Here is a 144,179-nt window from a genome sequence, read left to right as displayed (position 1 = left end):
ACCAACTTCTGGATGAACCACCAGAGTTTGAGGATGAACTCTACTTCCCGGATTGGTATGCCAGTGTCACCACAGAACATTTTTACTATTTCTCATTCAGCTTCCTTTTCTCTGTCTTTGTTTACAAAAATATATATATGTGCTAGTGCAACATTATGTTTGAGTCGGATTTATGCTGCCCTGCCCTTGATTTTATAGTCACATACAAGGCCAGATTGGCGTTGAACCAGTGTGCAGTGACATAGCCCGCACATACCCTTCAGGATGTTGGAGAGGATGCCTGCCTCCCTCACATGCGAATACCTATCCTATTTTTCATCGCCTAGGAGGGCTGCCCTAGAAGATCAATAATTAAAAGACTGCCAGTGCCAGTATCTAATTCTAAAGTGTGGATACCACCAAAGAGGAGGTATTTGGTTCAACCACCATGCTTGGATTGGAAGAGGTAACTGAGTAATTATTGCACCGATGAGTCGTGATATATTGATTGATTGTGATTGTGACATTATGAGTGATGACTGATGTATGTGGTGGCTGACAGTGTGGGAGGGAGTTCAAAAAAATTGTTTCTGATGATTTGCAATGTTTGGGGGCTGATGGTTGATAATTTTTTCCTGAAAGTGAATAGCCTTTCAAGAGTACTGACATTTACTTGCAGGGTCTACTCCCTTTTCATGGTTCCTCATAACAAACCAGCCACTTTAGTTACTAAACCCAAATCTACACAGAAAAATACTCCAGTTCTGTTTTTCTAGTTGTTCTTCAACAGCAGTGCACTTCACAAGTCTACCTTGCTCGGTTTGGGAGTGGGACGGAGTTACTCTGAATCTGGAGTAAGAAGATGGAAGGGCTCAAGGCAGAACTATCTCAACAGCTAGAAAGGCGAAAGTTATTGATTTTAAAGAGAAGCCATGATGATAGTGAAGATTCTGAGGCCTAGTAATCATTCAGCTCTATGAAATGAAGATAGATGTGTTGACTTGAAATGCTGCTGAGTATGTGGTTGTTGCATAGCTCGCTCAAATGTAAAAGCCCTTTAATGTTCTTGGTCTGCCTCTGAGTCTTCTTGGTACACTCCTGACTCCTAAAGAAGCTTACCTTGATTTCTTTTGTCCTTTTCCTTAACTCTATAATACAGCTACTTTTTTTTCAATTCACAGGCCTTCTCCTAGTCCTCTCCTCCATGAACAAAACTTGGAAAGCTCAAGACTCCAGTTTACCTACAAGACCTGTTCATATATAAAACAGTAATACAAACACTCTGACACCCACTTTCATACCAAGGCAGACACTCTCACGCCAAGTCCTACACCCATATACTCTCACACAACTCTCTCTGTATAAATATAAAACAGTAATGCAAACACTCTCAAACCCACTTGCATGCCAAGACAGATACTCTCACACTCATACCCTGATACTCTCACCCATACTCACACACCCATATAGACACTCTCACACCCACTCTCATACCAAGAGAGACACTCTCACACCCATACAGACACTGTCACACCCACTCATTTCTAGTGAGACACTTGCACACCCACTCACACATCCAGATACTCTCACACCCACTCTCACACCAAGGCAGATGCTCTCACAACCACTTCACATCCAGACAGATACTTTCATACCCACTCCCACGCCAAGACAGACACTCTTTTACCTACTCTCACAACCATACAAACACTCTTCCACCCCATCACACACCCAAACAGACACCCTCAATCCCACTCACACACCCAAATACTCTCAGACCCATTCACACACCCAGAGAGACACTTTCACAGCCACTCTTATACCCACACACACACCCAGACAGACACTCTCACACCCACTTGCACATCCAGACACTCTCATACCCACTCACACACCCACTCTCACAGATTCTCTCACACCCAGACACCCCAACATCTACTCACATACACAGACACTCTCCTACCTACTCAAACACCCAGACACTCTCACACTCAATCACATACCCAGACAGACACTATCAGACCCACTCACACACCCAGACAGACCCTCTCAAACCTACTCTCACACCCATACAGATGCTCACACCCACTCTCACACCCGGAGAGACACTCTTACACTCAGACACAACCTCTCACACCTACTGTAATACTTTGACACAGCCTCTCACACTCACTCCCACACCCAGACATACACTCTCACACCCAGAGACACCCTCTCACACCCACTCTCACATCCAGACACACACTCTCTCATCTATTTTGTTGTATCTGTAAAAGGGTCCTGGGGCTAAACTGTATGCCAGAATGCACATGAATGGGTAGGGGTAGACGTTCCCTGACCCCAATGGCTTGACATAAATGTGGCACAATAATTAATAATGGCTGTAAAATATAATTTTTTGTTTACATTTTTTAGACCAGGGGATTGATCTGCAGATCCAAATGAAATTTAAAACAAATAGGAATAATCAAAAAAATATGTCTATGGTTGCCTTTGTCTGTTAGGTGAATCCTTTCTATATATACACCATCCATATAAAAACTGTAAAATATTGTGGTAAATGGAGCCCATGTTACGGTCTCCTAGGAATGCAGAAACAGTTTTATTAACATGTTCCTGGATTTGTCTATGTGTGGACAGAATTCACTTGACCACTTCCCCTTCTGCCTTTGGCAAATGGTTGAAAACACAAAGGCAGTGTGTGAGAAAGTGCCATTAATTTTCCAAAGGTATCCTGCTGTAGGATATCCACTCCTACCCCAGTAACAGTGCATAGGTCATTGACCACCAGAGTGCACAATCATAAGGCCTGGATGCTGGCAATCCTGAATGCTGTCAACCAAAGACATTAATTGATGCCATTTTTACCCTCTGGCCAACCCAAGAAGTAATCATCTTAAGTAATCCCAGGTCCCTATTAGTGCCACTTGTTCTTGCACTCTCTCTGGCCCAAAACACAAAGCTGTCTCCCACAATCCACACTTTAACCATTTTTGAGGGAAACTGGATTACCACTGAAATTTAATGCAGTTAAAATGGCAGGTACTAGTTAGAATTTAAAACAACACATTTTGTTGGATCTTCTACATATGTTGGTGCATTAAGGTAGGTAGTAATTTTGTGAGAAAAGTAAATATATGTTGATTGGTTTTGAGAAAGAATAAAAAAGTTTGCCGTTTGGGATATGTGTATTCTTAGAAACATTAAATCACACCTTCTATTTTTCATTTACAAGCAAGCATGGTGCTTGTAAAAACCGTTTTGAACTTGTGACCTACCCCAAGAGAATGTTGAAAAGTATGTGATTATGGTAGCAGAGCTGCAGGGGGATGAGGGGAAGAGAATAAAAAATACTAGACGGTGCCTTTATAGTTGCCGTTCTACTGAGAAAAAAATATTTTAAAAAGTGTTTTAAAGTGAATACATTATTTTATTGAAAGAGGACTAAATGTGGCAGCATTTCACAATATAATGAGAAAATAAAATGTGTATCCCCCCCTAGATTCCGCGGGTCCACCTTTCGGGGTTACATGCAGGGGCATACTGAGTGCCACAGTGGATCCGGTTATTCGGCAAAAAACTGTATAGAATGGGGCTATCTTTTGAGGAGTGTTGGGAAGGGTTAACTATGATATCCAGTCAGAAGATGTTTAGCAAAAGTTAAATATGAAAGAGACATTCTAATTCACTTTGTGATTGAGTAAGCTTGAAAGCAAGGTTGAAAAGGTTGCTAATATAAGTGACCTCATTTTTGGTGCATTTTCAATGTTGAGGAAATTCTAATAGACACTAAGAAATAAATATACATGCCAACAAGCATACTTCACAGGCATGTGTAGTATAATGTATTTTAATTTAAAATGTGTTACTGTAGGGATAGTTGTATATAAGACAAATGAGAGTGAGTAGCATGTTCATAAAGACTGAAAAGGAATATAATTAATAGCTATGTGATAATAATAGGGAAAGGTATAATTATCAGCAAACAAAGCTTACAGTTGCCTTTTAGCAGACAAGAATCAACTCTTAGGGAGGCTATAGGTAGGCCATGGAGCAGGGAATTTTGTTATTAAGAGGTGAAACATGTTCTTCTCAGTTTAACTGAGATACATCAGGCCTTGCAGAACCTTATGTCCAAATATATATGTACTCTTGCATTTATATTGCAACTTATATTCCTGTTAACAGAATGATTGGACCATTGACACAGGTACTTAGAAAAACTGCCTATACATTCACGAATACACTTAGACAGTAGTAAAGTTTACCTCAGTATTGGAGCCAGTTGCACACATAACTACATACTCCTGTACTCACCATATTTACTTAAACATTTAGTGTGACACTCATAGATGTACTGATAGAGTCAGTCAGATATACAGAAAAATACTGACACAATCTACTCACCTATCCAAACAGGAACTACTTTAAACATGACTCCTGCCTTCTAATGCAGACTCTAAATCTGCACTTTTACTGTGAGTTTGAGCTCCCATTAGAAAGGCTGCTTGAGAATTATCAAACTATCCTTCAGATGAAGAAAATTGAGCACTCAGCTAGTCCGTAGGTAGGTGATAGAGCAGAGTGCTTTGGGGTAAAACATTAAACATGTCCTTCTATGCTTCACGGGGTTTGAGATGCACTTGCATACTCCTATGCCCACTTACATATGTAGTGTCCAGCCTATACTGCTACTCATATACCTTTTAACAAAAGGACAGAGCCACTGACACAGCCACTCAGACAGAGAGAGGGGTGATTTTAGATTCATACACACATCCAGACAACAGTTTTATTTCCAGCAGTATTGCAACCAATTGCACATGCAGTTACATATCCCTCTACGTACCAAATTTACTTAAACAGATGGTGGGACATTCATAGAGGTACTGATACACTGAATCAGCTATCTAGCTAAATACCAACAGAACCTACTCACACATTCAGACACATAGGGGCATATATATGGGCCCCTAGTGCCACCTTGCGCCACATTAACGTCAATGTTTTTGACATCAGTATGGCCCAATGAGGATGAAATCCCCATGCCTTATTTACAGGGTGGCACAATGCATGCATTGTGCCACTCTGTAACCCTTTGCGCTACATTGTGCCTTGGCCAGGCATAATGTATGCAAAGGGGGCGTTTCCCCTTTACGGGAGCCAGAAAAATGGGGTAAAATGGCTTTCTTACAGCCCTTGTAATGTCTGCTCAAGAGCAGGAGTTAAAAGGGGCCTTCCATTCTTTAGAATAGGGCCCTATGTACTCTTCAGGAGTAGCACCAATATTTTGGCACTACTCCTGTAGAGTGCATCAATAGCGTCTTGAAAATGATGCTATTGCCCCCTACCCTGCGCCATGGTGCACCATATTTTACACACTGAGCACACATGGTGGCAGTAGGGAGGTGCTAAGGGGCGCCGGGAAAGTGGTGCTGTGCTCAGTGCAGTGCCACTTTCCATAATTCTGCCCCATAGTCATTTAACTATGACTTTGGCCTACAACTGTAGAACGTGGTTGTGCAGTTTTACTGTCAGCTCGAGTTGGCATTAGAAAGGCTGCTTGTCAGTCCTTAAACTCTTGTTTTACTCCTGACAGTTAGTACTAGGCTGTAAGTAGATCATAGAGCAGGGTGCTTTGAAATGTAATGATCACCCACGCCCTTGTAAGTTTCACTAAGTTTGACGTGCACTTTCAGACTCCTACTCTTACTTATATATGCAGTGTCCAACCCGTAATGCAACTGATATACCTATTAACAAAAGGATAGAGCCGCTGGCAAATCCAGTCAGACACTCAGAGAGGGAATTATACATTCATGCCCACACCCGGACAACACTTATGTTTCCAACAATATTGCCGCTAGTTTCACACTCAGGTACATACCCTTGTATTCACCATATTTACTTAAACAGCTCATGCAACACTGATAGAGGTTCTGGTACACCCTGTCAGATATCTAGCCAAGTGATGTCATGATCTACCCACCCATGCAGACTATTAGTCATTTAAACACAACTCAAGTCTACTACTAGAAAACCTGAGTGTACACTCTTAGAGCTAGCTCAATAAGCATTAAAATCAATTTCCCAAGCCTTAAACTCTACTTTTGTATAAATGAGATAGCCATCATCTAATTAATCAGTGACACAAATGTACTTGGCAGTGAACATACTGACACACCTAATTAGTTCTACTATATAATGTATTACTATTTTCTGTAGAGCTAAATATATTTTTTAATTGTATTTTCAGGTATCCACTTATACTGAGAAAAGAAAAATTAGAACGTCTAATAGGAGAGAAAGAAACATAGGAAACAGTGCTTCATAATTGAAACTGCTAGTAAAAAGACAGATAAGGTGGAGAATTTAGACAAGGAAAAAAGAACCGCTGTTAAGAGCACTAAGGACTTTCTGAAAAAATAGTATGTACAGAATTGCAAACTGAAAGAAATTTGTCCAGTAAAAACAGGAATAGTAAATCAAATGATAAACAGGAAGGAGTATATCCTTCTAAAAGTAGAAAATGTAATAAGGAAACACAGAATTTAAGTTGGGGGCAAAAACTATTTAAAGACATAAGATTAAAAATGTTTCAAACTAGAGTAATACAAAATTTGCTAAAGAAGTTGAACAAGTATAAGAGTAGAAGTGCTATAGTTAAAAAAGCAACGTAATGGGACTTTAGAGGGCAAAGGTTTTGCTGTGAAGAGTAAAATTGCTCTCTTAATATTGAACAGAATGGAGACACTAGAAAAAACAGTACTGCAATAAGGAAAAAACTTTAAGAAAAAGGCCTGTTAACAAAAGTAATTTTTGTAAAGTATTAAAAGGTGAATGGATGAACATGTCTAGCACTGAACCGTTTTTTAATGAAGAGAGCGACTTGCAAGAAAAAACGTTAGTGCATGCAGTAGACACAGGACACGTTGTCATTGCTATGAAAAGGATGGTAGTCCCATAGGAAAATAAGAAATAGTTCCCAGGAATGTAGAAGAAGTAATAGCTGAAGAAGTACAAAGAAGGTGTAAAAAGGCTCCTGTGGGCAAGTGAAAGTGTAGCAGCATTTGTACTGTCTGTCAGAAATTAATTTACACATTGAAAACTTTCCTATGAGAATTTTCATGGAGAAGTCTGAAACAGAAAATTAAAATGCTTCAAGGTTTAGATCCATGCAAAATTAGAAAATGAACTTACAAGGCCATTCAAATAATGCCATGTCTTTCAAAGAAATAGTGTAAAAGTACTTTTCATCACTTTAAAATGTTAGCTGTGCATCATTCAAAAATACCAAATTTAGTAAGGAGACTTTAATATGTAAAAACTCCGGCTTTGTGTTTAGGAGATATGAATAGAGCTCTTTTACATGGTACCGTAACAGTGGTTGAGAAATGTCAAGAAGACATTCAGTTCTGTTTCTTTTGTTCTGACTAGGAGTATAGGGACATTGAGGAAGTTGTGATTGGAGGAGTAGAGCAACAGGACACAGAGATCAGTATTGAACATTTTGGAAAGATATCAGCAAGTTCAATACACTATCTTCTAAGAAACCTGAGTATGTTGGTATTTGTTGTTGTGGCACTCAGTAAGATAACAGAGATGAGTGGCAGGAATTCGGTGCACATCCTTCTGTGGAAGAACACATTGATTTAGCCAGAAAGCAAACAATTAAAATATGCATTGTTATGATAAATTAGGGATAATAAAATGCCAGCTAGATAAATTCATTATAGATTAGAAATGGTACCAATCCCACAAGAACTTGAATAATTAAATAACTATGAATACATTCTAATGCAAACTGTCCTTTCATTTCAAGCATTCATTTGAATGGAGTCGGACACATGGAAACTACTAGCAATGGAACTACAGAAAGGACTTAAAGGAAGAGTTGCTCATATACCTTTAGTTTTTTTTTTTTTTAATTTTGACAATGTGGGTGTTGAGAAAGACGTAGATGAACCACTCATTATTCTAGGAAATGGAGTACCAACTTCCACATTGGCTTGGTTTCAAGGGGCAGGTCTTAAGTCCAATGCAGAGGTGAAGGAAAAAGCAGTCGGGCAGGTGGCAGCACCAATGACCATTCATAGGATGTTCCAGGAGAATCTGGAGGACCCAAAAGAGGTGTATGTGGATCAAAACCCATTGGGGTATTGGTGTGGGAAGATGCCTCAAAGGCCAGAGCTCAGCAGGCTGGCAGGAAAGTTTCTGGTTTGTCTTGCAGCCAGTGTGTCTGCTGAACGTGTGTTCAGTGCAGCTGGTGCAGTTGTTACGGTTAGAAGGACCAGTCTCGCTCCTCAAAAAGTGGATAGATTGACCATGATCAAAATGAACCAACATTTTATGCCACCTGATTACACCATTCCTGAAACCCCACAGGAGGAGGAAGAAGATGATTGGTCAGAATCAAGTGAGTTAGCTGACCAACTTCTGGATGAACCACCAGAGTTTGAGGATGAACTCTACTTCCCGGATTGGTATGCCAGTGTCACCACAGAACATTTTTACTATTTCTCATTCAGCTTCCTTTTCTCTGTCTTTGTTTACAAAAATATATATATGTGCTAGTGCAACATTATGTTTGAGTCGGATTTATGCTGCCCTGCCCTTGATTTTATAGTCACATACAAGGCCAGATTGGCGTTGAACCAGTGTGCAGTGACATAGCCCGCACATACCCTTCAGGATGTTGGAGAGGATGCCTGCCTCCCTCACATGCGAATACCTATCCTATTTTTCATCGCCTAGGAGGGCTGCCCTAGAAGATCAATAATTAAAAGACTGCCAGTGCCAGTATCTAATTCTAAAGTGTGGATACCACCAAAGAGGAGGTATTTGGTTCAACCACCATGCTTGGATTGGAAGAGGTAACTGAGTAATTATTGCACCGATGAGTCGTGATATATTGATTGATTGTGATTGTGACATTATGAGTGATGACTGATGTATGTGGTGGCTGACAGTGTGGGAGGGAGTTCAAAAAAATTGTTTCTGATGATTTGCAATGTTTGGGGGCTGATGGTTGATAATTTTTTCCTGAAAGTGAATAGCCTTTCAAGAGTACTGACATTTACTTGCAGGGTCTACTCCCTTTTCATGGTTCCTCATAACAAACCAGCCACTTTAGTTACTAAACCCAAATCTACACAGAAAAATACTCCAGTTCTGTTTTTCTAGTTGTTCTTCAACAGCAGTGCACTTCACAAGTCTACCTTGCTCGGTTTGGGAGTGGGACGGAGTTACTCTGAATCTGGAGTAAGAAGATGGAAGGGCTCAAGGCAGAACTATCTCAACAGCTAGAAAGGCGAAAGTTATTGATTTTAAAGAGAAGCCATGATGATAGTGAAGATTCTGAGGCCTAGTAATCATTCAGCTCCATGAAATGAAGATAGATGTGTTGACTTGAAATGCTGCTGAGTATGTGGTTGTTGCATAGCTCGCTCAAATGTAAAAGCCCTTTAATGTTCTTGGTCTGCCTCTGAGTCTTCTTGGTACACTCCTGACTCCTAAAGAAGCTTACCTTGATTTCTTTTGTCCTTTTCCTTAACTCTATAATACAGCTACTTTTTTTTCAATTCACAGGCCTTCTCCTAGTCCTCTCCTCCATGAACAAAACTTGGAAAGCTCAAGACTCCAGTTTACCTACAAGACCTGTTCAGACAAGCACCAGAGTGATGGACATTCCAAGGTGAATGGAGATGCATCACCCAATTTGGCAATGCCATTTTCCTTTTAACAATCATAATTTTTAGAACGGAGGGGTTACATTAAATCTTCCATATTTCAAACCATAACACTTAGGATATATTCTCTGGGGCCTCTCTGGGGCAGAAGGACTGTTTCCAATAGATTTAATGAACTGTGCATACTTTTTTTGTTATCCCTTTGTTTCCTTCCACAACAGTTTGATGATGGTGTGCTGCTCAGAACCTCAATGGATATTCTTTTTGTTTCTTTTGTGTAGTGTTTGTCTTTGTCACACCTTTCCCCAAATCCCCTCTCCCATCCATTCATTGAGCCCCTAATGCTCTTCTCCAGGGCTGTATGATTTATTCCGGTGTGACCAAATTTTACACCATAAATGAATCACACACTTGCTGGGGTAGATGTGGTGAAAGCAACACTAACTCACTGCATGACCTTCGAGCGTCTATTACCTGTGCAATATTTCACACCTCATCAACATTTTCATTCATGCCTTGTGTGTATATTCCATAAATGCTTAAACTGGTCCAAACACTCTTAAATCTGAGCCCACTTCAGACTTCCTGATCTCATTTCCTAAGTTTAGTTTTATACTATAGCTCCCTACCATTGCTCAAAATAAATTGATATTGTTATATTTTATTACCATGTCAGGTCGTCTTTTCTGTGTGTCAATACTGTCATTGTAGTAGTCTGATCCAAATATTCCTACAGTTATGATGACCCACTACTCTCTTTTCTTTCAAGCAAATTGACAGTGATGGATAACCCGCTGATTAAGCCTGTAGTTGGAGTTTGCATAGGTGGAAGAGGCACCTTCTGTCAATTTCTGTCTTCACAATTAGCAAGCTAGCTTGTTGTTACTACTACTACCTACCTCTAATCCTCTTAATGCCATCTTGTGAAAACCCTGCGGTAAGAAGAAGACTCCCTCACTTCACCTATTCAGGTAGGATAATAAATATGGATTGAAATGAACTTGTTTAATTAGTATTTAACTCCTATTGAAGACGATGTCTGTGTGTACTAGGTTTTTGTAGGCAAAACATGCAAGGTCAATCATCCCCTAGTGGGCAATAATAGTTGCAGAGGGCAATAGAGCAAATGACATACACTTTTGTAGCAAATTAAAAATAACAGGCAACACTGAAAGCAACAGTGCAAACTAAAAGTCTAAAACACCAAAATATTTTTTTTAGATGCAAATTAAGTAAATAAAACACCACATTTATTATTTACAAATATTAAACCCTCCCTATCCTACCCACAACAGCCCCCCCTTCCGCAAACAAATATAACCTGTCCGCAAAAACTTCAACAAAAAGTCCAAAGTGAAGTCCAGGCCAAATCCATCTCCACCCACAAGTCCCTCCCATCTAATTAAAACAATGTAAAAAAGGGAACTGTCTATATGGGTCCAGATATGATTGATTCTGTGCTCTATGCTGAAGAGCCGGCTCTCCATCTGGTCCATCCACTGCAGGATGTGTTGGAGCAATGCCCTGGTGGAGCGGGAGGGTGCAGCAGCAGGGACCTTGACTGGTGGCAGTGGCACTAGTGATGTACTGGACGGGAGGCTGGGGGCTGGTGTGCTGTTCTGCTGGGTCCCAGGTCTGAGGCAGCTGTTTTTGCCTCTTCTTCCTCAAGGATCACCAGGTGCTGGTATACTGCCTGAATGTTCCCCAGCCTTTGTTGCAGCAGACAGGCCTCTCTCTCCTGCCTAGTTGGTGGTTGTCATCGGGCAGATGTAGAAACAGAAGAATAACAAAAGACAAATTGTAAATAATGCTCTGAGAAAACACCTCTTCAAATGAAACACAGTGGGTGGCACAGTAGCATTACATTGTTGGTCCCCTAGTGTTGATGGAATTTGATGTGATTCATATTTATGATTAGGAGAGTCACAGGACATTATATTTGTTTACCTACAAATGCTTCACATCAGAAGCACTAACTATCTGGTAGAAAAGAATTAAGTCAGAATAAGACCAGGAAAAAAAGTTGGTGATTTCAGTTTTTTACTTTTATAGGCTCTTCTAGTAACTCAATAGACACATTTGATGCAACAATAAAAAATAATTACCTCTAAATATGATCTGTAAGACATTATGCACTATCGAGTACAAGTTGATGTGCCAACTTATTGGAGGCATGCTAAATGCGTTTCAAATATGTTGCTAGTGTCTGCAGCTCAGTCAGCTGTAGCTGACCATTAACTATCTTTAATTTTAATAGCCCTGCTCTTCCCCACAAGTCTTTCACTTAGTTTAGTTTCTACCCTGACTCCCAATAGACAGATGAATAAATAAAAGGTATGTCATGTATAACATGTTGACAAGTTTTATTCTGTCTGCTGTAAGTAGATGGGGGAGGAACGATGCACTGCACTACAGGGAACAGAATGGCCTCTATAGATTTGGCACATTCGTCACAGAGTATCCTCTACGTCAAACTTGAAATCAAATCGAGCTCATACTAGTCCCACTTCACTCACTGGTCTCACCCACCATCACAAATTCTTTCCAACAAATTGATTCATTGGGCAGTAAAGAAAGTAATGAAAATTGACTTACTCTACGACAGAGTGAGGCAGGGGGATTAGGTAAGTAGGTAGAGCTTTCATTGTAGAAGATTAGAGGGGCATCACAAATCTATCTACAGAAGAAGAGTTCCCTTCTTTATTCATCCAAGAAATTATTCAGACATCCTTTCATTCTTTCCATATATACTCCCATTGCTGCCATCAGTACCCACAATATCGACCCTTTCTTTCAATCATCCTTCCACCCATTCATTTATGCAATACCAGTACTCACCCATACATCTTTTTTCATCCACCCAAACATTCTTTCCTTTCACACTTTACACCCATCCTTTCTTTTATCCTTCTGTCCTTTCCCATTTCCATCAAGCCATCATTTTTAGCATACATTAGATGTGCTTTTGCTGAGTTGCAGATAGAAGATGCCGTAAGTAATCCAACCACTGCTGTAGGTGACATACAGGGTGGTCATGAATCTGATCAAGAAAATGCCCTCGTAGCTAGTGAGTAAGAGTAATTGACAATAAGCAAGCAATGTGAATTACCAGCACCCATCCCTCCCACCACATCTCCACAAGCTCCATCTGCCCCTGCAATGGTCAAACTTGAGCCGGCTCCTCCACTGGTGGTTGGTGTGGCTATAAAAAAACAGTATACAGTTGTTAGATGCCAGATCCCATTCTTAATTTTTTAAATAACAAAAATGCAACCACAATTGTTGCAGTTTGGTTAGCACTGCAGTGTCTCTTGTCAAAAATGTCACTCTGGGCAATTTGTTGGAATGTTAGAAATGCCAGGTAGACAAGCCAACCAAAAGCTTTGCATAATAGAGGGACAGAGGTAAAGCCTATGACTGATGATGACTCAGAATCAATGAAGAGCAACAAAGGGGTGGAATACAAAAAGGTAAATGAAAGACAGAAAAAATATAATGCAGGGATAAACAAAACTTGGATAGGGGAGTTGGAAAAGGGAGACAGTATAAAAAGTAAACAAGGCAAAATTTAAAGTAGTATAAATGTGGGGATAGGTAAAAGTTAGGGAAATAATAATATTAAATATTAGAACTTACAGGGATAAGCAGAGCCATCAGCATCGGTGCTGGTGGTCAGCACCTCACCAGCTCCTGCCGGACCCGCTGATGTAGTGCCCTTCTTTTTACCCTTGCAGATGTAAGATTAATAAGAAGATACAAGAAATACACTAGTGGTACTGTTAATCTGCACAAAATGATTGTGTAACAGCCAAATGCAATAATATTGCACTTAAACCAGATCGCTTATGGTACTGTACAGTATGATCAACTATTGATGAGTTGGCTATACTCCTTAAATCCCTATTTTAAATTTCCTTGAGAAAATCTACACTTAGAACTAATGCATTGCAATGAATGATCTTTCATTCTATTCTTATTTCTCAAGCCACTTGATGGACCAACCCATTCTCCATTTTTTGCAATGCATGCATACTTGCCGCACTGTGAAATTGCTTGAGATTGTACAAGCTACATTAAGTCACAGAGAATGCTAACTCACTGATATCACTAATTCACCATGGAGACAGGAGAGCGAAGGAGTCTGCGTTGCAATGGCTTCCTGAATAATCAGCCAAAACGAGTACCTACCTCGGAGTATAATGATGTAGCACAGAACATCTGCCTAGCTCTAACTGGACCACATAATACATAATAATCCTAATGTAAGATAAACATATCTTACCTCTGAGTGGAAGCTGCATGCTATTTGGAAAAAAAGTTAACATTGTAAAACACAAGCACAATAAAATTATAATACTCACCAAGCCCTGGATCTCCACGCCTAGCAAGTTGAGCAGATCCTACTCGTGAGTGATGATATCCACCGTCAGATGCTGGGTGGTGTGCTGGACCTGGATGGTGGCCCTCACCAACTGGCACAACCTGGCTGCTGTTGCCCTGCTCCTCTGCCATGGTGCTAGGTGTGTAGGGTAGGGAAAAAAAAACAGGAGGAGAAGGGAAGAAGTAAGGGAAAAATAAGCAAATATACAAAAGTCACAAAAAACACACAAATAATTAAAACACTGCAAAAATAATGAAACACAAAAAGAAACCGTAAGACAATAAATAATAAAAATAGGGATAAGTCAAGTATGGGATTCCAAAGATTGAGGGCAGATGGACGTAGGCCCAGGACCATAACACTGTGAAAAACAAGATGATTGTGCCCATGTGAGCCGCATGGTGTTGCTTGCGTGCAATATTGAACCCAAGTATGTACTTCGCATCGCAATTGATATCAAATGCAACACCAACGCCGGCGAAGACGACGACGGTGAGTCCAGCCACCTAGCACACAATGGAGGGGGAGGAAAATGAGAGTGAGACACACACACACCATACACACCCCAGACACACACACCATACACACAACCAGCCGCACAAGAAAATAAGTTAATCCCCCTAAATCGGCTGAAAAATGCAAGGACAAAACTATTTTGCTAAAGTGTTTGTAATAAGATCAACACAGTAGAAATAATGTTAGGTAATTTAAGAGATATATACAAATTTACAGAAAAAGGGACACATCCCAGTCCTCAATTTGCGTGGGCTACATGGCCACAGGCCAAAGTCCAAGGCCCCACTTGTCACCTGTTTCAACACAGAGAGAACACTGCAGGGATGGGTGGCACCTCAGCCTGGAGATGAAACAAGACCACTGGTTCTGGAGGCGGCAACCTGCACTGTGCTTGATCCTGGGGAGTGATGGGCCACAGTCTCTCAAGTGGGTGTTATGCCCACTGGTTCTGGAGGGGGCAACCTGCCCTGTGCTTGATCCTGGGGATTGATGGGCCACAGTCTCTCAAGTGGATGTCATGCCCACTGGCTTTGGAGGGGGCAGCCCACACAGCAGCCCATGGAGGCAGGATTACATTGTGTCTGCCGGCGGTAACGGCTGCACTGTGGCGGTGCTGCTAGTGGGGGGAGGCTCCTTCACATCCCCTGCACCCTCGGGCGGATGCACTGTGGTGGTGCTGGTGGTGGTGCTGGTGGTGGTGGAAGGCTCCTGTACATCCCCTGCACCCTCGGACGGCAGCACTGTGGTGGTGCTGCTGGTGTGGGTAGGCTCCTACGCATCCCCTACAGCCTCGCATGGATGCACTGTGGTGGTGCTGCTGGTGGGTGGAGGCTCCTGCACAGCCCCTGCACATCCACTGCACCCACGGATGGATGCACAACCATGATTGATGGTTGGGGCTCCGTCACAGCTGCTGGCCCAGGCTCCTTGCCCTTCCTGTTGATTGGCGCAGGCTCCTTAACCTTCCTGCCTGCTGGTGCAGACTCCTTGCCCTTCCTGCCTGCTTGTGCAGACTCCTTGGCCTTTCGGGTGGCAGGTGCAGGCTCCTTGGCAATTTCCGGTGGCAGGTGCAGGCTCCTTGTCCTTCTTGCCTGCTGGGCAGGCTCCTTCCCCTTTCGCTTGGCTGGTGCAGGCTCCTTCTCCTTCAGTACATGTGGCCTGGATCCCTTTCCACCACAAGAGGGTGCGATTAGGACTGGGCATGTGGACTGCGTGGCTGAGGTGCTTGGCTGGGTTCATGATGCCCTGGTCGTACATGAAGGACGGAGGGAGGGGTAGGGGAGAGGTCAATGCTGGATAGGAACAGTTTTTTAGGGACATCCGGGTGGGAAGATGGAGAAAGAATGGGAATGGAGGATGAGGGAGTAGTTGTTGGATTAGTCTGTCTGCTAGATTTGGGTGCACATGCATGGGCTGTATGCTGTTGTAAGGTGGATGGCTGTTGGGTGTCTGAGTGCTTTCATTTGTGTACTTTAGGAGGGGGGCGGACACAGTGGGAGAGGACACAGGGGACGGGTGCATGGATGTTGTGGAGGTGTCTGCCAGTGAGGTGTGTGTTCTGCTTGGTGTGTTGATGATGCTGGTAGTGGATGATGATGTAGTGCATGCAGGTGTGAGTGTGGATGTGGTTGGGAGAGAGGCGGTGGAGGGGGAGGAGGAGGAGGCAGTGGAAATACTGGATGTTGTTGTGTCTGCAACTGGATGGTGTTTGTGTGAGTGCCTGTGTGATGAAGTGTGGTGCTTGTGTTTGCCTGTGACACTCTTGGGTGTTGTCTTGTGTGCATACTCGTCTGTATGTGTGCCTGGCATGGGTTGGGGTTGAGGAGAATGGGACTGGCAGTGGAAGTTGGAGGGGGGAAAGTAGAAACAGAGACAATGGCTGCCATCAGAGAGGAGGCCAGAGCCTGAATCGATCTCTGTTGGGAAGCAAATCCAGTTTGAATGCCCTCCAGGAATGCATTAGATTGTTGCATCTGGGCTGTCAGTCCCTGGCTGGCATTCACAATGGTTGAATGCCCTACAGAGATGGATTTCAGGAGGTCAATAGCCTTCTCACTCAGGGCAGCAGGGCTCACTGGGGCAGGGCCTGAGGTGCCTGGGGTGAAGCAGATGCCCACCCTCCTGGGCGAGTGGGCACGGGCAACTCGATGAGGGGCTGCTCGGAGGGTGGTGCTGGTACGGAGGTGGCGGCTGTACCTGTAGTTGGGGTGGTCACAGAAGTGTCCACCACCACCAGGGAACTTCCATCAGAGGAGGTATCTGTGCCTGAAGTGTCCCCTCCATTCTCCACCGTGGTGCTACCCTCACCCTCCATCCCACTAGTGCCCTCAGTGTCGGTGGACTCTGCCTCCCAGGTCCTTTGGGATGCAGCTCTCTCCATCGCTGGTGCCTCTGTTCCTCTGTCAGATGATGCTAATACACATAAGGACAGGGTGACAAAACAAGAAAGGGGGGGAGAGAGATGAAGGATACACTGGGTCAATGACTGCACCAACACCACCGTTGGCATACACAGCACACTCACACACAGGGAACAGTCCTACGCATTAGGCAATGCACTACCAGTCACAATGCTAGTCACCAGCCCATGGACAGTAATACCTAATGCCACTAACAGCATACCTGAGTCCCACAGACCCCTGCCCAGTAGTGAATGCCTACTAGCTTGGTTGGAGGTGGTTCACTTGATACCCTGCCAACATAGTTCACATCATACCCTGCCACCATGTCCCAACATAGGACCTACCCTCCAATGTCCAGCCTGGCCTAGGGGCACCCAAAGGCCCACATCCCCCACCAGGAGACCACCCCATCACGCGCAAGTAGTATATTTGGAAAATGTTACACTCATGTCCCACCATAGCCCTCCCATTCCCTTACGCACAGACATTGCACTCCATACATGCAGCACGCTGCCTAGGACCCGTCCACCAACAGTCCTATGCACTAAGCATTGCACTACCTGAGAAATTGCTAGCCACCAAGGCATGGGGAGGGGCACGCACCACCAAATGCAGCACACCTGGGACCCACACAGCCCTGACCAGTATTGGATGCCTACGAGCTAGGTAGCAGGATCATCCCTTCAGAACCCTAGCCACCGTGGTACCTACGCTGCAATGCTAGGCCTGGCCTAGGGGCACCCACTGACACACATCCACCACCCGGATACCACTCTACCTTGCGTAAGTTGTAATGATGGGCACTGTACTCACCCCCTTGTGGCTGCTGTGATGCCCTCAAGTGCCCATCCAGCTCTGGATAGGCCACCGCCAGTATATGGGCAATCAGGGGGGTCGGGGTTTGATGGGCACCCCTTCCTCATTGGGAGGCCATCCCCAGGTGGGACTCCACCATCTTCCGTGCCCTGCGTCTCACGTCCTCCCACCGTGGGTGCTTCACCTGTCATAGACCCCCAGGGTCCACACATCCTTGGCAATGGCACGCCACATACCCTTCTTTTGATGGGCGCTGACCTGCAGAGGCAATATAAACAGGAAAATACCATTAGACAAACAGTCCTGCCTCTTACACATATGGCCCACCATACCCATTCCCATCACCAGTGACACACACATAGCCCAGCACACAACATGTACACCGCCAAGAGGACATCCACCCACCCCCCCTTACACGAGGCCTTGACACACACAACTCCATGCATTAATGCCACATGCATCGTGCCCACAGTTTACTCACCTGTTGGTCTGGAGGCCCATACAACAGTCCGTACAGTCGTAGGACCCCATTCACCAGTCTCTCCAACTCCTCTGACGTGAAGGCTGGGGCCCTTTCCCTTTTCACACGGGCCATGGTAGGTTCCAGATACAGGTCACAGCAGCATATGCAGTGTAGGTCCTCTCCTATGGAAGCTAAGGTAGCAAGTGAGGGATATGATAGAAAATGGTGGTCACGTCCACGGCGGTGCATACCGTCACTGCTGGCGTAGGTCACCATTGGCCACTATACCCCATAGGGCCCAATGTTAACCAATGAGGACTTGCACAGCGGTTCCCGACCGCCTCCCCCAACGGTGCACAACGTTAGCGGAATTACCTCACTTGCCCCTGTCCCTCCACACGGGACAGGCGGACGCCATTTAAGGGGGAGGCAGGCCCTGGAATAATGCTGCATCACAAGAAATATTAGCACATACAGGACAAATCACACTGACCCTTTACATGTTTACAGGATGCAAACTACTGTTGTAGCTCATTGTTCATTTTGTGACCAGCTCCTCACTCTTTTGTCCCTTAGATTCCTACCGCTGAGAATGAATAGGAGATGGAGACTTGCCCTCATGTACAGACCCCTGGTGGACTTGGCAACATTGGAGGACAGGCACATTATCCTCACCTATAGACTTGACAGGGCCACAATCACAGAGCTGTGTGCCCATTTGGAACCTGACCTGATACTTGCTATTCGTCAACCCACTGGGATCCCCCCTCTTGTGCAAGTGCTATCTGTGCTCCTTTTCCTGGCAACTGGTTCTTACCAAGTGACAGTGGGCTTGGCAGCAGAAATGTCACAGCCAGTGTTCTCAATAGTGCTGACAAGAATGTTGTTTGCCCTGGTAAAACACATGTGCAGCTACATTATTTTTCCCCAGGTTGAGGATTTGGCCACAGTGAAGGCAGAGTTTTATGCAATGGGACATATCCCCAACATAATTGGGGCATTTGATGAAACACATATTGCATTTGTTCCCCCGCCAGAATGAACAGGTGTTCAGGAATCGTGAGAGTTTACACTCCATGAATGTTCAGATGGTGTGCTTGGCAGACCAGTACATATCCCATGTCAATGTTAAGTATCCTTGGTTGGTGCATGATGCATTTGTCCTGAGAAATAGCAGCATTCCAAATGTGATGGGCTGACTACAGAGGCAGAGGGTGTGGCTAATACGTGAGCCCTGGTTCCCACCCAGTATATGTTGGCTTATGGATATGGTGTGGGCCATATAGGACAGTGTGTGGCTAAATGTTGGCCCTCAAAATTTGCAGGTGACTCTGGTTACCCCAGCCTATCATGGTTGCTGACCCCTGTGAGGAAGGCCAGGAAAAGGGCAGAAGAAAGTTATAATGAGGCACATGGGCCAACCAGAAGGCTCATTAAAAGGAGCTTTGGCCTCCTGAAGGCCAGATTCCGGTGCCTCCATCTAACAGGTGGATCCCTGTGCTACTCACCCAAGAAGGTCTGCCAGATAATAGTGGGATGCTGCTTGTTGCATGACCTGGCCCTCAGACGCCATGTCGCATTCCTGCAGGAGGAGGAGGATGGAGATGCCCGTGTGCCATCAGTAGACCCTGTGGACAGTGAGGTTGAGGAGGCAGAGGATGAGGACAACATAACACATGTGATCCGACAATACTTCCAATGACAAACAGGTAGGACAGTGTTACTTTACATTTCAATGACTTTGGTTGTAATTTATGTGACAATTGAATATTGATATTTTCCAATTTTAAGCCCACTTACTGTTCCCTCTGGCAATTCATTTTGCAGATGTTGGTGACCTGACACATACTCCTGGTTTGATCAGTACAGCCAGCTACAGGTCATTGATCTATGCATATTCTCTGTACAGTTAATTTGCAATGTTTGTACCTGTTTCAATGAATACATATTTGTTAGAAATGGGGTCTTTGGTTGGCAGTCAGGTTACCCCCTGTCAAAGCAAGGACTCTCACTCTAGTCAGGGTAAGTCAAACACAATCCAAATGATCCTGTGCCCACTCTCTGGCAGCATGGCACTGAGCAGTCAGGCTTAACTTAGAAGGCAATGTGTAAAGTATTTGTGCAATAAATCATACAATCACACCATATAGCACCACAAAAATACACCACACAGTGTTTAGAAAATTATATAGGGGGTTATTACAACTTTGGAGGAGGTGTTAATCCGTCCCAAATGTGACGAATATACCACCAGCCGTATTACGAGTTCCATAGGATATAATGGACTCGTAATACGGCTGGTGGTATATCCGTCACTTTACCGTCACTTTTGGGACGGATTAACACCTCCTCCAAAGTTGTAATAACCCCCATAATATTTATCTGATAAGATGCAGGTCGAAATGATTAAAATGCAATAAGTAAATGTTAAGATATCACTGTAAAAGTGATATTAAGAGTCTTAAGTCTTTTAAAAACAAATGAATGTCTCTTAAAACAATAAAGGTCTCCTGCAAGCACAAAGTACCTGGTTTGCATTCAAAATCTCTGCAAGAGACCGCAGAGGAGGCAATGCGTGGAAAACGTGGAGGTGTAAGACGGTTTTGCCCCTTCGCACACTGACTTGCGTTGTTATTTTCCACACAGGGGAAGACTTTGCATCGATTTCCGGCATGCGGACTTGATTCCTCTTCGGGTTGCACGCTTTTCTGGAGCCCCGGGGACGGTGCGTGGAATCCTGGCCTTGGGGAACAAAGTCACAAGCGCTGTGTCGATCCAGTGGGTGTTGCGTGGAAATTTCTACTGCACTGCAGGCGCTGTGTCGATTCCTCTCTGGAAGTCAGGCTGCGTCTTCCCGGGTCAGCTGTGCGTCAATCCAGTGGGCCATGCATTGAAGTTCCGGTCGAAATGCAGGTGCTGCGTTGATCTTCTCCTTGCGAAGCAGGGCTGCGTCGTTCCGGTTCGGCGTGCAGTGAATTTCTCACCGCAGGGCAGGCTGTACATCATTTTTAGAAGGCTGTGCATCAAATTTTCGCCACACAAGAAGTCCAGTTGCAGGAGTGAAGTCTTTTTGGTCCTGAGACTTTAGGGAACAGGAGGCAAGCTCTATCCAAGCCCTTGGAGTGCACTTCTCAGCACAGCCAGAGGACAGCAAGGCAGGAGGGCAACAGCAAGGCAGCAGTACTTCTCAGAAAAGCAGTCCCATGGAGTCCTTTGGGCAGCCAGGCAGTTCCTCTTGGCAGGTCTGGTTCAGGGATTCTTCACCAGCAGGTTTCTTGTCCAGAAGTGTCTGTGAGGTAGGGTGTCTACTCCAAGAAATGTCTCAAGTCTGTGGTTTTGGGTGCTCTTCATATACCCATTTTGGCCTTTGAAGCAGGCTTACTTCAAAGGAAAGTGTCACTTGTTTGTGAATTCCTGCCTTGCCCAGGCAAGGCCTCAGACACACACCAGGGGGTTGGAGACTGCATTGTGTGAGGGCAGGAACAGCCCTTTCAGGTGCGAGTGACCACTCCTCCCCTCCCTCCTAGCACAGATGGCTCATCAAAATATGCAGGCTACACCCCAGCCCCCTTTGTGTCACTGTCTGGAGAGAGGTGCAAACAGCCCAACTGTCATACTAACCCAGACAGGGAATCCAGAAACAGGCAGAGTCACAAAAATGGTTTAAGCAAGAAAATGCCACTTTCTAAAAGTGGCATTTTCAAATACACAATCTCAAAACCTACTTTACTAAAAGATGTATTTTTAAATTATGAGTTCAGAAGTCCCAAACTCCACATGTCTATCTGCTCCCAAAGAAAAGCTACGCTTTAATCATGTTTAAAGGCAGCCCCTAGGTTAACCTATGAGAGAGATAGGCATTACAAAAGTGAAAACCGAATCTGGCAGTATTTCACTGTAAGGACATATAAAAAACATTAGTATATGACCTACCTTAACCATACACTGCACTCTGCCCATCGGGCTACCTCAGGCCCACCTTAGGGGTGTCTTATAAAAATTGGAAAAGGGAAGGGTTACGCCTGGCAAGTGGGAACACTTGCCAAGTCAAATTTACAGTTTAAAACTGCACACACAGACACTGCAGTGGTAGGTCTGAAACATGATTACAGGGCTACTTATGTGGGAGGCAAAAACAGTGCTGCAGGCCCACTAGTAGCATTTGATTTACAGGTCCTAGGCACCTCGAGTGCACTTTAGTAGGGACTTACCAGTAAATCAAATATGCTGATTATGGATAAACCAATCAACAGTACAATTTACACAGAGAGCATACACACTTTAGCACTGGTTAGCAGCGGGAAAGTGCTCAGAGTTCTAAAGCCAACAAAAACAGGTCAGGAAAAATAGGAGGAAGGAGGCAACATTTTTTGAGGATGACCCAGCAAAAAGGGCCAGATCCAACATGACCCCCCACCAGCCTAAAGCCAGGGGAAAACAATCAATACCCTGAAGTACTTCCCTGATTGAGGTGATAAAACAAGGACCCAGGCCCACAACAGCAGGGCATGTTCCAGTTCTATGCCTTCCTGACTCCAGTTGGATCCCTCTGTCCATACTCTCAGTGCCAACTAAGCTAACCCATGGGGAACCTTTCTCCTCTCCTGCAGATATCATATGTGCAGCACCTAACCTTACTTTGCTCACAGATGTATCCCAAGGGTTGGATAGTACCAGCAGGGCCAACACAGTGGTGTTGCCCAGTCCACCCCCGGGGTGTGACTCTTGCTCGCCTCCCCCAGGGGCAACTCTGTCCACCAGGACAGTAAGCCTCAGTGGCCACTGACAACTGTCAGGGATGAGAGCCAGGCTCCAGGACTCTCAAGGCTCTCTAACCACTGCGACTGAGGAGAGTGTCGGGCGTTAGCCCAGGTGCTTGGCACCCTTTGACCACTCTCCCTTCCACCAGGTCAGGGATGACATCCTGACCCTGGTCCTCCTCTCTGGAGCTCTGTACCCTCCATCTTGGAGCGGCACTCCAAGATTCCAAAATTGTCATGGTGCTTGTAGAAGCAGTCCTGCACAATTCTACCACCAGTGCATGGGTGTTAACCTGGAACTGGTCTTCCAACATGGGGTCTGTACCTTCCAGTTGGACTAGGGCCAGGGGTGAGGCTTCCCTCCCCCCCTTCTTGGGTCCTACACCTCCCAACTAGAGTTCCTCACCCCAGAAGACAACATGGTAGTGGCACTGTCAGCAGTAGCACCTTCCTCCAGGTCAGGGGGACACCGTGAACCTGGCCTTCCAATCCAGGGTCTGTACCCTTAGATTGAACTAGGGTCAGGGGTTAGTCTCTCCCTCCCCTGCCCCTACTCCTATGGCTCTGCCCCCCCCCACCGGAAGAGTGCCCCTATAATTCACACCGGGAGGGTTGGGCAAACAGCCCTCCCTTTCAAGTCAGGGTTTACCCCCTGCACCTGATCTTCCAGTCCAGGGTCTGTACCCTCAGACTGGAACACTGCCTGGCAACCCATGACTTCCTAGGTGGTACACCTAACCCCTACCAGGTTAGAGTTTAACCCCTGAACCTGGTGATTCAACCCAGAGTCACTACCCTGAGGTTGAACCATTGCCTGGCACACCAGGACTTCCTGGGGGGCACACCTACCCCCCACCAGGTCAGAGTTTAACCCCTAAACATGGTCATCCAACCCAGAGTCACCACCCTGAGGCTGAACCATTGCCTGGCACACCAGGACTTCCTGAGGGTCAGACTCGCCCCCCACAAGGGACACACGGTTCCCAAGGGCCACACAAGAGTCTGGTTGGTGCGGATCTCCTGACCCCTGCCCATCTGGCAGAGTCTGGATCCCCCCAAACCAGAAATGGTCTCACCTAGATCATTCCTTGGGGGCTCTGCTCTCTCTCAGAGCTGACCCCTGACCCTCCAGGTCCTCCACTGGAGTCTGCAACTCCATCTTAACCCCTTGTCAGGACTTCTGCACCTCCTCAGTAGGAGTGGTACTACCAGACACCAGAACTGTGGAGGTGCTGGCTAAATCCACCCCCCCTCAAGTTCTAATTACACTGTGGGGTCTCCCTCAGCAGATGGCCCTTGGGTACAGGCTAGGCTCCCCTCCTGGTGTTCCCTCCTGGAACCCTCCAGGACCTGGCACTGGATCTCGGGCACCATGGGCCTCAGCCCATCCCCATTCCTTCTCCTCTGAGACTGGACATGGGGTCCCTCACCCATCACCTCACTCTGGGACCTACCTGGGAAACTGCAATCCTTTCCCACCTCACCTGGTTAGGAAACACCTAAACGACTCCCTTCAGGAGCACCCCCATATGCCTTTTCAGACTCTGTGATACTCACCCAGAGGTCTGCCTCCAGTGTAAGCTCCCTGGGGTCCGAGAAATCATACTCCACCTGGTGTTGGTGTAGCTCTGGAAAATAAGGACTAGACATATGCTCTCCAGCAATCACATCATTAAGCACTTCACATGAACTAACCAAACTACCCTTCACCCAGCCATCCAGTTAATCAATCTTGAAAAAGTACTCCACATCACCCTCCTGAGACTGGTCAGACAGTACCTGATTATCCCTGACACTCAACCCACACTTTCCTGGGATGTCTCCACACTCCATAACCAGGAATTCTACCTGGTGGAACCCTTCACCCTGTCACTCTCACCTAGAGTCAGTAAAGTGTCCCTCCCCTCAGTAGGAATATGACTCCCTGTGTCAGTTCCCCAATCCATCTCAGGTACCCTGTGCATTACGGGAGTTACCTCATACTCATGAACCTTCTGGTGTGTCAACTCCCTTCTTCAAGTAGGGCACCACATCTCTGGGCATGTGCACTTCTTCAGCAGTACTGGATACAAGATTTTTGCTGCCACCATCTAAACTGAACTCAGCCCTCATGGATTCCAGTTTAGGCTCTTCATAGCGCAGCTCCTGAGCCGCAATTCTTTCTTTTTCCCTGGCTAAGGCTCCCTCCGCCCTCTCAATCTCTGCATCTAGCTTTTCCATCCATTACTCCTGAGCTAGGAGTCATTTATCTTTCTCTGGTTCCCTTTCCTCAGCCGAGTAGTCCTCCTCCTCAGGGTCATCTGGTAGTGTTGCCAGCCAGCATTTCAACTCATATTGAAACAGGGCTGACTCAAGATCCTCCCTTCTGTGTTTCCTCTTTACAGCCAGTCTCCTTTTCTTGCAGAATACTTTTAGCTCCTTCTCTTTAGAGATGAGTTTGTGCCAAAAGTTGACTTCCATTCTGCCAAGGCCTCATAGGTGCAACCCAAAACCAGAGTCCAAGAATAGCAACAATATATCCAGAAGGACATCAGAGAACAAAAAGCAAAAAGATGAAAAATCACTTTGACCTTCAACTGTGGGTAGGTAGTGAATACTTAGCTACTGTATGCCACTGCACAAATACAAGTCCTATCCTCACCACTGATCACCAATGTTAGAAATGGGGTCTTTGGTTGGCAGTCAGGTTACACCCTGTCCAAGCAAGGACCCTCACTCTAGTCAGGGTAAGTCACACACAATCCAAATGATCCTGTGCTCACCCTCTGGCGGTTCTGCACTGAGCAGTCAGGCTTAACTTAGAAGGCAATTTGTAAAGTATTTGTGTAATAAATCATACAATAACACCATGTAGCACCACAAAAATACACCACACAGTGTTTAGAAAAATATGTAATATTTATTTTTATAATATTTATCTGATAAGATGCAGGTAGAAACGATTAAAATGCAATAAGTAAATGTTGAGATAACACTGTAAAAGTGATATAAAGGCCCTCATTATGACATAGGCGGTAAATCCCACTTACCGCCATGCTGACTGCTGCCAACATACCGCCGCCGCAGTGGATTACCGCCACCCATATTATGACCCATACATAGCAGTCTGTTAAACTGGTGGTACCAAAACCAACACCGTTACGCCAACAGAACTACGCCCACAGCATTATGACCCACGAATCACCGTGGCGCACGTTCAATGGCGCTAAACCATTGGCGGTACATACAGCTGCGCTCAAAATACACACACACATACAAAACAACACCACATTGGACAATTCAAACTACACACACTTGACACACATACACACACCACACCCACACACCCACACAAATATAAAACACACACACATTACTCACAACCCTTTACCATTACAAACATTTGCCACAAGAGAGATATCAATACCACAGACAAGACCACAGACACACACCACCATCACCATCCACGCACCCCACATCACACACCCCAAAACGGCACCCCACACACCCTCACCCACACCACTCACACTACACCCATGGCACTGCAACAACACCACAGGTTCTCTGAGGAGGAGCTAAGGGTCATGGTGGAGGAAATCATCCGGGTAGAGCCACAGCTATTCGGATCACAGGTGCAGCAGACATCCATTGAAAGGAAGATGGAGTTATGGTGGAGAATCATGGACAGGGTCAACGCTGTCGGACACCACCCTAGAACAAGGGTTGACATCAGGAAGAGGAGGAACGACTTACGGGGGAAGGTACGTTCGACAGCAGCAAGACAGCAAATAACTGTACAGAGAACTGGCGGTGGACCCCCACTCCTCCCCCACAACTAACAACGACTCTGGTAAGTCAAATCTCTATTACTATTACCCCCCCACCTGCATGCCATCACATACCCCCACCCTTACCCTCACCCCATCACTCCACCACCTTACACACACCCCACCATCACAACCCTCCCCTCCCAATACCAAGCCCTGCATGTAACACCAATGAATGGACCCCCATCACAGACCTGCATGGACACCCATCACGAAAGCATGCACACTCAAGAGAATCACCCAGCCACAAAATCACTACTCACGCAAGGCAAGCTGCCAGGGCAATAACAACCATACAGGGTTGACACACACAGAAACAATAACACTACATTTACATCCCAACAGGTCCCCCACCCAACATCACCGGAAAGGAGGTACCAGCAGATTCCAGTCCACCACCAGAAGAGGCCCACAGTGATGACAGCAGCTCTGGACGCCTGGATCTGGATTACCAACTTGGCTCATCAGGGATCTCCAGATAGTCGGTTACCCAGGAACAGTCCCATACCACCAAAGAGCCTCCCCCCTCAGGAAACAACAGCACAGTACCCACCCAGCGGGCCCATACCTCTGTCCCCAGGACACGTCAATCAGCAGTGTGTCTACTACTACAGGGACCCCAGGCAACCCCACAAACACAGGACGATCAGGGGCCTGGGATCAGTGGCAGTGGGCACACAGTTCAGGGGACAGAAGCACAGGACAACAGGGAAGCTGGGAGGACTGCTGTGTGACAGGGGGAGGACAGGCCCAGGGAACCGACTCTCCAAGAGGGACTTACCAACATCCTGGGAGCATACCACCATTCCCAGGAGACGATGGGCCAGATACTGGACCAGATACAGGAGACCCAGTACCTGCAGATGGGACAGTACCTGGGGATCAGGGAGGAGTTGAAGTCCATTAACTCCACCCTGGTCACCATTGCAGGGGTGCTGGTTGACATGGCCAACTCCATGAGGGAGGTAGTGGCACACCACCGGGCCCCTGACACTAGCCAATCCGATAAACAGCCTTCCACCTCTGCTGTCACGGGTGGACAGGTAGCACGCCACAGGACCAACAGGCCACCAGCACCCCTCCCCCTGCAGAAAGAGAACCACCCTGCAAACGGTCCCTGCGATCCAGGCAGAAGCCAGAGAACATTGCCAAGACCCCCGCCAGGAAATCAGACTCTCCTGAATGTCACCCTTGTGTCCCAATCTGTCACCCTGTCCACCTTGAACTGGCAATGCTCCCCTTCCTATGCCCCCTTGGACAATGCACCTGTGATTCAAATGGACTGGAATCTATCCTGGACTTTCCTCCATCATCACCCCTGTCCATTGCATATCTCCATCTAATCATTAGCACTTAAATATACACCATTTGAAAAAATATATGTATGGAGTCTGTCAAATCATTTAACCATGTATCAGTTTAACAAGCTTTAAACACTGCAATATAACTTTACAGTATTGTATACATAGGAATGACCTGTAGTTGGCTGCAGTCAACACACAAGGAGCAATAGTGGGGCACAAATATGTAAAAATAGAGATGACAAAGAGTACAGTAAGTGGGCATAGAAGTTGGAAAATCAGCCTGCCAATGACAATGTCAAATACAAAACTGTCAATGTAAAGTGTAATTACAGTGTCTTACCTGTGTGTCATTGGAAGTACTGTCTTATAATAGCACTTCTGTCCTAATCCTCATCCTCTGCCTCCTCATCTTCACTATATACAGGGTCTACTGCTGCCACATGCCCATCGCTAGCCTCATCTTCCTGCAGAAAAGGCACCTGGCAAAGTAAGGCAAGGTTGTGCAACATACAGTATGCCACGATGATCTGGCACACCATCTTGGGTGAATAGTACAGGGATCCACCTGTTAGATGGAGGCAACAAAACCTGGCCTTCAGGAGGCCGAAAGTCCTTTCTATTATTCTTGTTCACCCATGTGCCTCCTTGTAACATTCCTCAACCGTTGTCCTGGGATTCCTCACAGGGGTCAGTAGCCACGAGAGGTTGGGGTAACCAGAGTCACGTGCAAATATCGAGGGACAACTGTTAGACACACACTAACCCTTAGGGCCCACACCATACCCATACACCAACATCCAGTGGGTGTGAACCAGGGCTCACCTATTAGGCACACCCGGTGCCTCTGGAGCTGAGCCATCACATAAGGGATGCTGCTGTTCCTCAGGATAAAGGCCTCATGTACAGACCCAGGATATTTAGCATTGACATGGGAGATGTACTGGTCCACCAAGCACACTATCTGCACATTCATGAAGTGAAAGCTCTTTTGATTTCTGAACACCATTTCATTTCTCCAGGGGGGGACAAATGCAATATGTGTACCATCAAAAGCCCCAATAATGTTGGAGATATGTCCCATTGCATAGAAATCAGCTTTCACTATGGCCAAATCCACCATCTGGGGGAAAACAATGTGTTTGTGCATGGGTTTAATCAGGGCAGACAACACTCTGGTCAGCACAATTGAGAACATTGGCTGAGACATTCCTGCGTCCAAGTCCACTGTCACTTGGAAGGAGCCACTTGCCAGGAAATGGATCACAGATAGGACTTGCACAAGAGGGGCGATCCCGGTGGGCTGACGGATAGCAGATATCAGATCAGGCTCCAATTGGGCACACAGCTCAGTGATTGTGGCCCTGTCCAGTTTATAGGTGAGGATAATGTGCCTGTCCTCCATTGTTGCCAAGCCTACCAGGGGCCTGTTCACTGGGGATGTCTCCATCTCCGATTCATCCACAGCAGTTGCATTCTAGAGGGCAAATGGTGAGTAGCTGGTCAGTATCCCATATTTCAAAACACTACACTGCATTGCATGTTGTGACTGTAATACACGATTGTTATATAGGCCCAACAGTTGCATATGTATACCGTGACGCAGTTAGGTGCCATGGCCTGCCCTCCCCCCTGAAATGGTGTCTGCCTGTCCTGTATGGAGGGACATGTGGAAATGAGGTAATTCCGCTGCCATTGTGCGGTTGAAAGCCAACGTGCAACTCCTCATTGCATCCTATTGGGCCCTATGGGATACAGTGGGCAATGGTGATGTACTCCGGCGGTGACAGTACGCACCACCACATACGTCACAGCCATTTTCTAGCTGTTCACCCACTTGCTACCTGACCTTCAACAGGAGAAGACCTACACTGCAAGCATCGCTGTGACCTGTGTCTGGAATCCACCATGGCTCGTGTCACTGGGGAAAGGGCCCCTGCCTTCACCACTGCAGAGTTGGAGAGACTGGTGGATGGGGACCTACCCCAGTACCGAATGCTGTATGGGCCTCCAGACCAACAGGTGAGTACACTGTGAGCACGATTCATGGGGCATGAGTGCATGGAGTGCTGTGTGTGAGGGCCTCGTGTGGGGGGGGTTGGTGGACGGATCCTGAGAACCGTGCTGCATGTATGGTGCGCAATGTCTGTCCATAAGGGGATCGGAGGGCTACGGTAAGACATGAGTGTAACAGGCCAGACAGTCTCAATGATACCTTTTTTCTATGTGTATTTTTCTGCAGGTCAGAGCTCATCAGAAAAAGGGTATACTGTGTGCCATCGCCAAGGACGTGCGGACCCTGGGGTCTATGGCAGGCAGAGCACCCACTGTCGGAAATGGTGGGAGGTCCTGAGACGCAGGGCAAGGAAGACAGCGGAGGCCCAGTTGGGGATGGCCTCCCAATGAGGAAGGGGTGCCCGTCGAACCTTGACCCCCCTAATGGCCCGCATACTGGCGGTGGCCTATCCGGAGCTGGATGGGTGCTTGAGGGCATCACAGCAGCCACAAGGGGTGAGTACATTTTCCAAATATACTACTTGCGTGTGGTGGGCTGGTCTCCGGGTGGGGGATGTGGGCCAATGGGTGCCCCTAGGCCAGGCCAAGCATTGCAGGATAGGTCCCATGTTGGGGCATGATGGCAGGATATGATGTGAACCATGTTGGCACGGTATGATGTGAACAACCTCCAACCAAGCTAGTAGGCATCCACTACTGGGCACGGGTCTGTGGGACACAGGTATGCTGTTAGTGGCATTAGGTATTACTTTCCATGGGCTGGTGACTAGCATTGTGACTGGTAGTGCATTGACTAATGCGTAAGGCTGTTCCCTGTGTGTGTGTGTGTGTGTGTGTCGTGTACGCCAATGGTGGTTTTGTAGCTGCCATTGACCAAGTGTATCCTTTGTCTCTCCCCCCTTTTTGTTTTGTCACCTTGTCCTTATGTGCATTAGCATAATCTGGCGGAGGGGGAGAGGCACCGGGGATGGAGGGAGCTGCATCCCACAGGGCCCGGGAGGCCAAATCCACTGACGGGGAGGGCACCAGTGGGACGGAGGGTGAGGGGAGCAGTACGGTGGAGACAGGGGTGGACAGTTCGGACAGTGATACCTCCTCCGATGGAAGCTCCCTGGTGGTGGCGGATGCCTCTGTGCCCACCCTAACTACAGGTACAACCGCCACCCCCGTACCAGCACCGCCCTCCCAGCAGCCCCTCTGCGAGTTTCCCATGCCCGCTCACCCAGAAGGGTGGGCATCTCCTTCGCCTCAGGCACCTCAGGCCCAGTCCCAGGGATCCCTGCTGCCCTGAGTGATGAAGCTATTGACCTCCTGCGATCCATCTCTGTTGGGCAGTCAACCATTGTGAATGCCATCCAGGGGCTGGCATCCCATTTGCAGCAAACCAATGCATTCCTGGAGGGCATTCACTCTGGCATGGTGGCCAACAGAGATCAATCCAGGCTCTGGCCTCCTCCCTGATGGCAGCCATTGTCCCTGTTTCAAGCCTCCCTCTCCGACTTGCTCTACCCAGTCCCATTCCCCTCAACCCCAACCTATCCCAAGCACACAGGCAGACCTGCATGCACCCAGGACAACACACAGGAGTGCTTCAGTCAAGCACAAGCACCACAACTCATCCCACAGGCACTCACACACACACCATCCAGATGCAGACATACCAAAATCCACTGCCTCCACGGTATCCCTCTCCTTCTCCTCGTCCACCTCCCTCCCAGTAGCGTCTATACACACACCTGCGTGCACTACATCCTCATCCACTATTTCATCACCATCACGTCTATCACTACACGCCCCTCAATTGTAATCACCACCCCCATATCCATGCACACATCCCCGTGTCCACTCCCACTGTCTGTGCCCCCTCCTCCCAAAGTACATAAACACAAGCACTCAGACATCCAACAGCCATCCACCTCACAACAGCATCCAGCCCATGCACCTGCACCCAAACATAGCAGACAGACACCTCCTACAACCACTTCCTCATCCTCCACTCCCAAACCTTCACCCTCTTCCCACCCCAGGGTCCCTAAGAAGCTTTTCTTCTCCACTGTTGACCTCTTCCCTACCCCTTCCCCCCGTCCTTCATGTCAGGCAAAGGTGGTCAAAACCCAGACGAGCACCTCAGCCACCCAGTCCACGGCCACAGCAGTGTCGACAGCTACTGCAGATGGGAGATGATCCCGGGAACCACCCAGCAGTACTGGAAGTGTGCAGGCACCAGGTGCATCAAGGACAAGGAGGCATCACCAGCTGCAAAAGGAAAGGGCAAGGAGGCACCACCAGCTGCAAAAGGGAAGGACAAGGAGGCATCACCAACTGCAAAAGTGAAGGGCAAGGGGTCAGCACCACCAGGAAGGAAGGACAGGAGGCCTGGTGCTGGGACTCATTCGGAGCCCCCACCACCAACCATGGCGGTTCAGCTGTCCAAGGCTGCAGGGGAAGGCTGGCGCCTCCCCCTCCACTGCCAGCACTGCCACCAGCACCACCACCAGCACTGCCACCAGCACCACTGCCAGCAGCAGCAGCCCCAGTGGGCAGCCATCTGAGGCTGCAGGGGATGGGCTGGAGCCTCCCCCCCCCCACTGCCAGCATGGCCACCAGCACCACTGAGCAGCCATCACCGCCGGGATGCAGTGTGTAGTCCTGCCCCCATGGGCTGTAGTGTATCCTGGCCCCTGGTAATACTGTAGGTGTGACACCCAGGGGAGAGACTGTGACCTTGGACTCCCCAAGATCTGCATCACAGGGCACAATGCCCCTCCAGAACCAGTGGAAGAAGCCATCCACTCACCCCATCCTTCCCAGGATGAAGCACACTGGGCACAAGGCCTCCTTCAGAACTAGTGGAAGAAGCCCTCCACTCACCCCATCCTTCCCAGGATGAAGCACACTGGGCACAATGCCCCCTCCAAAACCCATGGAAGAAGCCACCCACTTATCCCATCCTTCCCAGGATGAAGCACACTGGGCACAAGGACCCCTCCAGAACCAGTGGAAGCCATCCACTCACCCCATTATTTCCAGGATAAAGCACACTGGGCACAAGGCCCCCTCCAGAACCAGTGGAGAAGCAATCCACTAGAGAGACTGTGGCCTTGCACTCCCCAGGACCAAGCAGTGGGCAAATCACCCACTTGAGACACTGTGGCCTTGCACTCCCCAGGACTAAGCAGTGGGCAATCCACCCACTTGAGAGACTGTGGCCCTGCTCTCCCCAGGACCAAGCAGTGGGCAATCCCACACTTGAGAGACTGTGGCCTTGCACTCCCCAGGACCAAGCAGTGGGCAGATCACCCACTTGAGAGACTGTGGTCTTGCACTCCCAGGACATCACACAGGGCATGTAGCCCCCTCCAGGACCAGTGGCATTGTACCATATTCTAGCTGACGTGCCCCCCCCATTCCCTATTCCCCTGAGGTTTCTGTGTATTTTCGACCTGATGCCCCTGCAGAGTTCTCTCCGTGTTGTTGCAGGAGTGAGGTAGGGCCTTGGCCTATGTGTTGTGGCCCTGTGGCCCACGGTCATTGGGGACTGGGCAGTGTCTCTCCATTTGTAAATATGGATATCATTTGTATTTTGATGCACTTATTCATGTTATTTTACCATATTAAACTCACTTTCTTCAAATCTTTTTGTCCTTGCATTATTCCTGAGGGGTAGGGGGTGAATATGTAATTTTACTGTATCTGGTTGTGTGTATGGTGTTGGGGGTGGGGGTTTTGCGTGTGTGTGTTACTCTCTTTTTCCTCCCCCCCTCCCTTGTGTGCTAGGCGGCAGTACTCACTGTGGTAGTTTTCGCTGGCGTTGATGTACGTAATGCAGGAAGAGGAAGACGAGCATTGGGAAAATGTGCAACTCAGGCTCCATAGTGTCGTGGTTGTTCCCTGAGTGTCTAGAGGTGAGTCCTTTGACTTCTGTCTTTTGTTTCTGCCGTGCTTTTGATGTTGTTGGTACCGCCCCGGAAAAGGTGGCAGATAGGCCTGTCTTAATACAGTGGGTGGTACATTGTCTTCCGCCTGGCTGTTGGCAGTTACCGCCGTGGTGCTTGTTGCTACCGCCATGGCAGTCGTGTTTTAAAGTGGCTGTCTGTCTGAGCGGTTTCTGCCGTGGTCATACTTACTTTTTTATAACGCCGGCCTGTTGGAGGTATCATTGCTGCTTTATCACTGACCGCAAGGGTTGTAATGAGGGCCAAATTGTCTTTAGTCTTTTAAAAAACAATTAATGTATTTTAAAAACAATAAAGGTCTCCTGAAAGCACAAAGTACCTGGTTTGTGCTCAAAATCTCCGCAAGGGACCGCAGAGGAAGCGATACGAGGAAAATGGGGAGGTGTGCGTCGGTTTCGCCCCTTCGCACACCCACTTGCGTCGTTATTTTCCACGCAGAGGAAGACTTTGTGTCGATTTCTGGCATGTGCACTTGGTTCCTCTTCGGGTTGCATGGATTTCTGGTGCCCCGGGGAAGGTGGGTGAAATCCTGGGCTTACGGAGTGAAGTCACAAGCACTGCTTCGATCCAGTGGGCGTTGCGTGGAAATTTCTCATGCACGGCAGGCGCTGCATCAGTTCTTCTCTGGAAGTTGGGCTGCGTCATCCAAAGTCGGCTCTGCGTCGATCCGGTGGTCTGTGCATTGAAGTTCCGGTCACAACGCAGGAGATGCAGCGATCTTCTCCTTGCCAAGTCGGGCTGCGTCATTCTAGTTTGGCGTGCGGTCAATTTCTCACGGTGGAGCAGGCTGTGCTTCATTTTTAGCAGGCTGTGCATCTAATTTTCGTTGCAAAAGGAGTCCAGTTGCAGGAGTAAAGTCTTTTTGGTCCTGAGACTTTAGGGAACAGGAGGCAAGCTCTATCCAAACCCTTGAAGAGAACTTCTCAGCACAGCCAGAGGGCAGCAAGGCAGCAGGGCAACAGCAAGACAGCAGTCCTTCTCAGAAAAGCAGTCCCATGGAATCCTTTGGGCAGCCAGGCAGTTCCTCTTGGCAGGTCTGGTTCAGGGATCCTTCACCAGCAGGTTTTCTGTCCAGATGTGTCTGTGAGGTAGAGTGTCTACCCCAAGAAGTGTCTCAAGTCTGTGGTTTTGGGTGCACTTCTTATACCCATTTTGGCCTTTGAGGTAGGCTTACTTCAAAGGAAAGCCTCACTTGTTTGTGAAATCCTGACTTGCCCAGTCAAGGCCTCATACACACACCAGGGGGTTGGAGACTGCATTGTGTGAGGACAGGCACAGCCCTTTCAGGTGCGAGTGACCACTCCTCCCCTCCTCCTAGCATGGCTGGCTCATAAGAATATGCAGGCTACACCCCAGCCCCCTTTGTGTCACTGTCTGGAGAGAGGTGCAAACAGCCAACTGTCAAACTAACCCAGACAGGGAATTCACAAACAGGCAGAGTCACAAAAATGGTTTAAGCAAGAAAATGTCCACTTTCTAAAAGTGGCATTTTCAAACACACAATCTCAAAACCAACTTTACTAAAAGATGTATTTTTAAATTGTGAGTTCAGAGGTCCCAAACTCCACATGTCTATCTAGTCCCAAAGGGAATCTACGCTTTAATCATGTTTAAAGGCAGCCCCCAAGGTAACCTCTGAGAGAGTTAGGCCTTACAGTAGTGAAAACCGAATCTGGCAGTATTTCACTGTCAGGACATAAAAAACACATTAGTATATGTCCTACCTTAACCATACACTGCACCCTGCCCAGGGGGCTTCCTAGAACCTACCTTAGGGGTGTCTTATATGTAGGAAAAGGGAAGGGTTAGACCTGGCAAGTGGGGACACTTGCCAAATCAAATTTACAATTTAAAACTGAAACAGAAGTGGCAGGTCTGAAACATGATTACAGGGCTACTTATGTGGGTGGCACAACCAGTGCTGCAGGCCCACTAGTAGCATTTGATTTACAGGCCCTGTGTACCTCTAGTGCACTTTAATAGGGACTTACCAGCAAATCACGTATGCCAATCATGGATAAAACAATCAACAGTACAATTTACACAGAGAGCATACGGACTTTAGCACTGTTAGCAGTGGTAAAGTGCTCAGAGTTCTAGAGCCAACAAAAACAGGTCAGGAAAAATAGGAGGAAGGAGGCAAAAAAGTTTGGGGATGACCCTGCAAAAAGGGCCAGGTCCAACAATATTTGATATACATGAAGTGCTAAGATAGAGGGGCAAGTGAAATGGGATGGTGTGATGATGGAGGGAAGTCCAGGGTATTGTTCCAGTCTGTTTGTAGCACAGGTGCATTGTCCAAGGGGACATAGGAAGGGGATCAATGGCAGTTTAAGGTGGACAGGGTGACTGAGTGGGACACAAGGGTGACAATCAGGAGAGTCTCATTTCCTGGCAGGGCTCTTGGCAAGGGTCTCTGGCTTCTGTCTGGATCACAGGGACCGTTTGCGGGGTGGTTCACCTTCTGCAGGGGGAGGGGTGCTGTTGGCTGGTGAGTCCTGTGGCTGGGGCTCCTGGCCACTAGCGGCAGCAGAGGTGAAGGCTGTTCAGATGTGTGGCTAGTGGCAGGGGCCCACTGGTGTGAGACTGCCTCCCTCATAATGTTGGCCATGTCTGCAAGCACCCCTGCTATGGAGATCAGGGTGTTGCTGATGGCCTGCAAGTCCTCCCTGATCCCCAGGTATTGTTCCTCCTGCAGCCGCCTGTTCTCGTGCACATTTTCAGGATATGGCCCGTTGTGTCCCGGGAATGTTGGTAGGTTCCCAGAATCTCGGGGAGTGCCTCCTGTAGAATCGGTTCCCTGGGCCTGTCCTCCCACTGGCACACAGGAGTCCTCCCAGTGTCCGTGGTGGCCTGTGCCTCTGTCCCCTGAACTGTGTGCCTACTGACCCCAGGTCCCTGATTGTCTTGTGTGCAATGTGTGCTCTGGGGTCCCTGTAGAGGTGGATACACTGCTGATTGACGTGTCCTGGGGACAGAGGTATGGTACGCTGGGTGGGTGGTATCTGATGGGGGAGGCTATGTAGTGGTGTGTGAGTGGGCTTGGGGAACTGGCTGTCCAGTGGTCCCTGATGGGCCAGGTAAGTCATCCAAAGCCTGAAGGCCAGAGTTCCTGTTATCACTGTGGGCCTCTTCATTTGGGGACTGGATAGTGCTGGCACCTCCTCTCCACTGACATTGGCTGGGGTACCTGTGGGGATGTAAATGATGTGTTATGCTTTCTGTGTCTGACATTTTGTACATCGGTGGCTTCCTCTCTATGGTTGGATTTGCCCTGCCAGCTTTCACTTGTTTATGGTGGGAAAGTTAATTCTCTATGGTGTTCACGATTTAGTGATGAGTGTCCATGCAGGGCTGTGAGGGGTGTCCATGCATTAGTACAGCATGCAGGGCATGGCACTGGGATGAGTGGGTTGTAATGGTGGGGTCTGTGGGATGTTATGGAGTGATGGGAGTGAGGGTGAGGGTATGTGATGGCAAGCAGGAAGGGGGGGTGATAATAGTGGAGAGTTGACATACCAGAGTCCAGTCCTCCTCTGACTCCGGCTAGTCCCTCTGGATGCAGTATTGCCAAGACTTGCTCCTCCCATACTGTGAGTAGTGTAAGGGGGAGAAGGTGGGAGTCCACTGCCAGTCCTGTGGATAGCGAGCTGTTGTCTTGCTGCTAAGGAAACGTACCTTCCCCCATAGGTAATTCCAACTATTCCTGATGTCATCCCTAGTTCTGGGGTGCTGTCCTTCGGCTTTCACCCTGTCCACGATTCTCCGCCATAGCTCCATCTTCCTGTCTATTGATATCTGCTGCACCTGTGCTCCAAATAGCTGTGGCTCTACCCTGACGATTTCCCCCACCATGTCCCTTAGCTGCTCCTCTGTGAAACGGGGGTGTATTTGTGGTTCCATTGGTGTTGTGTGATGTCTGTTGGTGAGAGTGTGTTGGGATGTGTGATGTGGAGTGCGTGAGTGGTGTATAGGTGTAAATAGTGTGTGGCTCTATTTGTGTCAGTGGTCTTGGTGTCTCTCTGCTGGCATTGGTTTGTAATCGTAGAGGGTTGTGGGTAATGTAGGTGGAGTTTCATAGTGGTGTGGGTGTTGGGGTGTGGTGTGTGTATGGGTGTCAGATGTGTGATGTGTGAATTGTCCAATGTGATGTTGTTTTGTTCGTGCGTGTCCATTTTGAGCGTGGCGGTATGTACCGCCAATGGTTTACCGCTGTTGAATGTCCACCGTGGTGATTCGAGGGTCATACTGTGGTGGGCGTAGTTCTGTTGTCGTAACGGTATGGGTTTTGATACCACCACTTTAGCACTGACCTTTTGGCTGGCGGATGTGTGTCTGTGGCTGAAGTCTGTCGGATTGGTGTGTGTGTGTCATAATATGGTGAACGGATATCCGCAGCAGTGGCAGTAAGTCAGCGGCCGTCAGTGTGGTGGGAATTGGGATTTATCCCCAATATCATAATGAGGGCCATTGTGTCTTTACAAAATATTGCAACACTCTAGGTACAGAAACAATTTGTCAGACAACATCGACAAAGACAAATATAGGCCCTCATTACAACCCTGGCGGTCAGCGGAGAAGCCAGGGTCACACTTAAAAATTTGGGAATTATGACCATGGCGGTTAACGCCATGGTCATCCGCCACTTCTCCGATCCGACCGCCAGGGCGGAGACGACCACTGGGCTGGAGACCTGGGTCTCCAGCCGGGCGGTCGTCACAATACCGCCGGTAGTATCATGACCCGGCTGACCGCCATGGATTTTATGGGGTTTGGAACCGCCATGAAATCCATGGTGGTGAGCACTATCAGTGCCAGGGAATTCCTTCCCTGGCACTGATAGGGGTCTCCCCCACCCCCCACCAGAGTCCTTCCCATACACCCCCCACCACCCCTGCCACCCCCAAAGGTGGCAGGACCCCCCTCCCCACCCCTACCCCCAACATTACATTACACATTCACACCCTACACGCACGCAGGCACCACCAACACACATACCCGCACACACACCAACAGACATGCCAACAGCCATACACACAGTCATACGCACACACCCACATTCAGACATACACACATACATCTATACAGACATACATACAGACAGACACGCACTCATTTCCAAACACACAACACCCCCGAATGCATACATGCACTCACACACCCCCTCTACATACACACAAGCACACCCCCATGCACGCTCACAACACACAACACCCACCCACCCCCTCTCCTAACAGATGATCAACTTACCTGGTCCGTTGATCCTCCGGTAGGGGACAGGATCCTTGGGGGCTGCTCCGCCGCCACCACACCGTCAACAGAACACCGCCACGCCGAATCACAGAACATGATTCGGTGGGCGATGTTCTGTTGACGTGGCGGTGGAGGTGGAGCAACCTCCACTTCCCCGCCGACCGCCAGTATGGCTGCTGGCGGCTCTCTGTCGGGAAAAGGACGGAGGGCTGCCATCAGTCATAATATGCCAAGCGGAAAACCGCCACCACTGGCGGTCTTCAGCACGGCGGTCCCTCGGCGGTCTTGTCAAAAGACCGCCGAAGTCGAAATTACCCCCATGATGTGGCTGGTTACGACAGTTGTTTGGTTTGGCATGAAAAAGGTAATTTAGTACACCACGTCAAACTACTGAGAAAAATTAATTTTTCGACTTAGCACTTCTCCATCTATTTAAACCTTGATGTTCTGAAACAGAGTTACTTGGATATTATGACTGCTACAAAGACTCTTTCAATGCTGTAAAAGACATTGAGGCCATCATTACGACCCTGGAAGTTGGTGTAAAAGTGGCGGTAATATCACCAACAGGCTGGTGTTAATTACAGCCAAATTATGACCATGTCGGTGTTACCTCCGATAGACAGCCAATGTACCACACCGACCGCCAGGGCAGAAACAAAAGCCACCATAGAGGTAGCCACCTACAGCCTGGCGGAAGTCAATGTTCGACCCACCAGATTAAGACTCTGCAAACCACCACCTTTTCCGGGGCGGTACCAACGACATCAAAAGCCTGGCGGAAACTGAGCTCAGAAGGTAAAGGACTCACCATTGGAGACACAGGAAACAACCACTCTGCAATGGAGCCCGAGCTGCATGTCTTCGCCAGGGTCTTCTATGTACTGCTCCACCACAAACACCAATGACGCCGAAGACGACAATTGTGAATACAGCAGCCTAGAACACAAAGGAGGGAGGGAGGAAAAAGAGAGTGACAAACACACGCACAACACCCCCCATACCATACACACAATCAGCTGCATTACTAAAGCATTTCTACCCCATACCTCAGATGAATAATGCAAGGACAAAACATTTTAGAAAAAGTGAATGTAATGAGAGCAACAGATCAAGATAAATGAGCGAGGCAGGACAATAGATATATACATATGTACATAAAAAGGGACACAGCCCAGTCCACAATGTACGTTGTCCACATGGCCACAGGCCAAATTCCAAGGCCACACATGGCACCTGTATCAACACGGATAGAAGACTGCAGGAGCATTAGTTGGGAAATAGGCAGGCACCTCAGACAACAGATGGAACAAGACCACTGGCTCTGGAGGGGGCAACATGCCCTGTGCTTGGAACTGGGGAGTGCAAGGCCACAGTCTTTCAAGATGGTGACTTTCCCACATGCTCTGGAGGGGGTAAAATGCCCTGTGCTTGATCCTGGGGAGTGCAAGGCCACAGTCTCTCAAGTGGGTGACTTGCCCACTGGTGGTTCTGGAGGGGGCAAGATGTCCAGTGTTCTTGATCCTGCGGAGTGCAAGGCTACAGTCTCACAAGTGGGTGACTTGCCCACTGGTTCGGGAGTGGGCATCGTGCCCTGTGCTCTTGATCCTGGGGAGCCTGGGGTTGGTGGGTATTTTACCCACTGGTTCTGGAGGGTGCATCGGGGGAGTGCAAAGTTACAGTCCCTCAGGTGGGTGTCATACCCACTGGATTTTCAGGGGGCAGGCCGCACAGCAGCCCATGGAGGCAGGACTACATACGTCTGCCGGCGGTGACGGCTGCTCAGTGGTGGTGGTGGTGCGGCTGCTGGTGGGGGGAGGCTCCTGCCCATCCCCTGCAGTGTTGGATGGCTTCTCAGTGGTGGTGGTAGTGGTGGTGCTGCTGCTGGTGGGCGGAGGCTCCTGCCTATCCCCTGCAGCCTCAGATGGCTGCTCAGTGGTGGTGGTGGCTCCTGCTCATCCCCTGCAGCCAAGGATGGCTGCTCAGTGGTGGTGGTGGTGCTGCTGTTGGTGGATGGAGGCTCCTGCCCATTCCCTGCAGCCTCAGACGGCTGCTCAGTGGTGGATGGTGGTGAGGGCTCCATCACAGTTCTAGCCCCAGGCCCCTTTCTCTTCCTGCCTGCTGGTGCAGGCCCCTTGTTCTTCCTGTCAGCAGCTGGGGCAGGCTCCTTGCTCTTCATGGCAGCAGCTGGGGCAGGCTCCTTAGTCTTCTTGGCAGCAGCTGGGGCAAGCTCCTTAGTCTTCCTGGCAGCAGCTGGGGCAGGCTCATTTAACTTCTTAACAGCAGCTGGGGCAGGCTCCTTAATCTTCCAGGCAGCGGCTGTGGCAGGCTCCTTGCTCCTTCCGGCAGCTGTGGCAGGCTGAATTCCCTTGAGGCTGCCTGGTGCAGGCTCCTTCACCCTCAGGCCATGTGCCCTGGATCCTTTCCTACCACTAGTGGGTATGGTGACTAGGCCCATGGACTGGGTGGCTGAGGTGGTTGGCTGGGCTTTTGCCACCCTGGCCAGACATGCAGGATGGGGGGGCAGGGGTAGGGAAGAGGTCAAGGTTGGATAGGAAAAAATGTTTAGGGACACAGGGGCAGGAAGAGAGAAGGTCTGAGAGTGGAGGAAGAGGGAGTGGTTGTTAGGAGGTGTCTGTCTGCTGATTTTGGGTGCAGATGCATGGGCTGGATGCTGTTGTGAGGTGGATGGCTGTTCTGTTGGGTGTTTGAGTACTTGCCTTGCGTTTGTGTGCCTTGGGAGGGTGGGACAGACACAGTGAGAGAGGACACAAGGGACATTTGCATGGCTATTGTGTAGATGTCTGCCAGTGAGGTGTGTGTTCTGCTTGGTGTGGTGGTGATGTTGGTAGTGGATGATGGTGTAGTGCATGCAGGCGTTAGTGTAGATGCAACTGGGAGGGAGGTGGAGGAGGAGGAGGAAGGGGACACAGTGGAGGTAGTGGAAGTTGGTATGTCTGCATCTGGATGGTGTTTTTGTGAGTGCCTGTGGGATGAGGTGTGGTGCTTGTGTTTGCCTGAACCACTCCTGTGTGTTGTCTTGTGTGCATGCTCGTCTGCCTGTGTGCTTGGGATAGGTTGGGGTTGAGGAGAATGGGATTGGGAAGAGAAAGTTGGAGGAGGGAGAGTGGAAACAGGGACCACGGCTACCATCAGAGAGGAGGCCAGAGCCTGAATTGATCTCTGTTGGGCCGCCAATCCAGTGTGAATGCCCTCCAGGAATGCATTAGTGTGTTCCATCTGGGCTGCCAGCCCCTGGATGGCATTCACAATGGTTGACTGCCCTAGAGAGATGGATCTCAGGCGGTCAATAGCCTCCTCACTCAAGCCAGCAGGGCTCACAGGAGCAGGGCCTGAGGTGCCTGGGGCGAAGGAGATACCCACCCTCCTGGGTGAGCGGGCACAGGGAACTCGATGAGGGGCTGTTGGGAGGGTGGTGCTGGTACGGGGTGTGGCGGCTGTACCTGTAGCTGGGGTGGTCACAAAAGTGTCTGCCACCACCAGGGAGCTTCCATCGGAGGCAGTATCTGTGTCTGAAGTGTCCCCTCTAGTCTCTGCCATTGTGCTCCCCTAGCTCCCTCTGCCGTCGGTGCCTCTGCTCCTCTGCCAGATGATGCTAATGCACATAAGGGCAGGGTGACAAAACAAGAAGGGGGGGAGAGACAAAGGATACACTTGGTCAATGGCTGCACCGACACCACTGTTGGAGTACACAGCACCCTCATATACAGGGAACAGGCCTACACAATATGCATTGCACTACTAGTGATTTTGCTAGCCACCACGGCATGGGGAAGGGCACACACCAGCAAGTCCAGCACACCTGGGACCCACGCAGCCCTTACCAGTAGTGGATGCCTACGAGCTAGGTAGAAGGACTATCCCTTCAAAACCTTAGCCACCAGGGGACCTACGCTGAAATGTCAGGCGTAACCTAGGGGTACCTACTGACACACAACCACCACCTTGATACCACCCCACTAGGCGTTAGTAGTAATGATGGGCTGTACTCACCCCCTTGTGGCTGCTGTGATGCCCTCAAGCGCCCATCCAGCTCTGGTTAGGCCACTGCCAGTATGCTGGCCATCAGGGGTTGTCAGGGTTCGAAGGGCACCCTTTCCTCTTCTGTGCCCAGCATCTCAGATCCTCCCACTGTTTCTGACAGTGGGTGGTCCACCTGCCGTAGACCCCCAGGGTCCGCACGTCCTTGGTGATGGCACGCCATATAGCCTTCTTTTGACAGGCGCTGACCTGCAGAGGCAATACACACAGGAAAATTGTTTTAGTCATACAGTCCTGCCTGTTACTCTTATGGCCCACCATACCCCTTCACATCACCATTTGCACACACACACATGGCCCAGCATACAACCAATACGCCGCCCAGAGGACATCCATCCTCCCCCCTTACACAAGACCTTCACACACACTACTCCATGCATTCATGCCACATTAATCGTGTCCACAATGTACTCAACTGTTGGTCTGGAGGCCCATACAGCAGTCCGTGCTGGGGTAGGACCCTGTCTCTCCAACTCCGCCGAAGTGAAGGCAGGGGCCATTTCCCCAGTCACACAGGCCATGAAAGGTTCCAGACACAGGTCACAACAGCACATGCAGTGTAGGTCCTCTACTGTTGAAGGTCAGGTAGCAAGTGAGTGAACAGATAGAAAACAGTGGTCACGTCTGCAGCGGTGGATACCGTTACCACTGGTGTAGATCACCATTGGCCACTGTAACCCATAGGGCCTAATGTTACCCGATGATGAGTTGCACGGCAGTTCACGACCGCCTCCCGCAATGGCGCACAACGTCAGCGGAATTACGTCACTTCCACTTGTCGCTCCCCGCAGGACAGGCGGATGTCATTTCATGGGTGGGGGACGAGCCCTGGATAATTGCTGCATCACTGTTTAAATTTAGACATACAGGACAATTCACACTGACCCATCACAAATAAACAGCATGCAATGTTCTGTTGTAGCCCATTTGTTCAGTTTGTGACCGACTCCTCACTCTTTTGCCCCATAGATTGCTACCACTGCGGATGAATAGGAGATGGAGACATACCCCCATGTACAGACCCCTGGTGGATTTGGCAACAATGGAGGACAGGCACATTATCCTCACCTATAGACTTGACAGGGCCACAATCACAGGGCTGTGTGCCCAATTGCAGCCTGACCTGATATCTGCTATCCGTCACCCCACTGGGATCTCCCCTCTTGTGCAAGTTCTATCTGTGCTCCATTTCCTCCCTGGCAACTAGTTCTTTTAAAGTGACTGTGGGCTTGGCAGCAGGAATGTCACAGCCAATGTTCTCAATAGTGCTGAGAAGAGTGTTGTCTGCCCTGATTAAACACATGTGCAGCTACATTGAATTTACCCAGGTGGAAGATTTGGCCACAGTGAAGGCTGAGTTCCATGCAATGGGACATATCCCCAACATAATAGGGGCGACTGATTGAACACATATTGCATTTGTCCCCCCCTGTCAAAATGAACAGGTGTACAGAAATCGTAAGAGTTTCCACTCTATGAATGTACCGATGGTGTGCTTGGTGGACCGGTACATCTCCCACGTCAATGCTTAGTGTCCTGGGTTGGTGCATGAAGCTTTTGTCCTGAGAAATAGCAGCATTCCAAATTTGATGGGACAACTACAGAGGCACATGGTGTGGCTAATAGGTGAGCCCTGGTCCCCACCCAGTATATGTTGGTGTATGGGTATAGTGTGGGCCATATGGGATAGTGTGTGGCTAAATGTTGTCCCTCAATATTTGCAGGTGACTCTGGTTACCACAACCTATCTTGGCTGCTGACCCGTGTGAGGAACACCAGGAAAAGGGCAGAAGAATGTTACAATGAGGCACATGGGTGAACCAGAAGGATTATAGAACGGACATTTGGCCTCCTGAAGGCCAGGTTTCGGTGCCTCCATCTAACAGGTGAATCCCTGTGCTACTCACCCAAGAAGGTCTGCCAGATAATGGTGGCATGCTGCATGTTGACCAACCTTGCCCCGAGACTCCATGTGCCTTTTCTGCAGGAGGAGGAGGCTGGAGATGCCCTTGTGGCAACAGTGGACCCTGTGGACAGTGAGGATGAGGAGGCAGAGGATGAGGATGAGGACAACAGAACAACAGTCATCAGACAGTGCTTCCAATGACACACAGGTAAGACAGTGTTACTTACCATTTCATTGTAATTATTTTTCATTTCTGTGGCATGCTGTTATTTCCGACTTCTATGCCCACTTACTGTATCCTTTGGCAATTCATTTTGCAGATGTTGGTGCCTCACAATAGTTCCTGGTGTGATCACTGAAGCCAGCTACAGGCCATTAACATGTGCTCATTTACTGTACAGTTGAATTGCATTGTTTGAACCTCGTTAAATGAATACATATTTGGAAAATTTGCCATGCTCCATACGTTTATTTTTTCCAAGGGTGGTTATTGAAGAGCTAAGAAAAAGAGGGGCAAGTGCAATGGGATGGGGTTATGAGGGAGGAAAATCCAGGGTATTGTTCCAGTCTATTTGTAGCACAGATGCATTGTTCAAGGGGACATAGGAAGGGGAGCAATGGCAGTTCAAGATGGACAGGGTGACTGTATGGGACACAAGGGTGACAATCAGGAGAGTCTAATTTCCTGGCGGGGTCTTGGCAAGTGTCTCTGGCTTCAGTCTGGATCGCAGGGAATGTTTGAAGGGTGGTTCTCCTTCTGCAGGGGGAGGGGTGCTGGTGGATTGTTGATCCTGTGGCATGGCCTCCTGTCCACTAGTGGCAGTGGAGGTGGAAGGCAGTTCAGATGTCCGACTAGTGGCAGGGTCCGCTGTTGTGAGACTGCCTTCCTGATAATATTGGCCATGTCTGCCAGCACCCCTGCTTTGGAGACCAGGGTGTTGTTGATGGCCTGTAAGTCCTCCCTGATCCCCTGGTACTGCCCCACCTGCATCCACTTGTTCTCATGTACATTGTCCAGGATCTGGCCCATTGTGTCCTGGAAATGTTGAGATGCTCCCAGGATCTCTGCAAGTGCCTCCTGCAGAGACAGTTCCCTGGGCCTATCTTCCCCCCTGCGCACAGCACTCCTCCCAGTTTCCCTGTTGTCCTGTTCCTCTGTCCCCTGAACTGTGTGCCCACTGCGCCTGACCCCAGGTCCCTGATTGTCTTGGGTATGAGGGGTGCCCTGGGGTCCCTGTAGAGGTGGACACACTGCTGATTGACGTGTCCTGGGGACAGATGTATTGGTATGCTGGGTGGGTGCTCTGGTGGTGTTTCCTGATGAGGGAGGCTCTGTGGTGGTGTGCAACTGGGCCTGGATAACCAGCTGTCCAGAGGTCCCTGATGGGTCAGGTTGGTCATCTAGATCCTGAAGTCCAGTGTTGCTGTCTTCACTGTGGGGGGACTGGATATTGCTGACACCTCCTCTCTGCTGACATTGGCTGGGGTACCTGTTGAGATGTAAATGCTGTGTTATTGTTTTTGTGTCTGACATATTGTGCATCCGTGGCTTGCCCTCTTTGGTTGTATTTGCTTTGGCAGTTTTCACTTGTGTACGTTGGTATGTGGTGGGATAGCTGATTCCCTCTAGTGTGTGTGCTTTAGTGATAGGTGACCATGCAGGGCTGTGAGTGGTGTCCATGCATTGGTATGGCATGCAGGGCTTGGCATTGGGATGACTGAGATGTGATGGTGGGGTGTGTGGGATGGAGTGGAGTGATGAGAGTGAGGGTGGGGGTATGTGATGGCATGCAGGTAGGGGGGTAGTAGTAGTAGAGAGTTGAATTACCAGAGTCCAGTCCTCCTCCTTCTCCGGCCAGGCCCTCAGGATGCATGATTGCCAAGACTTGCTCCTCTCATGTTGTTAGTTGTGGGAGAGGAGGTGGTGGTCCACCGCCAGTCCTCTGGTGTTTTGCTGCAATGGAACATACCTTCCCCTGTAGGTCATTCCACCTCTTCCTGATGTCATCCCTGGTTCTTGGGTGCTGTCCCACGGTGTTAACCCTGTCCACGACTCTGCGCCATAGCTCCATCTCCCTAGCTATAGCTATTTGCTGCACCTGTGCTCCAAAAAGCTCTGGCTCTTCCCTGATGATTTCCTCCACCATGACCATTAGCTCCTCCTCCTCTGAGAATTGGGGGTGTCTTTGTGGTGCCATGTGTGTTGTGTGAATTGTGTAGGTGAGGGTGTGTAGGGTGATGTGTTGGGGTGTGTGATGTGGGGTGCATGGGTAGTGTATAGGTGTAGGTAGTGTGTGGCTCTGTTTCTTTCTGTCTGTGGCCGTGGTGTCTATCTCGTGCCAATGGTTTGTAATGGTAAGGACTGTGGGTAATGTGGGTGTGTGTTTTAGAGTGGTGTGGGTGTGGTGTGTCCATGGGTGTCATGTGTGTGTTGTTTGAATTGTCCAATGTGGCATTGTTTTTTTTGAGTGTGTGTGGTTTACTGCCATTGAATGTCTGCTGTGGTGATTCGTGGGTCGTAACATGATGGGCGTTGTTCTGTTGGCGTAACGGTGTGGGTTTTGATACCGCCAGTTAATCACTGGCCTTTGGACTGGCGGAATTGTGTATGTGGCTGAATAGTGACGGATTGGTGTGTGTGTGTTATAATATGGTGGACGGATATCTGCCGCGGCGATGGTAAGTTTGCGGGAGTCAGCGTGGCGGTAAGTGGGATTTACCGCCAAAGTCATAATGGGGGCCTGAGTGTCATATATTTCCCAACTACCTGAAAATGTTAGATTCAAAAATGTAACAAGAGGAAACAATTGCTACTGAGATCACAAAGGATAGCTCACAAAGTAGAGTTCTGGACCTCTCCGTCAAGTTCTTCTTGGACAGCCAATAATCAAAACTGAAGGTACCACAGTGATGAATGAGGTGAAGACAGCAATGCAACAAGGAAGAGAAGAAAACACTGACTTTCAATAGTTAGTAGAACAACTGAATGATGAGCAGAAAGAAATGTATAGGGAATTCAAAGAAAAAATAGAGCATAGATTCGTCGACGAAAACAATCAATGTAAATTGTCAAGTTTCAAGCTAATTCTTTTGTATGTCAGTGGACAAGTTGGTACGGGAAAAAGATTTTCAATACAAGCTCTAACTGCTTATCTATAGAAGACTACAGACTCTATTTTGTAATGTGTAGTACCAGACCCTACTGGATCAGCTGCACACAACATCAAAGGAGTTACCTTGCATTGTCTACAATGATAAACTGAAATACTAAAGTCATCTGGTGAAGCTTGTCACAAAGTTTCCAGAGTCTTGAAGAAATTATACTTTTAATCATCGATAAGGTGTGCATGGTCTCAAACTTAATGCTCGCCTTTGTGCATTTAAGAGTTTAACAGATATTAAAGACAGAGTACAATGTACATTTTGGAGGATAGCATGTCATTTTTTGGGTGATTTATTGTAACTTGCCCTTGTTAAAGGACAGCCTGTGTTTAAGACACTCTTACATGATAAAGCCAATAATTCTTTAGGAAGCATTGGAAATGTAAAGGTTTGATTGCATTTCCAATTCAAAGAATTAATTAGAAACATGCATCAAGCATCTGATATGCAATATGGAAATATTCTGAAGGATAATAGTTTAGAAATACTATCAAAAGAAGGAAAACATTGCTTGAAAACTGACTTACAAAGAACATCTCTTCCAAAAACTCTGCAGCACCGCTAACGTTTGAATTCATTCAACAACAAAAATCAATTTTGTGTCTAATGCCTACTCTTCAAGAATGTACCTCTTCCAATGAACAATTACTATAATTGGAGAAAGAACAACTATTGGAATTGATATAAATTGATAAAATAGAACACCAATGAGTGACAATGCTCTGGACTGAAAAACAACAATAAAACCTGAATTCTTTGGGGAAGTCTGCTTCCAAAACTGTGAGATTACAAAAGTGTTTACATGTTTGTAAGAACTGTAGCGTATTTTGCAATGTCATTTAAATGTTGAGGAAGGATTCATTAATTGAGCCATGGGTAAAATAATTGATTTAATATTGTATCCAAACAGAAATCAGGTTGAATAACTGGCAGGTACATTTGATGATCTTGAAGGTGTGAAACAGATAGCAAGATTTGTTATGCGTTTCTTCCTTGTAAAAGACTTGTATGGTCTCAGAAAGCAGTTTTCAATATCTCTAGCATATGCTCTAACAATACATAAGTCTCAAGGTTTAGGTGTAGATGCAGCATTCATTGACATTGTTAGCACTGTATTCAAGGAAGGTAAGTCATATGTAGAATTGTCACAGATTAGATCTTTGTCTGGTTTGTATCTGATAGAGTTTGATGACAGTAAAGTAAATGCTCATTCGAGTTGTGTGATAGAGCATAACCGTTTGAAAAGACTGTTTACTGCTCATTTAGGACAATACTCAGTTTACGAAAAGTCTAGAATCTTACAGAAACAAAAGATTTAAAAGGATCATAGTGACGTTCCTGGGAACAAGAGGAAAAAAGAGAAGAAAGAAGTATTGGAGAAAAAAGTACTAAACATAATGTTGAAATTGTTGGTTACCAGTTCCTAAACCTCTCTAGAATCAACTGAAATGCCAACATAGTTCTAAATGTACTGTTCTCTTTATCTCATCTGGTTCATGCAATTAAACAAAAAAAAGGATAAAAGATTGTGCTCTGCACGCTTTAGCTCGTTAGAATGTTTGTACAGTGAGAGAACAGAAAACACATTTTACAACTTGTATTAGAGATCTTGCAGATCTATCCATTGGTTCAGTGCGCTTTATTCAAAACACTCAAGAAGATGTGCAATAATTCTTGATGGTTTACTTGGTATTTTAGAAGAAGAGATGGTACCTATTGATGACCTATTTGGACTAAATTACTCATGGCAGCATAATTCTGAAAACTTTTTTTTTTCAAAAACAGAAATAGATTCAGAATGATTTATCTACTTAACTCTACGAGACTGTAAAACTGTCAGTATCGAGAAACTGTTTAAAGATGCATCACAAAATAAACCATGCACAAAATGTAACTCAGATCGTCTATCAACTTTGACTATAAGAAAAACTGGCAAATATGTCATCCTAATGTTACTGCAATGCACTGCAGATAGAACTAAACTGGAAACACAAATAATACATTTTAAAGCTGGACAAATCTCTATTTCTGGTAAAATATATAGCTATACGTATGTCTATTATTTTTCATGAAGGAGTAAGTATTTAAGTATTACATCTGGACACTACACTACCTACTTAAAATATACAACTGGATAAACAAAGTGTAATGATAGCTACCTTACATTTAAGCAGGGATTACCCAATAAACTACAAAACTCTTACCTTCTCTTTCTTGAGCCAAAATTCTAAGGAGGATAACTACTGAACAAATGAAATAGTACACTTCTGGCACTTCTTAAACAAAAAGTTAATACATCATATGGCCTACAAAGGATGATGTCTTAATAATGGATTCTAAATCATGAAATGTTCTTACTCAAGCAAAGAAACAACAGAAATAGCACTGAATTAGAAACAGATCACAAACTACAAACCAAGACAAACTGCTACTGAAGAGAAAAATAAATACTGCTAAGCTTATGTTTGAAGAACAGCTGGAAAAATATGAAAAGAATTACAACACTAATATACTCCCCTCCTGTATAATGGATGAACAGATTTAATTACATCATGCAGCCTACTAAGGTCTTTATATACCTTTTCACTTACTACTATTATTCCTACACATTAGTTGTATTACAGAACTATAATTAACATTATAATTTTTAACAAGCATACTTATAACCGTTAGGTAAATATTTGTAGTGAGTGTGATGCATAGTAATGTTAATTTGAAATAACGTGCTATATACTTATGATTTTTTTTTTGCAATCTATATGATTGTTTTTCCCCTACCTGTTCAAGGATGAGTATCTATATACACTTCATTTATAGTGTAAAAGTATACACGCTGAGAACAGTGAAGTAACAGTGAAGGAAGGGAATATGACATCAGTAAATAAAATGCATAATTGCTATACAATGATATAAATGTCTTGTATCTTATTAGTAACAATAACTTTTATTATTACAGATTATTAACCTTTAATAGAGAAATTTACAATATGAAACTTTAAATTATATTTATGTTTCCTCTCTTTCTAAACAGGTTAAAGGACATCTTTTTTGCAGTAATGTAGGTAACTAATTACATCTTTTTTCATTCATACACAATTCACAAGATATACTTTATACACATAGGCCCTCATTACAACCCTGGCGGACGGTGTTAAAGCTGCGGTAATACCGCAAACATGGCGGCGGACAAAAAAAGGGAATTATGACCGTGGCGGAAACCGCCAACATAGACAGCCACTTTAACACTCCGACCGCCCCGGCGGTACAGACAAGCAGCGCGGCGGTCACCGCCAACAGACAGGCGGAAGACAATGTACCGCCCACAGTATCACAGCCCGCCAATCCGCCACCTTTTCCGGGGCGGATTCACCGTGGATAAAAACACGGCGGAAACAGCTTTTGCAATGGGAAAACGCTCACCTTAACACACTCCACGAGGAAGGAGGCCACCATGGAGCCCGAACTACAAATACTCCCTGCGCTTGTCTTCCTGCTCCTCTACGATCCCCAGCAACATAGGCGCCGAAGACAACGGTGAGTACTGCACCTACGACATAGGGGAGAGGGGAGGCAAAAGTCAGGGACACACACATGCAACAACCACCCGACCCTCACCCACTACAACACACACACCAATGCATTTCCAAACAGTACAGTAACAGCCCACAACCCCCCCGGAAGAATGCAAAGACAAAAGGAAATCAGTTCAAACATTGTAATGTATCAAACTACAATAAACAACTATATACATCACGAGTATATCAATGTCCGTGGACCACTGGGCCCAAAATGCATGGGCGAGGCCCACACTAGATACCTGTCCACAAACGGAGAGAACACTACAGGGGCATCAGATAGAAATACAACAGGCACCTCAGTGGGAAGGGTAGGGGGGGGCACCTCAGCCGGATTACAGCACCACGCCAGATCCACGACGGGCTCCATTGATGTATCCTGGGGAGTGCAAAGCCACAGTCTCTCAAGTCTCTACAGTGGGTGTGTTGCCCACTGTATCATCCTGGGGAGTGCAAAGCCACAGTCTCTCAAGTCTCTACAGTGGGTGGGTTGCCCACTGGACCATCCTGGGGAGTGCAAAGCCACAGTCTCTCAAGTCTCTACAGTGGATGGCTTGCCCACTGTACCATCCTGGGGAGTGCAAAGCCACTGTCTCTCAAGTGGATGCAGGTCTCCACTGGTTCTGGAGGGGGACTGGTGCCCAGAGTGCTTCCAACTGTGAAGGACAGACAGAGTGGATGCAGGTCTCCACTGGTTCTGGAGGGGGAATGGTGCCCAGAGTGCATCACGCTCCCTGTGACGGATCCCAGTTCTGTCACTGTCCCAGCTGCACATGGGCTAACAATGCTTGATTTGGCGGTCTTTGACCTGTTCAGCAGTCTTCATCATGGCGGTCTTGGCCCTGTTCAGCTGTGCTTTGCCCTGTTCAGCGGTCTTCACCATGGTGGTCTTTGCCCTGTTCAGTGGTGCTTTGCCATGGCGGTCTTTGCCCTGTTCAGCGGAGCTTTGCCCTGTTCAGCGGTCTTCACCATGGCGGTCTTTGCCCTGTTCAGCGGTGCTTGCCTTTGCTGTCTCTGACCTGTGCAGCGGTGCTTTGCCATGGCGGTCTTTGCCATCTTGCTCTGTCCTGTTCCTGGATCTCAGGGACCGCTTGTGGGGTGGTTGTCCATCTGCAGGGGGTGGGGTGCTGGTGTGGTGGTCCTGTGGCGGGGCGTCCTGTCCACTAGCGCCGGCGGAGATGGTGGGCAGTTCATCGTCCATGCTAGTGTCAGGGGCCCCTTGGAGTGCCACGGTGTCCCTCATGGTCTTTTGTATGCCCTTCAGCACCCCTACGATGGTGCCCAGGGCGGAGCTGATGGTTCTGAGCTCCTCCCTGAACCCCAAATACTGTTCGTCCTGCAGGCGCTGGGTCTCCTGAAACTTGGCCAGGACCGTCGCCATCGTCTCCTGGGAGTAGTGGTATGCTCCCATGATGGAGGAGAGGGCCTCGTGGAGGGTAGGTTCCCTAGGCCTGGCCGCCCCTGTCGCACAGCAGCCCTCCCAGTTCCCCTGTGTTCCTGGGCCTCCGTCCCCTGGACTGTGTGCCCACTACCACTGCCACCAGGTCCCTGTTGTTGTTGGGGTGGTGGGTTATCCTGGGTTCCCTGTAGTGGTGGACACACCGCTGATTGATGTGTCCTGGGTATGGAGGTATGGGCCTGCTGGGTGGGTGCTGTGCTGGTGTTACCAGAGGGTGGAAGGTCAGTATTGGGCTGTGCCTGTGCAAGGGGAACCAACTGTCCCGAGGCCCACAATGGTCCGGGCTGGTCATCTGGATCCAGTTGGCCAGAGCTGCTGTCGTCACTGTGGGCCTCTTCTGTGGGTGGAGTGGAGATGTCTGGACCCTCCTGTGTGGTGACGTTACGTAGTGGTCCTGCAGGGGTATAAGAGCATGATTATTGCATGTGTGTGTGTCATGGTGTGCAATGGGTGGGTGTGCGTGTACCCCAGTGCAAGCATTCCTGTGTGGGGGCTTGTATGATGATGTTTGGGGGGTTGTTATGGGTATGTGCAGTGAGCATGCTTTAGTGCTGGGTGTCCACACTTAGTTGTGTCATGCAGGGCTTGGTGTTGGGATGTGTGGTTTGTGTTATTAGTACATTAGTGAGGAGTTGGAGTGATAGGGGAGGGGGTGAGGGTGGGGGTGTGTGATTGCATGCAGGTAGGGTGGGGGATATGATAGTTCAGATTTGACTTACCAGTGTCTATTCCTCCACCGACTCCTCCGAGGCCCTCTGGATGCATGATGGGCAAGACCTGCTCCTCCCATGTTGTTAGTTGTGGGGGATTAGGTGGGGGTCCGCCGCCAGTCCGCTGAATCGCTATGTTGTGCCTGGAGACCACTGAACGCACCTTCCCCCGTAGGTCGTTCCACCTCTTCCTGATGTCCTCCCGATTTCTTGGATGCTGTCCCACAGTGTTGACCCTGTCGAAGAATCTTCACCATAGCTCCATCTTCCTGGCTATGGAGGTGTGCTGCACCTGTGATCCAAATAGCTGTGGATCTACTCGTAGGATTTCCTCCACCATGACCCTAAGCTCCTCCTCGGAAAACCTGGGGTGTCTTTGGCGTGACATAGGGTGGTGTAGGTGATGTGTGGCGTGGTGTATGTGTTGATGAGTGTGGTGATGTGTGGTGGTGTGGGGTGTTTTGAGCGTGGATGTTGTATGGGTGATGGTGTTGTGTGCCTCTGTGTGGTGGGGTTGTCTATTGCTGTAGTCTCTGTCTGTCGCCTTCGTCTTCAGTTTTTTGTCGTAGGGGTTTGTGGGTGATGTGGGGGTGTGTTTTATATTGTGTTGGGTGTGTGGGAGTATTGTTTGTATGTGTATCAGGTGTGTGTATTTTGAATTGTCCAATGTGGCGGTGTTTTGGAGATGTGTGTGTATTTTGAGTGCGGCGGTGTGTACTGCCAATGGAATACCGCGGCTGAAAGTCCGCCGCGTGGATTCGTGGGTTGTGATAGCATGGGTGTGTTTCTGTTGGCGTGACGGTGGAGGTTTTGATTTCGCCAGTTTATCACTGACCTTTGGTGTGGCGGACTTGTGTGGGTGTCTGCATTTCAGCGGATTCCGTGCTGTGGGTCATAATAGCTGTGGCGGAATTCCGCGTCCACGGCGGTGTATTGGCGGTCTTCTGTACGGCGGTAAGCTAATGTTGTGATGACCCCCATAGTTAATTATAGTGAAACAACAATATACATTAATAAAAGCACTCCTAGCATACACATATGCATACACTAAAACACCCAGAAACACATGCATGCATACTCTACCACATCCCTGCACACACTCATACATACTCTAACACACCCAGACACACACTAATGCATATACTACCATGCACAGGAGCAGACTCGTTGACACACTGACAACTAAGCACACACTGGTTGATAGTGACACACCCAGCCACACACTGATGTATCTACTAATCAACCCAGGTACACAGTGATGCATACACTGGAACACCCAGGAAGACATTGATATATGCACTGACAAACACAGGGACTCACTGATGCATACACTGACACAACTAGGCACACACTGATGCAGACACTTACACACCCAAATACACACTGATTCACACACTGACACACCCCCCAGACAGACACTGATGCATACAATGACACTCCCAGGAACATGCTGACTTATATGCTAACATGGCCAATGAGACACTGATCCATACATGGACATACCCAGGCAAACAATGACACATACACTATTACACCCAATCATAGACTGATGCACACACTAACCCATCCAGGAAAACATGAAAATATACACTGACACACCAAAGGACACACTAATGCATACAGTAACACACATAGACACACACTGATACACACACTGACACACCCAGACACTGATGCATACACTGACATATCCAGGCAAACACTGACGCATAAAATAACACATGCAGGCACACACACTTATGCATGGACTGATATATAAGCTAAAATGCCCAGATAGACGCCTATGCATTTACTGATATGCCCAGACAAACACTCACGTGTACACTAAAGCACCCAGACATACAAAGATTTATACACTGACACACCCAGGGAAACACTGATATATACACTGACTCACTCAGGAACACACTGATGCACACACTGACATACACAGGTACACACTGATGCATACACTGACATACCCAGATACTCTCCGATGCATACAATAGCACACCCAGGCACACTCTCATGCATACACCAACACACCCAGGCACACACTCATGCACACAGTAAGTCACCAAGACACACACTAATGCATACATTGACACACCAAGACACAAAGTGAGGCATACACTGACACACCAAAGCAAACACCGATGCACATACTGACACACCCAGGCACACTCTGATGCAAACACTAATACCCAGGGAAACTCTCATGCATACACTGACACGCCCAGGCACACACTTACACATACATTAACAAACACAGGCACACACTAATGCGTACACTGACACACCTGGATACACACTAATGCGTACACTGACACACCTGGATACACACTAATGCATACACTAATACACCCAGGCACACTCTCAATCATACAATGATACACCCAGGCGCAAACTGATACACACACTGACAGATTCAAACAAACACCAGGCATATGAAAACACACTCAGGCACTCTCTGCTGCATACACTAACACACCCAGGCACACTCTCAATCTTACACTGACACTTCCAGACATACTCTTCGGTACACACTGACACACACAGGCATACACTGATGCATACACTGACACACTCAGAAACACACTGATACATAAACTGACATACCCAGACACACACTGATGCATACACTGATACACCCAACCACACACTGATTAATTCACTGACTCCCTCACACAGTCACTCATATACACATTAAGACACCCTTATAAATATTAATATATACACTGACACACCTATAAACAGAGTTACTCATTGACTAAAAATACAGAATAATAATAAAGACTCAGACACACCACAGCTCTTTGTGTTATTCAATGGTGGTTTGAACAAGAACCTCTTAGATTTTTAGATTTTTTTTATTTATTTTTTATTTTAGTTTTTACATTTTTTTATTTAGAAACAATATGAAATTAACTAAATACAGAATGTTTGCATTTTCAAAGTACAATGGTGCTGTAAAGGAGTTAGTTTAAAAAACAAATCCGACAAAAAAAATAGCAATGGTGTTTCTTCACCTGCAAAAAAAAATCATTGGCATCATTCACTTTTGCAACACAAAACTTGTGGCAGGTGGTGCAGTACGTTACCATTCCTCCTAATTCGGTGCATGTTGCTGGCATACTGATGTTTGCAAGAGTGACATGGCCAGATAATGATGAGCCAGGTTTAGCATCCAAATCTCTTTCCTCCCTCTCTCTAATCATTTGCAGATATTCGTTTTCAAGGATTGTGCGCACATGCTTTCACATACTTGGGGGCATATTTATACTTCGTTTGCGCCGAATTTGCGTCGTTTTTTTCGACGCAAATTCGGCGCAAAACTAACGCCATATTTATACTTTGGCGTTAGACGCGTCTAGCGCCAAAGTATGAGGAATGAGCGTAATTTTTTTGCGTGAACGCCTTCCTTGCGTTAATGAGATGCAAGGTAGGTGTTCCTGTCGAAAAAAATTACTGCGACGCAAATGCGTCGTATTTATACTCCCGGGCAAAAATCACGCCCGGGAGTGGGCGGGGCAAAAAACCCCGCATTTGCGCATCTTTTTAACGCCTGGGTCAGGGCAGGCGTTAAGGGACCTGTGGGCTCAAAATGAGCCCACAGCTGCCCTCCCATGCCCCCAGGGGCCCCCCCTGCCACCCTTGCCCACCCCAGGTGGACACCCAAGGATGGAGGGACCCATCCCAGGGACATTCAGGTAAGTTCAGGTAAGTATATATATATTTTTTTTAATATTTTTTTTTGGCATAGGGGGGCCTGATTTGTGCCCCCCTACATGCCACAATGCCCAATGACCATGCCCAGGGGACATAAGTCCCCTGGGCATGGCCATTGGGCAAGGGGGCATGACTCCTGTCTTTACTAAGACAGGAGTCATATAAATGGCGTCTGGGCGTCGTTAAAAATGGCGCAAATCGGGTGGAGGCGATTTTTTTGCCTCAACCTGACTTGCCCCATTTTAAGACGCCCTAACGCCATTTTCCCCAACGCCGGCGCTGCCTGGTGTACGTGGTTTTTTTCCACGCACACCAGGCAGCGCCGGTCTGCTAGCGCCGGCTAACGCCATTCAATAAATACGGCGCCCGCATGGCGCTTCAGAATGGCGTTAGCCGGCGCTAATCTTTTTGGCGCAAAACTGCGATAGCGCAGTTTTGCGTCAAAAAGTATAAATATGGCCCTTGGTGTCCTGTAGATGTATTTTTATGATGTGCCTCGAGAAATTCTTTGCCACACAGGTTGCATTTCACAAATCTTGCTTTAACTTTTTTTCTCTACTAGGTATGGTAAAAACTACCATACCTCCTCCTTTCGTGAAGAAGAAGGCAGCTATTATTTTTTTTATTCATGAGGAATAACCTGATATTCTGCAGGTGGTGGTGTAGTACTCCCTTCAGCCATACTGAAATCCAATGTTTCAGGAGGATGTCAAAAACAGGTTTCTTCCACAAAAGCTAGAGAAATAATAACTGCTTTAGGGAGTGGTACTACTCAAAACTAGGTGTGGTCCCAAAACTAACCAATGAAATAGCATAGTCGTCTTGTGACATTAAGCAGATTCATGGCTCCTGAGCTGCACATTTGCAGCTCCTCGGAAATTGTAAAATGACTTTTGTATTAAATATTAAATAGACAGCACCTATGTGGAACATCTAAATATATCCAGTCTCATGTCAAATTCACAAACTTTGGGTTCTATATACTTAAAATTTCATGAAACTGCTGATTGGATCAGCAGATTAATTCCGATCATGTGATTGGAACAGAAACCATAGAGTTTGGTCCATCTAAGTTTGCAGTACTGCAGAGGATCAATGGACTTAAAAAAATGTTTTAAAAAATGTATTACTCTCCTAACTGCACAACTATTTCAGTACTGGACATGCTATTCAGCGTAATCAGCACTCCCAACTTAAAAAGAATGGTCCCACACTTTCAAACATAGCAGTATGCAAAGTTTATCCTGCATTTTTCCAGGCTGATGTACAGCTTACCAGGAGGCCCCCCAGTGCTTTCCCCTCTAATTTTATTACTGTGTTCTTGATGCCGAGGAATAAAGATAGGAGGACGGACTCCGGTTTCATAGAGATTTATGTCTTTGTGGTCTTGTTGGCCTGTCTAAAGGAGGATTTTTATTATCACAGAATTCTGGAGAAAGAAGCACTAATAACAATCACATTGCCAAACACACAAAAGGTCGCTGGAGACATTTCCTTATGGTCCATTACGCAGCTAGTGTATAAAACATACTGAACGTTTACCCAATGAAGTAGCAGTTTCTAACTTACCAGTAGAAAGTACTTCAGTTGGGTAGACATTTTGTGCAAAACTGTGGACTCTTGTTGGATAAATAGGCAGGTAAGATTACTTTGTGGGTGAGACACTCATGCAGCTACTGATATTCCCTCACAGACATTCACACACCCACTTACAGACGCACTCATACACCCACTCAGACACTTATACACCCAGTCACAGATCCTCTTAAACACTTGTGCACCCACTCACAGATCCCGTCACAGACCCAGTCACAGATCCTCTAAGACATTCATGCACCTATTCACAGACACACTCAGGCTCACAGACCTACTAAGAGACTCATGCAATCACTCAGAGACCGACTCATACACTCTCACACCCACTCACAGGCCTACTGAAACATGTATGCACTCAATCTCAAACTCACTGTCAAAGGTTAGTTGTTACAGTTGGAAAAAAACATTAAAAACATCTTAGAAATTCACTTAAAACAAAGGTTACAGGGATGTTATAGTTAGGAAATGGGAAACAAATTACACATTTACTGAAAAAAGGTAACAGAGATGTTATACTTAAGCTCACATTTCACATGCACAAAACAAGTGAAATTCAGCAGTTATAGTTATCTGATCTAACTATAACTTTACCTGATCTAACTATATCTTACTTCCCGCAATGCACTGCTTAGGACCTCACACATTTCATCACTCATGACATGGTCAATGACATCACTCATTACATCACTGATGGCATCTCAAATGACATCACTGATGACATTATCCATAGAAGCACTCACACATCCACTTACACCTCTATATAACCTCTCATACACCCATTCACACACCCAAACGGCCACTCACATACCCATTTACAGACTCATACCAGTACTCACACAACCACTCACTCATACAGGCCCTCACACAACCACTCGCTCATCCATACAGCTACTAATACAAGCAGTCACTTACTCATATAGCCACTCACAGAGCCACACACTTATCCATACAGCTACTTACACATCCACGTATTCATCTCTACAACCACTCACTCACCCATACAGTTTCTCTAAATGACCACTCACTCACCCATACAAGCACTAACACATTCATTCACACACCCACACAACCACCACTTATATATCCATTCACACATCCATACAAGCACTCACACATCTGCTCACTAACCATACATCACCATACATCCATTCACAGAGACACTTACCCTACAATACAACTACTCACACACCAACTCACTTAACCAAACAGCCACTTAAACAGCCACTCACTGACCCATACAGCCACTTACTGAACCCGTCATTCACTCATACAGCCATGTGTCATTTGAGATGTCATGAGTGATGTAATATGTGAGGTTATCAGCAGTGCATTGTGGGGGAGTAAGTTATAGTTAGCTCAGGTCAATATAACTGCTGTATTTCACTGGTTTTGTATGAGTGAAATGTGTGACTAATTCCCTTGTAACCTTTGTTTTTTTAAGTGAAAATATATATATATATATATTTAGCTATATCCATATATATATATATATATATATATATATATATATATATATATATATATATATATATACACATACATACATATATATATACATATATATATACAAATCCAGCCGGGAAGGCAGCACCACTGCACATCGAAGCAGGTCTGTGTGACTAAAAATGGATTGTCACATAAGAGCAATCAGGTTGGGTTATTCACAGCAAATCTGACAATTTTACTTTGGATTCGCCTACAAAGGTTTTGCACTTTGGTTCATTATTTCGTTTGGCTCCAGCAACCCACTTGGGGTAAAATGAAAAAATTGCAGGACCACAACAACCAGCATGCACTGCTCACTTGAGAGGCCCACTGGGGCGGACTAGTATTTAAAGAGAATAATCAGGTGCCTGTAATTAGACAAGCTGAATCCATGCCGGTCTTTTTAGTAAGAAAGAAATGCCTGGAACACCTCCAGCACTGGCTGCACCTACGAGGGTGAAACACTTTTATATTTTTCTCTGCTGAAGAAAGGATTGACCTTGAAACACGTGTCCAGAGATGATTTTATAACTTAAGGTCTGGAATAATGAAACTGCTTAAAGAATTCACTGTGAGTTGCTGGCTTTGCTTTTTCTTCCCGTTTATATAACCTGTTGGGTGTGCACTTTCACATGAGGACAACTTCGTTTTTGATATATATATATATATATATATATATATATATATATATACATTCCTGAAAAAGCTTGCGAGCTTGCAGCCCAAGATTGTGTTTGATGGAGGTGTACAAGGAGACCTCATCTATGGTTACTAACCAATTGTTCCCTGACACCCTTAGTATTCGTTACTAACCATAGATATCTATATGAGCATTCCATGATGTTGATTGATATGCTACTATTTTGCTTGAAAAATAAACTTTTTTTCTTTTTGACAATAAGTGGTTCAGACAGTTGGTCGGGATCACAATGGGAAGCTGTTTTGCATCAAGTTATGCAGGGATTTTCATGGGTTAGTTGGAGGAGCAACATGTGTGGATGGAGGCCAATGAACAGATGACAAAACACACTATGTTCTAGACTAGGTTCATTAACTATTTGTTTGTGATGTGGGACACACCTAGGCAAGAACTTGAGGGCTTTGTGGCACACATATCACAGAATGACCTCAATCTATGATTCACACATAGGATACACCAGACAGAGATGGGTTTTATTGATGTGACTGTTACAGTTGTAAATGGATCAGTAGAGACCAGCTTGTTCAGAAAGACCTCAGGCAAAGGTTTACTGCATGCCCATAGTCACCACCCGGAACAACTCAAGTGAAGCATTCTATTTGGTGAATTTTGTAGGGCCAATCATAAGTGCAGCACACTACATTCTTTTGAAGAAGAAGAGAGGAGGATGACCAGAAGGTTTAGAGCCAGGGTTTACAAGAGTACTTAGAGCAGCAAGTTCTAAAGCAGCCAACCTCCCCAGGGAAAGTCTTTTGGTCAAGAGACAAAGGTAAGGGAAAGAAAGCAAGAATAATCACTTCTTTCAATACTGAGGTCCTCATTATGAGGCTGGTGGTTATTAGACTGCCAGCCTCGCTGTGGCTGTCTTACCACCATGGACCCGTCAGTAAAGACTGCCACACCACAAGTTCTGGGATTTGGCAGAAGCCAAATTCCACAATGCCATCTGGCCCGACCGCTGAGCACTTCCAGCCTGGCAGCGGGACTCAGCCTGCCGGCTGGATTACAAGCTTGCAGACTGCTAGGCTTTCCATGGCGGTCAATCAGCCATAAAATCCCTGGTGGTAACGCACCCTGTGACAGGACTCCCCATTCCTGTCACCGGCACACAAATGTACCATGTCCCCACACCCCATGCACCACCCCACCCGTCCACACACTTACAAACCCCCACCCCTCCACACACTTCCAAACACTCCCCCCACTGTACACATCCATCCACACACCAGCACTGACACTGACATACACACCCTCACTCACACATACGCATCCCCCTCTGCAAACATTCACACATCCCTCCTTCTTCCCCCTCCCCCTGCACCGCATTAATACACTCTCCCACTCTCCCTGTTCACTCACACAAACACATGCACACACACACCCACAAACACCCTTCCACAATCATTCACACCACCACCCTTCCATGCACGCATACATTCACACACTCCCCCTCCATATACACACACTTGCACACATGCATCCCCACTCACTTGCAGACTTGCACATATGCACCTACATTTGCACACATACACGCATGCACCAAACACATGCACCCAACACTCCCCCATCCCTTTCAGGCGACCATTAACCTTCTCCATCGAAGAGGTCATCTGGGAGGGGGAGGGTCCTTGCGGTATTACACCACCAACACACCACAGCAACAAGACTCCATCAAACCGTTTTTTAGCTGTAATACAGCAGGCAGAGTCTTGCTGCCGTGGCAGAGCTGGCGATGCAACCGCCTCTTCGGAGTCAGACTTCCACCCATAAAAGGGCAAAATTCCTCCAATTACTCCTACTATAGTGTTCAGCAGACCGCCAGCACTGGCAGTCTGTTGGCTGCAGTGGTTTCGGCGAGCTCACAAAAAGACTGCTGAAGCTCTAACCAGGGCCTAAGTCTTCTAACATTAGACACATGCTTAGTTAACACTGGCACCTGGTGAAAAATGATCTTGTCATAGGAGGTCAGTGACCCCTCATCCATAGGTGACTTATCGCAAGTCAAGATCTGTGATGGATATGCTGGTGAAAAGCTACTTGGGAAAACATAAGCAAGGAGGGAGGCTACAGTAACAGTAGGGCTTCTACGAATGCGGGCACTATCAAGCCTGCAAAAATAGCAAGAATGTCAAGACACATCTTTTACCTACAGGGCAAACTGACCGCATCCGCAAATTTCTCACATGTTATAGTGATTTTTGTATGCCTGTCCTGGTGTGTCCCTGTGGTCATTGTATAGGCAGCACCATTCACCTGTGAAAAAGAGGATTTTAGAACATCTGAGGGCCATCAGAGAAGGTGACCCAAATTATCTTGTTGCAAGACATTGGGCCACTGACCATGAGAAGAATCCTGACACATTGTCTTTATTTGGTATTGACAGGATTGCATTGAGCACTAGAGGGGGTGACAGGGAGAGGAAGCTGAGGATCTTAGAAATGGAATACATTGTTTTCCTTGATGGCAAATCTCCGAGAGATTTAAATGAGGACGAAGAACTGTTTGTTCATATTGGATGAGGACCGGTTTAGGACAGTGCTTTAATCTTGGGATCCAATTTTTCATTTCAGTTCCTCTGTTTGATGACTGTTTTTGTTTGTTTTTCAATGTCTCCTAGCTAAGAGCTTCCTTTCCTGTCACAGCCTTGCCTCTTTTTTGCTCCTTAAGGATATATTAGAATTTCATTATGTGGTTTCCCACTCTACAACAGCTACCTCGCAATAACCCTTTCTGTTTTTTAGAACTCCCCCTTAATTTTTGCACGATGATCCAGTTTTTAGATTTTTTATATATTTTTTGTTTCATCACATGTGTTTGTTAAGGGACGAGTGGTTTAGATGCACTCTGATGAAACATCCTTTAGGTAGGTTATTGAATAATGGTGGCTATCCTTTCACGTTTGCCCATCCAACAGCAAACAAATAGTATTCAGAGAAAATGTAGGTGGTCATTACAACCCTGGCATACGGTGTTAAAGCTGCGGAAATACCGCAAACAGGGCGGCGGACAAAAAAATGGAATTATGACCCTGGCGGTAACCGCCAACAGAGACAGCCACTTTAACACACCGCCCGCCACAGCAGTACAGACAAGCAGCGTGGCAGTCACCGCCAACAGACAGGCAGGAGACAATGTACTGCCCACACTATTACAACCCGCCAATCCGCCACCTTTTCCGGGGCGGATTCACCGTGGATAAAAACACGGCAGAAACAGCTTTTGCTATGGGAAAACGCTCACCTCAACATACTCCACGAGGAAGGAGGACACCATGGAGGCCGAATTGCAAATCCTACCTGCCCTTGTCTTTCTGCTCCTCTACGACCAACAGCTACGTAGGCGCCGAAGACACCGGTGAGTACTGCATCTACGACACGGGGGAGGGGGGAGGCAAAAGTTAGGGGGACACCCACCAAACACCCCCACCCCCACCCTCGCATATTACAACATACACACCAATGCATTCACAAAAATCACAGTAACAACCCACAACCCCCCTGGAAGAATGAAAAGACAATGCAAAATTCGGTCAAACATTGTAATGTGCCAATATACATGTCATACAAAAATATACAGATATATATATCTCAAAATCACTCTTATTTACACATACAATCCGAGAAGTAGTGCAGATATGTACACAACAATGTCCATGCACCAACAGTTCAAAAATGCATGGGCGAGGCCCACAAACTATACCTGAACAAAATCGGAGAGAACACTGCCGGGGCATCAGATAGAAACACTACAGGCACCTCAGGGGGAAGGGGGGGCACCTCAGCCAGATGAATGCGAAGCCAGATCCACGACGGGGCTCCATGCCCATTGATGTATCCTGGGGAGTGCAAAGCCACAGTCTCTCAAGTCTCTCCAGTGGGTGGGTTGCCCACTGCTTTATCCTGGGGAGTGCAAAGCCACAGTCTCTCAAGTCTCTACAGTGGGTGGGTTGCCCACTGTGCCATCCTGGGGAGTGCAAAGCCACAGTCTGTCAAGTCTCTACAGTGGGTGGTTTGCCCACTGTGCCATCCTGGAGAGTGCAAGGCCACAGTCTCTCAAGTCTCTACAGTGGGTGGCTTGCCCACTGTGCCATCCTGGGGATTGCAAAGCCACAGTCTCTCAAGTCTCTACAGTGGGTGGGTTGCCCACTGTGCCATCCTGGGGAGTGCAAAGCCACAGTCTCTCAAGTCTCTACAGTGGGTGGTTTGCCCACTGTTCCATCCTGGAGAGTGCAAGGCCACAGTCTCTCAAGTCTCTACAGTGGGTGGCTTGCCCACTGTGCCATCCTGGGGAGTGCAAAGCCACAGTCTCTCAAGTAGATGCAGTTCTCTACCGGTACTGGGGGGGACTGGTGCCCAGACTGGATGAGTCTCCCCGTGAAAGTTCATGTCCGGTCACTGTCCCAGCTGCACATGGGAGAAGGATGCCTGATGTGGCGGCCTTTTCATTCCTTCACAGTGCATGCCCTGTTCAGCGGTGCTTTGCCATGGCGGTCTTTGCCCTGTTCAGCGGTGCTTGCCCTGTTCAGAGGTGCTTTGCCATGGCAGTTCTGGACTGTTCAGCGGTGCTTTGCCATGGCAGTCTTTGCCCTGTTCAGCTGTGCTTTGCCATGGCGGTTCTAGACTGTTCAGTGGTGCTTTGCCATGGCGGTCTTTGCCCTGTTCAGCGGTGCTTGCCATGGCGGTCTATAGACTGTTCAGCGGTGCTTTGCCATGGCGGTTCTGGACTGTTCAGCGGTGCTTTGCCATGGCGGTCTTTGCCCTGTTCAGCGGTGCTTTGCCATGGCGGTCTATGGACTGTTCAGCGGTGCTTTGCCATGGCAGTTCTGGACTGTTCAGCGGTGCTTTGCCATGGCAGTCTTTGCCCTGTTCAGCGGTGCTCTGCCATGGCGGTCTTTGTCCTGTTCAGCAGTGCTTTGCCATGGCGGTTCTGGACTGTTCAGCAGTGCTTTGCCATGGCGGTCTTTGCCCTGTTCAGCGGTGCTTTGCCATGGCGGTCTTTGACCTGTTCAGCGGTGCTTTGCCATGGAGGTCTTTGCCCTGTTCAGCGGTGCTTTGCCATGGTGGTCTATAGACTGTTCAGCGGTGCTTTGCCATGGCAGTTCTGGACTGTTCAGCGGTGCTTTGCCATGGCGGTCTTTGCCCTGTTCAGCGGTGCTCTGCCATGGCGGTCTTTCTCCTGTTCAGCAGTGCTTTGCCATGGCGGTTCTGGACTGTTCAGCAGTTCTTTGCCATGGCGGTCTTTGCCCTGTTCAGCGGTGCTTTGCTATGGCGGTCTATGGACTGTTCAGCGGTGCTTTGCCATGGCGGTCTTTGCCCTGTTCAGCGGTGCTTTGCCATGGCGGTCTTTGCCCTGTTCAGCAGTGCTTTGCCATGGCGGTTCTGGACTGTTCAGCGGTGCTTTGCCATGGCGGTCTTTGCCCTGTTCAGCGGTGCTTTGCCATGGCGGTCTTTGCCATGTTCAGCAGTGCTTTGCCATGGCGGTTCTGGACTGTTCAGCGGTGCTTTGCCATGGCGGTCTTTGCCCTGTTCAGCGGTGCTTTGCCATGGCGGTTCTGGACTTTTCAGCGGTGCTTTGCCATGGCGGTCTTTGCCCTGTTCAGCGGTGCTTTGCCATGGCGGTTCTGGACTTTTCAGCGGTGCTTTGCCATGGCGGTCTTTGCCCTGTTCAGCGGTGCTTTGCCATGGCGGTCTATGGACTGTTCAGCGGTGCTTTGCCATGGCGGTTCTGATACGGATATTGGTGTGTGGCATGACGATCTCTACACTGGGCATTGGTGTGTGGCATGACGTTCTCTCCAATGGGCATTGGTGGGTGGCATGACGTTCTCTACAATGAGCATTGGTGAGTGGCATGACGTTCCATCATTGCCCAGCGGGGCTGTGGCATCCGGGCCCCTCCTGGGCTGTGACTGCGGCGGTGGTTTCTGGACCAGTGACAATACTTGGGCCCTCCTGGGCTGTGACTCTGGCGGTGGCAGTGGTCTCCTGACCAGTGCCGATACTTGGGCCCTCCTGGGCTGTGACTCTGGTGGTGGTCTCTGGACCAGTGACGATACTTGTGTCCTCCTGGGCCTTGAGTCTGGCGGTGGCGGTGGTCTCCTGACCAGTGACGATACTTGGGCACTCCTGGGCTGTGACCCCGGCGGTGGCGGTGGTCTCCTGACCAGTGACAATACTTGGGCCCTCCTGGGCTGTGACTCTGGTGGTGGTCTCCTGACCGATGATGATACTTGGGCCCTCCTGGGCTGTGACTCTGGCGGTGGCCTCCTGACCAGTGACGATACTTGGGCCCTCCTGGGCTGTGACTCTGGCGGTGGTATCTGGACTAGTGACGATACTTGGGCCCTCCTGGGGTGTGACTCCGGCGGTGGCGGTGGTCTCTGGACCAGTGACGATACTTGGGCCCTCCTGGGCTGTGACTCCGGCGGTGGCGGTGGTCTCCTGACCAGTGTCGATACTTGGGCCCTCCTGGGCTGTGACTCTGGCTGTGGTCTCCTGACCAGTGACGATACTTGGGCCCTCCTGGGCTGTGACTCTGGCGGTGGTCTCTGGACCAGTGACGATACTTGGGCCCTCCTGGGCTGTGACTCTGGCAGTGGTCTCTGGACCAGTGACGATACTTGGGCCCTCCTGGGCTGTGACTCTGGCGGTGGTCTCTGGACCAGTGACGACGTTGCTGGCGGTTGTGTGTGGACCGCCGAAAATGATGGCACACTTCTCCGCCGTGACACTCACAACAGGCTGGGCAGACTTCCTCTGGACCTTCCCCACCTTTCTTGGAGTTACAGCTGACTCACCAATCCCCTTCGAACCCATGTCACTTGTTGTCCCACCAGGAGTCTTAACCCACCGAGTCTTAACACGGTCCCGTCGTCCACTCTCCAATTTTAGAGCCTTTACAGGGGGTGGGCTGCCAGTGCCTTGGCTCCGGGTCCTACTGCCTGCCCTGGTGGCCGGTGCACTCCACAAACCTTGAACAAGCACCACTGGTATTGGAGGCTTTTTGGCTGAGGCGCTACGACGGGTCTGATGAATTGGAGGGGAGGTGGGGGCAAAAAGGTCAATTTGACAAAGGGACAGTTTCTGACGAACACTGGGATGGGTAGCTGGAGGGGTCTGGGAGTGGAGGAAGAGGAGGTGGTTGTAGGAGGTGTCACTTTAGGTGTTTTGGGTGCAGGTGCAGGTACTGGAGGCTGTCGTGAGGTGGATGGATGTTGGGTGAGTGATTGCTGGCGTTTGTGTACTTTGGGAGGGGGCGTCACAGACACACTGGGAGAGGACACAGGGGACGTGTGAATGGCAGTGGAGGTGGTGAGTGCAGGTGAGTGGCTTGTGGTGCTGGGTGTCCTGGTGCGAGTCCTAGTGCCTGTAGATGTGGTGCATGCAGGTGTGTGTGTAGACGAGACTGGGAGGGAGGAGGGAGAAGAGGAGGAGGGGGACACAGTGGAGACAGTGGATGTTGCTGTGTCTGTATGTGGGTGAGGCTTGCGTGAGTGCCTGTGGTGTGTGTGGTGCCTATGTTTGCTTGAGCTACTTGTGTGTGTTGACTTGTGTGCATGCTGGTCTGTAGGTGTGCTTGGGATGGGCTGGGGTACAGGAGATTGGGTCTGGGTGGAGGAAGTTGGTGGTGGTAGGGGAGGTGGCGGCTGTACCTGTAGAAGTGGGGCGCACAGATGGTGCCGCCACCACAGGGGAGCTCCCATCGGCGAACGAGTCCGAGTCGCTGGTTGGTGATCCGGTGGCCGACATGAAGCTCCCCTCGCTCTCCGTCCCACTGGTGCATTCAGAGTCTGTGGTGTGGCCCTCCATGGCCATGTGGGATGCAGCTCCCTCGTGCTCCGGTGCCACTGTACCTCCGCCTGATGATGCTGATGTACAAAAGGACAGGGAGAGCAGGAAAAGGGGGGGAGACAGAAGAAAGAGAGTTTTAGTGCATGGCATTCCGCTACCGTTGGCGGACAAGACAGACTCAGCAGCCCCCTGCATTACGCCATGCTCCTGCCCTCTGCACATGCAATTTCTGGGATATGGCCTACATGGCAATGGTGGACATCTGCGCACATGGATGCCACAGGGGCAACTATACCTCAACTTGGCACTCTGGTGAGGTGGGGTAGAGTGCCACATGGCCTACTTTACAGAGGGGCCTTGCCTACCGAATTCGCCCTGGCCTAGGGACACCCACAGCCCACCTTCCCCACCCAGACCCCTCCACTGCACGCAAAGTCAACAGAATGAGGTTGTACTCACCCCCTTGTATCTGCTGTGATGTCCTCAAGCGCCCATCCAACTCCGGGTAGGCCACCGCCAGGATCCGGAACATCAGGGGGGTCATAGTGCGACGGGCACCCCTCCCACGTTGGGAGGCCATCCCCAGCTGAGCCTCCGCCGTCTTCTTGCTGCAGCAGCGAATGTCCTCCCATCTCGTATGGCAGTGGGTCCCCTGTCTCTCGTGGGCCCCCAGGGTACGGACCTCCTTGGCGATGGCACGGCAAATGTCCCTCTTCTGGTAGGCGCTGACCTACATGACATGCACAAGGGAAGAGGTACAGTCATTACCAACTGCACCGTCAATGTGAGTGGCTCCCTCCCTACTCTGGCCATGTGGCCCATTCATTCCCATGCATAACTGTTCTATGTACTCTGCCCCCTTCCCTCTTCCACCCAGCCCTTTCCACGCAGGCCTAGCCCATACAACGTGCTCCCTGTGTACTAACCTGTTGGTCTGGAGGACCGTTGAGTAGGGTGTACTGGGGGGGGGGCCCCATCCACTAGTTTCTCCAACTCCTGTGCAGTGAAGGCAGGGGCCCTTTCCCCAGACGCAGCAGCCATCGTCGCTTCCAGACCGAGGTCACAGCAGCACTAGCAGTGTAGGTCCTCTCCTGTCGAAGGTCAGGTATCTAGTGAGTGAACAGATAGAAAATGGCGGTGACGTCCGCGGCGGTGACGTCCGCGGCGGTGTGCATCATCACCGCCAGCGCACCTGTTCATTGGCTCCTGGGACCCATAGGTTCCAATGTTAACCAATGCAGCATTGCATTGCAACGCCAGCGCAGTTACCCCACAATCCCATTGTCCCAGTTTAGAGGTCAGGCAGCCGCCATTTCAGGGGCCCACATGGCTTCATTTACTACTGCGTCACACATAGCTAGGCCTACACTCAACACACATACAGGAAGGATTTTGTGTCTGGTGTAGTCTTGTGTGTAACACTGGGTACATACCTTGAGGATTAATGACTGGTTCTTCTCTGTTGTCCTTCGTAGGCACTGTCAGCTGGGACATATGAGAAGATGGCGGAATCCTCCGGTGTACCAACCGCTGGTGGACCTGTTGACAATGGAAGAAAGACATGTCATCGTCACCTACAGGTTTGACCGTGCCACTATCCAGGAACTATGTACCCAGTTGGAGCCAGACCTAATGTCACCGATCCGCCATCCGAATGGAATCCCCCCTGACGTGCAGGTGCTGTCAGTGCTCCATTTCCTGGCAAGTGGGTCATTTCAGACAACAGTGGCCATGGATGTCCCAGCCTATGTTTTCCAACGTCTTGTCCAGAGTGTTGTCTGCCCTGCTGAAACACGTAAGGAGATACATCATATTCCCTCAGGTGGAGGATTTACCTACAGTGAAAGGTGACTTCTATGCCCAACGTCATAGGTGCCATTGATGGGACCCATGTAGCTCTGGTTCCCCCCGCAAGAGTGAACAGGTGTACAGGAACAGGAAGAGTTATCATTCTATGAATGTCCAGATGGTCTGTTTGGCAGACTAGTACATCTCGCAGGTAAATGCTATGTTCCCTGGCTCAGTGCATGACGCCTACATCCTGCGCAATAGCAGCATCCCTGATATGATGGGTCAACTCCAGAGGCACCGTGTATGGCTATTGGGGGACTCTGGTTACCCCAACCTTTCCTGGCTATTGACCCCAGTGAGGAATCCCAGGACCAGGGCAGAGGAACGGTACAATGATGCCCATGGGCGGACTAGGAGGGTTATCGAACGCACCTTCGGCCTCCTTAAGGCAGGGTTCAGGTGCCTCCATATGACAGGTGGATCCCTAATCTACTCACCGAAGAAGGTGTGCGACATCATCGTCGCCTACTCCATTATTTGGCATTGCGATGCCAGGTGCCTATTCTGCAGGAGGATGATCCAGATGACGGTGTTGTAGCAGCTGTGGAGCCTGTGGAGCCTGTGGACAGTGATGAGGATGAAGCTGAGGAAGAAGAAAACGACAACAGGGATTCAGTCATACAGCAATATTTCCAGTGACACACAGGTGAGAACATTTTCTGGTTTCACATTACATTAACTTTCACACGTCTACCTCTATTTTGTACCTACATTTCACTACTATTTGTTAATTGAGTTGTACCCTTCCATTTCAGTTTCACAAGTGTGGTAACCTACGTGTCAACTGCTTGCATCCTTCAAGGGCTTGTGATGTGTGACATAGGTATGTTAGCCTTACAATGGCTAACCCATTATGACACTGTGATTGATAATACAAAGTACCAAATCATAGACTGACTCCAGATTTTTTGGTGTTTCAAGGGTGTTTATTTAAGTGCTCAAAAAATGAAGGGGGGTTGTAAAATGGTGATGGTGGAGGAATGTCCATGGCAGAGTCCAGTCTATTAGTCTCACAGGTGCACTGCCCATCTTGGCATAGGAAGTGGAGCTGGGGCAGTTCGAATATGGACAGGGTAACAAAGTGGGACAGTGGGAGGACAATCAGGGTGGTCCTATTTCCTGGTGGGGGTCTTGCCATCTTGCTCTGTTCTGTTCCTGGATCTCAGGGACCGCTTGCGTGGTGGTTGTCCATCTGCAGGGGGTGGGGTGCTGGTGTGGTGGTCCTGTGGCGAGGCGTCCTGTCCACTAGCGCCGGCGGAGGTGGTGGGCAGTTCATCGTCCATGCTAGTGTCAGGGGCCCCTTGGAGTGCCACGGTGTCCCTCAAGGTCTTTTGAATGTCTGTCAGCACCCCTACGATGGTGCCCAGGGCAGAGCCGATGGTCCTGAGCTCCTCCCTGAACCCTAAATACTGCTCCTCATGCAGGCGCAGGGTCTCCTGCAACTTGTCCAGGACCGTCGCCATCGTCTCCTGGGAGTGGTGGTATGCTCCCATGATGGAGGAGAGGGCCTCGTGGAGAGTTGGTTCCCTTGGCCTGTCCTCCCTCTGTCGCACAGCAGCCCTCCCAGTTCCCCGGTATTCCTGTGCCTCCGTCCCCTGGACTGTGTGCCCACTACAACTGCCCCCAGGTCCCTGTTGTTGTTGGGGTGGTGGGTTAGCCTGGGTGCCCTGTAGTGCTGGACACACCGCTGATTGACCTGTCCTGGGTAGGGAGGATTGGGCCCGCTGGGTGGGTGCTGTGCTGGTGTTACCAGAGGGTGGCAGCTCGGTGTTGGGCTGTGGCTGGGCAAGAGGAACCGACTGTCCGGAGGCCCACGATGGTCCGGGCTGGTCATCAAGATCCAGTGGGGCAGAGCTGCTGTCGTCACTGTGGGCCTCTTCTGGGGGTGGAGTGGTGTTGTCTGGACCCTCTGGTGTGGTGACGGTCCTTCGAGTTCCTGCAGGGGTATGAGAACATGATTATTGCATGTGTGTGTTTCATGGTGTGCAATGGGTGGGTGTTTGTGTACCCCAGTGCAAGCATTCCTGTGTGGGGGCTTGTGTGATGATGGTTGGGGGGTGTTCTGGGTATGTGTAGTGAGCATGCTTTAGTGAGGGGTGCCCATGCTTAGTTGTGTCATGCAGGGCTTGGTGTTGGGATGGGTGGTTTGTGTTATGGGTACATTACTGAGGATTTGGGGTGATAGGGGAGGGTGTGAGGGTGGGGGGGTGTGATAGCATGCAGGTAGGGTGGGGGATGTGATAGTTAAGATTTGACTTACCAGTGTCCCATCCTCCACCGACTCCTCCGATGCCCTCAGGATGCAAGTTGGTCAAGACTTGCTCCTCCCATGTTGTTAGTTGTGGGGAAGGAGGTGGGGGTCCGCCGCCAGTCCGCTGCACAGCAATGTTCTGCCTGGATACCGTGGAACGCACCTTCCCCCATAGATCGTTCCACCTCTTCCTGATGTCCTCCCTATTTCTTGGGTGCTGTCCCACGGCGTTGACCCTGTCCACTATTCTGCGCCGTAACTCCATGTTCCTGGCTATTGATGTGTGCTGTACCTGTGAGCCAAATAGCTGTGGCTCTACCTGTACGATTTCATCCACCATGACCCTGAGCTCCTCCTCAGAGAAGCGGGGGTGTCTTTGGCGTGACATGGGGTGGTGTGTGTGAGGTGTGGGGTGGTGTATGTGGTGATGAGTGCGGTGAGTGTAGTGGTATGTGGTGTTTTGTGTGTGGATGTTGTGTGGGTGATGGTGTTGTGTGCCTCTGTGTGATGGGGTTGTCAATAGCTGTGCTCTCTCTCTGGCCTTCTCTCAGAATTTCTGGTTGTAGGGGTTTGTGGGTGATGTGGGTGTGTGTTTTATATTGTGTTGGGTGTGTGGGAGTGTTGTTTGTATGTGTATCAGGTGTGTGTATTTGGAATTGTCCAATGTGGCAGTGTTTTGGAGATGTATGTGTATTTTGAGTGCGGCGGTGTGTACCGCCAATGGAATACCGCGGTTGAAAGACCGCCACGTGGATTCCTGGGTCGTAATAGCATGGGCGTGTTTCTGTTGGCGTGGAGGTGGAGGATTTGTTTCCGCATGTTTATCGCTGACCTTTGGTGTGGCGGTGTTTTGTGGGTGTCTGAATTTCGGCGGATTCCCTGATGTGTGTCATAATAGCTGTGGCGGTCTACCGCTGCCGCCGCGGTGTATTGGCGGTCTTCTGCACGGCGGTAAGCACCTTATACCGCCAATGTTGTAATGACCCCCGTAGTATCTAAACAGGCATCAATGTCAAATAGGTGCCATCCTGGTGTACACACCCAACCACCAAGGATGTAATTGCCACACTATGGAAAATCAAAGTGAGCTTAGACAAATTTTTAAGAAACTACCACGGTACACAGCAAAAGTCCCAAATATTTTGGGCTTCAAATCTCAAGTGCCTGAGAGGTAGTGGTGATATTTTGTAGTTTATTCTTCACATGACACAATGATCTTAATACACAGGAGACAGCTGGCACCTGTTTTATCATCAAAACATTTTCAAGGCTGCAAAGATTAATATATACATATTTTAAACCGTTTGTACTGACGAAAAAACAGGGAAGTATATGTGCACCAAAACAGAGATGAATCCAGTGCTATGGTGAAAAGTTATTATTACCACACCCCTATCCATGTGATAAGTCATAGAAGGAAGAGAGAATCACTACATCCGAGGTGGTGGATGGTGGAAAATATAGTTGAGTAAGCAAGACAAGGTTGCATGCACAGTATGATATTAGTGTCTGAAACTCTCAGACCCCAAGATACTTTTCTTGTGTTGAGAATTTTTTTTATTTTATTAATTGTATAATAGGGGAGTAAGACAGAAAACACCATGATCCCAAGAGTGGTATTGTGGTCATTATATTTTCACGTGGCACATACTAGAAATCGATAACTACATACCTGAATAAAAGAGAAGTGTCCAAGCGTAAAAAAATATACATACCTGAATAAAAGAGAAGTGTCCAAGCGTAAAAAAATATATCCTTAATTGAATACTTGAATTTCACAAAATATTGTATAAATCAACCAAAATAAGTAAGGATAGTCTCCATCCAGAAGTGCTAGCAGAAAGTCAAATGTCATATTAGTTTTTTCCTTATCGAGAGGGTAGTAAAAGATACCAAACTACCAATAAAAGGTCCATAATGAGTCTTCCATGTACGATAATAGTTCAACAAGCTCTGGCCATGATGAGCTTGTACACATCACAGATGAGATAACTATTGAAAAGATACCGTTATGTAGCCCTAATTGTTTGCAGAAGGGCCACTCACCTAATAAATATTAAAGGTGATGTGTAAAACGTCAATGTGATCTGACCCAAAATGTTTCTTACTGAAACTAATATGATACATAACGTGGATATAACATATGAAAAGGTCAAAGAAGCAGTCTTAAAGAAAATTATGTTGCTGAGGTTCACAGGTCAGACAGGGTGCAGAGTGGCAGCTGCTAGCGCACCTGGTCCTTAGTAAGTAAACTTACAAGGGGACGCGTATAGGTCGATGAACCTTTTGAATCGCATGGAGTATCCTAGTCATGCAGTGACTACTGAATCAATGGCTAACATCAATAATCAAGAAACATTCTATGGAAAAACAGCTTAAACCCATCTACTCATGAATAACCACAACTCAGGAATGAGTTAAACAATGTTATTTCCCTATTGGTTACAATTCTAAATCATCCATTAGTTCAAGCTTTATTCAATCCACTCAATTTATTAATTCATTAATAGAAAACATAATCTCTTGAAAGAAACATATGCGACAATGACATTTCTTAAACTAGGAGTACCAGCATTTAAGTTCAGCAAATAAACTCATCAGTCATTTGTCACTTTCAATGTCACCCTTACCAGCCTACCTATCCAAGATTAGCATCAGCATGTGGGTCTTTATGTGTAAACAATTTAGAGAAAACATTAATTTGGGGAAAAAAAATCTACCTAAAGAGAATTCTATAATCAGCGCAGTTGGTACCTAGACAAAAAGGCATAAAATCATCACATTTACATTTTCATAGCTACCTATCCAGGATGGATCAGCAACAAGTCAGTCTTCATCTTCAGGTCATCAATTAGTCAGCCACGGATCAGGCTCACAGAGTATGAGCCAAATGTCAGCACTTTGGAGAGTGTCTCCTGATATCATCAATTCTCCCCTCGCATCTCTAGTTTCAGCCCCTTGTCATGACTTTTTATTAGGGTTTCCCAGTCCATCCCCCCTAGTTCCTAATTGATCAGTCAGTCAGCAGATATATCTTTAACATATAGGATTTGTTTACCGAACCTACTAATTTTAATATTAGTTTATTCACAAGATGTGGATTGGTTCTCCATATGATGTCCTCATCATCCGGCTCATCAGGTATCGAAATAGTTGCACGTTCCTCTTCAGTCAGTGCCTTCATTATTCAGGTCCTGGGAAAGTGCATTTAGCCTACTCTACACATAATTGTATCAAGTTGTCTTCATCATCCCCTCTCCGCCGGTACGTTGCAGAAAACTATAGCTAAGCAACTTTAACATTGAGCAGGTCACGGACAGTTCATGCATCCAGTCCCTTGCAAAACTTTCAGTATTTGAGTTTTTCGTGTATGTGAGGCCCAGGAAAACTACGCCTTTAGTTCAGCTAATTTAGCACTACAAATGAATGCAAAACATAGGTTATATGTCTCATTATGACATATTATTACATTTTTCTTAAATATTTTCATTATTTCATACAGTTTTAGTTCTATTAGTACACATGGTGATCACACGCCGAGGGCACATTTTCAAACGTGCACATTATTTTCTCTGATTAATTTCTCTACGCATTTCTCACTAGTAAACACTTATACATCATTAATAATTTTCTTAATTAGCATATCTGCTTCAACACTGCATTATAGCATTATAGCACTAAGTGATATGGTTTAATCTGAGGTACACAATCAAGCAGGGTGTATATTAGGGATTGCAACATGAAGCAATATGGTTTTACCATTAAAAGCACGAAAGGACCATGAAAGGTGGCACCCATCCTTTGTGGCATGGTACTAAATAAAAGACACTGCTACGTAGAGTTCATGCGCATCAGTGAAGATGCCTGCAATCAAAACTACAATGGATGGCTTGAGACACAGTGTCATGCGGCAGTACCCTACATGAAATGCTATGGCTTAATCTGTAACAGCTAATGAAGCACATAGTAAGCAGGCTGTGAGATAGTGCTGATGTGTGAACTTCATACGCCACACTGGTCGAAATTGCTTAACGTTACAAACGCCTACCCTTCAAGGCTAGGTGACATAGTACTAAAAAAAAAAAAAAACACACTGATGCATAATGTTCATGCGTATTAGTGAAAAGGTTTACAATGGGAGCTGTGGTGCATCGTGCAAGACGCCTTGACATGCGGAAGAAATCCACATGTGGTGCCATGGTTTTAGTCTATAATGGCCAGCTGGAACATTGTGCATTAGCTATAATGGGTGGAAAAATAGTTTTCAAATGTAAATGAGTGTCCGCCTTCCAATCAACTGTATGTATTACCGTGATTGGGAGCTATAAATGCATTGCCCAGAGTACAAAAATAATTGACTGTCAATTATCAAGAACACACGTAAAACCAAATCACACTCAAGTCCTCAAAACGCGGCATCTCAAACTGTAAATTATTCACCTCCTTAAAATGGATAATACAGCATATGCTAATAAATCTAACCAGACACTGACGTCAATAACTGAGACCGTCACCAGTACTGGGAATGAATTGAATACTTCAGGAACAAGTGAACAAGGAACATCAGAAATGATTGCAATCTGAGGCCTGGAACTTTTTTAAATGAGTACCGGCTCCTATGTTGGAACAGACAAACAAACTAGAACAACACGGAATCCAAGATGAAAGGATGGGGACAAACACCAAACAAAAGATCCAGGGGAAGAAGAAGAGCAGGAGCAGGCAGAGGAGATGGAGGAGAAAGAGGGCGCATGGAAATCAACAGAAAGAGCCTGACATTGGAACAACAATGATGGACATGGACATGGAAAGGATAAATGAGGCGATAGTGAACGTAAGTGTCAGAACACTCACAGTCCTTGAAAAGAACACCTTGTGTTTAGGATTATCCTTTTGCCCTACTAAGCATTTTCATTATGCTGAAACCAGGATAGTCCTTTTTAAGTTTCCAAGAAGATTAAAATTAGAAAAAGGGTTTGAAACAAAAAATTAGACCAGCATGGCAGAAAGAACTAAGGGAAATAAAGGTAATCCCATAAGCAGCCTTAATATAGGTGACAAGGACTTTTTATTTTTTCCATTTACACACTGGAAAGAGAAAATGAGATGTGCGGTTATCCTATGTCTTCACATGAAACATATGGGTGGTTGGATGATATGGGTATTCCAGTGGCAGTGGTTTTAGATCTAAGTTGATATTCTGTCCTGTAATGCCACACAATAACATTGATACATTTCACAACATGGTACTTAAGGATCTTAAGACATTGAAACACAAAAAACAATACATAAGTAGATCCAACTTAAGTAGGGAACAAAAACAAGCCATAGAACCGGTTACCCTGGACAATGAGGTGGTTATCAGACCATCAGGTAAAGGTGGTAATATTGTACTTATGTCACAAGATCAATACATAACTTAGGCCTTGAGAAAACTCAATGATACTAAATTTTATGAGATCATTAATAGGGAGGCCGATCCAAAAAATGTCATTGACATATGGGATAAATTGACAGTATGGAAGGACAGGGGTATACTAAAATGGGAGGAATTGTGTTTTCTCAAAAGAAAGTATCCCAAGCTTCCGGTTTTATACATGCTGCCAAAGGTACAGAAGGATATAAAAAATCCTCTGAGAAGATCTATTGTATCATCAAGGGGCAGTACCATTGAAAATATAAAAACAAATTAGATTTTTTTCCAAGAGAATGTGTAGTAGGTCTTCCATTGTATGTGAGATACACCACAAATGTTCTAGGAAAGATTAACCACTTACATTGGGATGCAGATTTTCTACATATGACCCTGGATATAAGTTCCCTGTACATGACTATTGATCATCAGACAGGTTAAGAGGCCTGCAAAAACTGATTTTAAAACCAGATCTCTAAGTTTTGTGGCTCATACAGAGATGTTACTGGATATGATTGAATATTGTTTGAAAATAATATTTTTCTGGTCAATGGCATACTTTACAGATAGAAACTTGGAGTAGCAAGGGGTCCTTGCTTTGCTCCAAGTCTAGCAAATTTGTTTTTTGGGGTGGTGGGAGAAGCCACTGTTCCAAAACACCAATAAGCTCCCATGCCTTCAACAGGTAATACTATAGTTACACTACCTCGATGACCTCTTTGTAGTATGGAGAAGGACTGCAAAAATAGCTGAATTATTTGTGAAGGAATTAAACAACAATCCTCACAACTTGATGTTCACAGGGAATATCAGTAAGAAAAGTTTGTTATATCTTGATGTCGAGGTGGATGTGGTGAATTACAAGGTTGAGACCAAGCTTCATATAAATCCGTTGCTGGTAACAGTCTTCTTCATGCTCTCAGTGATTATCCTACTAATTTGATGAGGAGCATCCCATTTGGGGAGCTACTGAGAGTAAAAAGAGACTGCAGTTGTGCTGAATCCAATGTGAAGGAGGAGGAGACTATGGTTAATAGATTCAAAGAGTGAGGATATCCTTGGTGGATCCTGGGTGAAGCCCGCAAGAAGGTGAGGAAAATTGATGGACATGAGATCTTAGTGGAGAAAGAAGAGGCCTCAACCAATGATAAAAGTCAGGACAACATGCATGCCATAATGACTTTCAGCAATGAGGCAAATGAAATCCAAGGAATGTTGAGCAAACAAATGGAATATAGTGAGGAATGACCTCCATATTGGTGACAAGGTAGATGCATGTTCCAGAATGACATACAGGAGAGGACATATTTTGAGGGATATGATTGTACACAATGGCATTACCATTACTGACAGCATCAAGGACCATGCCTTGCAAAGTTTATTCCGTTGTGGCCATTGTAAGGCTTGCTGTAACCGTAAGATGGTACATAAGAATAAAAGACCCAATGGGGATGGGGAATAGGTTATCAAACAAATCTTCACTTGCAGCACTGCAAATGTATATATGTACTGGAGTTCCCATGCCAACGGAGATATATAGGCAGTACTACATTGATACATTGATGGCCAAAAAGAGGGTCATAGAACATATGAGGGTAATAACAAATGTAGATCGCCATTATCCAGTAGCTGGACACTTTCATGAGAAGCACAGTGAAAACAGTGCCCTTCTTTCTTTCTATGATACTCAGCATATAGCATATAAGTCCCAGAGGGGGGAATAGAACACTATGACGGAGACAACAAACATCCTGATATATTTTGGAGTTTGAAACCAAGACCCCCACAGGCATCACTTCTGATGAGGAATTGGGAATACAGAGGGACAGTGTCTTTGTTTTGCCAGAAACAATTTATATTATGTTTTAGATCATGTGAAAAGATCAGCGGTGTTTTTTAAATTTTTATTGTATTTTAGGAATTATTATTTCACATTTAGATTGTTGACAGGATTGCATTGTTATTTGTTTTTCAATCTTAATGAGTATGTTTCAGGTAGATGGAAGGGCTTGTGAGAATGCAGGGATTCCACATGCAGGATGAACCCTGACTCTCCCAAACCCCCTCCACAGCTAGCTTATCAGAGAAGTCAGATAAGTTTACTTAATTTTCTGGCCCTGATAGTTATTTCACAAACACCTACTGCGCTCTGGTATATTAGCACTGCACTATGCGGATATTTATGACTTATTTACTTAATGAGATTCAGGAACTACGCCTGTTTTCATTTTCAACCAAAGGTACTTATTTAATAGCTGATTATTGCCAACAAGACATATTTTGAAATAGTTTTGTCTAGTATTTGACAAGCATTAAGTATGTTTGGCATATTGTATATTATATACAGTGGACGGTGATCATATACATTTTAAATTGTTTTGAAGTTTAAATTGGGAACACAACATGGTGGTATTCATGTGATCAAGCCCACTCATTTGGCAAATGCGTCATGTTTATGCTGCAGTAAATGTGCTTGCGCTACAACCTTGAGTGAGCATCTCTATTGTTTGTTTCAAGTTTGGAAGTTGTTAACCAGCGTGCTCCACTGACGAGGGTGCTCCGCCCCCTCACAGGTAGTGGCTCTGGTAGGAGCGTTCATTGTTTGGTATATATGTATATGACTCGGAAAAACATTGGAGTCTTCCACTGAGAAGGAGCACCGAACGAGTGGGGTCGGAGGACGCCACATGAACGGATTGAGGCTTCTTTTCAGGTAAGGAAATGAATGGGGATAAAATTATTTGCACGTTTCCCAGTGGTTTAAAGGTGTAACAGAAATGTGTTACCCAGCATAAACCCAGGACCTTTGGAATTTAAGAATAGATATACAAAACAGTGATTGGAGATACCCAATGGAGTGAAAAGGATTCTATAGTAACTGTTTAATGGTTTGATTTTTTGTAGTCACCAAGTTGAGTGGAAATAATTATAAATATGGAGGAAAGGACTGCAAGGCGAATACAAAGATCAGCAAGTTGTTGTGCCTCAAGGGAATGTAAAAACATTACCAAGAGACAATATCAAACAACTATACATACAATTAGAATGGCTAATAAAAAAGGAAATCTCTAAAAGCTGGGAAGTGATCTTTTTAGAGAAATATATACAAATGGGGAGAGTAGCGAGAGGGTTAAGAATCTCCACTCTTCCGAATCATCCAGATACATGTCCTGAAATGCTGGAGGAGTGGGGAGCCAATAGCATGGAACGTTCTAAACATATGATGGAGATTATTATCAAGTATGCTAAAAAAGATATTACTAGAATAAGAGGAAGTATAAAAGAGTTAGAAGCTAGGATTCGGTTGTTGGATCAATGAGAGGAACAAGAAAAATATAAGAAGGTAATGCATACAATTTTGGACAAATATGAGAATCAAATAGAAGAACGTAAAAAGAGCAAATTTTTAACAGATGAAAAAGATTGTGAAACAGGTCGCATTCTGACTTTTGCTAAAAGATTTGACATTTTGAAACAACAATTATACACAGAGAAAATCGATCTTGAACAGATTGAAACTACATAAAATAGTGGATCAGAGACAGACCTAAGTAAAGGGGAAGGGACAAGTGCCAGTGTAAGAAAAATGACTTTTCTTTAGACAAAATGAAGTTAGTGTACTTGGACCAATCTACACCAAGACACAAAGGTTGGGGCAGAGGCCAAAGTTAGAAAAGAACAAAAGAAGTAAGAGATACAGGAAAACAAGAAGGGGGCCAGAAAAAGGAAAGGATTACATGCTACGCAGCAGTAAGAGACAATAGATATGAAAATGGAACCTGAAAAGACAGATAATTTGATTGTAAATTTGTCAAATTATCAACTAACTAAGGTGGAAGAAAGTGTCTTGCAGAAAGGCCTCAGTTTCTACATGGAAAAACATCAAGATTTTGTACAAACTAGAATTGATATATATAAATTTGTGCAAAAGCTAAAACTAGCAAAATATTTTTCAAAAGTAGAATAGAATAGAGTGACAAGAGAGGTTCAAGCAAGCTGTGATTCAAATTTGATAATAGAACAAAAATCTGATTTAAAAACAATGTATGATTTAATTCATGGTCTAGAAGATGATCAAATGACAGAAACACAAATACTATCAACATTAGGGATAGATACTGGACAACATGAATATACTAAATTTAAACCGAAATCCAAGTTTTGCCTGACTTTGATGTCAGGCAATAGGATTGATGTATTTCATGACCTAATTATCATTGACTTAGAGAAAATACATTCTCAAATGGATAGAACTGGAAAGGAGAATCTAACTAAAGATCAACAAGATTCACTTAAAAACTTGATGGAAAATCAGGGATCAAACCGGTGGATAAAGGAGGTAACATTGTTATTTGGGAAAAAAATGATTATCTTGCTGAAGCTTATAAACAATTGAATATAGAATCCAATTATTGTAGGTTGAATAAAAATCAGATAAATGATTTTGTGCAAGATTTAAATCAAAGATTAGAAAAATTGTATTCGGATGGTTTGATCAATATGGATGAATTAAAATTCATGACAAATGATAATCCGATTATATCTACCTCATATTTCTTACCAAAGTTTCATAAAAATCTTAAGAAACCTCCAGGTAGACCAATCATCTCTAGCTGTGGATCATTATATGAAAAGGTGTCTCAATATGTGGATTATTTCCTGGCACCAATGGTAAAAGGACTTAATTCATATATAATAGACTCTGGAGATTTTCTTAGACCATTGGAAGATGTGGCATGGCAGTCGGATAATATATTTATTACCATAGACGTGGTCCTTATATATACATCAATCTCACACGAGTTGGGTATGAAAGCAGTTAAATATTTTCTACAGCAGAGAAATATTTATTTATTAAAACATTCAGAAATGCTGCTGGAGATGATGGAACTGTGTTTGAGAAACAATGTGTTTATATTTAATCATCAGATTTATAAACAAGTCTGTGGTACTGCCATGGGAGTTTCATTTTCTCCAAGCTATGCAAATCTAACCATAGGTTGGCGGGAGAAGCACATAGCTTGGGGAGAAGGCAGTGAGAATTATATGGAGAAAGTAATGGTATGGTTATGATAAATAGACAATGTATTCCTAATTGGGAATGGCACTGAGGTGCTGTTTAAGGAGTTCTTTATTAAATTAATCACCAGTGATATAGGACTCCAGCTTACATACAAAATGAGTAAAATCTCTATAGAGTTTTTGGATGTGATGGTATATATAGAGAATAATACATTACAGATGACATTGCATCGAAAACCCACAGCGACTAACAGTATTTAACATGGATCATGCTTCCATCCGAAATCGCTCATAAAACATTTTCGTTATGGAGAATTTATTAGAATCAAGAGGAATTGTTCAAACGAGAAAGATATGGATATTTAATTCAAAGAGACAGAACACAGATTTTTAAAAGGAGGGTACAAGGCCAGAGATGTTAAACAATGTGAGAAAAAAGCAAGATTGAAAACACGAGCTCAGACTTTGGTCAATAGGATTGAACAAAAAGCAGGGGATGAAGAGGAAAAGAAGATTAATTTTGAACTACAGTAAAGAGAATCAACAAATATTGAATATTCTAAACATACATTGGCATTTGATTAAAAAAGACTTGGATATTGAACCACGAGTTGGAATACGACCCTGTGTAACTTACAGAAAAGGACCATAATTCAAGGACATTTTAGTGAAGAGCCATTTTGAATCACCGACAGTATCCAATTGGCTAACAGACTCTAACAAGGGTTTCTTCTGTTGCAACAGTTGTAAAGCATGTAAGATAGGGTGTAATAGCAAAAAAGTTGTATATTGGAGGTAAAGAGATCCCCATTACAGACAGGATTACATGTGAAACCACATTGTAGTGTATGCTATAGAGCGTCTTTGTGGGTTAAAATAAGTAGGCAGCACCATCTGCCCATTGAAGAATCAAATACTTGAACACATTAGGGCAGTACAAAATGATGACACTCATTATGCGATTACTAAACATTTGAAAAATCATGATAAAGCCAATTGGTTACACATGAAGTATTTTGGGGTTGCAACAACTAAAAAACAAGAAAGAGGGGGTGATAGAGTTGAACAACTGAGACAGTTAGAATCAAGGTACATCATTAGATTAAAAATGAAGATCCCGTATGGGATCAATGGGGATGAGGATTTGTACTGTCATTTATGAATATTAATATATGATTGGACAGAGAAGATATAGATACAAAATTATTCTCCTTGGTATAAGCAACGTGTTGGTTTGGACGAAGAAAGAGGGGGTACTAGACCAAAACTTTTCGTAACAGATCTAGTAACGCTGGAAGCGAGGATGGGGAAAGAAGAGCCCTGGAAGCTAGAATGAAATTATATTTTTGCTTTGGGTATTAATATATAGAAAAATGTACTAATTTGCATCAAAAGACTTTATTTGGTGACAATAAGTGAGAAAATATATCTGTGCAATGTGTACATTTGTTTTATTTTTGTTTTAATTGGGGGCTGAGGGGTAATGTGGATTTAACTCACTAAATTGGTGTAGGTTTAATGTTTATAGTAAGCTTAGGACTACATGTCCTGTAATGCCACATAAAGACACAAGAGGGGAGAGAATATATATTGCTAAGAATGGATCACTCGTTTACTGTGATCAAGACCTTGTTGGTTGAAACGCGTTGATGTTGGGTTAATCAATTACAGATTAAACAAGAAATTCCCAAAATCCTGTGAGTGCTGTGTATGACTGTGTGTCACTTTGTGGGAGAATTAAGTACAAGGAATCGGTCCTTCACTGACGCGAGCACGCGCCTAGAGGGGACCAATTGGTGAAAAATAAATATATATATATACATATGTATATATATATATATATAGAAACACTTAACTTCGGCAATTCCCTTGCCGCTCCTAATCGCCAATGGTGCCTGGATAAGACGCGCGCCACCACGTCTGACATACAAACACAACCTTATTTTTTAATAAGGCAACCAGCACTCCGTGAATGTGCAGATCTAAGGTTTAATACAAACAAACAGGAACGCGTTTCGGCGTCTCCGCCTTTCTCAACCTGTGTGGGCCACCATTTTTGCCCCATTTAAATACAAGTGCATTTCTTAAAGCAACAAAGTAACAAAAATACTGATAGTTAAACATATAATATTCACAACATCCATCATTACGCCTAATTGCAAAAACATGTATAAATGCATATATAAATAAATGCCTATGAATTTTACCTCCTATTTTACATGTTATGTCTATGAAAACCTTGTTCTTATCCAAAAACGAATCTAATCTAAGTAGTAAATAGAAGCAAATATGTAGGCAAAGATAACAAAAAGAAATTGAATTGAAACTCTCATACTAGTTATTAACTAAGCATAATTCAAAGATTAATTGCATACCTTAATCAACGATTTACCAACAACAAAAACAAAGTTATAATATACTATGTGACCATGGAAAAATCTTAGAAGAATCGTTAAACATGTTGGAAACACATATAAATACTGCAACGACCATGATATAACACAATAGCAATAACTATGTACTTAAACCTGTGGAATATTATGGTACCATTGTTTTCACGACAGTAAAGAAAATATTATTAATTGTTAATTTTTAATTTTTAATTTTTATGAATGGTACCATATGTCTCATGCAGAAAAAAATGTGTGTGTATCAACAGACAGAACATGTGACTAAAAAGGCCTAAATGAAAGAATATACTGAATAAGGAACCCACTTAGTTCAAATGAATATATAATTCTTCACTAGAGTTTAATCCTACTGGCTCTCTAGAATCAAGTGTCAAAATATTTCTGGATTCCAACTTTCTCAGGTTTTTCTCCCTGTCCCCTCCACGTACATCTTTTTTTATTCCGTCAATTACACTATGTTTGATACTTTCCATTCGTCCTGCATGGAACTCATGTACATGTCTAGCAACAGGGTATGAATCGTCTTTGTTGGTTATCGCCCTCAAATGTTGGAGTATTCTTTTGTGCACTTGGAGTTTAGTACTACCAACATATATCTTGGGACAACTGCATTTTAAAATGTAAATGACATATTTACTCCTGCAGTCGTATCTGCCTTTTATGGTGTGAATAGTTCTGTCTCCTTGCTGGATACTCTTAATGTTTTCACCATTTTTACATGCTTTACATTTGGCACATTTAAAAAATCCATTTTGCGATTGAAGCCAGCTACTTTGCATAGTCTTCCCCTGTCTCACATCGCTTTCCACAAGGACATTTCTCATTGACGTCCCTTTTCTATATGTTATTGTAGGCCTATTTTTCAAATTAGTGCCTATCACAGGATAACTTTTTAGCATGTGCCAATGTTTCTGTAAAATCTTTCTGATGGATTCATGAGCCCTATTAAACGTGGTTATGTATCTAACATTAGCAGTATCATCATGTGTATTGCTATTTTTCTTTCCACCTTTACTGCTTTGTTCTGAAGCAAATAGCAACTGATCTCTGGACCTGGATTTGACTCTAACTGCACTGTGTTGTAATAACTCACTGGAGTATCCTCTCTGTTTTAATCTGTCAATCATGTTGTCTTGTACTTTTAAATAATCACTTTCTTTACTACAAATTCTCTTGGCTCTCAAAAATTCTCCAACAGGAATGTTATTCTTCAGAGGTTGAGGATGGTGCCTTTTAGCATGCAGGATGCTGTTCCCTGCTGTGGCTTTCCTAAACAATGTTGTCTCAATTTTGTTATTTTCAATGAATACTCTGATGTCTAAGAATTCAATCTCATGGTTGTCAATTTTCCCCGTGAATTTCAAATTACAATGATTAATATTTATTTCTTTGATAGAATTGCTAGCAGTACCTCGATCACCCTTCCAAATTATGAAAATATAATCGATATATCTGAGCCACAGAACGATGTTATCATTCCATTTATCTAGCGGGAAGTTGTTAAGTATCTGTTCTTCCCACCACCCCATGAATAAGTTGGCATAACTTGGAGCAAAGCATGTTCCCATTGCTGTACCGCATACCTGCTCAAATATCTCATTATTGAAGAAAAACATGTTATGTTGTAGACACCATCTTATCATTTGGCTCAGCATTTTGCTATGGTGGTAAAAACTGATTGATCTCATTTTCAAAAAATATTCTACTGCCTGGATTCCCAATTCATGTGGGATACTTGTATATAATGCTGTAACATCAAGTGTCATCAACAAGTATTCATTGTCCCAGCCAACATCAAAAATCCTCCTCAGAAAATCACCACTATCTCGCAGATAGGAAGATAGATTTCTAACTAGTGGCTGTAAAAACTTGTCTATATATTGTGATACGGTTTCAAACAAACTTCCTTTAATGGACACTATAGGTCGCCCATGGGGTTTGTGTACATCTTTGTGGATCTTCGGTATCAGGTAAAATACAGGTAACTTGGGAAAGTCTACTTTCAGAAAACTGTATTCTTGTTGACTGATGAGACCTTTGTCACGCCATTGTATCAATTCTGAATCAAATTGTATTTTAACACTCTCAACGTGATCAAGGTCAATCCTTCTATAACATTTGTTGTCATTCAATTGTTTGTATGCTTCATCCATGTATTGTTTTGTTGACCAGAAGATCCACAAAGATAGAGATAGTGGTGATTTTCTGAGGAGGATTTTTGATGTTGGCTGGGACAATGAATACTTGTTGATGACACTTGATGTTACAGCATTATATACAAGTATCCCACATGAATTGGGAATCCAGGCAGTAGAATATTTTTTGAAAATGAGATCAATCAGTTTTTACCACCATAGCAAAATGCTGAGCCAAATGATAAGATGGTGTCTACAACATAACATGTTTTTCTTCAATAATGAGATATTTGAGCAGGTATGCGGTACAGCAATGGGAACATGCTTTGCTCCAAGTTATGCCAACTTATTCATGGGGTGGTGGGAAGAACAGATACTTAACAACTTCCCGCTAGATAAATGGAATGATAACATCGTTCTGTGGCTCAGATATATCGATGATATTTTCATAATTTGGAAGGGTGATCGAGGTACTGCTAGCAATTTTATCAAAGAAATAAATATTAATCATTGTAATTTGAAATTCACGGGGAAAATTGACAACCATGAGATTGAATTCTTAGACATCAGAGTATTCATTGAAAATAACAAAATTGAGACAACATTGTTTAGGAAAGCCACAGCAGGGAACAGCATCCTGCATGCTAAAAGTCACCATCCTCAACCTCTGAAGAATAACATTCCTTTTGGAGAATTTTTGAGAGCCAAGAGAATTTGTAGTAAAGAAAGTGATTATTTAAAAGTACAAGACAACATGATTGACAGATTAAAACAGAGAGGATACTCCAGTGAGTTATTACAACACAGTGCAGTTAGAGTCAAATCCAGGTCCAGAGATCAGTTGCTATTTGCTTCAGAACAAAGCAGTAAAGGTGGAAAGAAAAATAGCAATACACATGATGATACTGCTAATGTTAGATACATAACCACGTTTAATAGGGCTCATGAATCCATCAGAAAGATTTTACAGAAACATTGGCACATGCTAAAAAGTGATCCTGTGATAGGCACTAATTTGAAAAATAGGCCTACAATAACATATAGAAAAGGGACGTCAATGAGAAATGTCCTTGTGAAAAGCGATGTGAGACAGGGGAAGACTATGCAAAGTAGCTGGCTTCAATCGCAAAATGGATTTTTTAAATGTGCCAAATGTAAAGCATGTAAAAATGGTGAAAACATTAAGAGTATCCAGCAAGGAGACAGAACTATTCACACCATAAAAGGCAGATACGACTGCAGGAGTGAATATGTCATTTACATTTTAAAATGCAGTTGTCCCAAGATATATGTTGGTAGTACTAAACTCCAAGTGCACAAAAGAATACTCCAACATTTGAGGGCGATAACCAGCAAAGACGATTCATACCCTGTTGCTAGACATGTACATGAGTTCCATGCAGGACGAATGGAAAGTATCAAATATAGTGTAATTGACGGAATAAAAAAAGATGTACGTGGAGGGGACAGGGAGAAAAACCTGAGAAAGTTGGAATCCAGATATATTTTGACACTTGATTCTAGAGAGCCAGTAGGATTAAACTCTAGTGAAGAATTATGTATTCATTTGAACTAAGTGGGTTCCTTATTCAGTATATTCTTTCATTTAGGCCTTTTTAGTCACATGTTCTGTCTATTGATACACACAAATGTTTTTCTGCATGAGACATATGGTACCATTCATAAAAATTAAAAATTAAAAATTAAAAATTAATAATATTTTCTTTACTGTCGTGAAAACAATGGTACCATAATATTCCACAGGTTTAAGTACATAGTTATTGCTATTGTGTTATATCATGGTCGTTGCAGTATTTATATGTGTTTCCAACATGTTTAACGATTCTTCTAAGATTTTTCCATGGTCACATAGTATAGTATAACTTTGTTTTTGTTGTTGGTAAATCGTTGATTAAAGTATGCAATTAATCTTTGAATTATGCTTAGTTAATAACTAGTATGAGAGTTTCAATTCAATTTATTTTTGTTATCTTTGCCTACATATTTGCTTCTATTTACTACTTAGATTAGATTCGTTTTTGGATAAGAACAAGGTTTTCATAGACATAACATGTAAAATAGGAGGTAAAATTCATAGGCATTTATTTATATATGCATTTATACATGTTTTTGCAATTAGGCGTAATGATGGATGTTGTGAATATTATATGTTTAACTATCAGTATTTTTGTTATTTTGTTGCTTTAAGAAATGCACTTGTATTTAAATGGGGCAAAAATGGCGTCCCACACAGGTTGAGAAAGGCGGAGACGCCGAAACGCGTTCCTGTTTGTTTGTATTAAACCTTAGATCTGCACATTCACGGAGTGCCGGTTGCCTTATTAAAAAATAAGGTTGTGTTTATATATATATATATATATATATATATATATATGTGTATGTATATATTTTATTTTGTTCACTTATGTTTTTGGGAAGTGAACAACCTGCACTATCTGCTGTGGCCTCTTGCTTTTATAATGTATTGTTTAAGTCTCATATGAGTGTATGGAATGTGTGATAACATTTATTGACAATATTGACATTAGTCTGTCTTCAAGACAATTTTGAAGGAGTCTGTTTTCTCTGTTGCACAAGTGCACCAACAGGACTTATCCTTTCTTTATGTATAAGGTGGTTGTCCACAGGAGCAACTAAGGTCATAATAAGGCCCTAAGTCAGAAGGTAAAATTTTGACCGAGGCATCCCGCTTGTTGTAGCCGAGCAGAGCTCCTTTGCAGTTCGCCTCAAACTTTGACTTTACCCTGGTCTAGTTTACTGTTTTGTGTTTTTAAAATGCTTTACACACCTGTCTCCTAAGTTCAGCCACAAAGCTGCTTGATGCCAAGCTCCCAAGGGTTGAGCTGGGATTCATTTATTGAGCCCTGACTGGACTTAGAAGGGGTTAGTGGTCTATTGCTAGGTGTAGGTACTTACCTACCCTTACCAATATTCCACTTTCCAACAGTGTGGCAGTTGGGGTGGTGACTGCAGGTGTGCTGGATGTGGTGGAAGTCTGTGAGTCTGTAGTTGTGGTGTCTGTTGGTGTTGTGCCTGTAGTGGATGTCTGGGGGTCTGCTGGGATGGGTATGGTGGGTGTGTTAGTGACTGTTGGTGTGGTACCTGTGGGTATGCTGGATGTTGTGTGTGTGATTCTGGGGGGGGGGGTTGTCAAGGGAAGTTGTGACTGTTACTGTGTCTGGATGTTATGTGTGTGCATGCTGCTGTGTTTTGAGCTGCTTATGTTTGTGTCCTCTCCTCTTGGGTGTTGAGGAAGATGTGTGTGGATCAGTCTGTGTGCTTTGGGTAGGTAAGGGAAGGGGATATTTGGATTGCAAAGAGGGAGTTGGAGGGGGGACAGAAGGTGGGGTGTGACTGGCTGCAATCAATGAGGAGGCCAGAGCCTGAAAATATCTCTGAAGACCAGCCATTGCACCATGAATGCCTTTCAGGAATGCGTTGGTTTCATGGAGTTGGGTCGCCAATCCCTGGGTAGCATTCATAATGGCTGACTGACCCACGGAGAAACTTTTCAGGGGGTTAATAGCCTCCTCACTGAGAAGCAGAGGTAACAGGGGCTCGGACGCAGGTGCCAGTGGAGAAGAAGACACCACCCTCTTGAGTGAGCGGGCACAGCAAACTAGGTGAGAAGCAACAGGGAGGGCTGTGATAGAAAGGGGTGGCAGACAAGAGTGGTACTGGGGGTTTCCTAGATGTGTCCGCCACCACTAGGGAATGGCCACTGGATGAGGAATCTAATGATGATGAGGAGGATGTTCCGGTCTCCCCTGTGGCACTCCTCACACCCTCTGGATCACTGGGTCCCCAATCTGCTGTGCCTTGTCTCCTTTGCTTGTCGGTGCAGATGCTGCAAAGAGAAGAGAAATAGGGTCATCAAATGTCCATGATCACACTTGAATAACAACTCTGATTAGCATACAGTACCATGATGTCAAGTAGGCCCCAGCAATAAACTCTATCTAGGTGGCCCATACATGTGCCATACCACATGTATGCCATGTGAACTGTCAACAGCTGGCCACAGAAAAATCAGGATCTCAAACAACTAAAAGTTGTGGAATCACAGTAGCCATTGAAATAATGGGAGACCTCATCACCCACAAAGCTTTTCCCCATGAAGCAGACCTCAGTTACCTGTTGTCACACAATAGTAATCTTATGCCAAATGCATTCCCACATATCCCACACAAGGGCATGCACACATCTATTTGTCACATACATAATGACCCAATAATAAGAAATGATGGTCCAAAATCCTGCCATGTTGCTGACAGGGGCATGCACACATCTATTTGTCACAAACATAATGACCCAATAATAAGAAATGATGTTCCAAAATCTTGCCATGTTGCTGACAAAGGTACAATAGCTTGGAGAAGGTGACTTGAAATGGTCATCCAAAGGGTTAGTGGCTGTCTATGATCGGACAGTTGCTCCCCCCCCGCTTTCCACTCCAGGAGCATCAGAAGAAGAAGGACTGCCCTGCTTACACCTGGACACTGCACTCTGAAGAACTGCACCAGCTGCACACTTGGGCTTCACAACAAACAGGACTTTGCTTGTCATCAACTGGTTCAAGAAGGGACTTCCTGCTTGCTACATGTGAAAAACAGCTAACCAAAGTACCCTGCATAAAAACCTGAAGGAACTCACCAGTGGCTAGTGGACAGTTTGTATTTGAACCAGCTGCATTCCGTGAGCTAGAGTCCTAACCCATAAGGAGCACCTCAGAGCTTCTGGAACCTCAGGGTGAGCTGTGGCCCCCTAAAGGAACTTCAAAGACCTTCTGGAAGAAGATCCAGAAGTTTAGAGAAGTTTGGAGAACTTTTAGAAAAAAAGGTCCTTAAAGGGACCGACCCGCCGTAGTGAGTCAAGTCGGCTTACCTCAACCGCGACCCAGCCTCACTTGCAGTGTAGTGTGGTTAGTTTTACGTATTCATTGCGTTTTAGCTTCAGGCTTTAGGCCTTTGTGCACTTTGCCCTGAATATCTTTTATTCATTTGCTGACAGCTTAGAGCCTCTGTGCACTTTGCTCTACATGCTTTTTATTAGGCTTCGTACTGTTATTTTTCAAATAGCCAGTTCTACGGTGTTGTTTTTTATTCATATCACACTGTTTTGCCTACTTCAGCACTGGAGTTCTCCATAACATATTTACTCTGTGCTTCAGTCAAGGATACAGTCTGGTACATTGCCGATAGACGTGGTAGGAGTTTAGACTTGGCATTCGTGCGTAGGGACATTTTGTGATCACGATGACATGTTAGTTATAAAATCACTTCCTTGTCCCAATACATGCAAGAGGGAGATTCCGACCAGAGAACCACAACTAGACGCTGACTGCCTCGTTGCAGATGCTGAACCAAAATGACAGGTCTTTGCTCAGGTATGAGGGCTGATGTCTCCACAGTGATTCTAATAGGCAAGCTAGACGCTTAACATGCTGTGCTCTAAATAGAAGAAGCAGAGGGAGAGTAGAAACTGTTAGACAATATGATAGCTTTGTTCTTATGTTTTACTCTCCTGGTGACTATTTCAATCCTACTGTGTTGTATGGTTCTGGTTATTGCGGCTCACGCCTTAATAACTAAAATACAGTTGTTTTATTAAAACATTATATAAAACTTATACTGTCTTTGTCATTTGTATATGAGATCATATTGGAAATAAGAGAGTTGGTTTGGATCTGAGTAACCACGACTTCCCTGAGAAGTTCCAGAGATGTCATGCGCTCGGCTGCCGAATCATTCCTTCCACATGGGAGAAATGAGGCACTGCTAGTTGGCCGGAGCAAAAACCGTATTTAGGGTGACAGAGTTCTTTACACGTGGGTCAGACTCAGTCCCCCACACCGTTATAGATCCTGCTGCCTAGAAATCCAGTAGTCTCATTTAGAATAATGAGAGCCCACGCGATACTATAGGACTCCGCTAGTTCTCTCGGAACAAGTGGTGAGAAGGAAGGTGTAATAACCTCCTCCCCAACCGGACAGTCCCGAACAAAGTCAGGTGGCCAATCCTGTTCGGCCAACAGAACATCATATGATTTTACCAAATGGTCCCAAAAAATGGCGTTTATAATACGGTCAATGCCCCCTTCCAATTGTAGAGTCACTTCATATACTCTATCAGGATCAGAGACTCGCATGTCCGCCGTCTCGACTTGTATGAAGTCATCAGTTGTTTTCACCTCCAGATGCTCTAGAAGACTCCGGCGAACTATTGTGACCTGTTCCGGCGATGTCTAACAGTGCTAACGCCCACGTCTTGTTCGTCAAGAGAGCTCTCTTCTTGAGCGGCATGTCTAACTGAGACTGCTGCCACTTTCTTCTTTTTAAATTGCTGTTTTTGTTGCAGCGGTTTCTCTTCTTGTTTAATAGAAACCTCCGCTGAGCTTTGTGAATCCTGTCTCGGTTTCACGTACTACGTCCTCCGCTCTGACCGCCCACCTCTCTCACTTCTCTTTTCCGAGGAGTCCTGAAAGGAACGAGATTGGCGTGTATCAGTATATTGATATCTATGAGGCGTCTTCAAAGTATCCCTATTCCTGAGATTATACTTATTCTGTGGGGTCTCCGGTTGCGGAAACTGCCCACCATCTTTCTTAGGTGTTTGCTGTTTCTTTTCCCAGCGCTTTTTTGAACCCTCAGGTTGTTGCTGTTTAGCATTATCTTTATTGTTTTTACCCTGTAACTGGGGTTTTTGTGGTCTAGCCCCTAGGCTATCACGACCAATACTAGAATATGTTTCCGCTATTATTCTCGGAAGCTCCCGCTCCTGATTAAGCAGCGGAACATCCCGAAGACGCATACGCACTGCTAGTGCTACTGCCTCTCCTTTGAGATTACTCAAAATAATAGAAGAAACTGTGGCAAAATTGCCCAGCAACTGCATGCCCATATCTAAGGCAGGGGCAGCCCCATATTCATCTTGAATCTGTTTAAGCATGTCCGGTAAATTAGCTAATGTCGGTGTACCGTGTGCCGTAGTGTAGAGCGCGGCAAACACCGTGCCCCAGGTATTACAAAGGTCCACCGGAGGAACCATCCCATACGGCAAACACATCGTCAAAATTCTATGTTTATCCTGAGGTCCCGTATGGGGAAATACTGCTTCCAGCGTATTCATTTTTTGCGCCAGCCAAAATGGAGTCTCCTCTCGTTTAGCCGGTACCTTACCCATAACAGAGTGTACAGTGGCCGGATTAATACCCGGAACCACTGCCTGTGGGTGCGCTGGAGCAGCACGCGCTGCGTTTGTATTTAGTGTCTGCATTACAAACTGAACTAATCGTCTATATGTAGCCGTTAATTCTGTATATAAACGACGAACTTCAACCACTGCCAATTGAGCAATCGCAGGATGAGGTGTATATGTAGCCAATAAAGGCCAGGTAGGACCATCATTACTCAGCGGACCTAACCTAACTTGAGTGTGGGAGGGCGCCATCAAGCCAATTATGGTGTTCTTGATAAGATAGAGGTATTTCTAAATAAGCGTAAGCCCTGTATTGTCCAGGGACATTCGCAACAGTGTATTTGTGAAAAGTATTTGTTCCCCCATCCACTGCTGGAAATCGGACCCAAGAATAAAAAAGTTCAGTTCTATAAGCTGCATGGGCGTCCACCACAAAAGTGACTGGACCCCCCTGGACTGTCAGTACATGTGTCAACACATGTCCTGTGAGCGGGTGACGCATATTAATTGCTATATTCACTACATTAGGATTCGCCATTTATAAAAAATAGCTCCAGGTCAGAGAAGGAACACCAATATCGGGGTTTTCCTTTCAGTGTTCAAGCTTGAACAACCAACCACTAAGCAATAGGAAGCTCCTATGCCGTGGAGGCGGAAACCCTCAGCCCCACGGACGTCTCCGTATACGGAACCGAGGAGTCAAACTATATATGAGACCAAGAGAGTCAGTCGGACCTAATCATTAGAGCCAGACCAAACGTTGGGCGCCATGTCGCGTGGGCTCTCATTATTGTAAATGAGACTACTGGATTTCTAGGCAGCAGGATCTATAACGGTGTGGGGGACTGAGTCTGACCCACGTGTAAAGAACTCTGTCACCCTAAATCCGGTTTTTGCTCCGGCCAACTAGCAGTGCCTCATTTCTCCCATGTGGAAGGAATGATTCGGCAGCCGAGCGCATGACATCTCTGGAACTTCTCAGGGAAGTCGTGGTTACTCAGATCCAAACCAACTCTCTTATTTCCAATATGATCTCATATACAAATGACAAAGACAGTATAAGTTTTATATAATGTTTTAATAAAACAACTGTATTTTTGATATTAAGGCGTGAGCCGCAATAACCAGAACCATACAACACAGTAGGATTGAAATAGTCACCAGGAGAGTAAAACATAAGAACAAAGCTATCATATTGTCTAACAGTTTCTACTCTCCCTCTGCTTGTTCTATTTAGAGCACAGCATGTTAAGCGTCTAGCTTGCCTATTAGAATCACTGTGGAGACATCAGCCCTCATACCTGAGCAAAGACCTGTGATCTTGGTTCAGCATCTGCAACGAGGCAGTCAGCGTCTAGTTGTGGTTCTCTGGTCGGAATCTCCCTCTTGCATGTATTGGGACAAGGAAGTGATTTTATAACTAACATGTCATTGTGATCACAAAATGTCCCTACGCAGGAATGCCAAGTCTAAACTCCTGCCACGTCTATCGGCAATGTACCAGACTGTATCCTTGACTGAAGCACAGAGTAAATATGTTATGGAGAACTCCAGTGCTGAAGTAGGCAAAACAGTGTGATATGAATAAAAAACAACACCGTAGAACTGGCTATTTGAAAAATAACAGTACGAAGCCTAATAAAAAGCATGTAGAGCAAAGTGCACAGAGGCTCTAAGCTGTCAGCAAATGAATAAAATATATTCAGGGCAAAGTGCACAAAGGCCTAAAGCCTGAAGCTAAAGCGCATTGAATACGTAAAACTAACCACACTACAGCAGGTTCATCCCGCTGAAAAGCTCTGGAGCCCCAGACTTCCAGGATTTAACCTGGGGCTCCTGGAAAGGTGAACTGATAACCTTGCATCGAAAATGGCTTATTGAGGCAGGTCAACCACCATCAGAAGGAAAAAGCTCCAAAAAAGAGTCAAAGTCCAAACTTAAAAAGTTGACTGGGACTTCCTGCACAGTGTTCCTGCACGGGGATAACGGATCAAGATTCAGCTTTGGCCCAGATAAAGATTTCTGTTCTAAAAAACTGGGTAAGTCCAAATGTAAAATTCTTCACCGAGGTGTCCTCGGCGCATATCTAAAGGGGCCTCCAGGGAGGTGGGATCGGATTAGGTGACTTTGTCCCGCTGAAGAAAATCTCCAAGAAAAAGATCAAGGAGTATATTTATACTCTGTTTGCGCCATATTTACATCACTTTTTTGATGCAAATTTGGTGCAAAACTAACTTCATATTTATATTTTGACTTTAGACACATCAAGCGTCAAAATATAGGAGTTTGCATCATTTTTTGGGTCAATGAGATGCAAGGAGTTCCCATCTAAAAAATGGTGCTATCTCCATAGCCTCATATTTATCCCCCCATGGTAAAATGACACGCGGGTGGGAGGAGGGGCTAAATAATGGTGCAAAGCTTGCAAAGGGGTGCTCCTGGGGTTAGGAGTGGCCATCGCTGGGCCCATTCCATGATGTTTGGCCAATGAAATGGGTACACAGATACCATAACACCTTGTGTGGGTCAGGCTTTAGATAATGGTCCTAATCAGGCTTTGTGCCATTATTTGAGTCTATCTACTCTGTGTTCATCATTTCTGTGCCAGAGTATAAATATGGCAGTAGGGGGTTAGCGTCATATTGAAGATGGGAACACCTACCTTGCATCTAATTAGCACAAGGTAGTTTGCCGCATCCACAACATGACGCTAACTCCTAAATGTTGATGCTAGATGGGTCTAGCATAAAAAAATAAATAGGGAGTTAAGTTTGTGCCATTTTAGCTTTAAATAATTACCCTAATGCGGCGTAAACCAACAATAAATATGGGCCTAAGTTCTTCCCAAGCTTTGATCTAGTCCTTGACAAGATCACTCCTGCTGTCGCCAAAAGCTTGTATATTCGGTTTAAGATTGGCACTCTCCAATTGAGAACCCTCCCTAGTAAATGGCATAGGGGCATTAGTTTGAGTACATGCATTGCATGTGGCTTAGCGAATGAAACCGAAGCCCATGTACTATTTTTCTGCCCTGAGTACAGTGGCTCACGCAGGAAATGGATTCGCCCAATTTGTTTGCACCTTGGGATATCACACTATTTACAAGCTTTAGGGATTTTAAAATATGACACAGCTGAATTAACTGCTAATGCCTGGCACCCCTTACAATGACATACTCTGAGTGCATCAGTAGAAGCCATTAGTCCTTTGCATGTTTGAGAGACATAGAAGTTGCAATGACTTGTAGAATGCCCTCAACATGTTGCCCAATGGGAATCTATATCACTGTCCCTATTTTGCTCATGGAAACGCAGATGTCTGTCTGTGAATGAATGCCTGTAACCAGACACATGTGACATAAACATAATTGCAAGTCATTCCATGATGCATGACAACAGTCAGGGCACAAACCTTAACCATTACACATGTACAGTGCACTTTTCCACATGATGCCACATCAAGGGCACAGATATTCTTATTGTAGCTCTTAACTCTAGGCCTACCTGTCATGTCTCTCATTGCTATAGCTGTTGAACATACCAAATGAAAACCTATGATGCATGAGGGAATGTGTCAGACAAAAACCAATGGTGACACTCCAGTATGTGGTACAACATGAGAAATAACCCCATTGTAATTGTACTATTCCACAAGTGGTGTGCCATGCATCTATGTGTGAGGGAAGACAGACATGGATTATTTGTGTTAACTTGTCATGTTTTGTATACTGATGTGACTTGCCTATTGGACCAGAGACCTAGCACAAAATGGTGTGGAATCCTCAACTACTTGCTCTCCATATATGCAACACAAAAGGATGATGGACGGAGTGCTGAACAATGCAGACACTCACCCCCAGTCACAGATCTGAGTTTAATCCATCGTTCTTTTGCTCACCATGCCACCCCAGTTTGGACCCAGCCATATGCAAATCAGTCTTGACCCTGTCCCTCATGGGAACAGTCCAGCCCGAACTACCAACCCAGGTCCTCACTGGACTGGAAACAAGCATCCTGGGACCGGTTTCAGGGTTTCACCCTTCATCAGCCAGGCTAGCTTGAATCCAGTGGCACAGTGAGCAAGGGACCTACGTCTGGGCATACCCTTCCCACTTAGGGCAACTTTAGCAACACAAAAGGATGATGGATGGAGTGCTGAACAATGCAAACACTCACCCCCAGTCACAGATCTGGGTTTAATCCATCATTCTTTTGCTCACCATGCCACCCCAGTTTGGACCCAGCCATATGCAAATCAGTCTTGACCCTGCCCTCATGGGAACAGTCCAGCCCGAACTGCCAAGCCAGGTCCTCAATGGACCGGAAACAAGCATCCTGGGACCGGTTTCAGGGTTTCACCCTTCATCAGCCAGACTAGCTTGAATCTGTGCCACTGGATTCAAGCTAGCCTAGCTGATGAAGGGTGATCATCAGCTAGGGGAACCGGGTCAAGACTGACTTGCATATGGCTGAGTCCAAACTGGATGTGGCATGGTGAGCAAAAGAACAATGGATTGAACCCAGATCTGTGACTGGGGGTGAGTGTTTGAAAAGTTTCAACACTCCGTCCATCATCCTTTGTGTTGCTATATTTGCCCTAAGTTGGAAGGGTATGCCAAGAGGTGGGTCCCTTGCTCACTGTGCCACTGGATTCAAGCCAGCCTAGCTGATGAAGGGTGATACCCTGAAACCGGTCCTAGGATTCTTGTTTCTGGTCCAGGGAGGACCTGGCTTGGCAGTTCGGGCTGGACTGTTCCCATGGGGAACAGGGTCAAGACTGATTTGCATCTGGCTGGGTCCAAACTGGGGTGGCATGGTAAGCAGAAGAAAAATGGATTAAACCCAGATCTGTGACTGGGGGTGAGTGTTTGAAAAGTTTCAACTCTCCGTCCATCATCCTTTGTGTTGCTATATTTGCCCTAAGTGGGAAGGGTATGCCCAGGCATGGGTCCCTTGCTCACTGTGCCTCTGCATTCAAGCTAGCCTAGCTGAATGAATGATGAAGGGTGAAACCCTGAAACCGGTCCTAAGATGCTTGTTTCCGGTCCAGGGAGGACCTGGTTTGACCGTTCGGGCTGGACTGTTCCCATGGGGAACAGGGTCAAGACTGATTTGCATATGGCTGGGTCCAAACTGGGGTGGCATGGTGAGCAAAAGAACAATGGATTAAACCCAGATGTGTGATGGGGGGTGAGTGTTTGAAAAGTTTCAACACTCCGTCCATCATCCTTTGTGTTGCTATATTTGCCCTAAGTGGGAAGGGTATGCCCAGACGTGGGTCCCTTGCTCACTGTGCCACTTGATTCAAGCTAGCCTAGCTGATGAAGGGTGATACCCTGAAACCGGTCCTAGGATGCTTATTTCCGGTCCAGGGAGGACCTGGCTTGGCAGTTCGGGCTGGACTGTTCCCATGGGGAACAGGGTCAAGACTGATTTTCATATTGCTGGGTCTAAACTGGGGTGGCATGGTGAGCAAAAGAACGATGGATTAAACCCAGATCTGTGACTGGGGGTGAGTGTTTGAAAAGTTTCAACACTCCGTCCATCATCCTTTGTGTTCCCATCCATAATTGGTCCCTGTAGAGCAAGTAGTTGAGGATTCCACACCGTTTTGTGCTAGGTCTCTGGTCCGATAGGCAAGTCACATCAGTATACAAAACATGACAAGTTAACACAAATAATCCCTCATGTACTGTGTGAAAGGTGGCTCATCCCTAATCTAAATCCTAAAAGGGGGCACTGTCAGGACCTCACTCATTTACTTGGCAAATGGACAGGCAGGAATATGCTCTGTACTCACCCTCTTGTGGCAGCTGTGCTGCCCTCAAATGTCCATCAAGGTCTGGATAGGCCACAGCCAGAATGCAGGCCATAAGAGGGGGCCATGGTCCAACTGGCACCCCGCCTATGTTGGGAGGACAACCCCAGCTGAGCCTCTGCAACTTCTGGGCCCAGCATCTAAAGTCTTCCCACCTCTTGAGACAGTGGGCACTCTGCAGGCTGCGGACCCCCAAGGTCTGCATCTTCTTGTCGATGGCTCTTCATGTCCCCTTCTTTTGATAGATGCTGACCTGCATGCATGCAAAAGACAAATCAAGAGATCATGTTCACACGTTTCATCACACTTGGTTGAGTCACATTCATATCAGTAACATCAAGGTAGAACTTTTCTATTTGTCACTACTCTACAAGTGTGACATGTTCAAGCCAATAAGTACAGGGTCATGGCTACGGACATACATTTCCCAACCTGCTGACCAACCCACCACCCTGCTCAGATAAGCAAGCTTACTGACATCATGTGGGACATGCTGTAGCAACCTAAGTGATATGTGAGTTACTATGAGTCATCACAACTATTGCGAATTCTGAATTGTAAACTACTTAGGAATGAATGAACCCACACATTCACACTTTGAGAGAATGACTTTCTGCATACAGTCCCAGCAGGCTACTGCCTGACTACAATCTTGAACATTACGCATGGGTAACAATTGCAGACAGTAGCAATGACAAATGCAGAGTCATGCCACTTCAGGGAGTGAAGTTCTGTGTCATGTATCTGGAATATAGAACACGCTTTTGGACGCATGTGTCCATCCTAGAGAGATTGCATCCAACAAACAAAGCATGGATTGACCATTTTCTGCTATGTGACTAAGCTACAGAAACACAAATCATGGTCTCCCTGGCGTCAACACACTGTATGCAATGTGAAAATGTAATTTATGCAATAAGCCTGCACAGGACAAATGTGACCTGTGTGAAGGTGACAACAGGGCTGTGGGAGTAAGGGGCCTGTCTTGAGACAAACAGAAACATTGACAATGATGCTAAGTGCACATGTGTATTAGATCAGTAACTCACCTCTGTACCAATTCATTCCTAATCTGATCAAAGGTATGAGGCATTTTGGGCAGCATATTACACCAGAGAACCCTATGGTCCATATGGCAAGATCTGCTGGGGGTACAGGGAGTGGAAATAGTGCCACATTTGCATAGCCATAGTTACTCCACCCCAGCATAGACTATGACCCATACTGGGAGATACATGTGACAGGCCAATGTTTCTGCAGGCTGAGCAGAGAGAACCTACATGACACTACATTCTCATCACTTCCATGCATGACAGTGCATCATGTAGCCAACAGCTAATTGTCATGTGGTGTGTGTGGCAACATGAAGGGCAGAGAGAGTGATGACATGCCTAACAAACCACGGTCCAGCAAGAGCAGATGTGTAAAGAAATCTCTGTGGCAATAGACACATATCTCACATTACTCACAACTGACACATACAACATGCATACTCAGCTCATGCTGCCATGCACATACATGTTGTCTCAGATATACAACAATTATGAGGAAAGAGATGTCAGTGAATGGCTGTAATGTTAGCTCACCTAATCATATGCATCCAGGAAAAGGAGGATAAAGTTACACCAAAAACACAGATCACAGTGTGAATTAACTCAACATATGGCACTGTCCAGCAATACCTGCACATTGACCCTTCCATCGAAGCCACACATACTATAACTATAGGCAAATGAGTAGTCAATCTGGCACACATGAGTACTATCTAGGCTGTGAGGAGGGAACGTGTGGTGAATTACTTGGAAAAATGTGCACATGAGGCGCTTATCTGCTCCTGACCACGTCGAGTAGGCTCTCCTGCACTTCTGGAGAGAAGGATGGGGCCCCATCATCTGCTGTATGTGGCATGATTGCTTCCAGAGGTAGTACATAGCAGCTCAATAGTAGAGGCCTTGCTGGCATCAGTGTCAGGAGTCAAGTGAGGGAACCTGCAGAACACGGCGGTCACATCTGCCATGTAAAGGCTAGTCACCACCAGCGGACCGAGACACTAGCTCATGACTGCCAGAGGCAACAAGGTTAGCCTGTGGCTGTGTCCACCATAGTTGTAACTGCCTACTGCCACAACAACATCCGGCCGCAGTCACAGGCAGTACCGAATGTCCAGTGGAGTAGGTCAGGCAGGCACCATTTTAGAGGCCTGAAATGCAGTATTGGCTTTCAAAAACGGTGTCACATCTGTGAAAATGTTATTTTGAGCACACAAACCTGTTTATCTTGTCCTGTCATGTAGGTCCCACTACTCAAAGACCATTGTAGTATGTTGCAGGGCACAGATGGGAATTTACATTGGAACATAGTCCACCCCTGATGTAGGTAATTTTTACACTTGGGACAATCAATTAGTCACATTCCTAGTGGCATTTGTGATACACATACCTGTTTTAGATCCTGATATGTGTTGTGTAAACATGTGCGGCAAAGCAAAGGATTAACATGAGGTCCTTGTTTCATTAGCAGCTGTGATGTGTACTGTTTGTCAAGCCTATACCTTCTATATTGTCTGGTCACATGTCATGCTTGACATGCATCATGTATGTTGCTGTGGACACAATGACTAATGTCAAAACTAATTTCTTGTCATATGTAGGTACCAAGGGAGAGGGAGGATGTGACAACCACCTATCTATCATCCACTGCCAGATATTGGAAGAAAGACACATCATCCTCCTGTATCGTCTGAATCAGCAAACAATAGTGGACTTTTGTTGTAGGTTGGAACCAGCTCTGATGGCAACATTTATCAATCCAAGCAGCATACCACTCATTGTACAATTTATGTCAGTATTGCACTTCCTAGCCAAAGGGTTCTTCCTGCATTCAGTGGCCCAAACTGGTGGTATGTTCCAACTTATGTTCAGTCTGGTGTTGAAAGATGTCCTCTCAGCAATGTTGAAACACCTGGACAGCTACATCTAGTTTTCTCGACATGAGGATTTAGCCCATGTGAAGGCTGACTTTTATGGTTTTGAACACATCCCACATGTGGCAGGCACTATTGATGGCACACTTATTGGCTTGGTTCCACCATATGCCAATGAACAAGTATAACTCAACTGAAAGAACTTCCATTCCATCAATGTTCCAGTTGTATATTTGGCGGACCTATATATTTCACAGGTCAGTGCCTGTTATCCGAGTTCAGTTTATGATGCCTTCATTATGCAGAACAGCAATATCCCCCAGCTGACATCACTACTGTACCCAAAGAGGCCCTGGTTGGTTGGTAAACCACATCTGTCCTGCTGGTGTGTGTGCAATGTCTGGTGCAAACATTCTGCAAAGAGGGACTCAGTGTTGCACATATGTCCCATTCCTTAACTCTGCATACCCAAATCATCATTGATTGTTGACGCCAATACAGAAATCAACTACATCAGGGAAATACTATTTTAATGAGGCCCTTATAAGAACAAGGCTGGTAGTGGGGTAGGCTCTTGTGCTACTGAAGGCCAGATTTAGGTGTATAGGTGTGACTGGTAGAGCCCTCCTCTACTGACTTGGAAAAGAGTGTAAGGTCATTGTGGCCTGCTGCAGGCTCCACAACACTGCCCTGAGGAGGAATATGTCATACATCCTAGAGGAGGGGTAGCCTGCAGTGCCACCGAGGGAGACTCATAAAACGCCGAGTGAGGATGACAGTGGTGAAGAGGAAGGAGCAGACTTGTGGGAAAATCTCATCAATAACTACTTTTCTTGAGTGAGATCCATATATATGCTCAGATACAAAGATGTGAATAAATACATTTGTGCAAATGCAGACTTTTCACACTTCTTTAACCACGCGTATCTTTCAAAGCCATGATATCGCTATTGGGCATCAACTGCCCCTAGCTCAGTCCCTGACATGCTGAACAGTTCTGTTAGAAATGGGGTTTCTGGTTGGCTATGGTATGCACCTCAGCCAGGCAGAACTTACGCACTCTAGTCAGGGCAAGGGAATAACATGTCCAAGATAAACCCTGCTCACCCCCTTGGTAGCTTGGCACAAGCAGTCAGGCTTAACCCGGAGGCAGTGTGTAAAGCGTTTGCACAACACACACAACACATGTGACACAATATCCCCACCACAAAGGAAACACAACACCAGATTATATGAAAATATACTGTATTGTACACAACGCAATTATCAGACCAAACATCACATATCAGTACTATCCTGCTACCTTAGCAGTTGTCAGAACGTTACACATTAGTTACTCTGCAAATTAGCAGTATTCACACATAACACACAGGTTACTCAGTATTCTGCAACATAAGCAGTAGTCAGGAAACACGTTATCACATTAGAGCACTTGTCATGAGAATATCATAAAACGCCCATATTAGGAACATTAGAAAACATATGGCAAGTTAGGGAAACATATTAGCAAGTCATGACCATAAAAGGAACATTTGCCCATATATGCAAAAAACACATCAAACAGGTAGGCAACATATAAACTAGTAAAGTCTCTAGCAAGAACTTTAGATTATATATATGGACCCCTTTTAAGGAGTACCTGTTTTGATGGTAAATGCACCTCCAGTGCCTGAGGAACGAAATAGGTGCAAAATGGGGTCCCCGGCGCTCCTGTGCGCAAAACAGGGGCCTCCTCTATTTTTCACACCTGAGGAGGGCTGCTCGCCTCTCCTTTCCTTTGTGCGCGGGCCCCTCTGGGGACCCGTGATTACTAGGGGCCACCCCGGGCCTCAACCACCCCTCAAAAGGGGGGGCCAACATTCTCACAATAAGGGAGGAGCATCATGCACACCCACTGACTTCGTTGCAGGCCCCTCCAGGGGCCTGTGATTCCCGAGGGTCTCCCCCGGGCCTGTCCTGGCCCTCTGCTGTGGGGGGGAGACCTCGACTGCCAAGACTGGCCCTCAAAGGGGGCCTGCAGAATTTGCGGCACGGGCAGGCCTCCGATGAGGCTGCTGCCCGCCGCAGTTCAATTGAAGCCTTCCGAGGCTTCAATGGGCGAGGGAGAGGCGTCCTCCACTCCTCTCGTCCGGATGAAGCGTCGGCCCAAGACAGGGCCTTCCAGTGCCCCGGGGGAGCTCTAACGAGCGGACCTTGCCCCGGGGGCACCCATAGGAGTGCGGTTGCTCTTTGTCTACTGGAAGCAGGATTCTCTCCGTGCCCCAGGGGCATTAGTCAGTACGTTTCCCTTGCGCTGTGTAAACACAGCTTCCTCGGGATGCGGCGGTGAGCTTCCTCAGAAACAGTGTTTTCAAGCGCAAAAAAGGGCACCAGGAGAAGTGCTCCTCTTGTGCCCAGTGCTAATTTTAGCAAAGTGCCCTCCAGGCGTTCTACAGCAACAGAAGGAGCAATCCTCGCCCTGTAGGTGGATGCAGGGGTCAGAGGCCACAGCACCCTACCCCTGGGGAGCAGAGTCCTAAGAAAAGGTCCTCAGGTGGAAGGCCCAGCAACAGGCCAGCACAAGGGAAAGGCAGCAAGTGGCAAGTCCTTCACAGTGACCAGGCAGGTCACAGGTCAGCACAGCAGCAGCAGCAATCCATGGCGGTTCCTGGTGAGTCCCTTCAGCCTTTGGGGTCCAGTTCCAAGATGATTCCAAGAGTCTCCAAATTGTGGGGAAAATCCCCCTCTACTTATAGTCAGTTCTTACAGTGTTTTACAATGGTAGGGAGAGGAGGTTCCAGCCAGTTACAACTGGTTCTGGGAGTGCTCCCTCTCTCCTGTCAGCACATGCTCCAAACATCTGTGGGGGGTTAACAACCCTATTGTGTGAGGCCAGGGCACAGCCTTTGCAAATGTAGGTGTGCCCTGCCTCTTCCTTCTCTCAGCCCAGGAAGACTATTTAGTATGCAGATGCACCTCTGTGACACCTCCACCCTCCCCGTGTACAGGCTGTCTGAAAAGTATGCACAAAGCCCCAACTGTCACTCTGCCCAGACGTGGATTGGAGTCAAGCTGCAAAACACCAGATTCATAAGCACAGATAAATGTGCACTTTCTAGAAGTGGCATTTCTGTGATAGTAAGAAAAAATACACCCACACCAGTAAGCAGCATTTATTATCACCATCACAACCATACCAAACATGCCTACGCTACCCCTCATAAGTCAGACAATACCCTTTACACATAAAGCAGGGCATTTCTAATGCAATCCCATGCGAAGGCAGCACTCACGGCAGTGAGACACCAAGTTAGGCTGTTTGTCACCACTCTGACAGGCCATGCAATATGGCACATGTCCTGCCTTTCTACATACATGGCACCCTGCCCATAGGGCTAGCTAGGGCTTACCTTAGGGGTGACTTACATGTAGTAAAACGGGAGTTCTGAGCTTGGCAAGTAAGTTTAGATGCCAGGTCCCTGTGGCAGAAAACTGTGCACACAGGCCCTGTGCTAGCAGGCCTGAGACAGGTTTGAAAGTCTACTTCAGTGAGTGGCGCAAGCAGCGCTGCAGGCCCACTAGTAGTTTTTCATTTACAGGCCCTGGGTATAGAGATTCCACTGTACAAGGGACTTATAGGTAAATTAAATATGCCAATTAGGTATAAGCCAATCATACCAACTTTAGATGGGAGAGCACCTGCACTTTAGCACGGGTCAGCAGTGATAAAGTGCTCAGAGTCCTAGAGCCAACAGCGAGAGGTCAGAAAAACCAGGAGGAAGGAGGCAAAAAGACAGGGGATGACCCTCCGTAAGGCAAACAGTCCAACAAGTTCAAACACACAAAAGGCGATAGGAGGATACTTATAATTAGCATAATCACTAGCAATCACTCTGGGGGCATTCCAACGCATTGTTCTTTTGTCCACCATGCCACCTCAGAGTAGACCCAGCAATATGCAAATCAGTTTTCACCTTGCTTCAGTAGGAAAAGTCCAGTCTGAACTGTCAAGCCTGGTCCTCTCTAAATGGGGAACATAAGCAGCCTAAGACTAGTTTCACCCTCATTGGGGCTCTTCAGTCCAGTGTTGAGAGTTCAGTAATAGATGTATTTGAGCAAATGAACACGGGTCTGGTGCTTGGAGTAACAGTGACAGTGCCTTCTGGGTGTTTTAGTTGTGTCAGTTCCTGTACTAGACACAGTATACAAATGTTATCCTCATAGGTGAGTACACTTCAATTGTGAGTTGACAAACATGGGTCTTTGTAGCAGAGGACACTGGGCTGGCTGAGTGTAGGAATAGTAATAGTGCCTCTTGGCCCTAGCAGTCATGTCAGTCCATGTACTAAACACAGAATATGTTAGAAATGGGGTTTCTAGTTGGCAAAGGTAAACACCCTTGTCCAAGTAGGGACCACAATCTTAATCAGCGTAAGTCACACACAATCCAAATTATCCTGTGCCCATCCTCTGGTAGCTTGGCACTAAGCAGTCAGGCTTAACTTGGAAGGCAATGTGTAAAGTATTTGTGCAATAAAACATACAGTAACACAGTAAAAACACCACAAAAAGACACCACAAAGGTTTACAAAGATAGAGAATATGTATCTGAATAAAATACTGTTGAAACAATGAAAATCCAATGTACACAAGCAAAGTTTTGAATTTCTAAAGATTAAATCTAACTAAAGCGCCTAGAAAATACAACAGCTCCAACTGAGGCTATCACGGCATTGTTGACGGAGTAGTTCCCAACAATTCAACACCATCGGTGTCGGTCAAGGAGTCACACATCCTCCAGGTACAGTAACCTTTGAAAACGGAGAACAAGGACATCGCACGGAGTCTGAAAGAGGCGTTGGTGGAGTTGGTGCAGCGCCAGTCCCTCACGGCATCCGAGGAGAGAGGCATTGGTTCCACGCTGCGAGGCAGGTGGAGGTGAGGCATCTGCTCAATCCGGATGCAGGGGGGGATGATGCGGTTTCCTCCACTATGCGTCGATTCCATGTGACCCAACAGGGTTGCTGGTTCCAGTCCGTCAGGATGCGATGTGTTGACTTTGCAGTGTTGCGATGACTCTGAGTGATGTCAGTGAAGTCGTAGCGATGTTGGACTTGCACTGCAGGCCAAAATTGGTGAGGGCAGTGAGGTCCATGGAGTGGGATCATGCTGCGGCATCGCTGGCATCGTTGAAGTCATTCCTAAGTCGCTGAAATCGGTGTACTAGCAAAAGGCTAGCAGTGGAGGTCTTTGTAGTCCCTGAGACCTCAGAACAGGAGGCAAGTTAAATTAAGCCCTTGGAGAGCACTTTGTGGGAAGGCAGAGTCCGTCCCTCATGGTCTGAGGTCAGCAGTGCAGCAGGGCAACAGTAGGGTAGCAGTCCTTTGCAGCAAAGCAGTCCAAAGAGTTCTTTGGGCAGCCAGGCAGGTCTTCTGGCAAAGTTCAGGTGCAGGTCCAGACGTTTCTGAATTGGGGGGGTCAGGGACCCAGTTTATGTACCCAAACATGCGTTTGAAGTGGGGGAAACTTAAAAGAGTGGGTTTGAGGTGTACAACGTCCCCTTCCAGTACAGTCCTGTATGCCAGGGTCCCAATAGGGGATTTGGCAGTCCACTCTATGAGGGCAGGCCACTAGCCTTTGAAACTTAAGTGTCAGGCCCTCCACCATTCTAACCCAGGAAAGCCTAATCAACATGCAGATGAGTGCAAGTCAGACTGTGTGTCCTGAGTTTGTGGTTGTCTGGGTGAAATGTACAAGGGAGCTGTCAAACAGCCCAGCCCAGATGTTGACTGGAGACAGGCTGCATGGCACAGATGGTTTTTAAGTGCAGAGAAATGCTCACTTTCTAAAAGTGGTATTTCTAAAATAGTAGTATAAAATCCAAACCTCACCAATAAGCAGGATTTCCTATTACCGTTCTGGCCATACTAAATATGACCTGGTTACCCCTTTCAGATCAGAATTTACAATTTTAGGAGTTTTTCACTACCAGGACAAACAAAACACATATGTACATATCCTGCCTGTTACCTACATAGCACCCAGCCCTATGGGTTACCTAGGGCCTTCCTTAGGGGTGACATTTGTAGAAAAGGGGAGTTTTAGGCAAGCATTTTTAAATGCCAAGTCGAGTGGCAGTGAAACTGCACACACAGGCCTTACAATGGCAAGCCTGGGGCATGGCGGAGGGGCAACTTATGTGGGTGGAACAATCAGTGCTGCAGGCCCACTAGTAGTTTTTATTTTACAGGCCCTGGGTACATGTAGTGCACTTTGGTAGGGACTTATAAGTAAACCAAATATGCCAATTGGGAATGAACCACTATTACCATGTTTAAGGGAGGGAGCATATGCACTTTAGCACTGGTTAGCAGTGGTAAAGTGTGCAGAGTCCTAAAAGCAGTAAAAACAGTGTCAGAAAAGTGGAGGGAAGCAGTACAAAACTTGGGGGATGACCACCCTAAGGCTGTCAGGTGTAACATGTGTCCCCCCAGGTGAAAGTGGGGAGGGCAACCCAACCCCCTGGGAGCTCTTAAGGTCAAAGAATCTAGAGAGACCATCAGCACTGGCATGGTCAGCTCCCGGGCAATGCTCCACTGTAGAGTCCATCCCCTGTAGGGAAACAGACCACCCCAAGAGTTCAGAATTTTCATCCCTCATCAGCATGAGGGGCCTGTGGTCTGCGTGAACCCGGAAGTGAGTCCCAAACAGGTATGGTCTCGGCTTCTTCAGTGCCCACAACACAGCAATAACACTGCACCTCTCTTCATGTGGTAATAGCCTTCTTCTAATAAAGGCTACTGGCTGGTTTAGGCTCCTCTCATTCAGCTGTGCTAGAACTGCCTGTATGCCATTCTTTGAAGCATGTGTCTGCAAGATGAACTCATTGGAGTACTCAGAGGCCCTGAGCGTGGGTGCTGTGCACATGGCATCCTTTAGGGAGTCAAAGACTTTCTGACAAGCCTCTGTCCAATTCACCAACCTAGGTTGCTTTTTGGAAGTTATTTTTGTTAAAGCGGCCACTATAGTGCCATAACCCTTAACAAACCTAAGGTAGTATCCATTGAGGCCTAGAAAGACTCTCACTTCTGTTTGGGTTCTAGGTGGTTGCCAGACAGTGATTGTCTCAATCTTGGGCTGGAGGGGCTGCACCTTGCCACCACCTAATAGGTGTCCAGGTACACCATGGAACCCTGCCCAATCTGGCACTTATTGGTCCTGATTGTCAGGCCTGCCTGTTGCAGGGCCTGGAGCACCTCTTGCAGGTGGAGCAGGTGTTCTTCCCAGCTAGAACTGTAGATGCCAATGTCCTCTAGGTAAGCTGAGCAGAATGCATCCTTACCATCCAGGACCTGTTAACCAGCTGTTCGAATGTATCGGGCATTGTCTCAAATCAAAGGGTATCACCTTGAACTGGTAATGTCCCTCAAGAGTTGAAAAAGTGGATCTCTCTTTGGCCCCCTCAGTCAAGGCGATCTGCCAGTACCCTGATGTGATATCAAAAGAATTTGGCAGTGCCTAGCCTGTCTACAAGCTCATCAGCTCAGGGGAAGAGGTAAGCTTCGGTTTTAGTGAAAGAATTAAAACCTCAGTAGTCCATGCAGAACCTAAGTTCTGGCTTGGCACTGGATGCGGCAGCCTTGAGTACCAGCACCACAGGGCCGGACCAGGGACTGCTGGGTTTGTCAATTAACCCCAGAGCCAGTGTTGGACCTGGATTTTTGACAGGGACATCCCCACACTTTTTGTCTCCTTCCTCCTATTTTTTCTGACCTGTTGTTGTTGGCTTTTGACCTCTGGGCACTTTACCACTGCTAACCAGTGCTAAAGTGCATGTGCTCTCTGTGTAAATTGTACTATTGATTGGAACCCCCCTTTTTCTACGTATAAGTCATCCCTAATGTGTGCCCTAGGTAACCCCTAGAGCATGGTGCTGTGTGGGTAAAAGGCAAGACTATACCTGTGTAGTTATATGTCCTGGTAATGTAAAACTCCTAAATTCGTTTTTACACTACTGTGAGGCCTGCTCCCTTCATAGGCTAACATTGGGGCTGCCCTCATACACTGTTGAAGTGGCAGCTGCTGATCTGAAAGGAGCAGGAAGGTTATATTTAGTATGGCCAGAATGGTAATATAAAGTCCTGCTGACTGGTGAAGTCGGATTTAATATTACCATTCTAGAAATGCCACTTTTAGAAAGTGAGCATTTCTTTGCACTAAAATCTTGTTGTGCCCTTCAATCCACGTCTGGCTAGGTTTAGTTGACAGTTCCTTGAGCATTCACTCAGACACACCCCAAACACAGGGTACTCTGCCTCACTTGCATACATCTGCATTTTGAATGGGTCTTCCTGGGCTGAGAGGGTGGAGGGCCTGCCCTCACACAAAGGACTGCCACACCCCCTACTGGGACGCTGGCCGACAGGATTGAACTGAAAGGGGGCTTGGTGCATTTCTTAGACACTCTTTGAAGTCACCCCCACTTCAAAGGCACAACTTAGTATAAAACAGGGCCTCTGCCCTACCTCATCAGACACTTGTTGGAGAAGAAACCTGAACCAGAAACTACATCCTGCCAAGAAGAACTGCCTGGCTGCTCAAAGGACTCACCTGTCTGCTTTTCTACAAAGGACTGCTGCCTTGATTGTTGGCCTGCTGCCTTGCTGAACTGCCTGGCTGCTTAAAGGACTCACCTGTCTGCTTTTCTACGAAGGACTGCTGCCTTGCTGAACTCTTGTCTGGCTGTAAAAGTGCTCTCCAAGGGCTTGGATAGAGCTTGCCTTCTGTTCCCACGCACAGCTTGTTACGCAGTGAGAAAAACGCAGCACACTGACGCTGATAGATGCAACGCCTTTGGGACGACCAAAACTTTGACGCACGGCCTCGCAAGGACAACGCCGCCCGACTTCCAAGGAGAAATTGACGCAACGCCTGCCCTGAGAGTGAAATTTCGACGCACAGCCCCACGGAACGACGCGCAGCCAGAAAACAAGCAGGAGAATCCACGCACAGACCTGGGACATCTGGTAATCCCCACGATCCACAGAAAGAGACTGTCCGCGCGCCGGAAAACGACACACGACTTTCCCGCATGAAAAATAACGACGCAAGTCCGTGTGTGCTGGGGAGAAATCGCCGCACACACCATTTTTTCACGTATCTCTTCTTCTGCGGCCCTTTGCGGAGATTTTCCACCAGAAACCAGGTACTTTTTGCTTGAAAGAGACTTTGTTTGCTTTTTAAAGACTTAAGACACTTTGGGGGTCATTCTGACCCTGGCGGTCCATGACCGCCATGGCGGAGGGCGGCGGAGGGCGGCGGAAGCACCGCCAACAGGCTGGCGGTGCTTCCTGGGCGATTCTGACCGCGGCGGTAAAGCCGCGGTCAGAAAAGGGGAGCCAGCGGTTTCCCGCCGGTTTCCCGCTGGCCCAGGGTATCCGCCATGGCGGCGCTGCTTGCAGCATCGCCATGGGGATTCCGACCGCCTTCCCGCCAGCCTGTTTCTGGCGGTGTCCACCGCCAGAACCAGGATGGCGGGAACGGGTGCAGTGGGGCCCCCTAACAGGGCCCCACAAAGATTTTCACTGTCTGCTTTGCAGACAGTGAAAATCGCGACGGGTGCCACTGCACCCGTTACACCCCTGCAACTCCGCCGGCTCCATTCCGAGCCGGCTTCATTGTTGAAGGGGCTTTCCCGCTGGGCCGGCCGGCGGTCTTCTGGCGGTCACCCGCCGGCCCCGCGGGAAAGCCAGAATGGCCGCTGCGGTCTTTTGACAGCGGAGCGGTCTTTCGGCGGGAACCGCTTGGCGGGCGGCAACCGCCGACCGCCGCGGTCAGAATGACCGCCTTTATATCACTTTTCAGTGATATCTTTACAAATTCATATTGCATCTTTAATCGTTTTGACCTGAAAATACCCAGATAAATAATATATATTTTTCTAAACACTGTGTGGTGTATTTTTGTGGTGTTATATTATGGTATTGTATGATTTATTGCACAAATGCTTTACACATTGCCTTCTAAGTTAAGCCTGACTGCTCGTGCCAAGCTACCAGAGGGTGGACACAGGATAATCTTGGATTGTGTGTGACTTACCCTGACTAGAGTGAGGGCTTTTGCTTGGACAGGGGGTAACCTGACTGCCAACCAAAAACCCCATTTCTAACTGCCAGCATCTTGACAACTTCATCCTTGGTGCAGGCCTTCTCCTGTCTGACAACCTTTAAATTTTATTCTTTAGAGGGGGACTGTCTCCTGTGTCAATGCCATGAACATACAAGTGTGTGAGTCCGGGGGTGAGGGAAAACAGGGAGGAATATTGCTCCACTAGCTCGTAGCAGTCCCCTCGCTGGTCCAGGGTCACGGCTTCAGAGAGATTGACACCTTCCACTGACCCATCACCTTATTAGGCAGAGAGAAGGTCGGGGAGAGGTTCACTCTCCTCCTCCACACCCTCATCTGTCACCAGAAGCATGTTGACCTCAGTCCTCTCAAAATGAGGCTTCAATCTATTCACATGGAGCCCCCTTAGGGAGTTTCTAGGGGACTGGAGGTCCACTAAGTAAGTGGCCTCCCCTTTACATTCCTTGATTTCTAATGGGCCAGTCTAGCGGTCCTATAGAGCTCTAGGCTCTACTGGTTCCAATACCCAAACTTTGTGTCCTGGCTGAAACTCCACCAGGGTGGTCTTCTGGTCATACTAGCGCTTCATAACCACTTGAGTGGCCTCGAGGTTGCTCTTGGCCTTCTTCTAGAAGTGGTGCATCTGGTTGTGGAGAGCCAACATGGAGCTGACCACATCTGGGGGGGTTCTTGGGAGCTTTCTTCCTCCCTTCTTTTACAATGCTTAGGGGTCCCCTGACAGGTTACCCATAGAGAATTTCAAAGGGACTGAACCCTACCCCCTTCTGGGGTACCTCTCTATAAGCAAAGAGAAGGCATGGCAAGAGGACGTCCCGTTTACGCCTCATAGCCTGAGGGAGGCCTGTGATCATGCCTTTCAAGGTCTTGTTGAATTTCTCCACAAGACCATTTGATTGAGGATGATAGGGTGTGGTGAACTTATAGGTCACCCCACACACATCCCAGACATCTGTATGCAGACATGAAGTTGGTGCCTCTGTCAGACACAATCTCCTTTGGGAATCCCAGATGGGTAAAGATCCCCATCAGAGTTCTGGTCACCACCAGTACAGTCACCGTCCTCAGAGGGATTGCCTCTGGGTAGCTGGTAGCATGCTCTACCGAAACCAGGATAAACCTCTTGCCTTGGGCAGTTTTGGGGTCCAATGGACAAATAATGTCACCACCCATCCTTTCAAAGGGGTGCCAATGACATGGAGTGGGAACAGGGGGCCCTTGAGCCTTTTCCCTGTCTTCCCACTGGCCTGGCAGGGACTGATTTAACCATAATAAAATGATGCATAGCACTCTTGTGAAGTGCCACTGATTCTCACTCCGCTACCGCCCTGGCGAAAAAAGCTTGTTTTATCCAAAAAATATTCCCCTTCACAATGAGCTCCAGTTTAACAAAAACCTCAAGGCAACCCAGCCAGTTAAGGTTTGTCTCATACATATAAGAGCCATGGAATGTGTGACATACAATCCAGAGCCAAACAGTATTGCATGATTAGTATGTTAGGATTCAGGTTCTCCTTTAACAAAATGAACTGCCAAAGAAGCATAGGATTTAACCCAATAAGATCAGAAATATACCCAGGACAACTTCCTCATGAACCATCTTAGAAGTTGTACTCAGGGGAACTCTGAGAAGGCCTTTTAAAAATAACTTTTCAATGGCCTCTAATTGGGAAGATGGTCTCATCCATAACAAGCCACCATAATATACTTCATCCTAAATACTTTAAGCATAGTCTCCACATGTTTGTATACTACGAGCCTAGACAAAACACTAACCCCACTAATTGCTGATTTAAACCCAATAGTTTTTTTCTTAAGCAAGAGTTGCCATGAACGTTTGGAATCCAGTAGGATCCCAAGGTACCAGAAATGATCAACCCTATACATGGGCTGACCCTTTATCAAGAAGCTTTTAGAGCTAGTATTTCGAGGTCCAATCGCCATTAAATGGGACTTAGCATAATTGGTAGTAAGGTCAAGCCCATACAAAAAGATCTAGAGGCACTGAAGACCCTTAGCCCTGCGTGACATAAGAACGGTGTCATACACATATAAAAGAACAGGTATATGACTACTGCCCGCACTCAGTACATCCACCCCTGATTCCAATAAAGCCTGTTCCAGACCATTGATATAGAAAATAAAGAGAAAAGGGGCCAGGATGCACCCCTGATGCACCCCTTTCTTCAAATTAAAGAGCTGGGTGCATTGCCAGTTCACCCTGTATCCTACTGAAGCAGTTAGGTTCTTATGAATACTATGCAAGAAGGAGATCGGTTGAACCTCCATGGACCCAAGCACGGCCCAGAACTTGGCTCTATTAACACTGTTTTAGTCTATAAAGGCAAAGTGAACCACTCCCTTCTTAGTCCTGGTGTATGTTGCAAATAACATGTACAGGTTCATGGTCTCATCAGTAGTGCCCGTCCTGTCCTAAACCCATACTGTAGTTCCAACAATACATTCTTATCTTTAGCCCAGGTAGTAAGGTGATCCAACAAGACCCCCATACACCTTACCCTCACTGTCCACCAGGGAAATGGGATGGTGACAGGCAGGGTAGCCCTAGTCCCCTTCTTGAAGACAGGGACAATGATCAAATGTTTTCAGCTGGGAGGGAGTGACCCACTCCTGGCCGCAGTCAATATCGGTGCCCAGAGATCAACCTCAGATTTAATCAAGTGACAGAGAATACCATCTGGGCTCATGGCTTTGCCAATTGGGAGAGACATAATGGCTTTCTTAACTTCCTCCCACTTTAAAAAGGGACCTGTTACCTCCCGATCTTCAGAAAACTGGACTTCGCCAGACTCAGGACATAAATGGCCCCAAAGTCGTCAGACTAAGCCTGAGATGTGATGCTCAGGGTCTGCACACTCACTTGGTCTGGGGAAAATAGGGGAACCATCCAAAACTGTGCATTGTCCTGTAGAGCGCAAGCCCCCAACAACTTGTACCATAACTCCCTCTTTAGTGCCTTCTTCCTCTCTAAATGCACCCTATGATAGCTGGCCCTGTACCTCCTCACATCCTCCTGATTACGGGGCTTCCATTGCAGTGAGGCCATGTATGTACTGTGGGCCTGAAATCAGGCCTTATCAAACCACCTACAAGACACTACTACGGGAAGAACATTAGGGACAGTCTTAATGCTCTCTGCAATGTTGGAGAAAGCTTTCACAGTGTTAGAGGCAGAGATCCCTTCATCCAAACAAGTACAAAAATCTAAATACAAGAGGCTAAGAAGGAGCAGAGAAAATCAGCAAGAACCACCTTTGCCCATTTGAGTCTTCTCCCTTGAGCTATGGTTGCAACCAGTTCCTGAAATAAGTCAGGCCCACCTAGACTCTGTGACTTCTTGAAAGTAGCCAATAGGGGATTGTGGTCACTGAGCATGCCAGATTACCTTGAAGTCAATTAAATGCAAAGAGGCATTTAGAGACAAAGGTGTAATCAATAATTGAGTTAAAACCTGCCTCTTTAAAGGATGGGGTTTGCTCAACGCTATTAATGTCCCCTTTATTGAGAAGATTCAGTAGGGTGGCACTATTTTTTGCCTCCTTCCACTTTTGCTCCCTGCTGCTCCATCTACAGTACTTGCATGCATTTCAAACCACTCTCCCCCGCTCCACGTTCTTGTCCTGTCCCTCAATCATCTCCTCTCACTGTTGCTTGCTTTCTCCTGCGCCCCCATAATAGTGGCTTGACCTATACCTCTCCCACCATCATGGGGTCTTGCTTGCTGCTTCCCTCCCCTGCTGCCAGTCCTCTTGCTTTCACTCTCCTCCATCCCTGGTGTTCAGGGACATAGTTTGGTTGGTATGACTGGGGGGATGTTAACTTCAGATTTCCTGACAATTATGCTAGCACATGATGTTAAAATACATTATATGACAAGCAAGAGGCATGGAAGTAGTTTAAGCCACAGTGGAAAGGGAAAAGAATGCAGATTGGTAGGTGTACTAAGTGAGACAAAGCACAATATTTTGTGAAATAACTAACATTTTTTAAGTCTTTCCGAACAGAGACAGGAAGAGTGTGTGCGTGCATTTTTTTCTGTGTGTAAAACGTCCTGGTGAAATCCGACAGACACCTCACATATGGGACTGAAAGCACCTGCACCCAACTATTTATCACAAAATACATTTATTGGGGGGTGTAACACCCCCTCCCCAACACCCCTCAAAGCTACGCCCTGCTGGTGTTTCTTGTCATTATTGTTTTTCTCGTTTCTTCTTCCCCAGTCTTCGATTCCTCCTTGTTATTGCTGGTTTCTTCTTATTTCTCCCATCGTCGCTTCCTCTTTGTTATAAATGAGACCCGGGGAAGCCGCAGATCGTTTTGTGTAAATCGCTGCTGGGAATGTTCATTCATGAGAGTGGGGTTTCAGTACGCTATTGCGCTGCTCTTGTGTAAATATGTGTTAAACACCCCAGTTATCACGCAATTATTATGTGAATAACACCAATAAAATTGTTTTTAAAATAATCTGTTTGTATAAATTTTGTGAGCAGCTGGACTTTTCTCTTGTTGCCCTAGTTATTGCGCTCTTTGACAGTCTGCAAGTTTTCTGTTGTTTCTCAAAATTGCTTTCTTCGCTTATCTTATGAGGACAATATGTTGCCCTTTTGAGTGATAGAGATGCGGCACAAAGTCAATCATCTCTTCTCAGAGGTCTCTGGACAAGTAATCTCAAAATGGTGGATGCAGAGTTATGTAGTAATTATCTGCCCTATGATATGTTTGTATCGTCATTTTGGTTGAGGGCTTCACATATTTTGTGAACTGCACATATTTTCAACTGAAATCACTTTGAATGCACATATTTGTTAAATGTTTTACATTAATTGACAGAAAACAACTTTTGTAAGGTTTTAAGGTGCATAGAAAAGCTTTTTAAGAATTAATGTTAGAAATGTGATATAAAAATATAAAGTACTACAATGTATAATACCACAAAGTAACAACTGATATTCAGCAATACATCTTGCCATGTCACCTCCAGCACCTGAAGGCTGGACCCTGGCCTCTGAACTCCTTGACTTTTAGAAGTGTGGACAGAGCTAGCATTAGGAAATGGAGAGGAAAACAGCAGCTGGCTCACGGGTAAAGGCAGACTGAGATACCACATTTGACTGTTAATAGGGGGTATCTCCTACGCCCCACAATCATGTCGCCAGCAGGCGTGCTTGCAATCACATAATTCTGTCCCTCTCACAGGACCCTTTCACAGTATGATAAAGGGAGACCGCAAGATCCATTTCGTGATGTCCCTGTGGTCACCACAGGGCAATTTATGAGGCCCATGAGAAGAGCAAGTGGTGTTAAGTTACTGAATGTATAAATGAAGATGCTTACCACACCTCATGGAGAAATTCAGCATTAATCGTAAGTTCATATTTTGTGAGCAATGTTCTCATTCGCTGAAATAAATTAAAGTTCTCTCCGTTTTTGGCCTTTAGTCTTTCCATAAATTAGCCTTTATTATATCTAAAGTCTTACCATAGAGGATGTTGTTATTTCCATAACTCATCTGATAAACATACTTTAGTGGCCTTTCTCCATTATATGACAGACACAATTTGTAGGCCCTTGCAAGGCCCTTCGGGTTAATGTGAAGCCAAGGTCTTCTTCTCCTCCCACCTAAGGTATCATGTTAGCACTCTAACCAGTAACAGTGCCCTCTTACATTAAACTTTTCGTAGCATGCCTTTACAACTTCCCATTGGATCATGTCCATCTTTCTAGCCAATTACGTTAACATGGAAGTGTCTGTGTTAGCTGTGTTGCCCCAAGATCCGTTAAAGGGAATGGTGGAGCCGAGTGAAGTTTTGTTTGCACCGCTGAATTTTTGCACATTGACTATTGCTCATTTCACTTTCAATTAATATTCTCCTGAAAATTACTGTTGCCCACTTTTGCTGTATGTAGATTTTACAATGTTTTTGTGTTATCAGAAGGCTAAAGTTTCTCATGAGTCCCTGCTAAACCCATCCTGACTCGTCCCTAGACATGTCCCTCTCAGATGACCTACTGGTACCTTTACTGACATGCACCCTTTTAAAGTGCTATTTCCACCTGAAATCACTGAAATGTGTCACTAATGTCCTGCAGTATCCCCCAAACTCTGATTTTATGAATTGCCACTCCATCCTTAGTAATGCAGACTTTAAAAAAAAAAGGTTTTACAACCACAACTTCAACCTATTAAACATATACACCATCCTATTTGCATCAGGAACTGTAGCACCCTGTGGACAAACAAGTTTTCATAGCTCCCGAAAAGGGTGCAAGTATGATCAGGCATGGGCCAAAAAAAGAATAAAGTCAAAGAGTGGTTGTTCAACGTAAAACACATTTGATCTCTTTGCTTGTTTATAATCCTCTTACCCCAACCTTGCACTGCTTTCACTGAGTAAAATGAAATATATTATTGTACGGCTATGGCAGTAAACATTACCCCCCTCAACTCCGTCCTCCTGGTCCCAGTCCTGAATTAATGAGGCGATCCCGCCTCTGACAGGAAGTTCACCACTATTGTAAGACCTATGGTCCCCAAAAATAATCTATTTTCTATGAACATTGATCCCTCTATAAATACTCCTCCCCCTCTCAACTAGGCCTGTGCAGTTTTTTATCTCTTGACTCCATTGGATGAATGTGAGTATGCGACTATATATCTTGTTTAATTGCTAGCGATTTTACTTACTTTGCATTGCCATGTGTCCTTACTGTTGCAAGGCACGGTGATATTTTTGTTGCACTGGTCTTCTCCGGTGCGTTCCCTGCCCATGCATAATGCTGGGGCAGGGAACAGTTATACATGGTAAACCGGGTCAGTCGGAAATCTCGTGGCGGTATTCTACTCTGTTCAGTGCTTAATTTGTAAATAAAAACGTGCCAGTGCTCAAAGCCTTCCTCTTACACACGGGCTGCTGCAATTAAATATGGGAACAGGAATACTGAGGCAGCCTGATCCTGAAGCCATCTCGGGCCTCTTCAATCTATTTAAAGCCACTCCCTGCCCCTTTAACTTACTCTTGCAGCTTTCTGCTTTCTCCCATTGTGACGCTTTTTTGTTTTTCTCTTCCTCCTTCTTTCCCATATGTGTCTTTTGCTCGCAGCTTTCTCGTGCATATTTACAGTGTCTCATAAAGGAGGATGTTGACTGCTCTGGCTGAGCCTTCAATTAAATGCCCAAGGGATTAATTAGGAGGAGGATTCTGAGGAGGAGCAAAAGACAAATATATACAAGGGACATATTTGTGAAAATTATATATTTACATTAGAGAAACGCTGAGTTTCGATTCAAAACCTCAACAGGAAGAGGGATTTTAGTCCCAATATACCTCCGATTCCACAGCTGACTCGCCTATTCATGATGTCATTAAGGACATCCTTACTAAAGAATGGAAGGATCCTGATAAGTTCTCCATAACCCTTTTTGTTTTTAACAAACGGTATTTGATTCAGAATTTTGATCAAGACTGTCCACGGATCCCTTAGGTAAACACTGTTTTTGGCATTCATGGCTTCAACTTCTAATTTGGCATCAGAAAACGCTGTCCTGTCAGTTATGGTGGATACGAAAATGGAAGTATCACGTTCTTGTGCTGCGTCCAGTTTTGCACTGACAGCAAATGCTTAGTGCATGCTACAGAAGTCCTGCAAAAATACTTTGCGTCCTTATATGATGGGATCCAAGATAATCAGGACCCCACTTATATGCTGGCTAACATGGAGTTGGTTTACAAATTCCTGTCTGATGTCTCATTTGAATGTTTATGGACAGCCGCATCTGCTGCAGCGGCCACAGTGGTAGGCCGCATGTTACTTTGGATGAAGTCCTAAAAGTTAGAAGCTCCCCAAAGAAGCCTTATTCAGAAATGGCCATTTCCTGGGTAAAAATTGTTTGGTGGTGAACTTGATGACATGGTAAACAAGGCTGCGGAGGAGAAGAAGGTTCTTAAACCTTTTAAGATGACATTAGGAAGGACATTTTTTTCTGTTTAGCAAATCATCTCAGCCTCTTCCAGGTAGACGTTCCTTTCGCTTTCGAGTACCGGCCTGTGGTCGGGGGTGCTGCGTTTGCCTTCAGATTCCAACCACACACTTCCAGTACTTCAGAAAAACTCCCCAAATGACTCTCTGGGGGTAGAAGCAAGACTCAGACTCCTTTTTCATCAGGGGGAAGGGTATTTGTCGAATCGTTGGGTTCTCCACATTATAAGAGAAGGTTACAAAACTCCTTTTTTTCCTGCTTCACCACGAACATGGTTCAAATCTCTTCCGTGGCCAAAAGACATCTCAAAGGCCAAGGCAATTGCATTGCGGGTGAAAGAGCTTTTGCAGAAAAATGCTGTTGTTCCAGTACCAGAAGACCAAAAGGGATGCAGCTTTCATTCAGCTCTGTTTTTGGACCCCAAGCACAACGGAACACTACGCCCAATTTTGAATCTAAGAGTTTTAAACAAAAATGTGCTGGTAGAGACTGTTAAAATGATTTCAATACAGGCTATTCTTCCACTGTTGACAAACAACCACTTTCTGGTGACCTTGGATCTCCACAATGCATACTTCCATGTACTGACACGTCATTCCAGTCAACAGTTTCTCTGATTTGCTGTCCAAGGTCAGTATTTCCAATTTCAAATCCTGCTCTTTGGAATGGCATTTCACCAAGGGTCTTCACCAAGTACTTGCTCCAATTGTTGTGCAGCTGCATTTATCTGGTGTCACATTGTTTTCTCATCTTGAAGACTGGTTGCTGTCTATTTCTTCTTCTTGTAAGGCCCTAGAGAACATGCAAATGATGATATCAGCCCTTAACGTCTATGGTTCATGATCAATTACCAGAAGTCCAGTCTTCATCCATCACAGGAGAAATTGTTTCTGGCAGTACTGTTAAACACTCAGTAGTTAGGGAGGGTGTTCCTGCCAGCAGCAAGGATGGAGTCCATTCTTCAGAAGAGTTGTCATCTACTGGCTCAGTCTTTCTCAATGACACAGACTTGGTTCTGGGTTCAGAGTTTACTGGCAGTCATTACTGCTATTGTCCTTTGGGCTCAGTTTCATCTCAAACTAGTGGTAAATCAGGTCCTGTCATGCTGGTCCCCAGCTTTCGGGGATTACAATTCCATAATCCCAGTGACCCAGGAAATGAGACTCCAACTGGGTTGGTGGCTGGTAGAGGAGAAAGTGTCTATGGGGTTCCTTTCAGTATTGTTTTTTTTGTATTTTAAATACTTCTAAAGTGCATTCAGACCATCAATATCGAAGCGCTAAATGGATAAGAAAGGCAGACACACTCCAAACAGACACTACTGTGAAAACAACCAAGTCTTAAATTGTTTATGAAACAATAAAAGAGGCGTAATTCCTCAAATCTTGGCTGGTGAAGAGTTCCTTAGCTTAGCTGTAGCCACAGAAAAAGCCTTGTCACCCCATTTTACTGTTTTGCACTGTGTAACCCCTGCCAACCTAAGGTCCACTGACCTTAACAGGCTTCTATGGGGGAGTACCACTTAATAACATCTTGCAGATATCCTAAGCCTTGAGACTGAAGGGCTTTATGGGTCAGGCACAAGGCTTTAAAGGAGATACGCTTCCTAAAAGGGAGCCAATGCAGCTCCATTAGGACCTCCTTGGCAGATGCAAACTTGGACAGCTCGAGCACCAACCGGGCTGCTACATTCTGAATGAGCTGCAGCTTGTTCAAGGAAGATTGATTTATATGTAAATATAAGACATTACAATAGTCTAATCTGGAAATAGTAAATACCCGGACCACCGTCACTCTCACTTTTCGAGGTATAAAAGGCAAAACCTTATTCAAGATTTTGACCAACCAAAAACATGCACTTATAACCCTATTTACCTCCGTGCCAAAGGTCAAGGTGGATTCGCTTATGACCCTGTGGTTTTTAGCTGATGAAATGGGAGTGGCTAAGGTCCCACAGGACTCGGACCGCCAGTGGTTCTAGATAGAAGAGTTTTCTCCAGATAAGAATCTCCATTTTGCGCCTATTGATTTTCAGCCTGTTCTGTCCTACCTAATTACTAACTTCCCTCATACAGGTTTGAAAGCTGTTTGCCACAATTTGCCAGTTGTCTCTAATAGAAATGATAATCTGGGTATCGTCAGCGTAAGTATGTGGTTGACAGATGCCAGCCTTGGGGTCTGGGTTGCAGCACTGGGGGAAATGGAAGTCAGTGGTCTGTGATCTCAGGTTGCGAGTGCCCAGTCTTCCAATTATAGGGAGCTCTTAGCTGTTTGGAGGGCTCTCCTTATGTTTGCCTCTTGGGTGGAGGGACACAATGTACTGGTGAGAACAGACAATCTAGTCACAAGGTGTTATCTGATTATCAGGCAGCGCAAAGTGTCAGAGTCTGATTCATGTGGCAGAGTTGATTTTCACGTGGGCTGAATCCCACCTCCTGGCTCTAGTAGCAGTGTACATTTAAGATCAATTGACTTTCAGGCAGACAGATTGAGTCAGAACCTTCCCTCATCAGTGTCTTATCATCTGTCAGTTTTGGAGTTCAATCGCATATGTGCTCTCTTTGAGAACCCTTGAATAGACCTATTTGCGTCTCCTCTCAATGTGATGCTGCCAAGGTTCTGCTCAGAGCTCTCATGTTCCCAGTCCTGTGCAGTGGATGGTCTTTCTATTCCCTGGCCTCAGGCAGTCTTGTATGCATTCCCTCCAATTCCCCTCCTCCCGAGAGTGCTTCAGAAGATTTGGAGCAGTGATTTTGATTGCACCATTTTAGCATCAAAGGCCCTGGTTTGCCCTTCTCTTGAACATGGCCAGGGGGAGATGTCGACTCACCCATTTCCTCTTCAATCGCATCAGCTTCCATTGTTGCAAATCATGCGCCTGATGTTGACAGGTTGGTTCTAGAGCATCTAGATCTGCAGGAGATGGGTTGTCAGTTTCCCTCACATTGAGACTCCTTACTGCTACTCCCCACTTCTTCTCACCACAGAGAAGAAGCTCAAACAGGTGGGAAGAATAGGAACAGCCTGCACTACCACCTAACAAAGAGAAAAGAGTGCAATACTGTGGCACCCATAATTTAAATCAAGCCACCTGCTAAATCAGCTGTTACTAAAAAAGGTAAAAGAGCAAAGGATAAAAGGCTAGAAGGCAAGGGGACACAGTGATATCAAAGGGCTACTATGCACATCCATTTCCCCAATGTGTCGTAGTTGCTAGGGACCTTCCTAGATAGAAGGATCGCAGGCTGGAGCCCCCAAGCTTTCAGATTAAATGTTTTTATGGTGGCCTACTGGTTTTAAGGTACCTCTCGGCTGAGAGTCATCAGCCCTCATGCTAAAAGTATCCTTTATTTTTTAGTTTGGCCTTCGTTAATGCTTATCTCTCCAGTTAAAGTCTTAATGTTCATAGCTATTTTCCTTTAGTTCTGCTTTAATACTGTTTGGTCTCTTTTAGTCAACATCCCATGTTAATGATTAGGCCAATAGGCCTGTGTTATTAAATATAAACATGTTGGTTAAGGCACTAGGCATTCCTTGTGCATTGTGTAGCTTTTCAATAAAGCTGGTAAGTCTGTATTTTTCATTGTGAAAAGAAAATGTGATACTGTTGGTTTTTAACGTTAAGACTGCAAGGGGACATATTTTCACACAGCGCCTCACTGATAATGAAAAGATGTAGGGTTTATGAGTTTAGGTGCACCCTGTGATAAAACTTTATGGCAGATGATTTACACCCTTTAAATTCTGCAGGGTCCTTTAGGGGGCGGTCAGATCTCCAAAATATGAATCCCACTACAATCTTATATATATGCGTAAACTTGCATGCAATATTTAACTGGCTGTCTATTGATTTATTGAGATCTGCGAAAATATGAATCCCACTACAATCTTATATATATGCGTACACTTGCATGCAATATTTAACTGGCTGTCCATTGATTTATTGAGATCTGCGAGTCTAGAAATCAGCGCCTCCATAGTTCAGACTTCGACTGCTCTGCCTATCTATACTTAGAGTGAGTGAGTGAGAAAAGGTGCACTTGGGCCCAAGCATCAAGACTCAGAAATACTAGAGCTAAATGCTCCTCAGTGATGTAACTGGACCTAGTGCCTTCTAATTGCACTGAAACACCCCTATTAAAGTACTCAAATTATCGAAGCCCTAATCTACCAAATGTGACTCTGCAAAATGTTGATTATAAACACATGTATTGCCGTGTTAATGTGTAACAATTATTATCGAATGGATCCCATCACCTCTCTATATACTCTACCATACATGTTAATGTCCTTTTACTGCCTGGTACATTCGATATATACAGGATTATTTTCCAAACGCTTTGTAATGCACTATTAAATAAATAAAACGCATACACGTGAGCAGTCACTGTCATAACATACTGGGAACAGACTGAAAAACATGAGCAATCATGTTCAAGATGAATTGATACTTTCTTAATAAACCAGGGGCATTTCAAAATAATGACCAAACCCCTTCTTCAACAAAAACGTGGGCAAGTTTAGAGTCATGTTCCAGTAGGTTAAATGCAAAAGACAAGGGGGTTTCTCTTGCTCGCCGTTAATTATTTCCTCTAGCTACAATTTGCCTGACATCTCCATTTGCAGGGAAGAAAATCAAGAGTCCCTTGAAAGAACAGCATGATTCTATTTCAACAACAAAGAACGTCAAGAAATTCCATCGCAAAATAAGGGAACAAATTGACATTTATTACTGCGCCGAAGTAAGAAAACCCAATTTTCGTGGGTGCTGATAAAATTGTATAATTCTAGAAATCAAATCAGTGCTGCGTTTATTTCTTTTGCACGATTCTTCATAAAAGTAAAGTACACTTTATTCGAAGTAAACAACAGCTGTGAGGCCCAGTCTGTGTGACCATGATGGATCTCTCAAAGGTATGGTTTTCATTAGTCACTAATTCAGAAGCGTAAACAACGTTTGATTTTGATTGAAATACACAATGGTCTGTAGGACAGCTTATGTGTGGAACATTTAAAATTTTGCATAGCAAAAGAGAACTGAATCAAAGTAAATTTAGAGTTGCCGTATATTATTCAGGATTGGTTCTTGACTAGCGAGTTCAAAATACATTGCCGTGGACAACTATCATCTGCCAAATGTGCACTTATGAGTTTAATTCCAAATGATCAGTGTGACTGCGCCCCTGATTTAGTGTTGAGTGGGGTTGATGCTCTGTCCCATCAACACTAGAGTATCCTCTCCACCAAACTGAAGTTCTGCCTGCCTCATTTAGCCAGTGTTTGGACAAAATATGGAGGAAAAATATTGTGTCAACAAATATCGTGTCAAGAATTACAAGGACAAAAACATTGTTAAGGTAGGTTTCTATGGGAAAGCAGCGTTTTACGATACTTAAGACAACATCACGGTACCTTGACAATGCAGATGTCATCAAGGCACGTAGACGTGGAGTTAAGAATAGTAAATCTATACCTAACTTTTTGAAAGTACTTTCTCAAAATGTTTGGCACAATATAAAAATTCCACACATTTTTGTAATCTATATCATATCCAACATCGTTAGATCTGGTTGGAATTTAAGTATATCAGCAATTAATACTATGCCGTCACTGACATACTCATCCAATGGCCCAATGGAGCTAAGGCCATCAAAGGTTTGGCCATTCATCCACCCACTTTTATAGAGTGGGCAGACAAATGACCAAATTTAACTTTGATGCTCCTCCGTCCAAAACGTGGAAAAAACTCCATGTTAAGAGGTCAATGCTTTTTTTAGTTTAAAAAAGAAAATTAATCCTTGTGATTTTGTTTTTTAAAACAAAGATATTCAAAGTGAGCCTTACAGCACTGCATGTCAATGAAGCTGCATGGCACACTTTCAATTTATTTAAAGAAACTGCTTTGACTGCGGTGTCTGCCAGTCTAGGATATGCTCACTAGGGAAGTAGAAATCTCTTAATTCGAAGCACCATTATTCTATCAGGGCTGTGGAGTATTTCTGCCCTGACAGAGTAAAATCCATGCTCTGAACTCTAATCATCCCTATATTCAGACTCAATTTAAACATTGCTTTATCTGTAGTAGTAAACTTTTGGGTAACATTTCATTTTACAGCCAGAAAAAAACCCAGACTCTAAGCAATGTCATTGTTAATGTGATTTTTCAACAGTATTTTAAATTTGTTTGAATATTATTTATTGACATTTCTAAACACAAGATACATTCACCGTATATCTACACAGTTACATTATATTATCTGTTTTTCCTAGGCAGAGAAATGTTGAGCTAAATTATCACAGTTCAGCAGAATGAGAGCCGATAATTAAAAATGGAAAATACCAACAAAACCCAAGATAACAATAATAATCCACATAGTTTGTCATTAACATATAGATTTTACAGAAATAATCTCTTTACCTGTCTGGAGTATATAACAAAATAAAATACCTGTGGGCTCATTTTGTGGTGCATAGTAGTCTATGGAAGCAATTAAATTGTAGATTGTAGATAATTTTAGCTGTAAGATATTAATACAGCCTTTGCACTATTGAATGAAGGTTGTCTCCAAGTACAACCCTGTGCAAAGTTGCAAACAAGTAAGCCCAGTACACCTGATCGAATGCCTTTTCAGGGTTGAAGGAGATGGTCACTGTTTGATTCCTGTGTGGCCTGATAAACCATAATAGGTGGAACGATAGTCTCATATGATTATTTGATGATCATGGAGGAACAAATCCCACTTAATTTTTATGGCTCAAAGAGAGTATAACTTGATGAAAATAAAAAAACTAAAAAAACTAGAATTCCTTTACAGGGACACAACAAGTTGCAATAAGAGTTTTTCCTGGAGTGTCCATCTGATCAGTAGTTACTGGAAATGGTCTATACCCAGCTATTGGGCTCTGCTGGGGAAAGTCCAGACCCATAAGTGCTGTCTCTGAAGTACTGGAAAGCCTTAGGGGTTGCCAAGAGGAGCTGCTCCAGAAATTCTCAAAGATTTGAACTTCCTAAACCTCTGCAATGTCAGTGAGACCTCTTAGCACAATTGTCCAACTTTGATGAAACTTCATTGGATACAGCTTCAGGCTTGCCCTACTGGAAGATTTTGAGCTTCACAAAAAGAATAAGGGCCTTATTACAACATAGGCTGTCAGAATTATGCGACTCCCAAAGCTGCGGGGAGGAGGCTGCTGTCATACTAGCGGTCTCCGGCCCAGTCGTATTACGATGTTTCCAACGGATTGACAGACGTAAGCATCACATTATGACATTTCTGCCAGTCGGACTGATGGAAACAGTGAAATTGGCCACAGTTCCCTTAAGGGAGCCGCGGACAATGACGTGGCACACCAGCACCCTCGGAATGCACACTGTCTGCAGTGCAGACAGCGCACATTCCGAGGGTGCTGGCAGGTGAGCCCCTGCACTGACCATGCCATTGGCATGGGCAGTTCAACAGCTGCCCTGTGGCCCCCAGCACAGGCTTTCTGCAAGCGTTTTTATGGTGGGGACCACACCATGAAAAGGCTGGCAGAAACAGGATTCATGATCAGGATGGCGGTGCTGAACTGAGTGCCGTTGTGCCTGGCCACGACTCCCACCACCACCATCCCTTCAGCAACCATGTTCCTGTCCAAGGTATCGGTCCTGTGGTGGTCTGACCTCCAGGGTCATAATCTGGAGGTCGGACAGACCACCAGGAGTGTGGCAGTCCGATGCCCACCATGAGCCTGCCAGTCTTAAGACTGCCAGACTCATAATGAGGCCCTAAAGGCCTGATTTAGAGACAGGTGGAGGGGGTTACTCCCTCACAAATGTGACAGATATCCCATCTGCCGTATTACAATCCCATAATCTCCTATGGAGATCATGATACGGTGGATGAGATATCCGTCATGCTTGTGATGGAGTAACCCATTTGCCAAACTCAGATCAGGCCCTAAGTCCAAAGGTAGACATCCTGACTGGTGTGAATAGTATAAGCAGTAAGTGAGGACTTCCTCAGCAGTGAAATTTGAATTTCTCCCACTCTGAGCTTTTCTCACTAAAACCACCTTCTTCAGCAGGGTCTTATCTAGCAGCTGTCCAGCTTTGAGTTTTGAGAGACCTTCGGCAGCTGCAGATTGCAACCATTCCTCACTGAAAGATTTTGATTTCCATTTCAGAGTCCCAAGTTCAAATCTTGAACCACTATGAAACTGTTGGTGTTTCTAATTTGCACTCCATTTCGGTCAGCCTGAAATCAACCCTCAGTTCTTGTTTACCATGAAAAGTGACTACTGGTTGATGCTTTAATATTTGTTGGTGCTTTATCACCTTAAATCTCTTAATAAGATTGTATCTCTGGATCATCTTGTTGGATTTTTGCTGTTTTGGAGTTGTTTATTAACTCTTTATATATTTTTATACACTGAAGTGATATATTTATTGTCTTGTGTTTTGACATTTTAACTCGTTTGGCACATCCAAATGCTTTATGCATTTTCTCTAAGTCAATCCTGTCTACGTTGAACCCTCCGATGTCATCAAAAGGCATCTGCTCAATCCAAATGGGACCGGGCCAGTGAATCGGTGAGGGCCCCTTTCACCAGGACATCTGAGGTTGCAGATTACATCATCAGTAAATGACATGTAGTCAGAGCCCCTCCTTAATCCACTGTCCACCAGTGAGCTCCCTTGAATAAAGTTTCTCTTTGACAGCCTCACTCAACTCAATCTGTTTAACAGCTGTTAGCAATGCTATACCTGCACTCTGCAGCAAAGGTAAGTTTCTCATTGTATGGTTATTGCAGGGGGTCTACATAGGCATGCTGGTTGCAGTGACAGATTGCATCTCCTACACAATGAACAGGCAGTGGAGGGGAAGTCAGGTTTTTTGTAGCACAGCAGTTCAGTCATTACGGTCTTCATGGCTGAAGCAAATAAACATCTTACAACAAAGGTGCTGGAACATCACCTGTGTGTCAGCCTGTGCACAGACAGTATTTGCCAGAATTATGACCCACAAAGCATCATAATACCCTATAGTGAGTGTATGGCAAATGAAGCTCTAAAGATTGAACATTTTTTTGCATGGCATAGATCCACCTCTTCCCCCAATGGGTTTTTACTTTGAAGTGCATTGATATTGTTTAATGTCATAACCCTCTTTGGTTGCACCAGTCTCACTACAGAGGACTCAGCAGATGTAAAAATGAGAATGCATATGTGAGACAGTAGTACAAAAGCTAAACACAACTCAATTTCTACTCTGGCATTTCCCTGGTAACCTGCAGACTGGGGGGCTGCTTTCATATCAGGATAGAAAGCCATAACCCAACTGTGCCCCCTCAACCCAATAATAGATACAAAATCTTGCATTAGCTGGCTGGTTTGAATATCTTTGCCAAGGCTGATTTGTGTTTCAAGAGTTGCTATGCCTGCAACTTCTGAAAAACTGTGTTTCTGTACTATATTACATGGAGAGTAACATTTGTATGCCAGCACTCCTGAGCACAGCTCCAGTGGTGAGTGGAAACTAAATCCTCATTGCTCTCATAATGTGCTACAGGCCCACAGAGTTTTGTAGATTTTGAGAGGCATCTACTACACCAGTGTGAAGCATGCACATCTAGGCAGCCCTGGACATGTTGCCTTCTAATGAGCCAAGGGACAACTTCAGGTTTGAATGTGGCAAGGGTCACCCTCATGACCCTTGTGAATGATTAGACCTGCTTCCCTACTTAATTATCCAATGAACCTGTTCTTCTGTTCTCATTAAAGTTGTTAGAAATTGGATCTCCAATTGGCAGACGTATGTACCCTACCCAAATAGCTACCACAATCATAGTCAGGGTAAGTCAGATACACACCCTAAATTAACCTGTGCTCACTCTCTGGTAGTTTGGCACAGAGCAGTCAGGCTTAACATAAGAGGCAACTTAAGAGGCAATGTGTAAATTATTTCTGCAACACTTAAATCACAGCAACACAGTGAAAACAACACACAAAGAATCCACACCAGTTTAGAAAAATAAAGAATATGCTTATGAGTAAAACAACACCAAAAATAAAAAAGTAGAACTTGAGCTAAGAATTTTTAAAGAATAAAATGCAATATTTTGCTTAGAAGTCAATAGCGCTTAAAGGTTGCGTGAGGTCACGCTGAACCATGGTAAATCCAAAGTTCAGGTAGACTGTGATTGGCAGGCTGGCTACAGGACCCACACAGGTGCTGATGAAAAAATAGCTTGGATGGAGAATTGAGTAGACATCGAGGAGGCGATGCAAAGGTGATGCATTGGTTCCAAAGCGCACTACCAGAGGATGTGTCGTCGTCAAGCCACATAGTCATCAATGCTTTTCGATAAGGGTGATGCCTCGTCATTGAACCACGCAGCCCACAATGTGATGGTGATGCACCAGGGCTGGTGGTGATGTGTTGTCCTGGGGCCACACTGTCAGCAATACAAAGTTATCATCCTCAGTGGCAATGCAATGTCAAAGAGGAGGGGGTGCAGCAGTTCAAATCGACGTAACACTGGCGATGAGTTGTTTTTTTTTTTACAAAAAAAAACAACTGAAAAGCCCACTTTCAAGGTCCAGGCTGGATTGGTACCTCTTGACAGTACAGGACTCACAGTGGGCAGAGTCCAGCAGCTGAAGCAAGGTTGAAGCAACTCTTTGATGGCCCTCAAACTTCAAAACAGGAGGCAAGCTAGGAAGCCCTTGGAGTCACTTAGGTTCTTGGAGTAGGTAGAAAGGCAAGTCCAGTCCTTCTCACTCCCAGGCAAGAAGCACCAGGCAGCAGGTCAACAGAGCAAAACAGTTCAGCAGAGTGGAAGTCCATCCTGGCAGCACAGCAGTCCTTCTTCCTAGCAGAATGTCCTCAGATCCAGACATATACTGATTTGGTGTGGTTTGGGATCCAATACTTATACCCAAGGGGCCTTTGAAGTGGGGGGAGACTTTAAAGAGAGGTTTTTGAAGTGCACAGGGCCCTGCCCTTCCTTCCTTCCTTGGCTCCAGACACTCTACAGGGGGTTATGCAGCTCTTTGTGAGGGGACAGGCACAGCCTTATTCAGCTGCAAGTGTCAGCTCCTCCATTCCATCCAGCCCAGGAAGACCCATCAGCCTGGTGATAGCTCATCAGAATGTAAGTGTCACAGCTCAGGTCTCTGTGTATGCGGCTGTCTGGAAGGAATACACAAGAGCCCAGCTGTCACCTTCCCGGATGTGTATTCAAAGGCCGGCCGAGGCACAGAATGATTAAAGTAAGATGATGCCAACTTTCTTAAAAAGTGGTATTTTCAGACTTGCAATTTAAAATCTGACTTTACCATAAGTTGTAATTTTACATTATGAGTCCAGAGACACCAAACTCAAAATATCTATCTGGTCGCAATTTGAAATGACACTTATAAAATATAATAAGACAATCCTAATGTTAACCTCTGGGAGAGATAGTCCTTGCAGTAGTGAAAAACTAATAAAAGAGTTTTTCACTACTTGGACATGCAGAACTTAAAAGTACACGTCCAACCTTGTAATTACACTGCACTGTGCCCATTGGGATGTCCAGGGCCTACCTTAAGTGACTTATATGTATTAAAAAAAGGAAGGTTTGGGCCTTAGAAGAGGGTTAACTTGCCAGGTGGACTTGGTAGTTTGCATACACAGGCTCTGTAATGACAAGCCTGAGTCATATTTAAAGGGATACTGAAGTGTGTGGCACAATCAGTGTGGCAGGCCAACCATTAGCATTTAATTTACAGGCTCTAGGAATATGTGGCAAACTTTACTAGGGACTTATAAGTAATTTAAGTATGCCAATTGTGTATAAGCCAATGTTACCATGTTTTAGGCAGAGCCACATACACTTTAGATCTGATTAGCAGTGGTAAAGTGCTCAGAGTCCTAAAACCAAAAAAATGAGTTCAGAGAAAGAGGAGGAAGGCAAAAAGCTTGGGGATGACCCTGCAGCAAGGGTCAGGTCCAAAAGTGGTGCTTCTCATCTCTGTGCCAGAAAGTGTTTTGAACAACGTATACACTCATACAAGTGATATGTTTTAGTCACCACATTCAGGGCTGTGTATTGGCATAAATCATACATCGACATCTCACTGCAGCTTGACAGAATAAAAAATGTGGAGGTTTGTTCAAACTAATAAATTGACTCAATATTTTGTTACAGTTCTAAACATTCAAACATGAATACTCAAATGCTAACCGAAGGGTATGCTGCCCTGTATATTTGCTTCCCTGTAGCATTGCCAAATATGAGTAGGTTTTCCTCAGGAATGTAGTCTGAGCATTCAACTATATAATATTAGCACAAATTACCAAAGAGTGGCTGTCTGTAGTGCATTGTTCATTTGTTGACAAGTATTCAGTGTTTCATTTGAGCCATTGGATGCAATTTGGGGCCACGGGCACTCATTATTGGGGACCGGCACATGTTTTTTCACATTAGATATTTACAAAAGCAAGAGAGGGAAAGCACTTAAAATGCAAAGATGAAGAATAAGAGGGAAAAAAACATAACAACAAGAGAAATCAGGAATGTGCAAGTGTGAGAAAAAGGACCTAGGGCCAGATGTAGCAAAAATAAAAATTGCGACTCGCATTTTGCGAGTTGATGCAACTCGCAAAATGCGAGTCGCAAATTGGAATGCCAGAAAAAAAAGTGATCCGATTTTGCGACTCGCAGCCGGACTCGCAACGCTGTGTGCGAGTCCGCAGTTTGCGAGGTCGCTGTTTGCGAGTGTGCAAAAAACAAACTAGCGAGTGGGTGTCGCAAATTGCGAATACCTTCAAAATTGCTTGCAGATGCAGCAGAACACTCCAGAAAGCATACCAGAACACTCTGGAAACACTTCCTGGCACATGATGATGACATCACAGCCAGGAAGTTAACAAATACACCTGGGAGGAGGGCTCAACAGTGAGCAGTGTCTCTGCCACTCACAGTAGGGTGCTGAGGAGTGGTAGGCACAGCACCATGGACGCAGCAGGGACCAGCCAGGCTGGCAGGAGGGGCAGGAGATCATAGATAACAGCCAGGACAGATTAATGTGGCACATGGCGTTAATGTGCCACATGACTGGTTGGCATTTTCCTGCCCATGGACAATTTCAACTTGTATATAGTTTCTTCATGACATTAATAAAACAGTTATTTTTGTTCCACTTAACAAATGGTTAATAGGTGAGTATGGTGGGAGTTGACACGTACCGTCCAAAATAATGCGTTGCAATGTGGTCACGTCTCAGTCTGCCTTGATTAGCTATACTCCTATCCCCATGATGGCGATGTGGTTGTTCTTGCTCTTCATCATCAGGATCTGGGTCTGCAGGGGTGAGAGGTAGCCCACGTCGGGTGGCTATGTTGTGGAGGATGGCGCATGCGACCACAATTTTGAAAGCGGTAATGGGGGTGTATTGGAGGGCGCCTCCACTGCGGTGGAGGCATCTGAATCTTGCCTTCAGCAGTCCGAAGGTGCGCTCGATCAGGTTCCTGGTCCTCTTATGCGCACTGTTGTATTGCCTCTCTGATTCAGTTCTGGGTGTTAAAAACGGAGTCATGATCCAAGGCCTGAGAGCATATGCACTGTCACCTGTTGGGCACAAAAGTACACGGTTAGGAAGTCCAGATTGTCGTGCACAGTGACCTGTGTGTATGTCTGCAAGTGTCTGTGGCTCTACCTAGGAGGTAACTGTCTCCAAATTCCCCACGTTCCAGGCGTTGATGTATCCCACTATGCCTAAAAATGTATGAGTCATGGGTACTGCCAGGAAACTTAGCTACGATGTCCGTGATGACATAATGGGCATCACAAACAACCTGTATGTTGAGTGAGTGGGTACACTTCCTGTTGCGGAAAATGTGTTCCAGATTAGCAGGGGGGCATATTTGAATGTGTGTCCCATCTACACACCCTATGACATGAGGAAAGTGGGCAATGCGGTAAAAGTCCAGCTTGGTGCTGTTAATTTCTGCCTCATTCCTTGGTAAGTATATGAAGTGAGACATGTGCGTGACTATGGCATCTAGGAATGCCCTGAGGAACCTTGACACTGCACTTTGGGATACCCCACCTGCCACGGAAATGACCCCCTGATAGCTCCCTGAGGCCAAGAGGTGCAGTGCGCTTAGTACTTGCACATGCGTAGGGATGGCGCAGCCACGCAGAGTCTTGTGTTCTAGCTGTGGTTTCAGTAAATCTATTAATTCTAGAATGGCTGCACTGCTAAGGCGGTATTTGTCATAGATCTCCTCTTCAGTTTGCTGAAAAAGAGTCTGCCTGGTTCTATATCTCTTCTCCTGTCTGTGGCCCCTCCTCCTCCTCTGCTGGGCTGCGTAGACTCTCCTCCTCACTGCTATCAGGTATATCTCCGCCATCTTGAGTAACCCAGATGCCTTCTGGGTCCCCTTTTATACTTTGGTAATAGTTACCACCTGCTCTGAGTTAGTGGTAAATGGGACATGCAAACTGGGCTTTTTGCGACTAGTCGCAATTTGCGAGTTGCAATTGCATAAGGTTTGCGACTCGCAAATTGCGACTTGCAATTTGCGGGTCGCAAAATGGGGTCGCACCGGATGCGACTCGCAAACGGGTCCCATCGCTTTTTGCGAGTCGGAAATGGGCTTTTTGCATCCCATTTCCGATTTTGCACTGTCGCAAATTGCGAATCGGCCCGTTTGCGAGTCGCAATCGTTTGCTACATCTGGCCCCTAATACAGTAAGGATTATTGCTTATACACCGGTATTCACTCTAATTTGATTATTGCTGATGCCCCTGTTATCGCTCTAATTTCTGTCATTGTTCCAGACTGTAAACATTAGGGGACATTGGTGCAAAAGGGAGAGTTTTATTTATCTGCTGTAACTGCTAGTAGATGACTAACATTTAATGCTCTAAGATACTGGGTTCACTGTGGGGCTTATGTATGCTTTTCTATCTGTGGACAGATGGGAAGTAACTTGCATCTATTGTTGGTTGTCTGCCATTGTGATATCAGATACTTAGTTCAGGTCCATATTTTCACAAGCAACAATGTTGGATATATGATGTAGGCATGAACTGTATTGTGTTTGGGAGTTGCAGAGTTGATCACTGGAGTAATAAAAGCCCATCGGACTCCTAGAGATGAAAAATATGGACCAGGATTGCTCTAGATTGTTTCCATGCTAAACAGGGAGACTATGTTCAGGTCCTATACCTAATACTTCAGTCACAGTGTCATTTCACTGTAGGAATAGAAGCAGATGAGGGGTTTAGGATGAAATACGAGAATGTCTGGTAAACTTCAGTATTCCATTTGCTTACATATGAGAGAATGCTAGACTTTATTGATAGCGAAATTAAACAGAGCAGTGATTGAGGATAGAGTTCAGAGCTGGTTGAATGAATCTGTTACTTTTTTGTTTGAATGTAACCAATAGGTGGAACTGAAAGATATTGTGGTAAAGAAAAGGTTGACTGAGTTAATCTCTTTTTATGAGAGTTGTTTTAATTTTTAGACAATTGTAGATGATTCTGTCCTCTCTCCTCATAGAGCTGATTGAGTCTCTATTATCTCACCTCATCCCACATTGTAGAAGGATATTTATTTTCTAAAGATAATTTCTTCTATTTGGAAATAAATGATCTCTGGAAGGGATCCTGACTTTGAAGGTGATGTCAAATAATAATTCTACCAATCAACATCAAAGATAGCGTCTAACTCTACTGGATACAACCACTTGTTCAATGCAAATTACTGGCTTTCCTTTATACTCAGGTATTGTATAGTAGTGTATTGCAGCATTTATACAGCACTTATTACCTATAAAAGGGGTGCTGAAGTGTTTATCTACATGAGTAGCATGCTACACAATGTAGGGTGAGTGGAGGGAAGGGTGTTGTTTTGGTTCTGATCCTATGTGGGAAGTGTTTTCATGTTGTGCGTAATGACCACTGAGGTGCGATGTTAGCAACTGGGTTCCTTAATTGGCAGAGGAGGTAGGGACCACAATCCTAGTCAGGGTAAGTTAGATGCACACTTAAAATTAACCTGTGCTCATCCTCTGGTAGCGTGGTGTGGATCAATCAGGCTTAACTTAAGTTGCTATTTAATAAATTAAATCTATTTTTCTAATCTGGTGTGGGATTCTTTTTGTGTGGAGTTGGCAGTTTTACTATTTGAAGTGTTGCACAAATGTATATATAAACACCTTTTAATCCCATATATGTAGAAAATGGCATACCAGCAACGTAATTTCAAATGAGTTTTAGGATTCAATTTCACATCCAAAGTGAATTTGTGTATGTGTGTGGACTTTAAACCCTGTCCCTTTGGTGCTGGAAGGGGTACCTCTCGGATTTGTTTTAGAATAGTATCAAACAACTCCTCTTAATAAACCCACACTGATGCCAGGGTCGGATTTATTAAAAACATGCACCCAGAGGGCACCTTAAAGGTACTTCCTGAAAATCTAACAGCCCTGGTGTATTTGCTGACTGGTCTTAGCCAGCCTGCTGCCACCAGACATGTTTCTGAACCCTGGGGTGAGTGCCTATGCTTCCGGAGGCCAGAGACAAAAGCTTTACTGGGCAGAGGTGTCACATCTCCACCCCCAGAAGGCAAACTGCTCTGAGCTGGAAGCTTTAGAGGCATTGCCAACTTTGAAATGCGACCCCAGCTTCTGCTGCTAGCAGCAGATGGAAAACCCCTGGCCCAGACCCTGCTTTTGGTCGGAGGACTATCGGGAAAATCAGTAAGAAGAGGAGGAGTGGCCACCTTCAGCCTGCACCACCTCTCAGGTATGGTAGGCGAGGTGAGTCTCTCATTTCATTTTCCTCCATCTTGGATGGAGGGAAAATAGTCAATAAGCGTCAGCGTTGTTCCCACTCCACCAAAGGAAGTGGCCACATAGAGGGTGCAGCCACCCAAAGGTAGGCAGCCCATTGGCTACTACCAGGTACTCCACTTAACCCCCCACCCCTAAATACAGCATTTAGGTATCACCCCAAGACCCTAAACTAAGATTTGATGGACAAAAAGAAGATCAGGACAAAGAAGACTCCCTGCACGAGAACTGAAGCCCTGCTGCAGAAGAAAAAGGAGCCAAGCCCTGTCTGCCGCTCCAAGGACTCGACAATCAATGCTGTTGTGTCACCCTGGACCTGAAGGACTCTACAAAACTCAGAAGCACCTCCAGCCTTCAAATAATCACCAAGAAGTTCTCTTGGACTAAAGGTATCACTGCCCTGCACACTGCCATGAAATCTGGTTTCACGACCTGCTGCTCCCTGATGACCTTGATGCCGCATTCCAACCAAAAGCAGTACAAGAGCTCTGGTGTGTCAGACATGTCTCCCCACCAAGTTTGGAGGCAAAAGTACCTACCAGAGCTGTGGTGTCCCAATACCCTGGGCACTGACCCCGCCCACACCAAATCCTAAGAAGAAGAGTACACTCCAGACACCCAAAACACCAGAATCAGGCACCCATAGAGGGATATCATGACACCCAAAACCCATCTCCTGAGTGGGTCAGCAGACCTGAAATCACCTATCCAAGTTGCCTGTTCTTCTCCCCGAGGACCCCAGGACGCATGATACCTGACTCACTTGTTTGCAGTGCATCCCTCCACATCGGCCCGCTGCACTGACTAACCAGCTTTGCTTCTGTGGTCCCCAAGCCATTGTGACCTCCTCCCTCATAGGATTACCCCACTGACACTCTTTAAGTCCCCTTGTGCAGTGTGTTTCCAAGTGTCCACCCTTCCTCACAGTACAACAGCTCCAAGTTCTTTAGCCACTGCTCCCGACCAAATCAGGACCTGCCTGAACTCTTCCTGCTGGGACTTTGGACCTGACTCCGACCTCGACCTAGAACCTGAAGGTGAATCTTCAGAAAGCAGAGCCTGATTTTATATGCATTTATTTGTTTTTCCCTCATTGATTCCAATGGTGTGTAACGGCGCACGGAAGTGCTATATTTTCTGAACTTTGAAAAGTACTTACCTTGTAATGAAGGTCTTGGTCTTAAAAAATATATAAAAATCAGTATTAGTGTTATAAATTGGGCTCAATGTATTCCTGGAGTGTGTGTCACATTTATTGCCTCTGTGAGTACAATAAATGCTTAGCACAACTCCTGGATAAGCCTAAGTGCTCGCTCACAATACCACAAAAAATAGAGTATTGGTTATCTGTTTCTGCATCAGGATACCAAGTTGGGGGTGCCTGGTCTCTGCACAGTGCACATCATTTTCAGTCATTATATAGAGAGCCAGCCTCCTACATTTACCACTCATCTTTAACAAATGAGATTGCCAGCACTCAATATAACTTGATAGGCAACATAAATCAATAAAAGCTCTGCAGCTGAAAATTGTGGAAATGCCCAATGGCATAAGGGAGTACAATTGCAAACAGCAGTTGAGAAAAGAGCAAGAGTGGTTGAGAAAAGAGCAAGCCCCTGAGAAGATGATAAATGAACATGATGGAAATGTTCAGGAAGACAGGAACCTCACCCCTGGCCAGGAGTGCTGGATTCAATAGATTTGACTGACGCCAGTATCCAAAACTATTATGCCTGTTTTTTTTCTTTTTTTTTGTTAAAGGAATCTTTGAATATAAAAATTCATGGAGAATAGTTTTGGAGAAAATATGGCACTGATGATCGATTAAATGATAAATCAAAGCACTCTCCTCACTTGTAACAGTGGCCTCCCAAGATGGAGCAACTTAGCACTCGGAGCCAGAGAAGGCTGCTTCACGAATTAACACCAGGCCCAGAGGTATAATATACTTGCTCTTAAAGCCCTGTCGAGCTAGCTGTTTGCACACTCAAGTGCAAAGAAGCGGTGGAGTCTTGGGGGGTAAAGTAATCACACAATAGCAGAGGTAGTTCCTTAGGTCTTGCTGTTAAATGAAGACAATAGATTGAAATATATTCGCTAACATATGCTACCTCTGACCACATAATGTTTCAGAGGCCCCTCCACCAGACAAACGTTTTGAATATGTCCTATATTTGGAGATCCCCTTGCTACTTACTGCACCTTATTTGCAGGATGCAGATTTTCCAAAATCCAGGATCAGGGAAGGCTGTGCAGAGTTTAAGATGTGTCCTTCGGCAGTTATACATAGCGCATGATTCTGTGGAGCCTTCATTGCTTGGCTGTTTTAGGAGCAGAGACACAGCTTGTGATAAAGTCGCTATCCCATGTTCACATTACAATACAATACATTGATATGTCTACTGCACATAAGACCACTGGGCCGTACACGTTTTAATAGTGAGAGAGAGTAGCTTATATAGTCTATATCAACATGAAATGTTTATGAATTAATGTAATGCTGGATAGAAACTATAATAATAATTTTGCTTAAATGTGCACTTGAATTGTGACCACAGGGAGTGGCCACCAATGTATACGTAGACTAATAATAATGACCAAAATGTTTATATTATGTTTAAATAAGCTTATACTAATGATTACGTTATTGAATCTGTACTGAAATCCTCATAGGCCTTAAGTTAGCATGAGCCGAAGCTTAGCTGCCTTGGCTCTCATATTAAATGCATTTTTTCTATTTTTCAGTATGCTGACTCACAAAGGGACATGACCCTGCGTGTTCTTTTTCTTCAAATTAGAAGATGAATGTAACCATGTTAGATCCGTTCCCAGGCATACTTTTCCTTGTTTGCAGAATAAATGTTAAAAGTAAATTGAAACAGTGTAGATTAATGTAATGTACAAGGTCATTCTTACCGGTGAAGACAATGGAACTGCTGACCAAAAGATGTGCAAAGAATTACAGAAAGATGAAATCATACCGGACATGCCACCTCTGAAGATGTCAATTATGAAGACAAATCAAAGACTTGTAAAATAATATGGGGTGAAGAGTTAGGTTACCTAATGTATTTTCTGATATGTTAAAGATAGTGGGGTATAACAGATGACCAATAGAATTTTGGGGGAATGTACAATGGTAAAGGGATAAAAACCCATGTCACAGGGAGTCATTTAGGTGGGTTAGGGAATGCTATTGATTTTATCCAGAAACTCTGTCACTCTGTTTGGTGACTTGTTGGTTCACTTAGAACCATCCTCGCCCTTAGAATTGTCCATTTTACACTTTACCTCCTTATGAGGGAAGTGCCCTTTTGCCCCGGAGCTGAGTCCTGACTGATGGCGAATTGACTGATGTCCTGAAGACGAAGACTGAACCTGTGTGCTGACCTAATCTTTTGAGGGTAATTATGACAATGAAATTGTGATTTGTCTGTTTGCTTTTTCCTTTCTAGGTACCAACTGCTTACTTTTGACAGAGACCTTAGTTAGATCTTTTCCAAATTTGTGTTCTAAATTGTTTTGCATGAAGCCCAAAATGCGAATGCTGATCAGTGGTTAGGACAGGTATTCACTAAACTGACGCAAATAGACAAACAACCGAATTGATGCTTTGTTGAACTGACGCGTTATTGACACTCTGCTAAATTGATCTATGTTCACGCCGTGTTATGTTCTGATGTTTGTGATTCTCGTCTTAATGAAATCTTATCAAAGTTGCCATATCATGACTATGCTATTATGTTTCTTGGTGTTGAGATTAACACATCTGATTTTAGACTGTAATTAATAGGGAATAAATCTCATAAAATTCTACTAAACCGGTGTGGTTATTCATGGCTGAAAAGTCATGGTAGAATCTTGAATTGATTAATGACTTTGACTAAAGTGAAATGTATTGTCGTGATAAATATTGATGACATTATTGACGTATTGGTTGATATATTGATTAGCTATCTCGTCCTAAGGTGTCTCTCAACTGGGCCAAAAGATTCATTGGCCTAAAACGAGTCCTGATGTGTAACAAATTAACATAAAGGGACGCATTAACAGTTCTGGTAGCAGAGCGACGGTTTGGCCCTTTGGGGCCCTAGGACGGAGAATTATTGTTTAGACTGTTTTTCTGAGATAATGCAAATTGGAGGTATGATGTGTTTCACCATGACTTTCCCGGGATCTCGGAGCCTGCCTCAGTGAGTTGGGGATGTTCTCGGCATCATAACATGTGTGGTGTAGGATTTGCGCTTGCTCAGCTTATGAATTTTTGCAGGTGATTTGTAAAGTTTGTGTATCTAGGAGAGGTAAATGTTGTTTAGTAGGAGTGGGCGTACTCCACAGTATGAGAGTAGGGAAGTCGGCGTACTTCATATGAGTGTGGCGTGTTGTGCTCAAAATTATCCACGTGGTTGGTTGTTCATGTACGGACCCGTCGTGGTCTAAGACTCTGGAGTATATTGACAAGTGTAGGAGACAGTTGGATTTATGTTGTAATTTGTGCGGTTTAGTTAGGTCAATCGGGCGTGGTTGACAAATCGAGTGTGAGTCAAATTGTATGTGTAAAACCTTCGATGGAGATTTGGCAAGTTCTAAAGTGCACTACAACGAACCATTGACAAGTCGAGAGTAGGATTTGCGGGTCAAATTTTGCTTGCGTGTGCGGGAACTGAGAAAGAGAGAGTAGCGGCAGAGGC

This window comes from Pleurodeles waltl, chromosome 6 (genome assembly GCF_031143425.1).
Source record: "Pleurodeles waltl isolate 20211129_DDA chromosome 6, aPleWal1.hap1.20221129, whole genome shotgun sequence".
Classification (NCBI taxonomy): Eukaryota; Metazoa; Chordata; class Amphibia; order Caudata; family Salamandridae; genus Pleurodeles; species Pleurodeles waltl.
Note: the sequence above shows the minus strand (reverse complement) of the source record.